Below are 144179 nucleotides of genomic sequence, written 5' to 3'. Positions count from 1 at the left end.
GCCAATATTTCATATTAGTTCTGCACAGTGCACAGGCCATGCCTACTTGCCAATTTTGTTGTTTCCAATTTTTTTTCTTCCAATAAAGCCACATTTTTTCTTTTCTCCCTCATTCCCTTTTATTCTCCCTTTTCTCGATAGTCCATTTGATCATTTTTGTTAAAGGATTGGTTAACAAGTAAATGCATATAAAATACAACACTGTATTGAAGTTATTTATGATGTATAGAATATTTTGCCAATATGATTATTTTCAAAACTATCTCTTGGGTTATGTTTACCAATTACATAACTGAACACAAATCTTTTGAAATTATAAAATGTGAAAATCTCCACACTGATAGCTGCCTTTATATTTCCCAACCTTCTTCAAAATTGCTATTTTTATCAAATTTCAAAATGTAGTAAATAAAGATTTTGATAAAAATTCAATATAACTTTGAAGCACACAGGAGGATTTTTCTCACCTGAAAGATGCTTATGTATTCTATAACTCTCAGGTGTTGATGAAAGAAAAAGCAAATCATTCAGTTTCTCCAATAAAACAACATCATCACATCCTAGTTGCATCCTACTTTCATATTTTTCAAACAATCCCTTCAAACTCCTGCACTCTTTCCTGCCAAACTGTAACATTTATTGCTTTATGCATATGCCACACATATGAGGATTTTGTACCCTAGTCATTCCATCTTTACTCAAAGTCTCTACACTCTTCCTATAGAAAACTGACTTCACTCTGTGAGAGCAATTACATGTGTCTTCTCTTGTCAGGTAGAGACCAAACTTTCCTTTTTCCCTGAGTTTCTTTTTTTTTTTATTTTTTTTTATTTTTTGACAGGCAGAGTGGACAGTGAGAGAGAGAGACAGAGAGAAAGGTCTTCCTTTGCCGTTGGTTCACCCTCCAATGGCCGCCGCGGCCAGCGCGCTGCGGCCGGCGCACCGCGCTGATCCAATGGCAGGAGCCAGGAGCCAGGTGCTTTTCCTGGTCTCCCATGGGGTGCAGGGCCCAAGCACCTGGGCCATCCTCCACTGCACTCCCTGGCCACAGCAGAGAGCTGGCCTGGAAGAGGGGCAACCGGGACAGAATCCGGCGCCCCGACCGGGACTAGAACCCGGTGTGCCGGCACCGCTAGGTGGAGGATTAGCCTAGTGAGCCGCGGCGCCGGCCCCCTTTTTCCCTGAGTTTCTATACTCCCCTGATGTTCCACCAACATAATGGTCATCATGTATTCACTAAATATGTTTCTCAATGTGTCTACCTGAGCACAAGGAATGAGTCCTTTCATTACTAAATTTGTTATAATATTTTGTGACATTTTTTAACAGATGGTATTTTGGCTTTGGATTAGTCAGCTTTGCATTGCCACAACAAAATACCTTAGAAAAGCTATTTATGAAGCAAAGAAGTTCATTGTGGCTCGCAGCTCTGGAGGGTCATGGATCAAGATTTGACAGACCCTTTGGTTTGGGATCTGTGCGGGTAGAAGATGGCAACAGCTGTGAATTCAGAGTATCCCGTGGCAAGCCAGGAAGCAATTGATCACGGCTCACCTTTGAAACAAAGCCTCTACTTTTCAAGGGTATGTCATTGATGACATAAGTGGTCCAACTCCTGAACACCATAACTGAATTATGCTTCTACCTTCTCAGTCCATCAGCTTATGGTTTTAAGGTTTTACTGTCTGCATGAGTTTAGCAGTAAAATCTTATTCGGGGGAGGTGTTGTGGCAAGCCGGTTGGGATCCCACATCCCACATCAGAGAGCTGGTTTGAGTCTAAGCTCCTCTACTTCCAATCCAATTTTCTGCAAATACATTTGGGGAGGCAACAGGTAATGGATCAAGTGCTTGGGGCTCAGAAACCCATGTGGGAGATGCAGATGGAGTTCTTGGCTGTGACCTGACCCCAGACTGTCTCTTGAGGACATCAGAGGAGTGAGTCAGTGGATGGAAGCTCTATATCCAGCCCTCCACAACCTGTCCCCATCCTTTCTCTCACTCTTTCATAGAGACGAAAGTAAATAAATAAACCTTCAAACCATAACAGACTTAAATCAGGGAGAAAAACAGAAATGTTAGAACTCATTGAAATGGGGACGGGCACTGTGGCTCACTTGGTTAATCCTCCACCTGAGGCGATGGCAACCTATATGGGCGCCGGGTTCTAGTCCTGGTTGCTCCTCTTCCAGTCCAGCTCTCTGCTGTGGCCCAGGAGGGTAGTGGAGGATGGCCCAAGTGCTTGGGCATCTGCACCCACATGGGAGACCTGGAGGAAGCCCCTGGCTCCTGGCTTCGGATCGACGTAGCTACCGGTGTAGCTCCAGCCGTAGCAGCCATTTGGCGGGTGAAGAACGGAGGGAAGAACTTTGTCTCTGTCTCTCATTGTCTAACTCTCTCCCTCTCAAATAAATAAATAAAATTTAAAAAAAAACTCATTGAAACAGGTAGAGACATGTATGACATATCACGGGAGATTGGCATGATAGGACAAATGAGAAAGCTCTAGGCCTGGGAGCCCTAGAAGTTACAGTGGTTTTTCCACTGTTCTCATTTTGTACAATTTTAAGTTTGCTACTTGAGTCCTCTGAGCCTTATTTTCTTTATCTGCTGAACATAAATAAACATCCCTATCTTATCTTTCAGCTTCATAGATTTATGACCTAGAAGTACCAATTATAAGATTATAACTACAAATAAAGTGCATGAAAAGAAGCTGTGCACTGGTTCAGAGCTCAGTGTACAGAGACCTTCCTGAACTTTATACATTCTCATTCACTGAACGCAGAAAATGACTGTGGGTACTCCCATCCTCCCCCACACACCGGCCTGATTGATGTGATGGTCTACAGGCTCCAGGGCCTTTGGATTTCCTGGGTGTGAGATACCCTTGTCGCCCGAGTCTGTGGGAAATGACCTGCACACTGGGGCAGCTTAAGCAGGCACATACCAGGGCCAGTTCAGAGCCCGGGGCCTGCTGAGTTCAATCTGGTGGTGGGGCAGCCAGGAGACCAAGTGCACAGTACAGGTCTGGTGTCTTCGTCTGTGGGTCCAGCCTGCCACCAGGACAAGCCTGGAGTCATGGTCCGCAGGTACTAGTCCAGTCTGGACTGTGGAGGCCTGCCAAATGCTGGGTTTTACTGAGAGGGTTCTAGTGCCAGGGATTCAGGTGAAGTCTGGCGCTCATGTCCCTCTTCTCCCACGTGGAAGGTCTCTGTGTCCACGCTGTGCTGTCTGAGGTAAGGGAGAGATAAAGGATAGCCTCTTTAATGTGTCTTTCCTTGCATGTGCTATGAAATTGATGTGATCTGGGGGTACATACAGCCTGCTACATGTACAGGTTCACCAGTTTCAGGCTACATCTACATAGGACCTTTGCACAAGTCCACCTCCAAATCAAGGAGGCAGAGTATATGTCAACTGTGGGGCAACTGATATTTGTAGGTGGTGGAATATTATATTTTGGCCCTTGATATGTTTAGATGACTATTATGACCACATTTACCTTATAATTCCCAGGATGTTCTTAAATTTCAGCTTTTCCAGGCTTCTAAGAAGGAATCATGCCAGTTTTATTCATAACTCTGTAAGTTAAGGTATCCTTTAGAAATATTCACTAAGGAGGCCATTATATGCAACCTTATTTCTATAAGTATTTATATTTTAAAAATTAAATTGATATTTTCTACTGTACCATGCATTTTGCTTTTAACTAAAGTTTCAGAGAAAAAAATTTGAGATGATTTAAAATGCATAAGGCTATTAGCAGGTGGTAATGGAAAGAAAATACTTAAAATATAATGGTACATTTTCTAGCTAGTTTTCTCAATACATCTTCTGTCATAAGCCAAGGCTGTCAAAAATATAGTATCTATAGAGCAGAAATAATGCTTTAAAATTTTTATAATTTTGTCGTAATTCAGAACTAGGATAGACATGTAAAATAGGCTGTACCAGGTGTACACCAAGTGTCTTGCCTTGTCATTTTAATAATATATCAAATGGATATCGCTAAATTATTTCCCCTTTTTGAAAAGCTGGAGGCAGTTACTTATACTTATTTGAATTTTTTTTGTAACATTGGGTTCTTATTCTATTATTTGCTTCTAAAATAGAGATTGGGGTTGACTGCAAATTTTCTCTTTTTTATGCTATTTTCTACATTTTGGTTTGCATGTGTAATTATTTTAAATAAGATTTTGTGCAGTTTTCATATGTGGATACACAGGAAAAGGTGAACTCTGCAGGCCTGGGTAGCTCAAATCCTGCATAAATTAATAAAAGCCTATTTTGAGGGCTTGCTGCTAGCTCCCTCCTAGCAACTGCAGTCCTGGATTTTTTCATTTAGTAACAGTGATATTGCATATCTGAAGCCTGGGGCCACACAGTTCCAGTATTTCCAGATATCTTATAAAACCAATAATAAATCCTGAGCCCTTGTAGGACATGCTCTAAGTTGGAGGTGGAGGTGGGACTGGTACAGTGGGCCCTCTCTAGATTAAGTTGTAGCAATGGGAATACAATTGGGTCATTGCCAATGGTTCTTTTTTAAATTTATGCCACCTATTCCTATTCTTGTCCTCTTATCATGGATCTAATAAGCTTTTTCTCAGCTACTTATTTGTCCATTATCCTATTCTATTCTACTCTGAAGTCAACAAAGTTTACACCAAGAAAACTATTGAGAGGAAAAGATGAGACTATATGGAATAACCCAAAATTAATCGCTGTCAGCAGTCTTCAATTTCATCCTCAATCGATCCTTGTCAGTCTCTCCACTGGCACATCCATCAAAGCAAATTTAAATCCCTTTACCTAACATTCCAGGTTATAAAAGTCTAGTTTTCTATAACCCATGTGTTTTACTTACTGTTACCCTGCAATCATGGCTCCTGTGTGTAAGTTCCCTTGTCCACATTTTTATTCAGACTACACTTATCCATGAACTCAGCTATTCTAGGTCTTTTGAAATATTCATAGAAAGTATGGATTAAGGAAAAACTAAACATATGTGTCAAAATGGTTATGGACCAAATAAATCTATCTTTTCATTCTGCTTCTCCATAAGCTATTGGAAGTACCACCAGTCACTCAACTACTCTCTTAATGAAAATACATTAACTTAGTGACTTTGATGTGACATGAACACTGCTAGAAATTGTGCATACAAATTAAGAACTGATATTGTTTCTATTCACATGAAGTTTACTAACATTGGACAAACATACAAATAATTATCTCCTTACAGTTATGGAGCTACTTTTAAAAAGAAACACAGCTTTGCTTAAATATTCTTATCTACACTTATCTCACTTTTTTCCCTACCATTAAACATCCTTCCACTTAGAATCACAGAGTTACTAGCTATGATAGATACGATATTTGAAGTTATTCTAAGAAATTTTAAAAAATTCAAGCAATTTTGGACAGCATAATTTAGAGTAAATTCTGATATATTCACCAAAGAGTAATATAAAAGAAAGACTTTTGAAAGAGATAAAGAAATATTTTCAGACACCTTCTTCACTGGGGGCTATCTCCTCCCAATTTTCTTCTAAACCACATTAAACACAGCCTGGAGAAAACTCCTCACCCAAAAACTCCTTTAGCAAAAAGATATAGTATGATCCAAAATGTGTTGCTCCACACATATTAACTAGAGCAATTTTAAATGTATTTAACAATTTTACCACCTTGTGTGAAATAAGTGCTTTCTAATTGTTTTGCTGCTGGCGACCATCGCAGTGCTAATATTTAATGATATTTTACTTCCTATATGAGATCAAAATGATTGAATCCATATGATTCTGCAACTCAAATTCTGCTATAAGTATATACAAATATTAAGTGTAGTGGACAGATTTATCTATTTATACAATATAATTAAACATTTTTTTCTTTACCAGTTATGAGCATCAATGTAATTGCTATATGTCCCTCAATTTGTGTTTTAAATATTTTCAAGATTTAGAAATTTGCCCATCCTTGGTAATTTGGCAAGCTTTTTGTGTAGTCTAAATTTAAGTTTTTATGTCATACAAAGGTCAGGATAAGGTCTTAATAATTCTGATTAGGACCCTTGCTCCTAATATTTTAGCCCTCAACAGAACTTAAAATATTTATTTTTTTCTCTCTTCAAATACAAAAACCATCAGCGGTAGTAAAATAGCCATAATAAAAAAGACTTATCACAACTCATACATATATATATATATATATATATATTTATATATATATATCATATATATATATTCATTTGAGAGAGAAAAAGAGGAGATCTCACTACTGGATCATTGCCTAAATATCTGTAACGGCTAGAACTTGAGAGACTGAAGTTGGCCAAGAACTCAATCCATGTCTTCCCTGTGGGTGGCAGGAACTCAATTACTTGAGCCATCATTCCTGGATCCCAGCATCTACACTGGCAGGAAGCTGGAGTGAATAATTAGAGCTGGGTATTGAAACAATCACTGAAGTGGGGCCCAGGCATCTTAACTGTCTTCTTAGCCACAAAGCCAAATGTCCACCTTACACTTGTTTCAAAAGTTCACTTTGAAACATAAATAAGACATAATTATCCATTTTACTTACCATCATTAACTTACCTTGCATTATAAGTAATTGCTTCTTTGGGGTTCCTTTTTTCCTTCATGAAGGCAGCTACATCCTTTTATTCATGAACTACTGTATTTGTATCACCACACATAGCATTTTAACTCTATGGTAGAAGTTTTGCATAAAGAATTTTTCAATTCAGAAATTTTGTCAGTACATTGAATGATATTGTAAGTGAATATTGAGCCATTATTTATCAAAACCTATTTGCCTTTTCTTATTTCCTAAATAATTTTAAGATGACTTAAGTAACACAGATGATAGCATGGGCAAGGTATGTATGATAATTTATGAGTTATTAACAAATAAAAGATCTGCTTTTGAGTGTCCTACTCATAAAGTAAGGAAGATGAAATAAATTGAATCTTATTAAACAGTTATGACATTTAATCATATTAGTACAGTTGTTATGGCTGTGTGTTGGAGTCACAGAATTCAGGTTTGAATTAGAATATCAATCACTCCCTGGCTGAAGGAATATCAGCAAGTCAATAAACATCTGTAAACTTCAGTGAAATGTATCACAAAGAGAAATAAAAATAGTATCTTGTGAGGATTAAATGAAATAATAAGTGTAAAACACTCAGCCGAGTTCCTAGAGCCTAGTGAGACTTAATAAAGATTAATTGTTGTTAATTACATATAAAATAAAACCTAATGACATTATTTATTTTATCTGTGTGGAAAACTCTTTAAATTTATTATCTCTTAGTTTTTCATAACCAAGCCATAAAGAAGTTATTGGGGCTCATATGTGAGAAAATATATGAATATGACAGAACTAGTTTCTGAATTCAAGATTCAAAAATTATTCTTAACTGATCCCAGTATTCATACATGCAATAAAGTAACAAAAAAAATCCTCATTTTTATTAGTGCCCATTTGGAGATATATAACTCTTATTTACCATGCTACTTTTGTATTAGTGATCATTTGTAGCTAAACTAAATGCCACATAACTAATTTGATATGTTTGAAAACAAACTTCAGTGTAATAATTATATAATTTATGGTGGTTTCTAACCACTCTAAGAGGAGCAGGTGTGGGAAATACAACTGCAGATGATTGAGGCTGGAGAGACTGTCTGGCAAATTCTCTAAGTTAGAGGATTGTTATCATCAAAATAGGACCAAAATCAAAATAATGGGTAGGTTGCCATTGATAGCTAGGGTCAGCTCTGAAAATCAGCAAGTCAAATGGTATCATTTGGCTCCCTGTCATAACATTACTCAAAGGGCAGAAACTGTATGTTGGAGATACTGAAGTCTCTATTTTTGAATAAGATGGAAATTCACTATCATTTTAGCAACTCCTCCCTCTCCAAAAAAGACTCAAAAATATAACATTTTTAACATTATTATGGAAAAAAAATCATTGGAACAATACTAATACAAAAAGATTTTAATTAATTGAGTTTGTGGGTTCCTAATATATAAAAATCATGAAATCTAATTTATATTTAATACATATTTTTCTATTTGCTGATGGCAAATCTGCATGTGGAGATGTATAAAGAAAGGTAAAAGACTCAAGGAGTCTGAAGTGTTTAAAGAGGTAAATTGAATAAACAGTAATAATTTTAGGGTATTAGCATCAATGATAGGATGCGAATATTTGAGAAGAAAGTAATTCTGTGCTCAGCATGAGGGACAGGTGTCTTGTTAGGTAAATATGATGAAAATGGCAATTAAATATAGTGAATCTGGACTCCATATAAAGGAAATGTTTACAAAATGAAAATTTCTCAAGGAATGTACAGAATTCTGCCTGGCCAAGAGAGAAATATTCAAATCTGTGGTACTGCCTTGGCAAACATTATAATTGCTGTTGCATTGCATTTTGTACTTTTGAAAAGTTACCCTAAGTTGGGTGCAATTTCTTACCAGCTGAAACTCCATCATTGTTTCTCTCATCCAAATGAGAGTATCTCAATGACAGTCAGGGATGTAAATCTCTACTTCATTTTAAAATAAGTAATGTACTCATAAGCAATAAATGCTTGATAATATATCACTTAATCCTTACTCACAGCCATCGAGTACATCAGCCTATTAACAATATGGATGAAATCACTGTGCAGAGAGTATATATCAAGTGACATGTTTGGGGCCAGAACAAATGGGCAGTGGAGTGTTTGTACTTTCTGTGAGCTAAAAACCTACACACTGTCTGACTGGCTCATTTCTTTAATCAGGGTCTAATGTTCATTTTGCAAGTTGCCTACACATTTATAAATTGCATTTATCTGTCATGCTCACTAATATAATGCTTTCATGTCAGTAGTTGAAAAAGTGCTATGCAATTCTCAGGTGCATTGCTATCCCCCAGTGTTGGGTCGCAGTCAGGAGAAACATATAATTACTCCCATTCTGGTGTAAATTTTCAAAATGATACACAATTATTGAATTGATCTGGTGAATTCCCCAATGGAAATCCACTCCTTAGAGTGCTCATTAGCTCTTCAGACTTCAGCACTCTTTTATTTCCTCTTCTTTTTAAATTGCAGCTCCCCTAGGGCTCAACTAATATGCTTCTTCATTCTTGAATTACTTTAACAACACAATTCTGTACAATGATCGCTGAAGGTCCAGTCCATCTTACCAATATAGAGGCTGACAATATTATTGTACATGTTTTTTGAAGATTTGGACATGACATTTGCTGTTGTAATTAAGGCACTGTAAATTTCTTCCCTGTGATTTTCTCTCTTCCTTTATGGAAGCTTTGTCCTTTCTGTCCTACTCATATTCTCACAGACTTTATTTATTATCTCAACTTCTTCCCACAACAAATATCTATTAACTTTTGTTAGCTAACTTTGTAGTGTTAGTCACATAAACAGTAGAATATTTTCAGTGATTCTCTTTTTGAGTTATTTGACCTCACATTTGTTGAAATTTATGCTAATATTTCTAATACTATATTATAGAGAATATACTAAAATTTAATCTCAAATTAAAGGTGATGATAACAATAGTAGAAATATAGTTTTGTTCTAAATCTGAATCAAGTATGACAAAAAATGTGAATTATAATCTTTCCACTCTTTAGTTTGGAAAATAAATATGTTCATATTTTCATATTTCAGGGAGTGTAGAGCATGAAATATCAATGGGCAAATTAGCAAATTGTATTTTGCAGATACTATATCAATCAATAAGAAACTAAAACACTGAATTAAGAGGAGTAGATCTTTAGAAATTATTTATCTACCTACTAAAATCTCCGTGATTATACCATATTGTTGCCTACCTTAGAGCTCATCCAGAAAATATGTTTTTGGAGTTAAGGAGGAAGATTAAGGTATGTTTATAATCTTCCCTAACTGGTCATATTATATCACAAATCTATATAATACTTCGAAGATATTTCAATAGAGTGTCTATTATGTAAAAACCAAAAGCAACAATGAAAATCTTTTACATGGAGTCACATGAAATATGAAAGATTGTTTCATAAGAACACTGGTCTAGAAAGCCTTAAATAATCACTTAATTACAGTGCAGATACTATTATGCATGTGTACATATATGTAGTTTAATAATTAGATATATATGTTTACATACAACAATATTTGCTGCAATGTATTACTTAGAGCAATGATGTTATATCCAGAAAAATATAATAGCTGTGTGGATGTATTTTCTCACATTGGGGATTTTATGACAGGCACTGTGATTTAAAAATGTTGTCATAATACATTTTCAAACTATGTATGTATATTAATATGGAATTAAGTGATAAAATTTAAAAATTAATATTATCTCTCAACATAAGCTCCATCAAATTCAAGAAACATTTGCAAATGATAATCACAGCCATTCATTCATTCCTGAAGAACTGAGGGTCCTGAGAATTTATGCAGATCAGTGTAATCTTTTATCTGATATTTATTGAATAATTTGGTGATCCTTAAGCATTTTTATGAGTAAGAAACAAAATGTAGTAAAAAGAAGTCAAATAAGGACTACCAGATGGATGTCTCATGAGTTGACATTTCTGAAAAATTGCTTTGCTTTCTTCTTTTTTAAAGATTTATTTATTTGAAACACAGAATTAGAGGCAGAGGGAGAGAGACAGAGACAGAGACAGAGACAGAGAGATCTTCCACCCACTGGTTCACTCTCGAGATGGCTGCAATGGCTGGAGCTGCGCTAATCTGAAGTCAGGAGCCAGGAGTTTCTTTTGGGTCTCCCATCTTCTACTGCTTTTCCAGGCCATAGCAGAGACCTGGATCAAAAGCAGAGCAGCCGGGAACCAAACTGGCACCCACATGGGATGCCAGCACTGGAGGCAGTCGTTTTATCCACTACACCCCGGCCCCGGCCCCGGCCCCGGCCCCGGCCCCGGCCCCAGGTTGTTTTTCTTTGATTAGAGGAGTAAGCAGAGAATATTGCTGTGGTCAAGAAGGACTTTCTGGTGAAGGTTTCCCTGGTTCTTGTATGCTCAGTCTTTAGTTAACTTTGTGAAAACTCTCTTAAACTATCAAGGTATTATCATTCACTGGCTCAAGCAAAAATGCCATGAATATCCCAAAAGAACTGATGCCATGACATTTGCTTTTTGTAAGTCTGCTTTTTCTTTGTCTGAACCATTTATCCTTCTTGGTAGCCATTACTATGATTATGATTTGTATTCAGGACCACATTGACAAAACCATGTTTCATATTCTTTTACAGTTCTTCCAAGAAAGGTCTTGTCTTTGTAAATTTTCCATAGAAAGCTGTGCTCTTGTTTGCAGCATTTCTCTGTGCAAAAACTGTTGTCACCCATATAGAAGAAAGTGTGTTCCACTTTAATTTTTAGCCAGAATAGTGTACACTGAATGAATTGAGATTTCTGTAGTATTTGTTATAGTTTCTGCTGTTCATTGTTGGTACTTGTCAATTGGGACAAAAACAAGTTTTATTTTTGCCACTCATAAATTGATATATGTGGTCTGATGCAGTGGGTTTAATTTCCAAAATTGTCTTGGGTCTTGAGTCATCGTTTCCATCCACTTTTTCTATTCTTCTTCTTCTTCCTCTTTTTTATTTATTTATTTTTCTTTTGACAGGCAGAGTTAGAGAGGGAGAGAGAGAGAGAAAGGACTTCCTTCCATTGGTTCAACCCCCAAATGGCCGCCATGGCCAGTGTGCTGCGCTTATCCGAAGCCAGGAGCCAGGTGCTTCCTCCTGGACTCCCATGCGGGTATAGGGCCCAAGAACCTGGGCCATCCTCCACTGCCCTCCCAGGCCACAGCAGAGAGCCGGACTGGAAGAGGAGCAACCGGGACAGAATCCGGCGCCCTAACAGGGATTGGAACCTGGGGTGCCGGTGCCACAGATGGAGGATTTATTTATCTGAAAGTCAGAGTTACACAGAGAGAGAAGGAGAGGCGGGGGTGGGGAGTGTCTTCCATCCCTTGGTTCACTCCCCAGTTGGCCACAATGGCTGGAGCTGCACCAATCAGAAGCCAGGAGCCAGGAGCTCCCATGTTGGTGCAGGGCCCAAGGACTTGAGCCATCTTCTGCTTTCTCAGGCCATAGCAAGAGAGCTGGATCAGAAGTGGAGAACCTGGACTCGAATTGACACCCATATGGGATGCTGGCACTGTAGGCAGCAGATTTACCTGTTGTGCTACAATGCTGGCCCCTCCATCCACTTTTTCTAAAGCATGAATGCTTTCACTATTCTTCCGCCCAAGTTTCCTCATAAATTTGGTGGTTTTTTTCTTTTAATTTTAACAGAATTCATGTTTCTCTGTTACAGATTTTTTTTCCAAACTGGTATATTATCCTTCTAGTACCTCATACTAAATCCTATTGGGGCAACTTGTAAAAAATTACTGAGAATTTATTTTGTTACAACAAATATTTGAATTCCATGCATAGTTATTTTTTTCATAATATACATTTTTCATGAGCCCCTTTGAAGATTTCTCCTATTTAATTCTCTACATTATTACTGTTTAATAATAGTCCATAAATCAGTGTGGTCATCAGTATTCTTTTGAATTTTTATAACTTTTAGTCATTCTTGTGATTGTTTAATTGAAAAATTATCACTAATTTTAGGATACTTGCAGTTTAGATCTAAAGCTTTTGAAAAACTGATTTATCAAGTTCTTCTAATATGCATACATACATATACATACATAATTGAATCATCATTGCAGCCAATGGAACTGGTCAAGTCTAAAATACAAGATATTGCATGTTAGTTAAAAAGAACCATAACTTGTTCAAATGAGAATTATCCAAATTCTAGACTATAGTTGACATGTAAATACACCAGGTCTAGGGCAGTATGTAACACAGCGTTTATATATGATACATGTACATATGTTCACATGTTCCCATGTTCACTGAATGTGTGTCTTCATGTTTTCAATAGTTTGCACATCAAAAGCTTTTATTGAACTTTTTTGGTTGAATGACAATAAAGAAACTTTCTAGGACAACCAAGGGAAGAAGAAACTGCATGTGGTTCCTTGACATACATTATATATGGGAAGAATAAGTAACTTGTCTTTTATTCTTGAAATATCAAGTAGTCTTGAAGTATGCCTAAAAATAAATGTCCCTCCCCTCTTCTTCTAGGAAGAACATTAATAAAGGCAAGATTTATTATATTACATTTAGCAAATTTTTTAAATGTTTATTTAGTAAATATAAATTTCCAAAGTACAGTTTATGGATTACAATGGCATTCCCCCCCATAACTTCCCTCCCACTTGCACTCCTCCCATCTCCCGCTCCCTCTCCCATTCCATTCACATCAAGATTCACTTTCAGTTATCTTTATATACAGAAGATCGATTTAGTATATATTAAGTAAATATTTCATCAGTTTGCACCCACACAGAAACACAAAGTGTAAAATACTGTTTGAGTACTAGTTATAGCATTACTTCACATTGGACAACACACTAAGGACAGATCCCACATGAGGAGTAAGTACACAGTGACTCCTGTTGTTGACTTAACAATTTGACACTCTTGTTTATGGCGTCAATAATCTCCCTAGGCTCTAGTCATGAGTTGCAAAGGCTATGGAAGCCTTTTGCGTTCGCCGACTTCGATCTTATTCAGACAAATCTTGATACTGTGTGATACTGTGTGCTTTTTACTTATATAACTAAGATCTACATTTTCTTCAAAGACAAGTTGTCCATATTGCAGGAAAAAAATAAATAGGGACAGTAAAGTGGTAGACTTTAACATTCACATAGAAGACTTATATACACCCTCTAGTCTCAGTCACTTTCCTTAAAATATTATTTTTAGTGTTTGTTTTTATTTATTTCAACTACTTAGAAGATGGAGAGTGAGAGAATAATAATGAGAGAGAGAGAGAGAGAGAAAGTAAGTTCATACTATCTTCCATCTGCTGGGTACACACTCCAACAGCTAGGGCTGGACCAGGCTGTAAACCAGGATCCTGCATCTGAGTTTTATATATGTGGGAGAGTTTCAATCACTTGAGCCATCATCTACTGTCTCCCTGGATGCATTAGCAAGAAGCAGTAGCAGCCAGAACTCAAATGGGAACTCTAATTTGGGATGCAGGTGTCCCAAGCAGTGGCTTATTTTTTTATAGAAAAGTTCTATATAATAAATTTCAAAATTACATCTTTTGGATTATAGCAGTTCTTTCCCCATAGCCACCCTCCCACCCACAAACCATCCCATCTCCTACTCCCTCTTCCATCCCATTCTTCATTAAGATTCATTTTTAATTATCTATATATGGAAGATCAATTCTGTACTAACTAGAGATTTCCAAAGTGACTGGAACCTTTAGCTACTCTTTCCTTCTGCCACTCACAGTGTGGCCTCAGTGATCTAGGCCAACTCTGTCCTATGTGTCTCTCACCTTCCTTGTCACGTTTAGAATGGAACTCTCTCCCAGAGATGTCAGGGTCACAGAAGATCAGACCAAGTCATAAAGGCATGCATTAAGTCTCTGCTCATGCTTTCTGTTAAGATTCTGTTGGTCAAAGCAAATCATCAGATCAAGCCCAACCAGTATGCCTTCAATAGGCAAGACTGTAAAGTCAATGCTGATTGCTGTAGAATTGAGGCCAGCATGCGATTTACCATGTGCATTTTCTATGTATGTATGTATCTATCTATCTCTGTCTTGTGAGGGTTGAGAACATTAATTCTGCCATGGACCATTGAGTGTTTATATTATTTGTGGGCCATGTAAAATTATCAACTTAAATATTAGCTTAGTATAGATTTATTTAATTTTGAATTCCACCTGTGGTTGCCTTGGCAGTGCCAGACCAAATGATTTTGTGGGCCCTATGTGGCTGTGCCCCAGCCCTAATCAAGGGAGACTTATTTTAAGAAATTGTCTCACAATGTTGTGGAGTTGGCAAGATTAACACTGGGCCAGTGCCGCGGCTCACTAGGCTAATCCTCCGCCTTGCAGCACTGGCACACTGGGGTCTAGTCCCCGTTGGGGCGCCGGATTCTGTCCCAGTTGCCCCTCTTCCAGGCCAGCTCTCTGCTGTGGCCAGGGAGTGCAGTGGAGGATGGCCCAAGTGCTTGGGCCCTGCACCCCATGGGAGACCAGGAAAAGCACCTGGCTCCTGGCTCCTGCCATCGGATCAGCGCGGTGCGCCTGCCACAGCGCGCCGGCCGCGGTGGCCATTGGAGGGTGAACCAACGGCAAAAAGGAAGACCTTTCTCCGACTCTTATCTTGTTTAGACAAAGTCATAGTCAAAGTGGAGGTTCTCTCCTCCCTTCAGAGAAAGGTACCTCCTTCTTTGAAGACCTGTTCTTTCCACTGGGATCTCACTCACAGAGATCTTTTTGCCAGAGTGTCTTGGCTTTCCATGCCTGAAATACTCTCATGGGCTTTTCAGCCAGATCCGAATGCCTTTAGGGCTGATTCTGAGGCCAGAGTGCTATTTAGGACATCTGCCATTCTATGAGTCTGCTGAGTATCTCACTTCCCATGTTGGATCATTCTCTCCCTTTTTTATTCTATCAGCTAGTATTTACAGACATTATTCTTGTTCATGTGATCCCTTTGACTCTTAGTCCTTTCATTATGATCAATTGTGAACTGAAATTGATCACTTGGAATAGTGAGATGGCATTGGTACATGCCACCTTGATGGGATTGAATTGGAATCCCCTGGTATGTTTCTAACTCTACCATTTGGAGCAAGTCAGCTTGAGCATGTCCCAAATTATTCATCTCTTCCCTCTCTTATTCCCACTCTTATGTTTAACAGGGATCACATTTCAGTTAATTTTCAACACTTAAGAATAACTGTGTATTAATTACAGAATTAAACCAGTCATATTAAGTAGAACAGACAAAAAAAACTATTAAGAGGGATAATGTATTAAGTTGTTCATTAACAGTCAGGGCTATGCTGATCAAGTCACCGTTTCCCATAGTGTCCATTTCACTTCAACAGGTTTCCTTTTTGGTGTTCAATCAGTTGTCACCGATCAGGGCGAACATATGGTATTTTTCCCTTTGGGACTGGCTTATTTCACTCAGCATGATGTGTTCCAGATTCCTCCATTTTGTTGCAAATGACTGGATTTCATTGTTTCTTACTGCGGTATAGTATTCTAAAGAGTACATATCCCATAATTTCTTTATCCAGTCTACGGTTGATGGGCATTTAGGTTGGTTCCAGGTCTTGGCTATTGTGAATTGAGCTGCAATAAACATTAGGGTGCAGACAGCTTGTTTTTTTTTTTTTGTTTGTTTGTTTTTTTGCCAATTTAAATTTCTTTGGGTAAATTCCAAGGAGTGGGATGGCTGGATCGAACGGTAGTGCTATATTCAGGTTTCTGAGGAATCTCCAGACTGACTTCCATAGTGACTTGACCAGTTTGCATTCCCACCAACAGTGGGTTAGTGTCCCTTTTTCCCCACATCCTCTCCAGCATCCTTTGTTGGTAGATTTCTGCATGTGAGCCATTCTAACCGGGGTGAGGTGAAACCTCATTGTGGTTTTGATTTGCATTTCCCTGATTGCTAGTGACCTTGAACATTTTTTCATGTGTCTGTTGGCCATTTGGATTTCCTCTTTTGAAAAATGTCTATTGAGGTCCTTGGCCCATCTCTTAAGAGTCGGAGAACTCAGAGGGCTTCCATAGCCTTGGAAACTCATGACTGGAGCATAGGGAGATTACTGATGCCACAGACAGGAGTGTCAATTGGTAAAGTCAACAACAGGAGTCACTGTGCACTTACTCCTCATGTAGGATCTCTGTCCTTAATGTGCTGTGCATTGAGATTTAATGCTATAACGAGTACTCAAACAGTATATTTCACTTTGTGTTTCTATGGGGATGCAAACTGTTGAAATCTTTACTTAATGCATACTAAACTGATCTTCTGTTAAAAAAAATAAAAGAAATTATCAATTCCCAACTTGACTCTCACTGGGATTAAACATGACAATAGGTCTGATCTGATTTCATCATCATTTAAAAAAATCATCTATTATTTTTCACTTATGTTTCTGTGTGGGAGCAAACTGTTGAAATCCTTACTTAATGTATACTAAGCTGATCTTCTGTATATTAAGATAATCGAAAATGAATCTTGATGTGAATGGAAGGGGAGAGGGAGTGGGAAAGGGGAGGGTTGTGGGTGGGAGGGATGGTATTGGGGGAAGCCATTGTAATCCATAAGTCGTACTTGAAAATTTATATTCATTAAATAAAAGTTAAAAAAAAAAAGAAACGTGCCAGGGGATTCCAATTCAATCCCATCAAGGTGGCATGTACAAGTGCCATCTCACTAGTCAAAGGGATCAGTTTAAGTTCATAATTGATCATAATGATAGGACTAAGAGTCAAAGGGATCACATAAACAAGACCAGTGTCTTCTAATACTAACTGATAGAATTAAAAAGGAGAGAACAATCCAACATGGGAAGTAGGATACACAGCAGACTCATAGAATGGCAGATGTCCTAAACAGCACTCTAGTCTCAGAATCAGCCCTTAAGGCATTCGGATCTGGCTAAAAAGTCCATGAGAGAGCTGGACTGGAAGAGAAGCCACTGGGACAGAACTGGTGCCCTGACCGGGACTAGAACCCAGAGTACCGGTGCCACAGGCGGAGGATTAGCCTAGTGAGCCACAGCGCCAGCCCGATTGGAGCATTGGGAGACTACTGATGCCACAGACAGGAGTGTCAATTGGTAAAGTCAACAACAGGAGTCACTGTGCACTTACTCCTCATGTAGGATCTCTGTCCTTAATGTGCTGTGTATTGAGATTTAATGCTATAACGATTACTCAAACAATATATTTCACTTTGTGTTTCTATGGGGGTGCAAACTGTTGAAATCTTTACTTAATGTATACTAAACTGATCCTCTGTTTTTAAAAAAAAAAAAAAAAAAGAAAAAGAAAAAAAAATTCTCAACTCCCAACTTGACTCTCACTGGGATTAAACATGACAATAGGTCTGATCTGATTTCATCATCATTTAAAAAAAAATCATCTATTATTTTTCACTTTATGTTTCTGTGTGGGAGCAAACTGTTGAAATCCTTACTTAATGTATACTAAGCTGATCTTCTGTATATTAAGATAATCGAAAATGAATCTTGATGTGAATGGAAGGGGAGAGGGAGTGGGAAAGGGGAGGGTAGTGGGTGGGAGGGACGGTATGTGGGGGAAGCCATCGTAATCCATAAATCGTACTTTGGAAATTTATATTCATTAAATAAAAGTTAAAAAAAAAAAAGTCCATGAGAATATTTCGGGCATTGAAAGCCAAAAAACTCTGGCAAAAAAAAAAAAAATAGACCTAAATGAAAGATCTCTGTGATTGAGATCCCAGTGGAAAGAACGGGCCATCAAAGACAGAGGTACCTTTCTCTGGAGGGTACCTTGTCTAAATAAGATCAGAGTTGGTGAACTCAAAAGGCCTCCAAAGCCTTGGCAACTCATGACAAGAGCCTAGGGTGATTACTGACACCATAAACAAGAGTGTCAATTGTTAAGTCAACAATAGGAGTCACTATGCACTTACTCCCCATATAGGATCTCTGTCCTTAATGTGTTGTACAATGTGAATTAATGCTATAACTAGTACTCAAACAGTATTTTTCACTTTGTGTTTCTGTGTGGGTGCAAACTGTTGAAATCTTTACTTAGTATATAGTAAATTGATCTTCTGTATATAAAGATAATTGAAAATGAATATTGATGTGAATTGGATGATTGAAGGAATGGCAGATGGAAGGGTTGTGGGTGGGAGAGAAATTTTTTTGGGGAAAAGCCACTGTAATCCAAAAGCTGTACTTGGAAATTTATATCTATTTAATGAAAGTTAAAAAATTCAAAAAAAAAAAAAAAAAGGAAGACCTTTCTCTCTGTCTCTCTCTTCTCTCTCACTGTCCACTCTGCCTGTCAAAAAAAAAAAAAAAAAAAAAAAAAAAAAAGACTAACACTGAACAGACTACCAGATTATAGACTGAGAGAAAACTGGATATCGTATCTCCAGTTCTATTGTGGGACCTCAGATTTTGTTTGTGTATTTTGTTTTGTATTAAGGCCTGTAGCTAATTGAAGTGAGCCTATACACATTATGAAGTTTAATCTGATTTACTCAGTCTACCTGGTTAAATGTTGATATTATCTGCAAACTACTTTCACAGTGACATATAGATTTGTATTTTACCAAGTATTTGGATACTATCGTCTAGTCACATTGATAGATAAAATTAATACCATGTCCTAGTTACCAACATAGAGAAAAGGACTAAAGGAATAGTAAAATAGTATTCAAAATAACAACAACAGAGTATCTAACCGAAATGCTATATTTCCCTAGCATAACCCATTCACTGAAAAGTTTCAGCTATTCTGTCTTTGGCTACATTTTTCCACTATAAGTAGTTTCATTTCATTTTTTAAAAAAATGTTCTTAAATACATGACTTCTTTATGCTTTTGTTTATATGTTTGTCTCTGCTTATCAAACTAGCAATAACAAGTTTGTAGAATGTACCTGACACAGTCTGGCATAAAGTAAATCAAAAATGTTTGATTCTTCTTAGAATTCACCTTTCCAAGTTTTCAATTATTATAAACATAATTTATACACGGCTTCTGGCTGCCATTCCATTGTCCTGAAATGCTGTACTTCTAATTTTGTTCTTTATTTCTGACTGTTGCTTATGGTAGGTTTTAAAATTTTCTTTTTTTTTGTTTTTGGTTTAACTCCGGAAGAGTTCCTTTTGGGGATTTCTTACAATGCAGGTTGGTTGTGGGAATATCACTATGGAATGATTCTAGTATGAAGACAAGGAATATCAACCTGGGAACACTACTTTTGCTAGTATTCTGCTTCTGATTTTCTACATATGGCATAAGAATAAATTTAAGCCTCTAATTTGCATGATATTTACTCTTCTCAATTATCAGATAGGATTACTTCCAATAATGGTTTTCAAACTTGGCTGGAAATTGGACTTGCCAATGTAGCTTGAAATAAAGATTGATGCCCACAGAAGTTTTGACTTAATTAGTCTGCTAGACACGGTCTTGGCCAATTTGGGGGATTTTTTATTCCTCTTTCACGCGTTTATTTATTTGAAAGCCTCCAGGTGACTCTAACATGCAGTCTAGGTTGAAAGCCAATGACTCAGAAATATTGCCTCATTGATGCTCTTCTTTTGGGGCTTTACCAAATTCACCTGAGATCACAGCCCTTCCCTATATGATGTTTACTTCATAAAATTCTTTGTTTCCACTCCCCTGACCTTGTGTACCATCCTAGGGAGATGGTACACCCAATGTCTCCCAGCAAAAGCAAGCAGTAACTTCCAGGGTCTAGTATTCCTGGTAGCTCCAGTGTTAGTTCATACATTTACCAATCCGGTTTTTAATTTCTTTTTCTTTTAAAAAACTGTGAAGTTTCCTCTTCTTTTTTTTTCTTTGAAAAATAATTAGCATATTCAAACAGTTTGTGGACTGGGATTATGACATAGCAGTTAAGCTGCTCCTTGGGATGCTGTCATCCCACAATGGAGTGCCAGTACTGCCCACTCTGCTTCTGATCCAACTCCCTGTTAATGCACTTGAGAAATCAGTGGAAGATGGACCAAATACTTGGGCTCCCCTGCCACCCATGTAGGAGACCCAGAGGGAGTTCCAGGCATTTGGCTTTGGCCTGGCCCAAATATGGCTCTCTTGGCCATTTGGGGAGTGAACCACCAGATGGAAAATCAGTCAGTGTCTGTTTCTCTCTTTCTCTCTCTGTCTCTCCTCATCCTTCCTTCTCACCCCCTTCCTGTCACTCTGCCTTTCAAGTAAAAAAATAAATATTTTTAAAAGAAAATAACATTCTTCTTTTATTTATCCAAAATTTAAAGTGTTTATTGCTGAAAGTTCTAGTAATTGTGTTCCATAATTTCTATTTTTTAAGCAATTCAAATGCCAACTCTTTGGACAAGTATTTCATTTTAGGTAGTTGTAATAACTTTCACTGGAGACCAGTATCCCCTTCTGTTAACATACATCAAGCCTTGTAGCAATGTTATGGGATTTTTGATACTCATACCTGTTATTCTTACTAGGGCATTAGCATTCAGTGTTGTTCAACACAGTGGCCACTTACTTCATGTAGGCATGTCAGTTTAACATGAATTGTTTATTAACAGATTCCTCATTCAAAAACATCACATTTCAGGGGCTGAAGACCCACATGTGGCTAGTGACAGCAGTTTTAGATGACACAGATATTGTACATCAATCACCGTTATAGAAAGTACTATGGGGCAGCCCTGAGCTAAAATATACTTTTAGGCAGTCACCTCCATTTTATAGGAAATTTATCCCATGAACCTTGTTAATTCTCAAATGCATTTTTTGAGTTAAATTGTAATTGAATGATTTGAGATAAAAGGGATAGCTCATTTCCTGTGTTCAGGTGCTAGACAATGTCTTGTGGAAGTACCTTATTTTACAATGAAGCAACCCAAGATTCAGAGAGGTTTGCCAGCTTTATCAAACCTCCAAGCTGATTCAAGTGAGAAGAGGCAAATTGCAAAAGAGAGAAACTAACCCTTAGCTTGGCCCCCTTATCCACAGAGGAATCATGTACCTGTGGATTTACTATGATGTGCAATCACGGTTGTAAAGCACCTTGCACTAGAACACTGAGGAATTGCATTTCTGCCTTTGCAACTGCAGCAGGATATTCAATTACGTGTTGATACTGGAACTAGAGAAAATAAGATGGAATCAAAAATTCTGTCTATGCTCGCAGCCACAGAACCATCCTCAGGAGTCTCTGCTTCAGATTAGCTCTGTATTTCCCGAGCTGGATCGCAGACACCTCCGGTGTACTATTTAGCATTGCAGTAAATCAGCCCTCTGTAGCCTCCACGGGCTGAAGCAGCCCAGGATGTTTATATTCCATTCCAAATGCACATTCTTGCACACTGCTCATGGTTATGAGAATGCCTCGATATTCACAGGGCTATCCATCAAGTATGGAAAGACCAATTCTACTTGGTAATTATTTTCATAGAAATTCAAGTTAATGTCAGAATAGAGTTTTAAAAATACACACCTAGGGTACACTCTCTCTTCATTGTTCTGAGTCTTAGGTGAAATTATTTCTCCTGGAATTTACATTTTTTAATAACTTAAACTCAACTGTGATTTGTTTGCAAAAGCTCACCTCAGAGATATTTAATAGGAATAACACATGCGTGCACACACCCATGCACATGTATACACACACACAACACATACACATTTCTAAGTTAAGATAGAAAAGGAACTAGGGGTATTTATCAATAGCAGAATATTCAGAACTTTCAAGATATTTAGCAAACGTGGTGACTGATTTTCCCAACTTTGTGTCAAAGTGAAGGCAGTCATAAATTTTTTGAACTAAATCAAATACCTCTCTCCCTTCTTCCCTCCCTCCCATCCTCCCCTTCTCCCTCTCTTCCCCCCTCCCTTTCTCTCTCCATTTAGATTAGATTACTACCCTTGATATGGTTTTGAGTCTGAGATAATCTTTCAGACTGGGTGCTATGAAATCGCAAAATTATCTTTAGAAATATTCTTTCAGCAATGCTACAGGGTTATGGCAAAACAGCATCAATTGTCTTAGAATATAAGGTAGAGATTTTAGTGGAGACTACACTGAAAATGATTAATTTAGACTCACATTTTAGCACAAACTGTTTGGTTGAGGATAGCATTTCATGGTTTTCACAAATCAACCTTCCCTAATAACATTCCCAGAAACAAAGAGCAGAAAGAATTACTTGAAATATGTACTTTAACTGTCCTTACATGAATGAGAAGGGAGTTTGAGTAGAAGTAGAGGGGTCCTTATAATGAAACATGTGAATTTCAAAAAAAAATGAAGGAAGAAAAGTAGGAAGAGGAGGAGGAGGGAGAGAGCAAGAGAAACAGTGAGAGTCAAACCTAATGGCAGAAATGTGTTATAAGTTAACTACATAAAAGGAAAAAATAATCTAAATTTGTTACTCATCTCTGTTTAACAAAGCCACTGCAAATTTTGCTTCGCACACACAAACACTTGCTCTTCTGCATCTGAAGGCACGCAAACAAAGGTGTTGCAAAGCTAGCCAAAAGAGGGAAATATATTACTCTCTCTACAGAAGGAGACTGGGAGAACACTGAGTTTTTCAGCCAAGAGTGGGATAAGCATTTTGAAGAGAACTAGGGCCTACCGCAAAGGTTTCCTTGATGGTGTTAACAATATGCACAATGTTCCATGATCTTTAACTTCTCAAACATACTACTACTTCATCTGCAGAGTTCACAAGAAGCTAGTTTTCATGAACATAGATACTTATTCACAACTTGTTAGTATACAAAAGCCAGAGTTATTGTAGGTTATTACTAGCTAGAAAATATATGTAGAGACATGAAATTTAAATATTGAAAACATTTTAATTCATCCTCCTTTGTTTTATTATGCAAATTCTAAAATTTTTTGCAGGTATATTTCAAATTGTACTTCACCTTTAAGAACCTGTCAAATATTTCTGCTCATTTTGTTTTTTATTATCTGTCTATGATTCTTACTATTTGAATAGCACATATTTGTATTTAGGGATATGATACCTTGCAGTAGTGTTTTTCATTCATTTTTAAAAATTGTTTCCCAAAGAAGACAGGTACTAAATATTAATTTACGTTTCACTCTGTATATAATTCTATGTATATAAAAGTACTCACCTCATGTTTACTGATTTTAAAATTTACCATAAAACTATGATAATCCAAATCATGTGGTACAGATATAAAGATAGATTTATCTTTCAAAGGAATAGAATTGAAGTTCCAAAAATAAACCCACACATGTATGGTCAGTTGATATTAATAAAAATACAGGAGCTTGTGTTGTGGTGTAGCAGATAAAGTCGCTGCTTGTGACACTGGCATCAAGTGTGGGTGCTGATTTGTGTCCTGGATACACCACTTAGATCCAGCTCCCTGCTAATGGCCTGAGGGAAACAGAAGCAAGATGGCCCAAATATCTGGGCTCCAGTCACCCAAATATGAGAGATCTGGAAGTGGCTTCTGGCTTCAGCCTGGTTAGGCACTGGCTAGTGAACCAGTGGATGGAAGATTCCCTCTCCCTCCCCTTCCCCCTCCCCCCTCCCCCTCCTCCTCCCCCTCTCCCTCTCCTGTGTATGTGTGTGTGTGTTTACCTCTCCTTGCATCCAGTGTAGAAATGTAATATATCTCCTTAATCAATAACTAAGACTGTTAACCATCTTAATGAGGTATTCTTTGATTTTAATATGACTTGTAACTACATAAAAATCCGTACCCTTTAAATCTGATTCAACTCATATTTTCATCCTGTAAGAAACATATAACACTTGTAACCAAATTCAGACTTGAGGGACAGCAAATTCAGTCAATAGTTGTTTTCTAAGTTTAAATATTTTGTTTAAGTAGCTGACTAAATTTTAACTTTGATTTTCCTATCTAAGACTGTCACTATTTCAGCTCACAACCTAAATATGTTGATAATGTAACACTCAATGGAGGAAAAAAAGGTAAAAGTATTTATGCTCTTGGAATTGATAATGGATTCATAGATGTAATGCCAAAAGCATGAGCAATGAAAGAAAAAGTAGTTCAATTGGACTTCATCAAAATTAATAATATTTGTTCATCAAAGGACATCATGGGAGCTGGCTTTGTGGCACAGAGGGTTAAGCTGCCACTTGCTATGCCCACACCACCTATAATTTTGCAGAGTTGAGTCCCAGCTATCTGCTTCTGATGCAGCACCTTGCTAACACATATGAGAGGCAGTAGATGATGACTTGAGTACTTGAGTCCTTGCCACCCCTGTGGGAGACCTAACTGGAGTTCCCTGCTCATAGTTTTGGCCTAGCCCCGACCTGGCTATTGCAGTCATTTGACAAGTGAATGAGCATTGCAAAATATCTCTCTTACTCTCTCCCTCTTTCTCTCTCTTGCTTTCTATCACCTTATCTTTCAAAAATATAAAATTTTTATAAAAAGACATTATAAAGAATTGGATAGACAACCTACACAATGAGAGAAAATATTTGCAAATCATATTTCCTATAAGTGTGTAGTATCAAAACATGTAAAAAAATTCCTTTTGCTCAATGACAAAAAGATATGCAACACAATAAAAGGTAGCCAAAGTATATGAGTAAACCTTTCAAAGAAGTGATACAAATTGCCAACAAGGACAAGAAGAACTGTTCAACATCGTTTCTCATTAAGAAAATGAAAATCCAAACAATGATGTTGATCACAAGACTGGGTACAGTCAAAGTAGAACAGAAAATCCTAATTGTTGTAAAAGATAAGGAAAAATTGGAACCCTTACTCTGGAAGTATAAGTTGATTCTACCACTATGGAAAAGAGTTTGCTGGTTCTTTAAAAAATTAAATACAAAATTAGCATACAACTCAGCAAATCTACTCTTAGGGTATATAACCCAAAGGATTGAACGTAAGTGTGCAAATAAATTCATGTACACAAATATAAACAGCCTAAATTTCTATCAGAATAGGAATGTATAAACAAATTGCGGTGTCTATACAATGAAAAATTATTCATCCATAAAAATAATTATGTACTGATAGATGTGATAGTGGAATTAAAACTCAAAACACATATGAAGTGAAAGAAACCATATACAAAAGACTATATGTTGTAAAACTGTATTTAAATGGAATTTTCAAAATAGAGACAGAATGTAGAATTGTAGGTGCCAGGGGATAAGGGGAGGGAGGAATAGGAAGCATGTGTTTAATAGCAATACTATCTCATTTAGGGGTAATAAATCCTTTGGAACTAGTTGTGGTTATTGTACAACATCATTAGTGTGCTATAGACACCTGAATTGTTCATTTTTTAAATGATTAATTTTATCTGAAATTTATCTAATAATGAAAAAAGTATTCAAAAGTATACAAGTATATTTATTAATTTAGTATTGATAACTCTAAAGTAATTTGTAAGCATATTTAGAGTTTGAGAAATATTTTCATCAGCTTATTCCTAAACTTATGTTGCTGTTTTTCTTTTTGTATTTGAAGATTTATTCATTCATTTGAAAGGCGGGGTGACAGAGACACAGATCTTCCATTTACTGGTCCACTCCCCAAATTTCTGCAATAGCCACAGGTAGGGCAGGTGGAAGACAGGAACCAGGAATTTCATCCAGGTCTCCCATATGGGTAGCAGGTACCCAAGTACTTGGCCTTCCTAGTCACATTAGCAGGAAACTGGGTAAGAAGCAGAGCACCCAAGATACAAATCTGCAGTCAGATATGGGAAGCTGGAATCTCAAGCAGCTGCTTAATTTGCTGTGCCACAAAGCTGGCCCTGCAGTTTGTCTTTGATTGGGCTCTACTTTTACATGCCAGTGGTATAAGGGTATAATTTGTCATAAGTCCATTGAAACTATAAGGACAGTGGTGTGGTGTGGGTGGGAAAACAGCTTAATGTTTACTGATATACATTAGTAAGTGAGCAAATGCCAATAGCTGAATATTTTGCAATTTATACAGAGCTAAACCTTTTCCACAACTTCTGACTAAACAAGGTTTCTCATCTTCAAGTCTATTGACATTTTGAGCTGTCTGGGCACTGTGGAATTTTAGCAGAATCTGGGACCTCTCCTCATTAGATGCTAGTAAGAACAAAGGGTGCTAACAGCAAACTCCTTACTTTGCAAATATAATGTGGGAAAATGAGGGACAAAGTAGCCTCTGGTTAGAAACTGCCCATCAAGCGTGAGAGCCTTGGAAGTTTTACGCAGAGGTTACTAAATGGTGGTAATGTCTTAGTTGTTAATGGTCGATGACCAAACAATCTGACAAAATGCAGCTAGGGCTGGAAGAAGTCTTTGCTATGACCATTATTAATGCTCCCCTCTTTTAATTCACAGGGCTTCCCATTCTTTAGTAAAAGGTATTTAAACACTTTTATTTAGCTAAGGTAATTGTATTTGGGATTTTCATTGGTTTTTATTTAGTTTTCATATTATTTACATTTCACTGCCATGTTCTCAAAATTTATTTTGAAAAATTGTTGACCTGCCACTGCCCTCAACAAAAAGATGCCTTAGATTGGAAAAAGTACCTTTTTCCTCCTTCTGAAAGAATGTATCATTCTGGGATACATACTGAGTTAATTGTCCTGTAACTAACTCAAATTAGCCACTTACAAGAGCCAAAATGAGGCAGAAATAAAGAACAGTTTCATTTTTTTTTAACACACAGGTTATAAACTTGTAGTCTATTTTCCTGCATGGCCCACAGGGGTACTCCAGATGACAGCATAATTGTTTTAAACCTGTGTTTTAATTGCCAATATTTTTCAAGTATGAGGTTTTAGATTAAGACCTGCATTGCTGGATTTGCTTTACTAATACTAGATCCACAATCCAACCAGTAAAAGCAGCTGGAATTTAGGATTCAGTATTCCAGTGTGAATCTGTATGTATTCACTGTTTGACACATCACTGTTCATTTCCTGTACCTCTTTCATTTGTCTCTTTTGTTTTATTCCTTTGGTCTCTTGTCTACCCTGGAATGGGATAGTCTGACCAAATGAAAACCAGCTACTCAAAGAACTACCTGTAAAAAGTTCAAGGAAAATGAAATTAAAAGATATATTTATATTGGCGCAAAAACTGTGAAATCCACTCAAGTGGGAGATCTTCAAAAAGTTCATGGAAATGTGTATTGTGAAAAGCTATGTATGGATTTGAAACATACTATAAATGATATATATATATATAATATATGTATATTTTTCTTCCACCACACACCTGAAGAATTTATCTACCTCCATACATAATTGTAGAATACCAGGGAAGCATGTCCCTGTGCCAAGGAAAGGGGCTAAAGGGGAGAAGGGGCACTCAGGATTTAGCAGATATCTAGAATATATCTATAAATATAGTATAAATAAAAAATCAGCAACTGATTCTAAGCAACATATATTTCCAATAATAAAAATTACTCCCATAGTTATTCATTTTTCACTTGTCTAAACTTGTCTGGATAAGTACAGAAATCCCTCCTGATGGCTTAAAAACATGAATGGGGCCAGCGCTGTGGCATAGCAGGTAAAGTCGCCACCTGCAGTGCTGGCATCCCATATGGACACCAGTTCGAGTCCAGGCTGCTTCACTTATGATCCAGCTCTCTGCTATGGCCTGGGAAAGCAGTAGAACATGGTCCAAGTTCCTGGGCCCCTGCACCCACATGCGAGAACCAGAAGAAGCTCCGGGCTCCTGCATTCAGATTGGCTCAGCTCTGGCCATTGTGGCCATTTAGGGAGTGAACCAGTGGATGGGAGACCTCTCTCAATCTTTCTGCCTCTGCCTTTCCATAACTCTGCCTTTCAGAAAAAATCTTTAAAAAATAAGCAAATTAAAAAAATACATAAATAGGTGCATATAGGAAATGGCTGACAAAAAGCTCTATTACTAAAAGCTGTGATGAATGGGAAATAAATTAATTCCAGAAATGGGATCCAGAATCACAACAAAAAGTGTTTCCTATTTCATTCCTTCATCATCTTTTTGTTTGTTTGATTGTTTTTAAAGATTTTATTTATTTGAAAGACAGAGTTACAGAGAGGGAGAGACAGAGAGAGAGGTCTTCCATCCACTGCTTCACTCCCAGATGGCTGTAATGGCCGGAGCTCCACTGATCCAAAGCCAGGAGCCAGGAGCTTCTTCTGGGTCTCCCACACTGTTGCAGGTGTCCAAGAACTTGGGCCATTTTCTACTGCTTTCCCAGGCCATGGCAGAGAGCTGGATTGGAAGAGGAGCAGCTGGGACTAGAACCAGCACCCATATGGGATGCCAGCACTTCAGGCCAGGGCTTTAACCTGCTGTGCCAGAGTGCTGACCCCGTTTTTTTTTTTTTTTTTTTTCTTCTTAGCGTGCCTTGATAATTTTTTTTTTTTCTGAATTATGTTTTGTTTAACACAGAAACAAGCAAGGGAAAAGGAATGGATTTATCCATACAACTCTGATAAAAAAAAAAAAAGAGTCTTATCTCCCTAAACCTTGTCTCATTTAGGGCTATTTATAATAGGGGGCCACTTTTCCCAGTTTCAACATGTCTCACTTTCATGGAAAATATAGCCTTGACAATAAGTAGACAAATAATCATTAGCTAGATGTTCTCTCCAACCAAACTCAATATTTTAGTGTATAACATATTTAACCCCAGCTAAATTCATTGTTTCTCTCTCATCTGTGTTCTGAGATGCAAAATAGTGGGTTCCTAGTGCTAAAGCAGGAATGTGGCTTTGTTCCTAACTCCGTGGGTTCATTTTCTTGTGATGACAAAGTATGACAGCATGGACAGAAAGGGTGGGTGAATAGTGAAGCGAAGTTCAATGAAAAAAGTACACCTGGCAGACCAGGCAGGCATCTCCGGAGAGAACGGAGAGCCCAGTCTGCATTCACACTGAAGTTGTTACGGATTTGGGTGTGGGCAGTCCCTTTCTCCTCTCCTTTCCCTGCCTGGGATGTCTCTGGGTAAATGGCTCCCTGGGCATGGAAGTCATGGAATTCCTCTCAGAACTTCATAGAGGACCTAGTAGCCCCCTTGATGGAAGAAAGGGGAGGTACCCCAAAACTAGCCCCAGGAGAGGACTGGGACCCATCCAAATCAAGTGATAGAATGACGACAAGACTTTGGATACGTCAGTACTGCTTTGTTTCTACATTTATTCCCTCATGCACTCACACAAAAATTTCTACAGAAATATTCCCATTTTCTTCAGCTGCTCATATACATATAAGTTAGTGTTTACTTATATTCCTTAACAGTGTCAAGTCTGCCTTTTTATAAGCTGGATCATGTCTTTAAACTTAGTTTCCTTATTTGTAACCAAAAATTTCATACCATTACTGATTTTTTACATCTATAGGATCATAAACCTACAGATTCAAATGTGTACTTTATACTCATAATGCTCCAGCTTAGGGGACCTGGGTAGGAATTTGGATCTAAGCCTTTAGCTTTGTGCTTTGGCAGGGTATTATTAGTAAAGCATTATGGTATAATTTCTCTTATATACATGGCATTCTATTTGCTATATAATGGATGAATATTATGGTATTATTTATAGAGTGAATAATTGTTCTTTTTATCTTTCCCATTAGAGCATTTAGAATTTAATTTATCAATTATTCCTTTTGGCATCCATTATATGAATGTCAACTACCTACTAGACACAGTGCTAGATCCTGCAGATTCACAACAATGACATATCTAGGCATTTTAAATGAACTTTGGTAGCATTACATAATAGAATAAAATGTTTTCATATGTTACCTAAAGTAAGGGGAGACATAACCTCAGAATATGAGGAATCTGTCCTTAACAAGTTATTAAAAAAACTTTTAGGTGGGTATAAAACCAATCCTAATTTTCTAAGGAATTGGATTAAAGGAAAATGCAGATTCCACCCCCCTAAAAATGTGAAATTAATTACCACATGAATACATATTATGAGTGGTTAGCAGTTAAAAGAATATGGTGAATACTCCTAACCTGGAGAGAGAACTCCATGGAAAGAAACTAAATCTCAACACGGTTTCTTTATGTGCCCATCAGAAATAGTACCTGAGTTGATGGAAATATTAAGCTCCATGGGCATTTTGATGCCATAGTATACTTTAATGGCCTCATTTCCACTTACACTCAATATTGCTTCCATTACAACCCTTTCACACCCCCAAATATAACTTTCTACCTTCTGTTTGTCTTTCTAACTTTTCTACTCTATGCCCAAAATATCTGTTCTATTTTGTCTACTGGGAGATATATAATTCATGTATCAAGACAATCTTAAGATTTCCTTTAGGTGATTCCCATTGAACTTTGAGTCCACAATAGGAAAATTTATTTTCTTTGTATACAGTTGCATGTAACACTCTGTGTTGCATTGCTTACATCATGTTTATGCCTTAGTAGGCTTTTATCCTCTCTAACTTAAGACTGCTAAATTCACATTGACAGCTGAAATCTTTAATAAGCACTGTCAGATACACATGAATATGTGTAAGTGACATTAATAAACAGGGAAATCAATACTTTATCTGCTAGAAAATCAGTTTGATTTTACTTAAAATTGCTGCGAAGAAAAAATATGTTTCTAAAAGATTTATTTGTGTATTTGAAAATAAGGGTTACAGAAAAAGAGTAAAAGAAAAAAAAAAAAGATCTTTCACCTGCTGGTTACTCCCCAAAAGACTGCAATGGCTAGGGCTGGGCCAGGCCAAAAACCAGGAGCAAGAAGCTTCATGTGGTTCTCTCTCATAGAAGGCAGGGCCCAAACACTCAGGCCATCTTCCAGTTCTTTTCCCAGGCCATTAGCATGGAGCTGCACTGGAAGTGGAGCAGCTAGGACATGACCAGCAACCATTTGGGATGCTGACGTCACAGTTGGAGGCTTTATCTGCTATGCCACAACACTGGCCCTGAAACAATGATATTTGTTAAACATAGTGTTTGCTTTATAAAGTAGTTGATAAATCAATCCATCCATGCTTATAGATTTTACACTGAAATGGGAAATGTATCAGCTTTCTGGAAAAGGATTCCCACCCTAGACCCAGAAGAAAAATATTTCCTCATGTTGGGCTTGGGATTGGTGTATACTGAGTAACAGATGCACAAATAGAGAATTCCTTAGCTTGCTTGAATTAAAATTATTCCTTTTCCCACATGGTTGATTCTTAATTTTTAGACTGTCATAACAGTATCAGTTGCCCTTCCCCAATCTTTTGAATATTTAATTTTGTTTTTGGCTAGCAGATAACAAAACTCAAATACCAACTACAGAGAAGGGAATAAAAAGAAAAATAGTTGCTACTATTGGAACAATATCTCTTTTGGTTTTTGATTCTTAATTTAAACTGAAAACACCTTAATGTTGCTTTAATGCAAGGAGAAGAGAATATTTGCATTTGACAGTATCTATAGTCCTTTCAGCTATCACTTACTAAGATCTAAACATTTTACATAGTGTGATTTTAGAGAACTTTTGACCTTTTCAGATTTTATTTTATATTTTAAAGTTTTGTTCAAAATGCCAGAAGTCATCAAGGCACTTGTTTTAAGCAAAAGGTCACCCTGAAGAAGAAAATTAGCCCTGCGATGAGTGACAGTGTTTCTCTGTGGTCTAATCCCGGCATTCAAGTACTAATTGTAGAATGACTGAATGATAGCTTGCTCTCTGCACTGGTCCTAGATTTACAAGAATCTTTCAGGAACTTCTGGAGCTATTTCCAACACAGATCTAGTGAAATGTGACAAATATCAAAATCCAACTGTCATGGTAAATACAAGTCAGTATGTTGAAGTGCACCGTTCTTTGTGAAAAGCAGTTATATATTCTCCAAATAGACATAGTGTTTATGTGAAAGTGATCCATCACTGGGCTAGGTTATCATTATGGAGGGACCACTATGACCTAATTGCCATATGGAGTATGGTTTTCACTTATATATTAATATATTCCTGATTGAAAAATCAATCTTCTTGTAGTTATATGATTGAAAAAAGATATAAAACCCAACTTTTTTCTATTGAAAGAGAACCAATTCAAAATTTCTCTTAAAGCATTTCATGAAATTATTACGAGTATTATGAAATGCCGTAATTGTAAAGGATCCCCTCATGTGTTGAAATATTTTTGTTTTCTAGAATGAAAATATGGAGACAAAGTGAAGCTGGAACTAAGTATCTTGATTGGAAAGTGCAACTTGTTACTGTTAGACTCAGTTCTAGAACGCCATTTCAGTATCCTTCTCTAGAGCATTTTGGTCCCATGCAGTTTGTACAGATTACAATTCACAGGCAAAGTAGATTTTGAATTTTATTATTCATACAAATTGTGGTAATCAATTGTTTCTAGGAAAGGTCACTGTTGGCCCAGTTTATTAGTCTAGGTATTACGGTTTTATGTGAGTAAAGTCAACAAAGATATCAAGAGCATGATTTGGTTGGTTATGCAGTTGAGTTTGGAATTATAGAATCTATGATTTGTAATACAAGGATACCTAGTAAATATGCAATGTTAAATTCAGGCTGTATTTCATGATCTGAGGGGGATATCGTTTTGGGCAATTTACATAAACATACCAATTAATATAGTGTGAGGATTTTTTAGTCCCAATAAATTGTACATGCTAATTCTCAATGCACATTTTTAAAGGGTTTAGATAACTTGTTAAATGTGTTTTTAAGGCAAACTTTTTTGGATACCATATATTCTGAAACTTTAAGATCCATAGCAAAGGGATAACTACCACATTCTCTCAGGAATTCAGTCAAATAACCATTCTAAAATGGAAAATGCACTTGCTGTGTGGGTAAATTACGTAATGCCAGCAGTGACAGGGACTCAGGATTCTATGAACTTGTTCCAAAGTTTTATCCTCTAGTCAGTACATCAGTCTACAAGTGCATAATTATCACTCAGTGATCAAAGCCCAGTGAAAAGACACTCTTGAAACTGGAGCCCTATTTGCAAACTAGAGAGGATCTGAAAAGTCAAGTACAAGTTGTTTGTCACCAAAAGACTTGAAGACTTTCCAGTGGCAACAAATTAATAGCAGTGAGTCATTGTTCATGTTAGTAATATTATAATATGCTTAAGCATCACTAATTTTGGGCTTATTTGATTCTATTTTGCCTGACTTCCACTGTGGGAAAATATCAGAAAGTACACTCTCCTAAAACCTCATTCACAGTAGATTCTACAAGTATGTGGCTGAAGCAATATCTGAGAGATTAAAAAATGATCTGCATGCAACCTGACAATCTGTATCTGTAACACGTTGTCATGTGATTCTGATGTATACTGGTCTTGGAAGCTTACATAATAAAGGGTAATCTTTTTAAATTAAACTTTAAAAATATTTTGATTTATTCAAGAGGCAGAGAAAGAATGGCAGACAAATAGAAAATTCCCATGCCCTGGTTTATTCCTTAAGTAAATGCCCACAACAGCCAGGATCTGGGAGCCCATTCCAAGTCTCCTGAGTGGGTGGCAGGGATCCAACTACTTGGGTCATCACCTGCTGCTTCACAGAGAGCATTAGCAGGGTGCTGGTTTCAGAAGGGGAGATGTGACATGAACCCAGGCACTCCAGTCTCTGATGTGGGTGTCCTAAGTGGTGTCTTGAACACCAGACCAAGTCACCTGAGCTTGTCGGGTAATCTTTGTTGCTATAAAACAGAATATCATCACTCATGGCTTCAATTATAAGTTTACATTTCCAAATAATTTTGCACGCATCCAGTTTTTGAAACCAAAGTGCATTTTCAAAAATAAAGTCACAGCACGACAGAACACTTTAAAAGGCAAAATTTACTCAATCTTGGACCATTGTCTTAACAAATAAGAAACAAATTGATTCCAGTAACCCTTTGCAATTACCTGTCTTTGCTCATAACCCACTTTTGTGTGAACAAGTAATGAAACCAAGATGAAGATCTCCTTTCTTTAAATCAACTAAATCAACTCCTGAAATATAAGACCAAATTCCATTTATGTAACATACCATTTCCAAAATAGTGGGACAAATGTAATAAAGAATACTAATGCTTACACTGAGTTATGTTTTCTTTTGGATAAAGACCATACTAAACTGCTTGTTAGCAAAACAGTATTATTATACCTGACTTTTGTAAACTTATCTGTATGGCAAAGGATGGAGATCATTAAAATCCATTTCCAGACTCTTTTCCAGCATGATGGTGGTTTTGACTGCATTAATGAGGGGCATTTGCACAAGGTTCAGAAAGCAAAAGAAACAGAAAGTTAATAGAGTTCCAGACAGTGGCATCCAGGCATATTGCCCATTGAGAACCGGTATCAGAACTTTGATATAGGTTCGTAGGGCATATTTGGTGGAAGGCAGGTGTGGAGGGCAGGTGGGAAGTCTTGCCAATGATTTCCTTTCTCAGTTGGATTCTTCAGGCAGCTGAGATGACTCCTAGCTATTCTCCAAAGCTTCTCTTAATTTCTCAATGTGAGCAGAGCTTTTCCTTACATTCCAGTGTTTACTGTAGACCATATTTTAATAGGAATAATCCTTCAAGGGTTGCAGTTGAGTCAATAAGCTCATTGCCATATTTGTCATGGGCATAGTGGAGGTGACAATATGTGTTACAATGAATCAACACATGACTATAAACCATTAGCATCTTGGAAACACTTTTTCTCGTTACCCGCTCAGTCAACAGATGCTAGTATGTATATTGAGACGTTCTGAATAATATTCTCCAACCAGCTTCCTCTGATGTAGTTTATAACCCAAGTTTCCAGAACAAAAGGAAATCCACTGAGGGTAAGGATATAGTGTATGATGAGTTTGAATTCCAAATGACTAAGGAAATTCACCAGGAGAACAATATCCATTGGTCTCACAGTTCTGTATAACTCACAGAGGAACTGATTTTTATTCTGTACTGTCTTCTCAAAAATATTCCTGTAGTTAACCATCTTGAAGGGAGGTGTTTATCGAGTTTCCATCTAGACCAAAAGGGAAGTTTTCTTAGAGGCTTGGATGATACAAACTGTGTCTTTCCCCATACAAATGGACAGGGAGGCTTATTTTCCTTTATGAGTTTCCTAAATCCATGGGTCATCTCCTGCAAGACAATCCACTGTGTATGTAGGTATTATTTGACTTTCTTTGTATCTCCTTGTGGGAAATGAGTCTTCAGGAATCCAAATGAATGCTGAGAAATGTGTTACTATTACTTCTGTGAGTAATGAATTATCTGTTACCTCTAACCCAGGAGTCTCTTGTCTTTTGTCAATGCCTGTGAAATTGGGGCAGAGTATTTAGCAGGCAAGTAGGTTAAAAACTCTTAGTAGTTCTTAGAAATGTGTATGACTTCAACATGCTGTGTGCCTTCCAATGTTTCCCTTTTTACATAAGAGTATTTAAAGCAATTACCCCATGCTTGTTACATCATTGCACGTTGAGTGAGGGAAGCCACACATGCTTTTTATTTCAAAACTCAACTCTCTACATAAGAAAAAAAAGTGGAAAAATTCAAACTACTGTGATAAAGTACATCTGAAGCTCTTTATATTCACCTGAACCTAATTGAGTGGCATACTCCTGAAAGTAGAGGTTGATCTTGATGATTAATAGGGAGAGATCGGTAAGCACGTGAATCTATTCTGCATGGGAGAGAGTCGGAACTGGTTGTGGATAGAGGGCAGACTCCAGCAGTTTACATTTTCCAAAGATGGGAGCTGTGATATCTCCACACTGCAGGCTCTTGCAGAGCCTTGCCTGAGGATGATCAGTCTCAAGGACACCATTGTTAAATGTACTAGTACTTGTAGTCTCACACCTGCAGAACCACTGACCCTAATTTCTGCTTATATATTTGAAAAATCTACTGGAGCTTTGTTTACAAAATAAACAAAACTCTTCTGATTAGGATGACTAAAGGTCTTATATCATTATGTAGAAATAGTAATTTTATACTTGCATTCAGTTTAATGACCATGAAATTAGTTTCAGTGAATATATTAGTGGAAACATGCTCTGTCATTACACTAAATATTAGAGAATTACAAAAAAAGAGTGATAATGTGACTTATTTAAAGAGCTTGTGTGTAAATTAATTCTATAAGTAGGAAAGGTAATGACATTAATGAGAGTTCATCAAAAGCCTAAATAAACCTTGCATGGAATTGTCAAAGAGATCCAGGAGGAATGGTGATTAGGTGAGCTCTTCCATGGTTTTAAGAGTTTTGTGATTGATACTTTTTTTTTTTTTTTTTTTTTTTTGACAAGCAGAGTGGACAGTGAGAGAGAGAGACAGAGAGAAAGGTCTTCCTTTGCCATTGGTTCACCCTCCAATGGCCGCCGCGGCCGGCGCGCTGCAGACAGCACACTGCGCTACACCAATCTAAGCCAGGAGCCAGGTGCTTCTCCTGGTCTCCCATGGGGTGCAGGGCCCAAGCACTTGGGCCATCCTCCACTGCACTCCCTGGCCACAGCAGAGAGCTGGCCTGGAAGAGGGGCAACCGGGACAGAATCCGCCGCCCCGACCGGGACTAGAACCCGGTGTGCCGGTGCCACAAGGCGGAGGATTAGCCTAGTGAGCAACAGTGCCAGCCAGATTGATAAGTTTTTAGGGTGCTTCTTGGTCCTAGTACACTCAATCATGTTGCTCATAGAGGATTGATATGTTTTCTTTTATTCTTAAACATGCACTGTATACCTGTGTTTTGAGATATTTCCACCCATCCCCAAATAGCTATGAAATGAAATACTTTATAGTCCAACTTTTTCCAATGTTTACTACTATTTGCAAATGTTAAAAAGCAGTAAGCAGGTCATTCTTACTTGCTGCATTTATACTTAATCACTGGTGGTTGGTATAGAAGAGCTAAGAGTAATAAATGTGAGGGAGATATAAAATCTAAAATCCTTTTTTTCTTTTCTTTCTCTTTCACCTGATACTGATTTAACAGTTTCTCAGAATGCTATTTGCCTTTCTGTTTTTTGTCTTTCATTTCCCTTTACTGTCTCTAATACATACACAAGCATATTATGCTGATTCCATTCCTTTCTGTCACTATTGGAAATAGGTTGACAATTTTAAGAAGCTCTGAGGTAAGCATTCAAGAAACACTAATGAAAATGAATGTCACTTGTGTACATTTACTGTGTTAGCTGTGTTAAATAGGCTGCTGTTGGAGGCCATGGATTTGGACTGCACACTGCGTAGGGTACAGCAGACCAAACCAATACTGTGCTTAATCACAGGAACTGAGCTTCGTTGGTTGCAGAGGGCTCTGTAGCCAATTAACTAACTAAGCATAAATAACTACTTAAGCTATAACCAATTGACTGGCTGATTGAGTACACTATGGCCAATTAAGGTGTTTTCTATGCCTCACTTCTGTTTTTCTATTTATGCTGTCTGATCACATTGTTACTTGGAGTTCTCAGAACATGATCTGGTTCTGGAAGATTCCCATTTGTGAATCACTTTTGCTTTGCTTGAGTAAACAAAACCTAATTGACTGAAAGAATTTTCTCTGTTTAACAGTCAAGTGGATTACAAATTTATTGAGAGCATGGTTTACATCTCAGACACCATCAATTGCATTGCAGGCACACACATTCTGCTAGCACAATGTCTATGCAAAAGAATAGTTTGTAAATATATGCTGTCTCTGACTTTCTGATGAAGACTTCCATCATGCATTTGTGATAGAGCATCAAGTGAAACCTCAAGTTACATTGTATAGCTCTTCCCATTACTTGGGATACTCTCTTTGAAAATATTGTTCTTTGGATTCCACTATCGGAACAATTAACATACGTAAATACTAACTTTTACAGAGAGAGCAAACTGAGCCAGAAATAATCACTAAAGTATGATTTATGTTGACATTGTAGTTAACTATACTATGATTAGCTGATATTTTGTTACACTTTGGTGATTTTATGCCCCCCAAATTGTAAAGATTTTGCTTTATTACCTATTTCATTTTTAATAATCAATTTTCTTTCCTTTTATTCACAAAATGAACCAATCTGATATTATTTTTGACATTATAAGTCATTAATATCCCTTAAATATTCAAATAATTTGAAAATATTTGAATAGTATTTGAGATTTTGTAGCATTTAACTATTTGTATTTTAGTAAGTGCAAAGTGTTGGGAAAGGCAGTATAAAGTGAAAGATATTAAACAAACTGGACTGTTGAGTCAATGAGCTGTAAGATTTAGATCCCCATTTATTTGAAAGTGAAAGCACTTTGCTGATTTCATTTCCTTTGAGTAAACTTCCAGGAGTAAGTATGGAGAATTTAAACCTTCTCAACCAGAGACTTGAGAAGAGACCAAGCAATTGCAGGGAGAGGAACAAAAGGGTGAGCCAGGGAGCAGAGCACAGCTGGAGCCACACAGATGTTTAAGACTAGGGAAAGAAGAATGATTTTCAGGAAGCAGTGTGGGATCAGATGCAATCAGTAGTGAGGGAGAAGAGTATTGTATTTGCAAAGTTCTGTCAGCAGTTCACTTTGAGAATCACTTTGAGAATAGAAAACGGAGATGAAGCTATATTGCAGAGAACCTAAAAGCTGACATCAAATAGGTGGAAGAGGAGCTGGAGGTGGCGTGAGGGGAGGGGTAATGACTAAAGAATGAGGAATATTGTCATGGAAAATTCTGCTTTAGAAATGGGAAACCTTGAGTATAGTATAAATGTGTTGGCAAAAATAAACCATGGGGGATACATTGAAGTTAAGATGGAGAGCAGAACAGACGAGGCAAAATTTCAGTGGTCGGTAAGATAAAACAAAGTGTTTAGGTGGTAAGTTTTACAAAAAGTAAAAATTATCCTGAGACAAAAGAATTCAATATGATGAACGTTCTGAGAAGTGTTGACGTAGAAAAAGGAAGACAGTTTTTAAATATGTTGTTGCTATTAAAGCCTTGTGATTATATATAAAATCTGTTCTGGTGAGACAACTTAAAGTACCTGGAAGAGTTTTGGAATTAGTTCAGTGAATCCTGCAGGATTGCCAGACCCACCACTTGCTCTAAGACCTTAAACACATTCGATTCCACAAATCTCCCGATTCTCAGGTTCCTGTATTTTAAAATGTGATAGTGATAGGAGAGAGGCATGATATCCAGATTTCCTTTAAATCAGAAACAGTTACTCTTGTTACTGGTAGTCACACCTGCAGGTAGCCATCACCTGTCAGCCCCTTTGATGACTTCAGCAGTTGCATAAGCCATCTTAGTCAAAGTCACTTACTTCAGAGCAAAGCTTATTTCCTAGAACTAAAGGGAATGGGCTTAAAAACCTGGGTATTCCTGGTCAATGTTAGCCAACCATGATGAACTTTTTATTTTCATAGCTACATTCAGATTGCCACATATTGTTCTTTGAGCCTGCCTGCATCTGGAATTCTCCCTTTGGCCACCTTAGAGCATCCACCTCTCTTCCACAATGGTTAATTTCAGGGTAACACTCTCATTAAACTTCTTTTCTTTAAAATCTCAGAACAGTTGAAATCCCAGAAGTATAATGGTTTACAATTCTTAGCAAAGATTGTCCTCTAATAATAGCCTCAGACAACCTAAAACATAGCTACATACTTCTATAAAACTCTCTTCAGCATGAGAATTGTAATCAGAATGTTCATTAGGGGACCAGTGGCCAGTGTTATGGAGTAGCAGTTTAAAAGGATGCTTGTGATACTCATCTCCCACATCATAGTGCCAGTTTGTTGCAGTCCTAGCTGCTCTGTTTCTGATCCAGCCTCCTGCTAATATACCTGGCAAGGCAGTGGAAGATGTCTCAAGTGCTTGGGTGCTTGCCAACTATGTGGGAGGCAAGGCTGGAGTTCCTGTCTCCTGCTTGCATGCATGAACCCTGGCCCTACCACAGCTGGTGCAGCCATCTGGGGAGTAAAGCGCAGATGGAATCTATCTCTTTTACTCTCACTCTGTCTTCCTCTCTCCCTGTTGCTATGTCAATCTGCATTTAAATAAATAATAAATAAATAAATAGATAAATCTTTTGAAAAATAATTATCCATTAAACTTTGCCTTAAAGTCACTTCTGGAAAACCCAATTTGTCATTCAAGTTGCTATGAGTATTCAAGAAGATAAAGGGGACTATGAAATTGTTTGCATCGATGTGGTATTCTTATGTACTATGGGTGATAGTTTACAGTTTCATAAAAAGGCAGGGAATAAAATTAATTTTAATGAAACATTTTCTAAATATTTAGTAATGTGTATTTTGTAACATTTCCTGTGGTTTAGTAATTTTCCAGAAATACAAATGAATAGTTTTGGAAGTATTCCTATATTTTCACTCTTTGATCACATTGAAGAAGGAATTGTAGTAGCATGTGACCATGTTTTAGGTTCAGTCTGTAGCTATAATTAATGGTCAGTCTTTGCTAAAACAGAAACCAGTCTGTATCTGGGATCTGCAGCTGTTCTGAGCAAGATAAAAATTTTGTTCATAGCTAGATATAAGGAGATAGTCAATGTCCAAGGACAAGTATGAGAAACACAGGCAAGTTTCCCTAAAAGAGTGACTGAGTGACTGTGTGTTCTGGAATGGAGGCATAAGACACTTAATTACTTAGCCTACTGTACCAAATTCAATATCATACTTAGCCTGAGCTGCAGTTAGTATGACTAGGGGAATTTTCTTTCTTTTATTGCTGAAGATTTGCTGTCAATTGGAATCCATTCATATGTGGTGACTAGTGCTTCAAGAACTACAGCTTCCCTAAAGTGGATAGAGATTCACATCTGATAACGACCATTGTGGAGAATGAGTTCACACCAGCAAAGCTATAACTCCATTCAGAGGACCAGCAGTTCAGTCTGATAGTGTCCTCCCTAGAAGAATAGGTTCCATTTAAACATCAGGATGTGATGAAAGGGTAGGAAATGGTTGCATTGTCAATATTGCTCAATGGATTTACTTTGGATAGCTATGACCTATCTCTGCTTTATAAATCATCTCAAAAGTTAACTTTTGAGTTCATGCTGAGATATATCTCTGTTGTGAACAGTCTGCCACTAATAGAAGAGTTAACACAAAGACTTTTTTCACTTTCACTCCAAATAATCTTGCTTTTCTCTATTTCCCACTGTCTTGCTTTGATCTGACTTTGCCAAATGGACAAAAAACTTGAGGAGAGCAGCAGTTCTGGTAATGAATGTAATAGAGGAAACAAACATTAGATGGTTTTGTATGACTTATCCATGGAAGCTGTTTAAATGAACCAGCAATTTTGCTTGACTTTTCAAAGAGATGAAAGCTTGAGCTATATTTACACACTGATAAAAATAATTGTCAAATGAGTCAAGTTAGCTCATTGGAAAGGGGGATAATCAGCACAAAAGATCTATTTTATCATTTTAAGAGGAGTAGCAGTCCGATTACAGCTCAAACGGAATGAACCTAAGTTCTTGATAGCTGACATAAACTCCTGAGTGGTTGTGTTCAATAAAATTAAACCTTATCCATTCATTTCATATTCTCTTTTTCTGTTTTCATCATTATTTGTTTGACTATAATGTGAACATGTACATAACAAATGGTTAATTTGTACAAATTAACAAATGGTTAATTGAATACCTGTTTATGTAGAATAACAATTAATTAAAAATAATATTAGAGCCAGTGTTGTGGCATAGAGATAAAGCTGCTGCCTGTGACACTGGCATCCCATATGGGCACCATTTCATGTCCTGGCTCCTCCACTTCCGATCCAGCTCCCTGTTAGTTGCCTCAGAAAAGCAGCAGAAAATGGTCCAAGTGTTTGGATGCCTGCACCCATGTGGGAAACTGGATGAACCTGCTGACTCTTAGTTTTGGCCTGGCCCAGCACTGGCCATTGCAGTCATCTGGGTAGTAAACTAGTGGATGAAAGATACCTCTCTCTCTCTCTCTCTCTCTCTTTGTTTTTTTTTTTTTTTAACTTTTATTTAATGAATATAAATTTTCAAAGTACAGCTTATGGATTACAATGGCTCCCACCCCCCCGCATAACTTCCCTCCCACCCGCCACCCTCCCCTTTCCCGCTCCCTCTCCCCTTCCATTCACATCAAGATTCATTTTCAATTCTCTTTATATACAGAAGATCAGTTTAGCATACATTAAGTAAAGATTTCAACAGTTTGCTCCCACACAGAAACATAAAGTGAAAAATACTGTTTGAGTACTAGTTATAGCATTAAATCTCAATGTACAGCACACTAAGGACAGAGATCCTACATGAGGAGTAAGTGCACAGTGACTCCTGTTGTTGACTTAACAAATTGACACTCTTGTTTATGGCATCAGTAATCACCCTAGGCTCTTGTCATGAGTTGCCAAGGCTATGGAAGCCTTTTGAGTTCACCAACTCTGATCATATTTGGACAAGGTCCTAGTCAAAGTGGAAGTTCTCTCCTCCCTTCAGAGAAAGGTACCTCCTTCTTTGATAACCCATTCTTTCCACTGGGATCTCACTCGCAGAGATCTTCCATTTAGGTTTTTTTTTTTTTTTTTTTTTTTTTTTTTTTTGCCAGAGTGTCTTGGTTTTCCATGCCTGAAATACTCTCATGGGCTTTTCAGCCGGATCCGCATGCCTTAAGTTCTGATTCTGAGGCCAGAGAGCTGTTTAGGACATCTGCCATTCTATGAGTCTGCTGTGTATCTCGCTTCCCATATTGGATCGTTCTCTCCCTTTTTTATTCTATCATTTAGTATTAGCAGACACTAGTCTTGTTTATGTGATCCCTTTGACTCTTAGTCCTATCATTATTATCAATTTTGAACAGAAATTGGTCACTTGGACTAGTGAGATGGCATTGGTACATGCCACCTTGATGGGATTGAATTGGAATCCCCTGGTATGTTTCTAACTCTACCGTTTGAGGGAAGTCAGCTTGAGCATGTCCCGAATTGCACATCTCTTCCCTCTCTTATTCCCACTCTTATGTTTAACAGCGATCACTTTTCAGTTAAGTTTCAACACTTAAGAATAACTGTGTATTGATTACAGTATACAACCAAAGTATTAAGTAGAACAAACAAAAAAAAATACTAAGAGGGATAACATATTAAGTTGTTCATCAACAGTCAGGGCAAGGGCTGATCAAGTCAGTTTCTCACAGTGTTCATTTCACTTTAACAGGTTTCCTTCTTGGTGCTCGGTTAGTTGTCACCAATCAGGGAGAACATATGATATTTGTCCCTTTGGGACTGGCTTATTTCACTCAGCATAATGTTTTCCAGATTCCTAACAGGGATCACTTTTTAGTTAAAATTTAAACACGTAAGAATAATTCTGAGTTAATTACAGATTTAAACCAATAGTACTAGAACAAAAAAATACTAAAGTGGATAGATAAAGTATTACATTGTACATCAACAGTCAGCACAAGAGCTGATCAAGTCACTGTTTCTCATAGTGTCTATTTCACTTCAGCAGGTTTCCCCTTTGGTGCTCAGTTGTCGCTGATCAGGGAGAACATATGATATTTGTCCCTTTGGGACTGGCTTAATTCACTCAGCATGATGTTTCCAAATTCCTCCATCTTGTTGCAAATGACCGGGTTTCGTTGTTTTTGACTGCTGTATAGTATTCGATAGAGTACATGTCCCATAATTTCTTTATCCAGTCTACCATTGATGGGCATTTGGGTTTATTCCAGTTCTTAGCTATTGTGAATTGAGGTGCAATAAACATTAATGTGGAGACAGCTTTTTTGTTTGCCAATTTAATTTCTTTGGGTAAATTCCAAGGAGTGGTATGGCTGGGTTGAATGATAGGTTTCTGAGGAATCTCCAAACTGATTTCCATAGTGGCTTAACCAGTTTGCATTCCCACCAACAGTGGGTTAGTGTCTCTTTTTCCCCACAATCTCTCCAGCATCTATTGTTGGTAGATTTCTGAATGTGAGCCATTCTAACTGGGGTGAGATGAAACCTCATTGTGGTTTTGATTTGCATTTCCCTGATTGCTAGTGACCTTGAACATTTTTTCATGTGTCTGTTGGCCATTTGGATTTCCTCTTTTGAAAAATGTCTATTGAGGTCCTTGGCCCATCTCTTAAGTGGGTTGTTTGTTTTGCTGTTGTGGAGTTTCTTGATTTCTTTGTAGATTCTGGTTATCAACCCTTTATCTGTTGCATAGTTTGGAAAATTTTTTTCCCATTCTGTCAGTTGCCTCTTCACTTTCCTGACTGTTTCTTTTGAATTACAGAAACTTCTCAATTTGATGCAATCCCAAATGTTAATTTTGGCTTTGACTGTCTGTGCTTCTGGGGTCTTTTCCAAGAAGTCTTTGCCAGTACCTATATCTTGCAGGGTTTCTCCAATGCTCTCTAATAATTTGATGGTGTCGGGTCATAGATTTAAGTCTTTAATCCATGTTGAGTGAATTTTTGTGTAAGGTGAAAGGTAGGGGTCTTGCTTCATGATTCTGCATGTGGAAATCCAATTTTCCCAGCACCATTTATTGAATAGACTGTCCTTACTCCAAGGATTGGTTTTGGATCCTTGATCAAATATAAGTTGACTATAGATGTTTGGATTGATGTCTGGTGTTACTGTTCTGTTCCATTGGTCTATCCATCTGTTTCTGTACCAGCACCCTTCTGTTTTGATAACAACTGCCCTGTAGTATGTCCTGAAATCTGGTATTGTGATGCCTCCAGCTTTGTTTTTGTTGTACAAGATTGCTTTAGCTATTCGAGGTCTCCTGTGTCTCCATATGAATTTCAGCATCATTTTTTCAAGATCTGAAAGAATGTCTGGTATTTTGATTGGTATTGCATTGAATCTGTAAATTGCTTTTGGGAGAATGGACATTTTGGAGACATTGATTCTTCCAATCCATGAGCATGGAAGATTTTTCCATTTTTTTGTATCCTCTTCTATTTCTTTCTTTAAGGTTTTGTAATTTTCATTGTAGAGATCTTTAACGTCCTTGGTTAAGTTTATTTCAAGGTATTTGATTGTTTTTGTAGCTATTGTGAATGGGATTGATCTTAGAAGTTCTTCCTCAGCCACTGCATTGTCTGTGTATACAAAGGCTGTTGATTTTTGTGCATTGATTTTATACCCTGCTACTTTGCCAAACTCTTCTATGAGTTCCAATAGTCTCTTAGTAGAGTTCTTTGGGTCCCCTAAATAAAGAATCATATCATCTGCAAAAAGGGATAGTTTGAGTTCTTCCTTCCCAATTTGTATCCCTTTAATTTCTTTTTCTTGCCTAATAGCTCTGGCTAGAACTTCCAGAACTATATTGAATAGCAGTGGTGAGAGTGGGCATCCCTGTCTGGTACCAGATCTCAGTGGAAATGCTTCCAACTTTTCCCCATTCAATAGGATGTTGGCCGTGGATTTTTCATAGATTGCTTTGATTGTATTGAGGAATGTTCCTTCCATACCCAGTTTGCTTAGAGTTTTCATCATGAAAGGGTGTTGTATTTTATCAAATGTTTTCTCGGCATCTATTGAGATAATCCTATGGTTCTTCTTCTGCAGTCTGTTAATGTGGTGTATCACATTGATTGTTTTGCGCACATTGAACCATCCCTGCATACCAGGGATAAATCCCACTTGTGTTGTTGCTTTTTATTGGCGAGAATTTTATTGAGGATTTTTGCATCTATGTTCATCAGGGATATTGGTCTGTAATTCTCTTTCAATGCTGCATCTTTTTCCAGCTTAGGAACTAAGGTGATGCTGGCTTCATAGAAAGAATTTGGGAGGATTCCCTCTTTTTCGATTGTTCTGAATGGTTTGAGAAGAATTGGAGTCAGTTCTTCTTTAAATGTCTGGTAGAATTCAGCAGTGAATCCATCTGGTCCTGGGCTTTTCTTTGTTGGGATGGCCTTTATTACTGTTTCAATTTCTGTCTCAGTTATGGGTCTGTTTAGGTTTTCGATGTCTTCCTGGTTCAATTTAGGTAGGTTGCATGTGTCCAGGAATCTATCCATTTCTGATAGGTTTCCCTGTTTGCTGGCATACAAGTCCTTGTAGTAATTTCTGATTATTCTTTTTATTTCTGTGGTGTCTGTTGTTACATTTCCTTTTTCATCTCTGATTTTATTGATTTGGGTCTTTTCTCTTCTTTTTTTAGTTAGTTGGGCCAATGGGGTGTCAGTTTTGTTTATTTTTTCAAAAACCAGCTTCTCGTTTGGCTGATTTTTTGTAATTTTTTTTTTATTCAATCCTGTTGATTTCTTCTCTGATTTTAATTATTTCTCTTCTCCTACTAGATTTGGGTCTGGTTTGCTGCAGATTTTCTAGATCCTTGAGATGAATTGAATGCTCATCTATTTGGTGCCTTTCCAATTTCTTGATGTAGGCACCTATTGATATAAACTTTCCTCTTAACACTGCTTTTGCTGTACCCCATAAGTTTTGGTATGTTGTGCTGAAAACCTATGTAGAGAATATCGCCCAGGTGTCCACTTCATGAGGATCATAAAGGAAGTGGGAGGTTACATGGACCAATATTTAATAACACTCACAAGATTTTTGAGAATGTACTGATAATGGGAATGAATGGGAGGAAAGATGGAATAAAGTATTATTTCCAGATCTCAGCATAGGAAACCTGGGTGGTAATGACAATACCTTCCATTTTGGAGAAGCATTGATTTACACACAGGGTATTTAGTATCATGGCTAAACCATATTTGAAATGTGTTCATTGCATAAGTATATTAACTATTTCTTCAAGTAAACATTTTATGTACATATAAGGGATTATCATTAGAATTTTTCTATAAATTTTTATGAACTAAAAGATATTGTTTGAGTATAGAAGAAAAACTAATGTCTTATTTCATCTACCTTTGTTAGAATAACAGGAAGTTAAAACCCAAAATTATTTCAAATGACTTCACAACCACTGTTAAATAAGTATATCCAATTACTTAAGGCAAGATCTTTACCAATCTTTATGTTGTGTCAGATGCCTTGATGTAAGCATGTGTTAGTTTATTGGAACCTAGCTATGACTTTATTCTACCACTGCCATTGCTGTATATGTTTTCTTTCACAAGTTACTTAACTGATTGTATTTGTATTTCCTGATTATTAAAATAATCCACTATGTAAGAGATTTTCAATGGAATAACTGTGATAATAAAATGAGAAAAATGAAGTGTTTGGTAAGATATTATTTTGAAAATTGAAACCATGCTTTCCTGGTTACAGTGTGTTGTGGACCAAACTAAGAAATTATATAAGCCCAGTTTTCATTTAGCAGGTTGATGAGTAAGATATAATTTACCTTCAGTATATACATTATCTAAATCAGAAGGTGGTAGGAATTCACTTGAAAGAGCTCCCAGGCAAGAAAAATTTTGACATCAAGAAATCAGCAAAGTCAACTATTTGCTTGTGACCAGAAGGGTTTTAGGTAAGATGTAAAAATCAATAGAAATATTTCTTAAGACTTTTTCAGTGAGATCAGGATTATATAGCTGACTAGGATAAAACTCAGGGTCAAACTTTAGTCCTAGAAGTTCTATTGAATGTAAGTATTTTAGGCAATTGGTATATTTATCATATTGTACATACTAGAAGAGATTATGTAAGGAGGCTCTAAGTAAATGTTCAAGTAGTTATTCTTTTAGCTAGCATTTAAGATGAACTATGTGTAATAGAAAATGCAAATGCCATAGACTTCAACAGGAGGATTTTCTTTTACTCAGATAACAAAATCTTTGGGAAATCGATGATGTAAGACTGATGTAATGGTTCAGGTGCGTAAGACCTTAGATGAATGAAATTGTCATGAAACTTAATTAGACATCATTCAACATATATATCAAAAACCAGTAGTGATATAAATATTTATAACTATGCCATGGACAGAAAATTAATCAGGATAGATACCTGACCAAACAACCAGTAAAGCCAAACATGGAAATAGCCATTTGATGTCTATTCTGTCTGAAGTTCAAAATTTTCATCAGTATTTCAATTAAAAAGAAAGAAGAAAAACAGCAAAGCTGAATGTGTTAAATGAATCATTGCTGTAAAAAATTTACAAAACTTTGCTCTGTGGCTGCTGTAGCTATCTCATGGCTCAAAACTGTATTCCATCACACATCCAACTATAAGAGACTGGGGAACATAAGACTATTTTTATCTTTATTTACTTAATGTCCTCATATATGTGTTCACTTATTAATTTATTTTTAAATTGGGTACACGACTTCCTTCACTAAAATATTAAAATGTAGTTAATGTTAATAAAGTTGAAATGGAGGAATAGATATTAAGCAAACATTTCTGAACTCAAGTCCTTTCTTTTTCCTATGATAACTGTATCAGGCACAGGCCATCTTGATGTAGGGTCAGAAAATCAAAAAGTTTTTATATCTCAGCCCTACCTCCCTTGAGTCACTGATCTAGTATCAGTAGCCTTTTCATTTGGAATTAGAGAAATACTAAATAAATCCCAGTGACTTATTTTACTTATTTATGTTATGAAACAGACCGATTTATAAGTAATAAACACAGTATCCAAGTGTTGGTCAAAATCAGGCAGTCTGTAACTAGGTTATGTAATATGCAAATTTTATCTTACTCCACTGGCTGATAGAACATTTCTCTGTATGATGCAAATATGTGTTCTCATTGTCTTAGGCCACAGGGGTGAGTCCTGTAGGTTAAGTTTGCATTGTTGCCTAGTAGGAGAAAGTTAAACATGCACAGGCTAAAAAGAAAACTTTAAACTTGTAATTAAGAAGGTATATTGTAAGGCCATGGAGCTGAACTGGGAAATAACAGGTTCTGTTGCTTTGAGATGATATACACCAAAATAATTCAATTATGAATTTTCCATTATAAATCAATAAATCATCAAAGATACATGTATATTGCTATATTTATAGTATCCATCTAGCCAAGACAATTTTGTATTTGTCAAGTGAAAAGTATATACTTGAAAGTGCGATGGAAATTGGTTTTGGACATAGTCACAGAAAAACTTGAATTGTGTGGAAAAAAAATTCAGCCATTGAGAGAGTTTAGCTTTCAGAGTAAAATTCCAAGTGGTGGAGTCCAAAGCAAGAACATATAGGCCAAGTAAAGGAAATAAAGGAAAAAATACATTAAAAACTTGTGAAATATCACAGACATGAGAAAGTGTGATCTTTATACTAGGTTATGAGATACAATACTAAGTCCTCAAGTTTATATCATGTAAGTCCTTAAATTCCTTTGTGAGCCCTAGGGTTGACTTAAGAATGTAAAACAGAAAGAAATGCACCTTCCAATGGAGGTTAAGTGGTCTGGTTATGTGAATGTGAGCAATTGAGTGTGGAGAGTCCAAGTAGGTCATTACAGCTTGAGCATCACTTTATGACTTTCACGATATTCAGATAGAGGATAGCCAAACATTTTACAATGCCTGTAATGAGTTCTATTTTAGGTTATCATTGGAAGCAGTTGTATGTAAATTGAAAGATGCAGGAGTTCATATTAGGATGAGAAACCTTAATGAGAAAGTACTATACTGTACTGTTATTATCACTGAATTCCAATTTAATTTGATTTTTAATACCATTTTAACAGTATTCATTAAGGCAAATAAAGCAGAAGAAATTGAACCTGTTTAGGAGTAATCAGAATTGATAACAGCAACAAAATAGGTCAAAAAAGGATATGCACAGTGTTTGTTTCTATGCCCTTGTCTTGGAGCAGCAGGAGAAATTACTGGGAATCAAGAAAGGTAACTAAGGCTTGAAAGAGTTCTGTAGAAACAAATACAAGATAGACTGTGTGAAGCAAACTTGTAACTCCCAATTTTATACTTTGTTATTTAAAAGTATACTCTGTAAAAATGAAAATGACTTCAAACTTTTCATTCTTTAGATTACCAGCAACTAATAGGTCTGTATGAAAAACTATATCAACTCAATTCAGCAGACAACTATCTAGCAGTAGGAAGCTGCCTAAGGACACAATTGTATCTCAATCCTTAGGGGTTGATAGACTTCTAAGATTGGTTCCCAGTGCAAAACAGTATTTGATATATAACCAGTCTGTCCACATATGTGTTGGCCAAAGTGACCCAGTTTAACAAATTTTTACCAAATATGGTAAAAACAATGGATTGTCACAAAGATAGTGGCTTGAAAGCACTTTCTGTTACCTTCTTGGCTTTAGAGCCCCATGTAGTAAATAATGGGCTGAGAAAAGCATTAAGCCCAGCAATCATTGAACTAAATTGTTCCAACAGCCATGAGTTCTTGGAAACAGATACTTAGCCATTTGAACTTTGACATAATTATAGCCTCAACAAATGCTTGGATGGCAGCCTTATGAGAAGCTCTGAAGAAAGAACCTATCTGAGCCACAGATAGTGTCGATAATAAATATGTGCTGCTTTGTGTTGCTACATCAAGAGTACTTTCTTTAATATTGGCTAACTGATTTTCAGCAAGTTAAAAAGGATGAGATTTTATTATTCAGAAATTCTCAAGATGGATGAGAAAATCCCTAATAATATCATTAACCAGAGTTCAGGATAAAGCATTAGAGTGTGTATGTGAGGATACTTGAAAAACTGTGGAAAATGAAATTAGAAGATGTTTATTTTGGTGCAAAAACTTAGAGCTTTAAAAAGTTCATGGAGAAATATGCATGAATTTGATTTTTTCACTAAAATTCACTTTTTAAAAGTTTATTTATTTATTTGAAAGGCAGAGTTACACAGAGTGAGAAGGAGAGGGAGAAGGAGAGAGAGAAAGAGAGAGAAAGAAGGAGAGAGAGAGAGAGATGTCTTCCATTTGCTGGTACACTCCCCAGTTTGCCATAATGGCCAGAGATGTGCTGATCTGAAGCTGGGAGCCAAGAGCTTCCTCTGGGTCTTCCCATGCAGGCACAAGGGCTTAAGGACTTGGGCCATCTTCCACTGCTTTCCCAGGCCATAGCAGAGGGCTGGATTGGAAGTGGAGCAGCTGAGACTGAACTGGCGCCCATACGGGATGCCAGCATTGCAGGTGGTTGCTTTACTCACTATGCTTCAGCATTAGCCCCCAAAATAAACTTTAAATTGAAACTTTCCATAAAGTTTTTGAAGTATCATTATAAATATGTATGTATATTCCTTTTGGAAGCAACAAAACCTGTGTTAGACCTTCTGATAGATAATAGAACATTAAAGTGACTGACTCAAATTTCTTGTTCTCAAGGAATTTACAGTCTAGTTGGGTAAATGGCTAATATGAAAATACAAATGGGAAAGGGAGTGCAGAATTTCCCAAGAGGGGATATCAGGTGTAGGATTCGAAAATATGCACCCACATATGGCAGAAGAAGAAAAGAAAGTTTTACAAACAGGAGTGCTGCATTGTAAAGCATAGAATCCTTTTTCGTTGTTTCAGGTTTTTATTTCCTGAAGACACTATTTTCTCTCCTGTCTGCTTGTCTGCCTCAGAAACTACAACATCTTACTAAAGGTGTAAGCGATACATTGAACTTTAAAATCAGACTCACATCAATTTAAATCTTGACTTCCCAATATGGGCCAGCTTGATCAAACTATGTAAATTCTAAGTTTCAATTTACTCCTAGGGGAAATGTTACATTTATGCACTGCAATGTGCTTGCATAGTAGGAACTTTATAAATGTGAGTTATTTCTCTTCTGAATTTCTAAAATCTTACTTTAGTCAGTGTAAAAGAAATGATTAATTCTGAGGGAAAAATCAGTATAGCAATATACGATTTCTACAGAGAATTCACCACTCTGAACAATTGATCTGTCAGAAGAAAGAACTGTGTATACCGCATTCTTTGATTCTGAGAAGTGCTTGCACTCTAGGAGATATGATGATGAAAGCACCATGCCTTCTTCATCAGGAACAGTATAGCATACTGCTGACTGGTGAATGTTTCCATAGAAACAGTAGAATGGCTGCTGGAGCAAGAGATATGCTGGAATTCTTCATAGAGCCTTTTTCTTCCCTTTAGCAGTCAGTGGCAGTCCTGATTTGGTTGAGCTTGTAAGTGGAAAGACATTGATTTGGAGCTGCATGAATTCCAGAGGAACCATGCTCAAAGCAAACTTTGAACATGCAGTTTTCTAAGTTCAGACAGAAAGAGGGTAGCCTTAGACATATGTTATGCCAACACTAAATCAAAGAAAATGTCTGTCACCCATTATTCAGTTCAACGGATAGTTGAAGCGAGTAAACTTGGCAAAAATGGCTGTGGATCTGTAGACAAATTAAATTTAAATTAATTGGAATAAGAGGTAATGGAAGGCACATCTATCAATGTATGAAAGATTTGCCTCTACATTCTAACATTTAGTAAATGATCATATGGGAGCCTGCTCTGTGGCGCAGTGGGTTAATGCTCTGGCCTGAAGCGCCGGCATCCTATATGGGTGCTGGTTCTAGTCCTGGCTGCTCCTCTTAGAAATCCAGCTGTCTGCTATGGCCTGAAAAAGCAGTGGAAGATGGCCCAAGTCCTTGGGCCCCTGCACCCATGTGGGAGACCTGGAAGAAGCTCCCGGCTCCTGGCTCCTGGCTCCTGGCTTCAGATGAACACAGCTCCGGCTGTTGCGGCCAATTGGGGAGTGAACCAGCAGATGGAAGGCTCTCTCTCTCTCTCTCTCTCTCTCTCTCTCTCTCTCTCTGCCTCTCCTCTCTCTGTGTAACTCATTCAAGTAAATAAATAAATCTTTAAAAAAAAATGATCATATGGATTCACCATTTGTTTGGGCTGGAGATATCCCTCTTGGTTAAACAGTCCATTCTAATGTTACACAGCTGTGACTCTATTCTTCAATTTCACTTCAATTTGATTCCCTCTATCTTTCAGGCAGAAGGATACCAATAAAAACTCTAGCCTTGTGAATCCTGCATTTGGTTGTGGGTGTAAATGTGAAGTAGGGAGCCTAGTAATCTTGGGACAGATAAAAGTTTGTTCTCGTGTATTTTCTTGGTTGTTAGTCTCCATCATGAAAAAGATTATAGCTTATATTGCTCCTTAACCAGGTTACTGGAACATGCCCCTTGTTCTATCCAATTTTTGACAGTTCCCTATATCTTACCATCACTCCTACCATTTGAAGAGAAAAATGCACTGTGGAAGATTTGTGCATATATGTATACAGATGTAGGTCACGAAATTTAGAGTCAGAAATATTTGAATAATCAAAGAAAAAATTGTTTAACAACAACAGAAAGGAGAGAGAGAGAGAGAGGAGAGATATTCCACCTGTTGGTTTACTCCCCAGATGTTCACAATGGCCAGTGCAGGGCCAGGCTGAAGCCGAGAACCAAGAGCTTCATCCTGGTCACCCTCACCTTTAATGACAGAGGCCCACATGCTTGGGGCATCTTCTACTGCTTTTCCCAGACCATTAGCAGGGAACTGGATTAGAAGTGGAGCAGCTGGACACGGACTGGCACCCCTATGGGATGCTGGTGTCACAGGTTGCAGCTTTACCCACTATACCACAACATTGACCCAAGTTTTATATTTAATTTCCTATGTATTTTATTTGGAATACAGTTTTTTTTTAAATAAGTTTGAGTTATCTAATTTAGCACTGCACCTTCTGTTAGAGTTTCATTTATGCTTAATGATAATGGCACAATTTGTTGTTCATTATCTGCTTAAGTCTCATCTTTCTCAGGATCTCTTCATTCTCTCCTTGGGTTTTCTGGCCCCACCACATCATTTCCTTCCAAACACTCTCCCTATGCTGACTCGTATACATACAAGCTCACTAACATTCTCAACCTTTTCTCTTAAAATTTCCCCTCATCATCTTGTGTTAACAAAAACCTAGCTGTCTGCTCATCTGTTAAAGCTCCCCTCCAACAGACTTCACATCCTTCAACACCTAGTTATCTCATAGTGGGGACCAAGGAGTGGAATCATCCTTGCCTGTAAGAATTCAGTTCATTACTTTCTCTCTGATTTCCAGTGTTTTCAGTTCTGTGGAAGGACCTGCCATTCACCTAAAATCTTCTCTTCATCTGATCATTGAAATCTACAGACATTCTTCACTACAATTATAACAATTCTCAGTTATGGACAATCTCGCCTACAAATTTCTTTTTATTCTTTCTTAGGCAATCAATCTAGGGTCACACAGAGATTTTGTTATTAATAATAAAAAATAATAAAAATGGGCTGGCGCCGCGGCTCACTAGGCTAATCCTCCGCCTTGCAGCGCCGGCACACCGGGTTCTAGTCCTGGTCGGGGCGCCGGATTCTGTCCCGGTTGCCCCTCTTCCAGGCCAGCTCTCTGCTGTGGCCAGGGAGTGCAGTGGAGGATGGCCCAAGTGCTTGGGCCCTGCACCCCATGGGAGACCAGGAGAAGTACCTGGCTCCTGCCTTCGGATCAGCGTGGTGTGCCAGCCGTAGCGCGCTGGCCGCGGCCATTGGAGGGTGAACCAACGGCAAAAGGAAGACCTTTCTCTCTGTCTCTCTCTCTCCCTGTCCACTCTGCCTGTCAAAATAAATAAATAAATAAATAAAAATAATAAAATTTAAAAAGTAAAATAAAAATAAAAAAATTTAAAAATCAGACTGGTTACAACTTTCTAGATTCCCATAGCATCTAATTTACATAATTCATAACGACCATTAACGTTTGTCACAGAGAAAGTATTTGCCAAATGTCCCAAATGAATAGGACTTCTTTGATTATAGTACACAGAGTAAAATGAAGATGTACATCTTACATCCCTTGCTCATTCTGCTTAGGTGTTCTCAATGTATTGAGAAATAGAGGAAATCAACATTGCTGACTAGCTAGGTGGAATAAAGAGTTCTCATCAACACATCTCAAAATAGCCTTCTGTGAAAAATTACTGGGGCCGGCATTGTGGCATAATGGGTTAAACCACTATCTGCGATGCTGACATTTCATATGGGTGTCAGTTCAAGTCTCAGCAGCTCCACTTCTGATTCAACTACCTGCTATTGCACAAGAAAAAGCAGCAGAGGATGGCCCAAGCACTTGGGCACCTGCGCCCCTGTGGAAGACCTAGCAGAAACTCTAAGCTCTGGGCTCCAGGCTGTTGCAGCCATTTGGGGAGTGAACCAGTAGATAGTAGACCTTCCCCCACTCCAATCTCTCCTTCTCTCTCTATGACTCTGCCTTTCAAATAATTTTTTAAAGAAAAAATACATTTTTCTGTGTTAAACAATGGAAACTTAAAGTTTTATTTCTTATGTGACTAATATTAATTATCCCAAACAATATAGTCTGTTGTCACTTCCAATCCATTGGTGTCCTTTCCACTCTGTCAAAACCACAACCTTAGATCACTAAATCACCTGTTATCTATTCTTACAGTCAAGCACTTGCATATTGTTTTCCTCTGTAATGCAGAGATTACTTCTTTTAAAGAGCCCTCTACACTGCAAACATTTGATTCTAATTTTCTAGTACCTTCACTCTACAAAACACCTATTACATACTTGTAATACTATACTTAGAGTAGCTGTTCTGCTTTCATTTCAACTAACAGTATGCCTTACGCTTTGAGAAAATATAAACAACTATACAAAGGATTTTCTCTGCTTCTACCACAAAAAAATGTTTTTTTTTTTTAAATCATTCTTTAAATCAATCACTGTATTCTTTTACTCCCTTCCCCTTCCCCATCACAATAAGTGAAATGTACCTGTTTGTATGAAAGACTAATTCCTTCCCATGTCTTCTAGGTTCTATCACCTTTTGTCTGATGAGTGCCTTCCCCCAAATCCATAATAATAATTATATCTGGAAAAGTTCTATATTTTTATTCTTTATATTCTTCCAGCTACTGCCTTATTCCTTTCTCTTTAAATGAGTTGTTTTTTTCTTTTTTCAGCTGGGAGCAAGGAAAATCTTTCCATTTTTGTGCCCTTGATGATTTCTTTCATTGGTGTTTTATTATTTTTTATTGTAAAGATATTTCACTTTGGTTAAATTTATTCCTAAATATTTGATCTTTTGTGGCTATTGTGAATGAGTTTTCTTTTTTGATTTCTCTTTTGGTGAGTTTATCACTAGCATATAAAAAAGCTACTTTCAGTTCTAACAGCTTTTGGTGGAGTGTTTAGGATTTTCCAAGTACAATATTTGCAAAAAGGATATTGTGACTCCCTTTCCAATTTTGATGCCCTATATTTCTTTCTCCTCCCTAAGTACTTTTGCTAATACTTTAAGTACTATATTGAATTATAGTAGGGAAGTGGACAACATTTACTTGTTCTAGATTCTGTAGAATTTTTGTTTGCAGCTTTTCTCCATTCAGTATAATATTGGCGATTGGTTCGTCATACACAGCCTTTATAATTTTGAGATATGTTCCTTCAATACCTAATTTATGGGAGGTTTTGTCATAAAGAAAAGTTGAATCTTTCTTTATGTAAGGTATAGAAATTTCATGTTTTTAGGATCATAGTGGTGCTGACCATTTTACCCTCTCTCCCACCCATGCTCCCACCCCTTCTCCTGCTCCCTCTTCAATTCCCTCTCTTGATTTTTACAAGGATATACATTTAGTTTACTTTATACTCATAAAATTAACCCTACACTAAGCACAGAGTTCAACAAATAGTAGTAACTGCTGAGACAAGAATTTAAACAATTACTGAAGCTGAAAATGTCTATTTCATTTCTATGCATTACATTTTTGGTACTCTATTAGTTACCACAGATAACAAAATATATTTGTCTTTTTGAGACTGGCTTATTTCACTAAGTATAATGGTTTCTGATTTATCTCCATACTGTCTTTCTCAATGATTATAGTAGTTTGCATTCTCATCAACAGTGGGTTAGGGTATCTTTTTGAATCTTATCAACCACTGTATCCATATGTTTTGAGATGACCATATGATTTTTGTTGTTCATTCTATTAATGTGATTTATGATATTTATTGATTTGCAAATGTTGAATCAAAAAAGAGACAGATGAAAAGCTCAGATCTGCTTATTCACTCCCCAAATAGGTGCAATGGTTGAGCTGGGTGAGGTTTAATTTAGATGATGGGCATTCAGTACTGTTCTCCCATGGAGTGTCAGGACCCTGCATACTTGGGCCGTCACCTGCTGCCTCCAAGGTGCATATTACCAGAGATCTACAATGAGGAGAGGAGTCAGGATTCCAACCTAGGCACTCTGATATGGGATGCGGGTACCTCAAATGGCATCTCAACTACAAGGCAAAACTCCAGCACCAAAACTCTGTTTCTTGTTCTGCTCCAGAGTAACTTTTTCAAAGAAATGATTCAAAGTCAACAGTATCCATTTCCTCACTGGCATTCATTCTCTCCTTCCTGACTGCTCTGCTTGCTATTTTGCAAGTTGTATTCTTTAAGACTAAAAATAACCACTGTATCCCTGTATGCAATAAAACTTTTTCTAATCTTTTTGATTCCAGGCAGCAAATAGTAGAGTTGAACACTTCTCTTTTAAAATATATTTCTGTGTCTCTGCCTGCCCCTCTTTTGTATTGCCCCAGCACTTCTACCACTTGAACTACCTATTGCCTTCTTTCTGCTTTCTATTTTCTTTTTAGATGACCTCATTCATTTCTGTGTCTCTGAATATTATCACAAATGCCTTAAACGACAACTTTCTTATTTGAGCGCTCTTCTGAGTGTATCTTCACTACAGTATCCCTAAGTGTAGCCAGCTTGAGGTTCTTTGACTCAGTCGTAGCAGAAATAGGCAAGCCATCAAACTGTCATTCAGATAAGGTTTATTGGGTGCCTATACTTGAGCACAAGACTGACAGCACAAAAGGAACAGATTTCAGTAAACTGGCTCTACAGCAGAAGTTGAAAGTTTTTATTGAGTTTGGCAAACATGGTCATGCCCTCTGTGTTTCTGACTCATGCCCCTCAATACATAGCATTTGGTTTGCACTTGACTAGGTGTTCTGCCCCAGACCTTTTTTGCTTTTCCCCAGGACATGTTCAAAATAGTGGTGTTTCTCACTACTGTCTTCCAGGAAAGATGTATCAGTCATGCAGTACTATTCTGGGCATACATGCAGGTTGAGGAAGCTTCTAACAGGGCAGTAGAGGTTTTTTGCAGTTATAGTCCGAACACTCCTCCTTCCTGATTGGTTCAGGAGCTAGGTGAAGTGGCATATGGTTAGAGATGGCTGCATGGCTGAATCTGAAGGAACGCGATTTTGAGTCCTCTTCTATGCTGTTTCAAAAGTTCTCTAAATTTAACATATCCAAAACAAAACTCTTGATATTTTCCACTGTCTTTATTTTTGTACAAATCTGCAGATATTCTTCCACCAGAATACTATAAACCTATATCATCACTGAAAACACACTCTACTTCAATCATTCAAAATATAACCAATCATTTTATATCTGACATTTACTTCAAATTCATGCACTTCCATTCAAATCCTCATAGCTATTATCTTTCTCTTCTTCTATTACAATAGTTTATTTGGGATTGTCTCTGTTTAAATTGTATCATCATTATCCTACCTACATCCCACTTCAATCTACTCTGCACACAACTGCTAGTATTGTTTCTCAGTATAAATGAGATAATATCACACACCAATTTAAATTACCAATAGGGGGCCGGCACTGTGGCCTAGCGGGTCAAGCTACTGCCAGCAGTGCCTGCATCCCATATGGGCACTGGTTCAAGTCCCAGCTGCTATACCTCTGATCCAGCTCTCTGCTGTAGCCTAGGAAAGCAGTAGAAGATGGCCCCAGTCCTTGGGCCCCTGCACCCATGTGGAAGATCCAGAAGAAGCTCCTGGCTCCTGGCTTCGGACTGGCACAGCTCCAGCCATTACGGCCATCTGAGGAGTGAACCAGCGGATGGAAGACCCCTCTCTCTCTCTCTGTCTCTCTCTCTCTTTCTCTCTGCCTCTCCTTCTCTCTGTGTAACTCTGACTTTCAAGTAAATAAATAAATTTTTAAAAAATGAATAAATAACCAATAGTTTGGCCAGTTTTGTGACACAGCAAGTTATACTGCCACTGGGGATGCCTGCAACCCATATTGGAGTGAGGATTGGACACCCAGCTACTTCCCCTCCAAGCCAGCTCTCTGCTAATGCACCTGGGAAGCAGCACATGATGGCTCAATAACTTGAATCTCTACCATTCTTGTAGGAGACCAAGATAAAGATCCTGGATCCAGCCTTTACCCTGGCTAAGCCATGCTGTTGCAACCATTTGGGGAGTGCACCAGTGGAAAGAAGCTTTCTCTGTCTCTTGTCTCTGTCACTCATGTTTTCAAATGAATCAGTTAATCTTTAATAAAAACTTACAAATTGTTTATTATTGTACTGAGACAAAATTTGAAATACATTGTCTTTTGTTATTATTATTTTTATTTTATGTAAAAGGCAGAGTTACAGAAAGGCAGAGGCAGAGAGAGAGGTCTTCTATCCATTGGTTTACTCCCCAGATGCCTCAATGGCTGGAGCTGTGCTAATCCAAAACCAGGAGCCAGGAGCTTCTTCCAGATCTTCCACACTGAAAAGGGGTCCAAGGACTTGGGTTGTCTTCTACTGCTTTCCCAGGCCATAGCAGAGAGCTGGATTGGAAGTAGAGCTGCCGAGACTTGAACTTTATACTTTTTGTTGTAGCTTACACTGCTATAATAGTATACATTCCTGTACCAGTGTCCATACAAGTCACAGTGTACCAGTACCCATCAGATAGGAGCAAGGGCCCAAGAAAGTCTGTTTGCCACCTTTCGGTGGGCACTTGACCCCATATCACAGTCCACTGACCACTGGCACTTGGCAGGTATATTCCTAGGAAGAAACAGCATAGACTCTGCAAGCATATAGAACTTCTTGGTAAGTTCCAGATGGGTTCTAGGCTTTTACTGTAGCTCACCAAGGTCTTTTATCCTTTACATACTAACTGCTGATGTAGCCACTGAGCAACGATATTTTCTGGGACCTTTCTGAACCAGTGTACCTTAGCAAGGATGTCTCTTATTCCTTGGATAGTTGAGGTGTGTGACTGATTACATGGTATGTGTAATTTTCTTGTCATATCCCGACTTCTAGTCTCACAAGTCTTGCCACATTGCTTATTCCCATAAAGGTTGGTGCATAATCATTCAATTTTCTACATGCCATGTTGCTATCCAGAGAAACTTCAAAGACAGCCTAGCTATCTGAAAATAGCAATAACTGGAATATCACTGACAGTAACCAACTACACTGCTCAATACTCAGGCCATTGGCTACTTTGGTGTTTAAATAATTCCCACCAAATCATCTCACTGAAGGCTGGAAAGGCCAGCACAATCCATGTGGAGGTGTGCTCTGCTAGATCCATCCATGTACCAGACCTCTGCAGGAATCAGTGAGTCCCCATCCTGGTGTGAACTCAGTGCTGGTTCTGTTACACCCAGGGCCTTAGGGAGGCTGCTGTCAAATAAGTCAGAGGTCCCCAAACCCCTTGTAGTTCAGCCTACAATGAACTTGCATTTAGAGCTTTCCAGTGTTACAGGTAGGTGACCTCCAGCCACACGACTTTAGATGGCTTGGAAAATTGGTATAGCTACTTCCAGATCTACAAGAGTTATAAGCTAACATCACATCATCTATGTAATGGAGCTCATGCACTGTTGAAGACACAGACCACTGCATCAAATCCACTGCTAGCAAACCATGACACAAGGTAAGGTCATGCTGATAACCTGGGGGAAGTATGGTGAGGGTCTACTGCCAACCATCTCAAGTGAAAGCAAATGGGTCTTGACTCTCAGGAGATATAGCAATAAAGAAGAAAACATTGGTTAGATCTAAAACATAATGTTAAGTTCCAAGGACATGGCCGAGGCAGTCCATGATATCACTCGCCAAGGGAACCACTGAATGCAAAGTTCCATCTCCCAGTAATCCATTGTCATCTACCATGTCCTATCTGGCTTTTTTACAGGCCACCCTGTAAAATTAAACAGGCTATATGTGGGTCTAGTAATACTCACTGTCACTAGTTCCTGGATTGTTCCAGTACTTTCTTCATGACCTCCCAGCACACCTAGGCATGTGTAACTGCAGTGGTAGGTATACAGCATGCCCTCTCAGTACAGATTTAACCATGTACACTCTCAGGCAGAACTCTACTGTAGTTTTTAGTCATGGGTCTTATGGGACATCGATGCCCAGAATGAACACAGGTATGGGGGACACATACACAGAATATTCCCAAGCCAGTAAACACCCTATTCCCAAAGGCAGGGTTACTGCTTTCCCTGGATAGAGTGTCCTCTGTAGCCATCCATGGCTACTGCAGGCCCAGGAAATGTGACAGGGCTGCTGTGCAGCAATGAACATTCAGCCCCTGAATCAGTACCAGCAATCTCTGAATATTAGAAGAACAGTGGGTAAAAATTCTGGGTAAGGCCTTTGATCCCTACCTGTCTTCACCAGGCAGGTACCTTGGCCTCCCTCCTAATCAAAGTTAAATGACCAATTATAGCCAGTAGCCATTTCAGACAGCTCAGCATACCTCAAGTAATCCTGTAACCACACTGCTGAGACCCCTGTCATCTGCTTGGGTTCTTTGCTCAAGTTAGACTTCTTACGTGGCCAGAATTACTGGTCCAGTTGCAGTTGCAATGCTAGATCTAGCAATACTTTACTCATCTGCCCTTAAGTTTTCTTCGTTTGCCCCTGATGCCAGGAGATCCACCCACATCTAAGTTCCAGTGACATGCTTGGTTCTCTCACTTCCCTTTTCTGTCTGATGGTGACTTACACCCCCTTCTGCAAGCACACCGTCTCATCCTTTCTCAAATTTGTGAGAAACCTGGCTACCAACAAGGCCATCCATTTACTTCTTCATTTCCAACATGCATCTTTAGAAGCGTCAGATAAGTTAATAGATGATACAACATCAGCAGCAGCAGTACCAGACTTATATACAGTGCATTTTGTCCTCAGATTATTTGAATTTCCAAAGTTGCTTAATTTCAGTCTTTACCCCAACCCATTCTCAGAAGTTGTATCTTTTTAATACACACAGATTTTTTTTTCACATTCTTCATTCTATCCTGAATTTCCTTCATCGTCTTTTTAATTTTCATACAATAATATTTGTATTTTGTGTCATGTATCCAACAGAAAAGCTTTACCATCCTAAAAAATTTCCCATGCATCACAGATTTGACTCTCTCTTCTCCCCAAACTGCTTACAAGCACTAATATCTTTATTATCTCTGTTGCATTGTCTTTCCAGAGTGTCGAATGGCTGGAGTCAATTAATATGTTAGACTTTTTTAGCCTGGTTTCTTTACCTTAGGAAATTGCTAGAAGAGTGAATTTAAATGTTCCTTCTATAAAATGATAAGTATGTAGAGATGATGGATATGCTAATGAGCCTGATTTTGAGGATTCCCCAATGTATAAAGAGGAATGAATTTTCCTATTGCATGTGACAAATATATTAAATTAGTATTTGTCCATTAAAACAATATTGTTGGCCGGCGCCGCAGCTCACTAGGCTAATCCTCTGCCTAGCGGCGCCGGCACACCGGGTTCTAGTCCCGGTCGGGGCGCTGGATTCTGTCCCGGTTGCCCCTCTTCCAGGCCAGCCCTCTGCTGTGGCCAGGGAGTGCAGTGGAGGATGGCCCAAGTGCTTGGGCCCTGCACCCCATGGGAGACCAGGAAAAGCACCTGGCTCCTGGCTCCTGGCTCCTGCCATCGGATCAGCGCGGTGCGCTGGCCGCAGCGCGCCAGCCGCGGCGGCCATTGGAGGGTGAACCAATGGGAAAGGAAGACCTTTCTCTCTGTCTCTCTCTCTCATTGTCCACTCTGCCTGTCAAAAAAAAAAAAAATGTTTAAAAAACCCATGCATTTAAGGTGTAATCATGTCTTTTTGTGACTTGATAGCTTATTTCTTTAAACTATTGCATGGTAATCTATTGTATATGTGAACCACAGTGAGTTTCTCCATTCTCCTATTATAGGACATCTTACTTGCAACAACTTCTTGTTGATTTTAAAAGTATTTCTCTGCTGGTGCCACGGCTCACTAGGCTAATCCTCTCTTCCTTTGGCACGGGTACCCCGGGTTCTAGTCCCGGTTGGGGCTCCAGCTCTGTCCCGGTTGCTCCTCTTCCAGTCCAGCTATCTGCTGTGGCCCGGGAAGGCAGTGGAGGATGGCCCAAGTGCTTGGGCCTTGCACCCGCATAGGAGACCAGGAGGAAGCACATGGCTCCTGGCTTCGGATTGCTGCAGCGCGCTGGCCATAGCGGCCATTTTGGGGGGTGAACCAACGGAAGGAAGACCTTTCTCTCTGTCTCTGCCTCTCACGGTCTAACTCTGCCTGTCAAAAAATAAAGTATTTCTCACCCTAACTTCCCATCTGAACAGCTTCACATGCTTTACCTACCATACTTTGCAACACTATCTCAAATTGTTGTTCAGGTCTGAACAGAAATTTCATTTCTTTGAAGAAGCCTTTCTGTCTCTGCCCTAAAACAGGATTTAATGCATTTTTCTTTTGATTTCCTTTCTTTTTTGTTTTTTTTTAATTTTTTTATTTAGTAAATATAAATTTCCAAAGTACAGTTTATGGATTACAATGGTTTCCCGCCCATAATTTCCCTCCCACTTGCACCCCTCCCATCTCCCGCTCCCTCTCCCCTTCCATTCACATCAAGATTCATTTTCAATTATCTTTATATACAGAAGATTGATTTAGTATATATTTATTAAAGATTTCTTCAGTTTGCACCCACACAGAAACACAAGTGTAAAATACTGTTCGAGTACTAGTTATAGCATTTCTTCACATTGGACAACACATTAAGGTCAGATCCCACATGAGAAGTAAGTACACAGTGACTCCTGTTGTTGACTTAACAATTTGACACTCTTATTTATGGCGTCAATAATCTCCCTAGGCTCTAGTCATGAGTTGCCAAGGCTATGGAAGCCTGTTGAATTTGGCGACTTCGATCTTATTCCGACAGGGTCATAGTCAAAGTGGAAGTTCTCTCCTCCCTTCAGAGAAACGTACTTCCTTCTTTGATGGCCCCAGTCTTTCCACTGGGATCTCACTTGCAGAGATCTTCCATTTAGGTTGTTTTTTTGTTTGTTTGTTTGTTTGTTTGTTTCCAGAGCATCTTGGCTTTCCATGCCTGAAATACTCTCATGGGCTCTTCAGCCAGATCCAAAAGCCTTAAGGGCTGATTCTGAGGCCAGAGTGTTATTTAGGACATCTGCCCTTCTATGAGTCTGCTGTGTATCCTGCTTCCCATGTTGGCTCTTTCTCTCCCTTTTTGATTCTATCAGTTAGTATTAGCAGACACCAGTCTTGTTTGTGTGACCCCTTTGACTCTTAGACCTATCAGTATGATCAATTGTGAACTGAAATTGATCACTGGGACTAGTGAAATGGCATCAGTACATGCCACCTTGATGGGATTGAATTGGAATCCCCTGGCACGTTTCTAACTCCACCCTTTGGGGCAAGTCCGATTGAGCATGTCCCAAATTGTACATCTCCTCCCTCTCTTATTCCAACTCTTATATTTAACAGGATCACTTTTCAGTTAAAATTTAAACACCTAAGAATAATTGTGTGTTAATTACAACCAATAGTACTAGAACAAAACAAAGGGAAAATACTAAAATGGATAAAGTATTACATTGTACATCAACAGTCAGGACAAGAGCTGATCAAGTCACTGTTTCTCATAGTGTCCATTTCACTTCAGCAGGTTTCCCCCTTGGTGCTCAGTTATTAGTCGCCGATCAGGGAGAACATATGATATTTGTCCCTTTGGGACTGGCTTAATTCACTCAGTATAATGTTTTCCAGATTCCTCCATCTTGTTGCAAATGACCGGGTTTCGTTGTTTTTGACTGCTGTATAGTATTCTATAGAGTACATGTCCCATAATTTCTTTATCCAGTCTACTGTTGATGGGCATTTGGGTTGGTTCCAGGTCTTAGCTATTGTGAATTGAGCTGCAATGAACATTAACGTGCAGACAGCTTTTTTGTTTGCCAATTTAATTTCCTTTGGGTAAATTCCAAGGAGTGGGATGGCTGGGTTGAATGATAGGGTTATATTCAGGTTTCTGAGGAATCTCCAAACTGATTTCCATAGTGGCTTAACCAGTTTGCATTCCCACCAACAGTGGGTTAGTGTCCCTTTTTCCCCACAACCTCTCCAGCATCTATTGTTGGTAGATTTCTGAATGTGAGCCATTCTAACTGGGGTGAGGTGAAATCTCATTGTGGTTTTTATTTGCATTTCCCTGATTGCTAGTGATCTTGAACATTTTTTCATGTGTCTGTTGGCCATTTGGTTTTCCACTTTTTTGATTTCCTTTCAGCAATCCTATCTGCACTTAATACTGTTTGTACTATATGTAACTGGTTTGCTTTAATGTTTGTTTCCTATATGACAGACCTCTTTCTGGTTGGTTCAACTGTGTATCCCCAATACCTACTAATGCTGTTTGGCACACGGTAGGTTCAGTAACTTATCTCAATAGCACTTTTAAATATGTTTTTTTAAATTTATTTGAAAGGCAGAGACAAAGAGATCTCCAAACTGCTGGTTTACTCCTCACAAGTGTCCACAGGTAGAGCTAGTCCAGGTCAAAGTCAGGAACTTGGAATTCAATCCATTTTTCCCACATGCATGTCAGGGACCCAACATCATGAGCTATCATCTGTTGCCCCCCATGGCATGTCTGAGCAGGAAACTGGAATGGAAAGCAGACATTGCGCTTAAACCCCGGCACTCTAATATGGGGTGCAGGCATCCCAAGTAGCATTTTAACCAAATGTCCACCCTTCAGTAGCATTTTATATTAACAGTAACACAAATACTCACTTTTTAACACTGAGAAACTGAGATGTAGTAAAGTTCAGAGATTTGTTCAAATATATATAAGTAGTAACACAGTTGAGTTTAGCCTTACCTTTTTAGATGGAAGATGGTGTTATCCCCTCTTCTTCAGCCAATGCACACTGGATAGTACTCCACATAAAAATACTATACAGATAATCACAAGTATTATCCATCTCAGAAGACAATTGTCTTAGAAACCTGTCACTGTCACTTCCATGGCTGGCATTGTGTGGCAGTAAAAGCTACTGCCTGCAACACCAGCATCCCATATGGGTGCCAGTTCATTTCCCTGCTGCTCCACTTCCAGTGCAGCTCCCTGCTAATGGTCTGGGAAAATCAATGGAAATGAACCAAGTAGGAGACCTGGATGAAGAGGCTGGTTCCTGGCTCCTGGCTCCTGGCTCCTCACTCGGCTCCAGAGTGGCAGCCACCTGGGGAGTGAGCCAGCAGATGAAAGATCTCTGTCTTTCTCTTTCTCTCTCTGTAACTCTGATTTTTAAATAGAAAACAAATCTTTAAGAAAAAAATATGCTTCTAGGACAAAGGGTTAGAAATGAACCCCCTAATGAAGATCAATTGTTCAATCTAATCAAAATTTAAGAGGACTTGATAAATTCTTCCAGGACATTCTGATGTTTAAGTATGAATGGAGTATAGGTTAAGGGAATTGCCTATTTGAGTTTGAACTTAATTGGCACAGTAAAGCTACTTTTCAGGTTAACTGATCCAGGAGGATCATGTTGTTGTTGTTGTGTATTTTTCTATGGGCAGTTGAAGTAAAATTCCTGAGCTCCTACACTTTGATGATAGAGTCCTAGTGATTTTGAATCTTTTGTTTTGTTTTGTTTTGTTTTGTTTTTCTTTTTCATAGTAGTAGATAAAGTGGACCTGCACTCACTGAAGTATGAGAAATATCTGCTTGGACCAGAGACATATATTTTTTTCATATTCCATGTCTTTCATGAAATAACTCAAAAAGTCTTTCCTATAGGACTTTAAATCTGTTTTAAGCATAGGAAAAAAAATCACTGTGTGTGCCTTGGGGTTGCAACAATGTACTGCCTCCCTCATCACCATAGTAGCTCCATTCTTTCAACAAATGTGTCAAAAATCATTGAGAATGGAGGCATGTGTATGTAATATAAAGACTATGCATTAATTAATGAAGTTATTAAATTAGTTTTTAGTTTTGCTTTTGCCAGAATAGTTGACCCCCAAAGCATTATAAAAGCCATTTTGGGGCCTAGAATTGAGAAGATTAGGGAGAGCAACAAAGAATCATAAGCTCATGAAGTCCATTTATGTCATTGAAGAGCAATCTTTGATAATAAGGTTTCATTTAATACTAGTATATGTTTTCTGTCATTCAGTATTTTTTTTTACCATTTATGTGGAAAAAATGTTTCATCATAGAATACAGTGAAAAAGTTATTTTTTTAAACTCATGGAATTATGTTTCAAGAAATTACCTGGGATTATAATACCAAGCTTTGTCATTACCATCCCACTACCTCTGGCCTCCTGTTTTCACTCTTCATCTCATTCAACCTCTTGAAATAAATAGGAATAACAAGACTGTGTGTGAAGCATGGATGAAATGAAAACATATTTCATAAGCAAGATAATATACCTTTACATATCATAATTATCTGAACTTTATTTGACAGTGATTACATGTTTATACTCTCAAATGAGATATGCTTTATTACCAGAAAAAGCAATTAAAAACAGGTTGCTTAAATTTAAAACCACAGTTTCTAGTCTGACTTTGAGACTACCTTACAATATTTTATCAATGTGTTTAACAATGTAATTTTCCTATACAAATATTATGTGATCACTTAAGCAAAACACTTAAAGAGATTAGACAAATTTCAATCAAATATAAACATATATTATAATTCTATAATGTTAACATTTTGATGAATGTTTTATTAAACATATTTCTACAATTATATTGTATGTAGTACTTAAATTTACAAGACTACACCAAACCTGAAATGATGTGCATACATACAACATACAATTATCAACTTTGTGTCTGAAAATAATTCTTACAATGCAACACCATATTAACATCTATAGTTATTTGATTTTGTCCTATTTAACACAACTTCAAACAATGCTATCATATCTATCTGTCTATCTATACTCATAAATACATAATTTTCCATTATGTTATTTTTAATATAATTTACTCTGCTGAATTTTGGTGTCAGCATTTTTTTTTTATTCTAAACTATTCAAAATGTCTATTAGGCTTGGAAAGCTTTTTTTCTTCCCAATTTGCAGTTCAGTCTGTAATATATGACAATGCTCATCAACCAATTCAAGGCATTTACATATCCCTTTTTTTTTAAGCTTAGTTATTTACTTGAAAGGCTGAGTCACCAAGAAAGAGAAGGAGATACAGAGAGAGAGAGAAAGAGAGAGAGAGGGAGAGAGAGGGATCTTCCATCCACTGACTCACTCCCCAAATGGCTGCAAAGGCTGGAGCTGGACCAGGCCAAAGCCAGGAACCAGGAGTTCCCTCTGTGTCTCCCACATGGGTGCAGGGGTCCAAAGATGTGGGCTATTCTTTGCTGCTCCCCCAGGCACTTCAGCAGGGAGCTGGATGTGAAGTGGAGCAGCCAAGACAAACTGGTGTCTAAATCAGATGTCAATGCTGCAGACTGTAACCTGCTGCACTACAGCATTGACCCCCTACATATGCCTAATTTTTGTATTCTGTTCCTGATGCAGTTGAATATTTTTATGCCAGCTGAACATTTGTATTTTCTCTATACCACAGGCAATGCCTGAGGAGTCAGAATATAGTGTGTTAGACCTGACTTATGCATTACTTAGAATTAATCACATATTATCTCCTTATAGTGGAACACGGTGAACATGTTTCAAGACATTAAGTTAATGGCATCTTATATCAGGGTGGCCCTCATGTAATATTGATGGGATGGCCTGAGGATGCTACCAGCACATGTAATTGAGCTGTTAACTGACTTCCTACCAAATATATCTTCTGCCTTGTTTATTCATTGGACAGATATCTTAAGGAACTAAATAGGACAGGTCTCAACAGAATGTAAGTGGGAGTGCACTCTATATTATAGTCAGCATGGGAATCTTTATTACATTGCATAAAATATAACATTTGTGATATCATGCTTTATGATGTATATCTAATAGGTAATGATGCTTTCTGAGAAAAGAAGCAGAATTTAACATCACTTTTTGATTGATTAGTAAATTTTGACTCCCTGTAGAAGAGCTTGTAATTTTCTTTATGTTTATTATACTTTTCAATAATACAGTTGAATACAGTTCTAGTTCAAATGCACAACTGACACTGAATTTCTCCACATTATGAGTTAACAGTCTCCAAAATTTAAAATCAGCCCATGAGTTTTTTACATCATCATGATATTTCTTACATCCCAGTGGAAAGATCTTTTTGCATTCAATAGATCTTTTTTCAGGTACCTCTCAACTAAATCTACCTGGGCATGGTCTGATGGGATTTCAGGACATTGACAAGTTGGGAAAATTTAAGTCTCACTAGTTCTGAAAACTAAAGGTCATTAATATCAGAGATTTATGGAAATATTTTAAATTCAATCCTTTTATTCACCCCCTAAAATGCCTCCATTTTAAGGCATTAATTTGAGTATAAAATATCACATGCAGAAAACACTCATTCACATATACATGTATGCATGAAAATGAACTTGCCAATATTTCTTTTCTCCCAAAGCTAAAAAGACACTTAAAATATTTAATTGGCTAATACTTTATCCAATCCAGTTCATGTTATTGTTTCCAAATATCTCAGTCCCTCAGTGTTTTACTATCACATTTAGACATTGCCATATCAGCAATATTACATATTATTAAATGGTTCATTTTTATATTACCCGTGATTACTAATAGCCAGCTTTCTATTCCTACTTGCTTCTCAGACATTCTTACAGAGACCACTTCACTGTCTGTGTCTTGTTTCCTTTTTAAAATCATATGGAACTGATGCATCACTTAGTAATCATGTTACAGAAAACAAATAAACAACAAAACAACCCAGTTGATGTTGATTTCAAATTTGTACTATGTGCCCAATAGGAGTGAGACAGTATCTTGGGCTGGAGAGGCTCAGTCTCGAAGTGCTTCTAGCACTGCATAAAAGGAGATGGTCAACAAGTCATGGCATTCAAAACTTCTTCTAGAGAGTAGTACCAATGTAATTTTATGTGTCAATGTGGCTAAGCTATGGTGCCCAGGTTCTTGGCCAATAGTCTAATGCAACATTCCGGTATTTTTAGATGTGATTATCGTGATTGACATTAAAATTGGTAGAGTCTGAGTGAAGTAGATTGCACTTTATGTGAGTAACACTCGTGAAATCAGTTGAAGGCATCAAGAGCAAACACGGAAATTACCTAAGAAATTCTGTCTCCAGACTAAACATAGAAAAGCTGAATCCTTTTTTGGTTGGCTACCCCATGGAATCTGAAGTTAAGACTATAATAGCTCTTGCCTAAATATATAGCTTAATGAAGTGTCCTACACACTTTTGACTTCCAAGCAATTGTAACTGTATAATTCTATGTAGAGCTTTGCAAAGAAACATGAAAGTACCTTCCACAGTAGCTATGCCATTCTACATTTTTTACCAGCAGTGAGTAAGTTTTTTTATTTCCCTACATCCTCACTAACACTTGTTATCTCATTAAAAAAAATCTATTGCCATCCTAGCTAGTTTAAACTGGTAATTTTTTACTGTTATTTCTGTTTAAATTTGTATATTCTAGAAGCAGAGACAAAGAGGGAAAAACAGAAAAAGAGAAAGCTCCCAACCTCTGGTTCACTACTCAAATGTCCACATTGGTCCCAAGCTGAGGTTGAAGCTGGAGCTAGGAATTTAATCCATGTTTATCATATGGTTGGCAAGGACCTAATTACTTTAACTTTCACTAGGGCCTCCCATGACCTGCATTAGCACAAAACTGGAAATAGGAACTGGAAGGAGGTATTGAACCTATGTTAAAAGGGATGGTGTCTTAAGCACTAGGCTACATACCTGCCATAGAAGGTTATCTTTAAATCAAATTAGTGAGAATATTAAAAATTATTTACTTCTATTCATTTTTTGTTTTCTGTTTTAAATATTTGGTTCACATCATTATTTATCATCTACATCTAATAAGTTTATTAAATTAACTTCATATTCCTTTTGTTTCTGCCTTCTCATGTATGGTGAATTTTTTCTTCTTTGAGTGCAAGCTTTTTTACCACTGAGATTTGTGAAGCATTTGGGTTGAATATCTATTCAAAAGGATTCTAATCAATACTAGGCCAATAAATACATTTCTGAAAAATTATTTATTTGAATGTCAAAGTGATGGAGAGGGAGACAGAGAGACAGAGAAAGAGAAATCTTCTATCTGCTGATTCTTGAGGTGGCTGTAATGACCAGAGCAGAGCCAAGCTGAAGCCAGGAGTTGGGAGTTTCTTCTATTTCTCCCACGTGAGCGGCAGCGGCCAAGTACCCAGGTCCTGGGCAGGAAGTTGGTCTGGCAGTGCAGCAGTCAGGATACCAATTAGTATCCTATTGGATGCTGGATTACAGGCAATAACGTTACACACTAAGCCACAGTGCTGGTGCCCACATAAATTCAATGGTAAATTTTTGAAAGGTGTACTTGGTTTCTTATTTTCAGTGGTAGCATTGTTCCCTAAGGTTTAGGTGCACTCCCTATTTTTGTCCAGTGTTTCTTTGCTTACTGTGATAAGTTGCATTTTATTTTGTCTTTCTTAACTTCAGATGCATGTAATTAATCATAATTCTTGGGTTTTACTAACCCAAATTAGTTCATGATGTACTCTCTGTTTATGTATGCATTGCTTCAATTTACCTAGATATATATTTCTCTATTAATAATGTGATAAACACCTGCAAGCCTACTACCATAATATAAGATAGGCATTTAAAGATTATCTACTTATAGACATAAGTATCATCTGCTCACAAATTACCATGCCAATTCATAACCAGGTTACTCATCAAATCATCAACTGAAGTTCTGACTATCACTTTTTTAGGTTGTTTTGTTGTATCTATATGCACTTTATACACAGATGCCCTCTGCATTTGTGTGCACATATGACGGCATGTTCACAGAAAAATAAAATTTATTTTGGCACAAACTTGTCTGAATCTGAGGTGAGCATTGTGGTACAGCAGGTTAATATTCCATTTGCAGCATTCACATTGTATGTTGGAGTACTGATTTGATTCCTAGCTATTGTGTCTCTGAGCTGACTTCCTGTAATGTGAGGCAGTGTATAGAAAATTTCTCTCCTTATCTCCCTCCACCCCATCCCTCACTCCTTCCTTCCCTCTCTCTCTTTCTCTTCCTGTCACTCTACCATTCAAATAAATAAATAAACTCTTACAGGTTTTTGAACTTTTACATTATATGCATTTTGTGTAAATTTTTGAAGATTTATATTATATCATTAATACATTGGTTTGTATTCTTTATGAAATAGGTGTATAATTTTAGTTTCTTTTAAATAATGTTCAAAATAGGTCATTGCATATATATATATATATATATATTCTTTCTGTTTTAAGATTTTATTTATTTATTTGAGAGGTAGTTTTACAGACAGAGGGAGAGTCAGGGAAAAAGCTCTTCCATCCGCTGCTTCACTCTGCAATGACCAGAGCTGAGCAGATCTGAAGCCAGGAGTTTCTTCTGGGTCTGCCATAAGGGTGCAGGGGCCCAACCACTTGGGGCATCTTCTACTGCTTTTGCAGGGCATAGCAGAGAGCTGTATCGAAAGAGGAGCAGATGGGACTAGAACTGGTACTCATATGGGATGTGGCATCACAGGTGGAGGTAGCCCACTATGCCACAGCGCTGGCCCCTAGATTTTTATCTTTATCTTTTAATCTCATTGTAGGTAAGATTTATCTGTATTTTTGCACATCACTATAGTTCAATCATTTTGATAGTTTTTGTACCATTGTGTCACATAAATAAAACTCAGGTTACACAACACCCATTTTCTTCTTGGGCTTCTGCATTGTTTTCAGGCATTTATTAGAACTCAGAATGCTACTATAAGCTTCTGATTAGATCTGCACAAAAATTATTCCAGGTTTATGCCTCCAGAACTGAACCGTTGATTTACAGAGTACAAAATTAAATTTAATTAAACTTTGGAGGTGATAGCAAATGGGTTTTTACAAAGAGATTATATGAAACACAACCCACAAGCAGTGTACAATTTGTAGATCCACCTTATTTTCACAAATATTTTCCTAAAATTTTAAATTTTGCCTACCTGTATATCATTTTTAGTGAATTATATTTAGTGATTTGTTGGAATTTTTAATACATTATTCACCTTAATTTTTAGTCAGTTCTGTGTGTTGTGACTATCTTATTTATATTTTTCACTTTATTCATGGCATACTTTGACAAATAAAATCTCTTAAAATGGTTACATTTCTAGAAGGTTTATTTCATCATCAATATTTTATGTATCTTGTCTCCAATACCTTCTGTCACCGCAGGTCTAAAAGGTATACATTTATATTTTCCTTTTTTTTCTTTTTTTAACTTTTATTTAATGAATATAAATTTCCAAAGTACAGCTTATGGATTACAATGGCTCACCCCCCATAACTTCCCTCCCACCCGCAACCCTCCCCTTTCCCTCTCCCTCCCCCCTTCCATTCACATAAAGATTCATTTTCAATTCTCTTTATATACAGAAGATCAGTTTAGCATATATTAAGTTAAGATTTCAATAGTTTGCACCCACATAGAAACACACAGTGAAAAATACTGTTTGAGTACTAGTTATAGCATTAAATCTCAATGTACAGCACACTAAGGCCAAAGATCCTATATGAGGAGTAAGTGCACAGTGACTCCTGTTTTTTTTTTTTTCTTTTCTTTCAAACTTTAATTTAATGAATATGAATTTCCAAAGTACAGAATATGGATTACAATGGCTTCCCCCCCATAATGTCCCTCCCACGCGCAACCCTCCCCTTTCCCAATCCCTCTCCCCTTCCATCCACATCAAGATTCATTTTCAATTCTCTTTATATACAGAAGATCAGTTTAGCATACATTAAGTAAAGATTTCAACAGTTTGCTCCCACACAGAAACACAAAGTGAAAAATACTGTTTGAGTACTAGTTATAGCATTCAATCTCAATGTACAGCACACTAAGGCCAAAGATCCTACATGAGGAGTAAGTGCACAGTGACTCCTGTTGTTGACTTAACAAATTGACACTCTTGTTTATGGCATCAGTAATCACCCTAGGCTCTTGTCATGAGCTGCCAAGGCTATGGAAGTCCCCTGAGTTCACTGACTCTGATAACTTTTAGACAAGGCCATGGTCAAAGTGGAAGTTCTCTCCTCCCTTCAGAGAAAGGTACCTCCTTCTTTGATGACCCATTCTTTCCACTGGGATCTCACTCGCAGATCTTTTTCATTTAGGTGTTTGTTTTTTGTTTTTTTTTTTTTGCCAGCGTGTCTTGGCTTTCCATGCCTGAAATACTCTCATGGGCTTTTCAGCTGGATCCACATGCCTTAAGGGCTGATTCTGAGGCCAGAGTGCTGTTTAGGACATCTGCCATTCTATGGGTCTGCTGTGTATCTCACTTCCCATGTTGGATCATTCTCTCCCTTTTTGATTCTATCAGCTAGTATTTGCAGACACTATTATTGTTTATGTGATCCCTTTGGTTCTTCGTCCTATCATTATGATCGATTGTGAACAGAAATTGATCACTGGGACTAGTGAGATGGCATCGGTACATGCCACCTTGATGGGATTGAATTGGAATCCCCTGGTACATTTCTAACTCTACTGTTTGAGGTAAGTCAGCTTGAGCATGTCCCGAATTGCACATCTCTTCCCTCTCTTATTCCAACTCTTTCATTTAACAGCAATCACTTTTCACTTAAGTTTCAGCACTTAAGAAGAATTGTGTATTGATTACAGTATTCAAGCAAAAGTACTAAGTAGAACAAACAAAAAAAATACTAAGAGGGATAACATATCAAGTTGCTCATCAACAGTCAGGGTGAGAGCTGATCAAGTCACCGTTTCTCATAGTGTTCATTTCACTTTAACAGGTTTCCTTTTGGTGCTCGGTTAGTTGTCACCGATCAGGGAGAACATATGATATTTGTCCCTTTGGGACTGGCTTATTTCACTCAGCACAATGTTTTCCAAATTCCTAACAGGGATCACTTTTCAGTTAAAATTTAAACACCTAAGAATAATTGTGTGTTAATTACAGAGTTCAACTAATGGTACTAGAACAAAAAAAAAAATACTAAAATGGATAAAGTATTACATTGTACATCAACCGTCAGGACAAGAGCTGATCAAGTCACTGTTTCTCATAGTGTCCATTTCACTTCAACAAGTTTCCCCCTTGTTGCTCAGTTAGTAGTCGCCGATCAGGGAGAACATATGATATTTGTCCCTTTGGGACTGGCTCAATTCACTCAGCATGATGTTTTCCAAATTCCTCCATCTTGTTGCAAATGACTGGGTTTCATTGTTTTTGACTGCTGTATAGTATTCTATAGAGTACATGTCCCATAATTTCTTTACCCAGTCTACTGTTGATGGGCATTTGGGTTGGTTCCAGGTCTTAGCTATTGTGAATTGAGCTGCAATAAACATTAATGTGCAGACAGCTTGTTTTTTTTGCCAATTTAATTTCCTTTGGGTAAATTCCAAGGAGTGGGATGGCTGGGTTGAATGGTAGGGTTATCTTCAGGTTTCTGAGGAATCTCCAGACTGACTTCAATAGTGGCTTAACCAATTTGCAGGAAATATAGCAGTTATTTATTTTTAAATTATTTATGTATTTTATGCATTTAAAGAGCAGGAGATTGGCGATGGAACTTGCAGATATCTCATCAGCTGGTTCACTTCCTAAATGCCTGCAACAGTGAGGCCAAAGGTCTCCCATGTGGGTTAGCATCTGCTGTTTCTCAGAGTGTGGAGAGTGGAATCAGGACTTGAACGCAGACATGCTGATACGGGATGTAGGTATTCCAAGCAGCTGCTTACAATACTGTGCCTAATGACTGACCTCCTGACATTCATTTCTGAAAGTTAAACCCTGGTATATATTTAATTAGATTAGGCAATACAGAGCTGGGCTAGCCTGAAGCAAGGACTCTAATACTGAATTCAGGTCTCCCATGTGGAAGACAGAGACACAAGTTTATTTATTTATTTTTTTGGAGTGGGGGGCAGAGAGATGAGAGAGGGATAGAAAGGGTTTTCCTCCACTAGTACACTCTCCATATTATTTCATTTTTCATTATTATATATAAAACAAACACTTGCAAGGAGTTTCTTGTGGAAAAAAAAGGTTTATTTAAGGTTAAAGCTTAGAGATTACAAGTCATGATAAGGTGTTCCTCTTGGCCAATGGCGGATGGAAGTTTGCCATGGAAGGTGCAGGAAGCTGGGAAGCAAACAATGTAGGCTAACTCAATAATAATCTAAATAATAATAAGCTAAACAATGTAGGCTAAACTCAAATAATGATCAACTTTTTCACAAGAACCACCTTCCAAGACCATACCAAATGAGCCAAAGACCTGTCACCAGCCTCCCCTTTCAGACACCATTGATAGACCATTTTAACGCATCAACAATTAAGATATCAGAGGGCAATGTGTGACATATAGGGTTAAGCCAAAGCTTATGATAGACGCATGTGTATCAGAGTGCTGGATCAGTGCTTCACTTTCCAGCCAACTTCTTGTTAATGTGGCTGGGAAGGCAGTAGAAAATAGGTCTGGTACTTGAATCCTTACCAGCCATGGGGGAGACCAGGATAGAGATTTTGGCTCTTGGCTTTGGTGTGGCCCAGGCCTGACTGTTGTGGCCATTTGAGGAGTGAACTAGAAGATGGAAGATCTCTCTCCCTCTCCCTCTTTATTTTATTTCCCACTCCCCCCCATCATCACTCTGCCTTTCAAATAAATAAATCTTTTTTAACAAAATTGACGTCATAAATTAAACCTCTTGAATGAGAATATCTATCCCCTGTATTCTCAAAACTTACTTCCTTCTCACATACAACTTATGACCATCCCCAAAAGCTTCAAAATCTTAAATCAGTCCCATATTAACTTAAAAGTCCATAGTGCGTTTTAGATTAAATGTAAAATCTCTTAGCTGTGAACCTATATAGTCAAAATCAAGTTACATGCTTCCAGGATACAGTGTTCAGACAGGTAAGGGATATTCATTTCCATTCTAAACAGGAAAGACAAGATAATAGTAAGGATTAATTGGGCTACCATAGCATGGAAATCCTTCAGGGAAAATATTAAGTCTCCACCCTTAATCCATCATCCATTAAGACATCAATGTTTAAGCATCTTACATATGTTTTGGGAGATAAGTAGAAATCAACCTGTAACATCCCTGAAATGCCCACCATAGCCCTTGACTTGGACTTCAGCTAGGAGGCAAGATCTCAGTGCAAGAACTCCACATAGGTGGCAGGAACCCAGCCTTCTGCTACTTCCCAGGATGTACATTAATGGGAAGCTGCAATCAGGAGTAAAAGCTGGACTCCAAACCAGAAACTTTGATTACAACACAGATATTCCAACTAGTTGTTAACTGCTAGTTCAAATGGCCATCCCTATATTTCTACCATGAAAGATCTACTTTAAGAAGAGTGCCTACATTCCACCAGTAATTGGCCATGCCACTTCTCTCATTTACCAAAGCCCAGTTTATAGTTGTGTGTCTATTTAATATATCTTCACCAATACTGCAGTGTTTTTAACATATTTGTATAGATAAAATTCCTTATAGCTGCCAGGGAAAGTTTCCTGCTCATACAATCTATAGCAGTATCTGAGCTTTTATAAATGGCAAAACTAGGATTTGAATGGATTTACAAGGAATTTATAGAACAAATAAATTTGGAAGAATTGACATTTTTACAATAACCATTCTTTGCACTTATGTATATGCCATAGTTTTCTGGTTTTTAGAGATTTATTTAGTATCTCAATAAAATTTAATATCCCTTTGAGGCATGGATGATTAAGCAACATATGCTTCCTTCTCTTTGCTGATAGGTTAAATGATAATCTAGTCTCTCAATAAGGCATTAACCTTCCAAATCCCCATATTTCACATTTCATGCCATACAGTCCCCTGTGTGTTCAGTAGCAATACATGAACCCCACCAGATTACACAAAGATTTAATCTTAAATTACTAGGGTTTATGCCAGAAACTTCTCTTTTAGAAATGCTTTTTTTATTATGTAGATAGCTAGATAGTTACTTTTCTTAAAGTCTTAAAGAGAGCCCTCTTTATTTTCAGTATTTTTTTTTTGACAGGCAGAGTGGACAGTGTGAGAGAGAGACAGGGAGAAAGGTCTTCCTTCTGTTGGTTCACCCTCCAATGGCCGCTGTGGCCGGCGTGCTGCACTGATCTGAAGCCAGGAGCCAGGTGCTTCTCCTGGTCTCCCATGGGGTGCAGGGCCCAAGCACTTGGGCCATCCTCCACTGCCTTCTCAGGCCATAGCAGAGAGCTGGACTGGAAGAGGGGCAACCGGGACAGGATCCGGTGCCCCGACCGGGACTAGAACCCGGTGTGCTGGTGCCGCAAGGCGGAGGATTAGCCTATTGAGCTGCGGCACCAGCCTATTTTCAGTATTTTTAAAAACATGCTTGACCTGTTACTATAAACAAAAAGTATGCCTATTACTTTTTTTAAGAATTTTTATCATTTTATGTACTGTTATGTGGGGAGCAACTCGAACTAGACTAAGTTACTGGAATTAAAACTTATTCTATGCATCTGCTCTCCCACAATATGGCGCTGGGAGAGTAGTAAACAACTTCTACACAGCTGCCTCCAGTTCAACCAATAACCTGCAGGAGCTGATCCTGCTCCTGATTGGAGGAGAGCAGCGTACTCAGCATATGGGTAGCAGAGTTGGGATTGGTGGAAGAGGACTATAAAGGAGGAGAGAGACAACATGCACCAGGAACATCTATCTGAAGGAACACCTGAGCAGCCCCCAAGAGAGCCTGCCGGCAGTGTGCCACTCCCCCGCGGAAGTGGGGAAAGTGGCAGGGGGAGCTGCCCTTCCACAGAGGTGGAGGGACGGTAGCCAACCCAGGAAGAACCAGCAGCAAACCCAGGAAGGGCCGAGCAGACAAAAGAACAGCGCAGGGTCCTGTGTCGTTCCTCCGCGAAGAGGGGGAGCGACACTGTTACAGTATATTATCCTGAACAAGTATTGTGGTACACTGGTGTGGGATGCCTGCACACCACATTGGTTCAAGCGTTGGGTTCATTGCTTCTGATTCAGCTTCTGGCTAACACAGTAGAAAGGTGAAGCACAGTGGTCCAATTCCTTGGATCCATGCCAGCAACATGGGAGACTTTGATGGATTTCCAGGCTCCTAGCTTTGGTCTGGCTCAACCCCAGCTCTTGCTGGTATCTGGAGAGTAAACCAGTAGATGAAAGATTTCTCTCTCTCTCTCTCTCTCTCTCTCTCTCTCTCTCCAAGTCACTGATCTTTCAATTGAATAAGTCTTAAATTTATCCTTATAAAGTCTGAAATAATCAAAAAGTATCTGAGTATTATTGAACGTATAAATGGATGAGCTTCATTTGCTTCTTATAAATAGGAGTCTGAAGTCCACAGTGAAAAAAATCTTAGTGATGTTGGATCATGTATAATTTTTTTCTGCCCTAGGTATATTGCCTATTACTTTTGATACATTTGTAGCTCATCTAATTCTATTCCCATCTTCTTTCATTTAATCTCTTTTATGGCATCAGAGATATTTTCTTAAGCGTATCTCAGGATACCATTGCCATGTGTTGAAATAAGTGTATGTGTTTTTTTCCAATTGTCTATTTTGGTTTTCAATTCTCCTTTTATCACTTCCCTTTATAGGGTATAAATCCTATCTTTTAGGCATTGTGAAACACAGGCAGGATTACAAAATGTCATTCTCAGTCATGCCTCAGTTTTGTTGCTTGCTGTCCTGTCTGAAACACAAACAACTAACTTTTGTACCAAAATAATTCCTATTTAACCCTTTATTTTTATGTTGTAATTTTTTAACTTTTATTCAATAAATATAAATTTCCAAAGTACAAATTTTGGATTATAGTGGCTTTTCCCCCCATAATCCCTCTCCCACCCACAACCATCCCATCTCCCACTCCCTCTCCCATCCCATTTACATCAAGATTCACTTTCAATTATCTTTATATAGAGAATATCAATTTAGTATATACTAAGTAAAGATTTCAACAGTTTGCACCCACATAGAAACACAAAGTGTAAAGTACTGTTTGAGTACTAGTTATGCCGTTAATTCACATAGTATAACACATAAAGGACAAAGATCCTACATGGAGAGTGAGTGCACAGTGACTCCTGTTGTTGACTTAACAATTGACACTCTTGTTTATGGTGTCAGTAATCACCCTAGGCTCTTGTCATGAGCTGCCAAGGCTATGGAAGCCTTTTGAGTTCGCCAACTCCAATCTTATTTAGGCAAGGTCATAGTCAAAATGGAAGTTCTCTTCTCCCTTCAGAGAAAGGTACCTCCTTCTTTGATGGCCCATTCTTTCCACTGGGATCTCACTCACAGAAATCGTTCATTTAGGTCATTTTTTTTTTGCCAGAGTGCCTTGGCTTCCCATGCCTGAAATACTCTCATGGGCTAGACCAAACTTGCAAAGTTATATAATGTTTAAGGCACCTTTCATCCATGTTCCTTTAATACTTCATATCCCTTTATATTATTGCTCCTCGTTCTTCTTCAAAACTAACTTTCTTAATTATGTTCATATGTGTATGTTTTGTGATTTTATGTTTTCTGAAAAAGCAGGGGTAAGCGTAATAGCCTAATGAAATCACATGAAACAAAAGCATTGCTGCGTGCCAATAAGTGTTTAAGTCTTGGTTCTACCACTCTTCTACTAAGAAAGTATGGACCAAGTTAATCCTTAAGATTTAGTTCTTTAATTTAAAAAAATGATGACTATAAAATCTTCCTTACATGATTGTTGAGAGAATGTGATGCCTGGCTCAGAGAAAACAATTGGTTATAGATTGAAATCTGCATCCTTATAACAGGACTATTGAAGTCCAAACACACAGTGCCTCAGAAGTTGACGTATTTGAGAATAGGGTTGTTGCTGATGTGATGAGTTACGTTGAGGTGGTAGGGTGGGTTTTTACTCCTATTTGATAAGTGTTACAGTAAGGATAAGGTATGGAGAGACAATCACAATGGAGAATACCACATGACAACATGTGTAGACACTGGTGTGTTCCAGCTGAAAACCAAGATAAGCTCCAAGTCACCAGTAGTCCACCAGAAGCCAAGAAGAGGAAAGAAAAAGAAAGGACTCTCCTCTCTACATTTTCAAAGGGATCTGCCCTGCTGATAGCTTGAGTTCAGATTTCTGGCCTCCAGAAAAAATACGTTTCTATTATTTTAAGCCAACGAATTTGTAGTACTCTGAAACCCTAGGAAACTAATAGAACACTCAGTGAATATGGTCTTCTCTTTTCCCTATATTTTCTCAGTAAGAGTTGATGAATATACATAGTCACTCATATCCCTTTAGAACCTACAGAGGTAAACCAGGGGGATTTGTGCTCCACCAGCACTGTAAAGTGCAAGACAGACAAGCCAAGGAGTGATTTCATAAACACAGCTTGGTATAAATTCACTCTGAACATCAAGGATTCATTGAAGTAAGCTTAATATCATGCTTTCCTCGGTAGCACTGAAAACTCTACCAATATTTGTCTTGAGAAGAGAGGGATAAAGTCTTGCAATATGTTGACTCATGCTTTCAAATTTGTGTCTGACAAGTTTCTGTGAGAATTCCAAAAAATCCTACTTAAACCTGAGAAAATCTTAATGTTCTTTTCTTTTGTTTTCTTCTGCTTTATTAAAGTAAAATTAACAATAAAATTAGATAGATCTAGTCGAGGTGTACAGCATGATGATTCTATATATGTATACATTGTTTGAAGATTATCACTGGGCCAGCGTTGTGGTGAAATGGGTAAAGCTGCCCTCTGCGGTGCCAGTGTTCCATATGAGCACCAGTTCAAGTTCTAGCTGTTTCCCTTCTGATCCAGCTCCCTGCTAATGACCTGGGAAAGCAACAGAGGATGGCCCAAGTGCTTGGAACCCTGCACCCATGTGGGATACCCAGAGAAGCTCCTGGCTCCTGGAGATCAGCCCAGATCCAGCCACTGCAGCCATCTGGGGAATGAAACAACAGAAAACAGATGGAAGATTCTCTCTTTCTGTCTCTCTCTCTCCCACTCCCTTGTAATTCTGCCTTTCAAACATATAAATAAATCTTTAAAAGAAGTTTATCACCATCAAACTGATCAACACATATGTTACCACACAGTAACCATTTATGTGTGCGTGTGTGTATGTGTGTGTTAGGAGATCTGAGGATGCTTAGGATGTACTCTCAGAAAATTTCAAGTAAATAATTCAATTTCTTTACTGTACTGGTACTTTACTGTACCAACATCCTTTGATTCCCCCAATCTATCACTTTTTTGACAACTGGCATTCTAATCTCTGCTTCTATGAGTTCAAGCTCTTTGAGTTTTAAATATGAATGTGTGTGAAGTCAATCATGTACTATGCATTTGTGTTTCTGTGTTGGCCTATTTTCATCAGTATGAGGTCATCTGGGTTTATCTGTGTTGATGCAAATGGCAAAATTCCTATCCCTTTAAAGGATAATAGCATTCCATTGCATGTAATATACCCATCACATTTTCTATATTCATTGTTAATGGATCCTTAGGTTACTTCCTTATCTTGACTATTGTGAATATTATGAATAATGCTGAATGAACATAAGTTTGTAGATTTCTCTCTGATATAATGATTATATTTCCTTTGGAATTATGTTTAGTTTTAAGATTGCTAAATGAAATAACATTCTATTTTTAATTTTTGAGATACCTCCATTAGCTTTTCTGGTGTAGCTGTACTAATTTACATTCCTACTGACAATGTACAAAAATTCATTTTCCTCCACATCAATACTTACTTTAATTGTTTATCCGAGTTGCAGAGAGAATGAGGGAGCAATTCAGGAAAGGCAAATAGAAGGGAAAGAGAGGAAGGGAGAGAGAGAGAGAAAGAGAGAGAGAGAGATCACATCCACTGCTTCTTCACTCACATGATGACTGTGGGCTAGAGCTGGAACCAGGATCCAGGAATACAATCCAGGTCTGTTAGCTTGGTAAGAGTAATCTACTTGATTCTAGGAGGTTTATAATCTTAGGATTATACTTTAAGTTTTTTTACTTTAACTTGATTTTATTTCTATAAAATAAGATATAAGGATCCATTTTCTCTTCTTTTTTGCATATGGGCATCCCATTTGTCAAACACTATTTACTATCATTTCATCATTGCATGTTCTTTAAGAATTTGTTGAAGATTAGCTGACCATGTATGTATAAATTTGTTTCTGGGCTTATTTGAAGGCTCTCTTCTTCAGTTCATTGGTCTATGTGTGTCTTGTTATGCCAAAGCCATACTGTTTTAACTACTATCCTTTTAATATGAGTATAACATAAAGCCAGAAAATCGAATGCCTCCAGTTTTGACCTACTTGCTCAAAGTGCTTAGATATTGAACATTACCTAACAACTCCAGTTATACCTAAGGTATCCAGCACTTTTCAATAATCCTTGTAAATAATGTATCTTTCTATTCTTCAAGAAGCATGATTTGGGGAAAAATACAGTTTGCTCATATCTTTCTTATCTTCCTCACTGCTCTCGTTACCAACCATTTGTGAATTTATATTTGTTAAAAGATCTATTTATTTTATTTGAAAGGCACAGTTACAGAGAAAGAGGAAGACACATAGATCTTTTTTTTTTTTGGGGGGGGGGGGACAGGCCAAGTTAGAGAGAGAGAGACAGAGAGAAAGGTCTTCCTTCTATTAGTTCACCCCCAATGCTGCACCAATCTAAAGCCAGGAGCCAGGCGCTTCCTCCTGGTCTCCCATGCGGGTGCAGGGCCCAAGCACTTGGTCCATCCTCCACTGCCTTCACTGGACTGGAATAGGAGCAACCGGGACAGAACCGGCGCCCCAACTGGGACTAGAACCCAGAGTACCGGCACTGCAGGCGGAGGATTAGCTTAGTGAGCCACGGTGCCGGCCCAGAGATAGATCTTCATCTGCTGGTTCACTCTCCAAATGGTCACAGCAGGCTTGGCCAGGCTGCTGTCAGGAGCCTGAAACTGTATTTGGGTCTCCCACATGGGTAGCAAGGGCCCAGGCACTTGGGCTGTCTTTTGCTGTTTTTTCTAGGTGCATTAGTGGGGAGCTAGATAGGAGATGGTGCAGCCTGGAATTGCACAAGTATCCATATAGAATAACAATGCTACAGGTGGAGGTTTAATCTGCTTTATCACAATGCTGCCCCTTTGAATTTATACTTTAAGGATTTTCTCTCAAATATGTCAGTTACTCTACAAATTTGTTCTCACTGTGAAGTATCACATAAACCCCTAAACCCACACTTCATTGTATTTTTTTTTTTTTTTTGACAGGCCAAGTTAGACAGTGAGAGAGAGAGAGAGAGAGAGAGAGAGACAAAGGTCTTCCTTCCATCGGTTCACTCCCCAAATGGCCACTATGGCTGGCATTGCGCCGATCTGAAGCCAGGAGCCAGGTGCTTCCTCCTGGTCTCCCATGCAGGTGCAGGGCCCAAGCACTTGGGCCATCCTCCACTGCCCTCCCAGGCCACAGCAGAGAGCTGGACTGGAAGAGGAGCAACCGGGACAGAACTGGCGCCCCAACCGGGACTAGAACCCACAGCACTGGCACCGCAGGCGGAGGATTAGCTTAGTGAGCCGGGGCGCTTGGCCAACCCACCATGCCATGTGTCATTGGCATGCTACTTGATATTTTAGTTTAGGATTCTGTGCTCCCTGATCTAAACTTTCTGTTCTCATTATACTTTTATTACCATCCTGCATGACTTAACTGCTATTGCTCTGTGCTCACCGGCACTCTATGTATGTCTTTATTATAACAATTATCACACCCTATTTTATTAGGTCACTGCATTGTTGTATCTAGTTTAATAAAGTTCTTTTTAGGATTATTAGTTATTATTATTAGTTATTATTATTAGTTATTATTATTAATCCTTATTAGGATTATTTGGTGGCCTTTGCTCATAAAAAACATAGTGCTTGGTTGACAGTTATGTTTTTTTTTTGATGCTTTTTGTGAATATGCTTGATTAAAGCTCAGATTTCCAAAAATGTATAAATATTAACTAAACAAAGAAGAAGATTTTTGTGCAATTCAAAACTAAATCAAATCAAGCAAATGGAAAATTATGGCTCTGAAGACAATAAGAATAGGCATTCAGAATAGTGAGAGGCTGGTTAACAGAATTGCCTCCTGTATCAGAAGATCCTGTTTAACTCCTGACTCCAGTTTTCTGTTAGAGAAGACCATGGGAGGCAGTGGTGATTACTCAAGCATTTGGGTTCCTGCCCCACACCTGGGAGACAAACTGGGTTCCCAGACCCCTAGTCCTGAGTTCTAGGTCTGACTCTGGCCCCTGCACAGTCAGGGTTGCTGGCATCTGAGGATTTGATTCCAGTGGAAGGGAGTTCCTTCTTCCCATTCCTCTAACCCACCCCCTTTCTCACCCTCCCTTTTCTCACAAGGAAGCAATTTATATATATATATATATATATATATATATATATATATATATATAAAAGCAACAGCACAACAACATTTAGCACTATTTTATTTCTGTGACTTTAAAGGAACACTATTACCAAGTCTGCTCATATAACATTCATATGTATAAAACTAACCTAAATTTATATTAAATTAAGGTATACCACTAAAAATGATTGCTTTAGATTATCAAGCTCGTCAGTGATTCCATACAAAATTTTTCTCTTTCAATGAAAAATATAGATGTTTTGATAGTGATTGCATTGAATCTAAAGATTGCTTTGGGTAGTGGTAGAGATTTTTTGCATTTGTTTATATATTTCAATGCATAAACATGGGATATCCATTTATTTGCATCTTCACTGGTTTCTTTCATCACTGTTTCAGGGTTTTCAATGTATGACTCTTTTATTATCTTGGATACATTTATCTCTAAGTACCTAACACTTTCAGTTGCTATTGTGAATGGATTTGCTTCCTCACAAAACATTTATTTTAGATTTATTTCATTTATTTGAAAGAGAGAGAGAGATCTGCCAATTGCTGGTTCACAATATGGCTGCAATAGCCAGGGCTGGGCCAGGCTGAACCATGGCCTTTCTTCTGGGCCTCCCACTTGGGTTCAGAGGCCCAAGGACTTAGGCCAATTTCTGCTACCTACCCAGGCATCTTAGCAAAGAGCTTATGGGAAATGGAGCAGCCAGGTTTCAGACCAGAACCCATATGGGGTTCCAGCATTGGAGGAAGTAGCCTAAGCTGTTACACCACACCAGGCCCTGGCACCTTTTTCTTCTTCTACTTTAAAAATCTGTCTCTGATTTTTGAGAGCTGCATGACAATGTGTTGTGTGAATTGAACATGATCAAAGACTCTTGAAGTTCATGGATATGGATGTCCATCCATTTCTCTCCATTCATTTGGGAAGACTCTCTCTTTTTGTATTCTCTTTCTGGGACTGCTATGCCGTAAACATCATCTTTCTTGATGATATCTATAAAATACACAGGTATTTTTATTCATTTTCGTTCTTTTTTTTCTTTATTTAGACTGGATATATAATTGACTCATCTTTGAGTTCAAATTTTATTTATCTTTTCATCAAGTTGGCTGTGGATGTGCCTTATCTTTTTTCCTTGGCTTATTGTGTTCTTCAGCTCCAAAATTTGTTTGATTCCTTGTTTATGATTTCTATCTCTATATGGAACATTTACATTTTATTAATATATTGTTTTTTTCTGATTTATGTTGAGTTATGTATCTGTGTTCTCCTATCACTTACTAAATTTTTTAAAACAATTATTTTGAAACCTATGTCCAGCAATTCCTATGTCACCAATTTCTTGTGGCTTATTACTGGATTATAGTTTTCCTTCAGTAGTGTCATACTGCCTTGATTTTCTTGGATTCCTCGAGGCCTTGCCTTTGTCTTCATTTTTTGGAGAGTAACCCTCCCTTTAACTCTTAATTGAATGCATTTAAGAGAGAAATACCTTCACCAAACAGCCCAACTAGGAAGCTTTAGGCTTTCTTAGAACATTTCTATGGATAAATTTGTACATATTTCTTGTTCCCTCTAACATTATAATTCTTAGGATTGTATTCCTTGGGGACAGCATCGCAGTGCAGTGTCTTAAAGCCCTGGCTTGCTGTGCCAGCATTCCATATGGGTAGTGATTCAAGTATCGGCTGCTCCACTTTTGATCCAGTTCCCTGCTAATGTGCCTGGGAAAGCAGCAGAGGATGGCCCAAGTCTTTGGGTCCCTGCATCCACATGGGAAGACCTGGAAGAAGCTCCTGGCTTCAGATCATCTTACCTCTGCTGCTACAGCCATTTGGGGAGTGAACCATCAGATGGAAGACCTCTCTCTTTGTAACTATGTCTTTCAAGTGAATAAAATAAATCCTTAAAAACAAAAGATTGTATTTCCTATATCCTGCAAAGACTAAGTGCTAAGTGTGTCCTATTTTATTCTGCCTAGAACAGTTTCCCAAAATATACAAATACATGTGCTCTCTTCCAGTCTCCATAATTGAGCTGGCTGCTTATGTGAGACACTTCTATTCACTATGAAACCACTTCAAGAGAGTTAATATGAGGGGGATGGATGAGGTAATTGGAGTATTTGCAGTGCCAAATGGCCAGTGGATGTCATGGAAATGCTTCTTCAAGAATTTATAGAGCAGTTAGCATGGTCTGTTTTCTGCACCCAACCTCTCCCAAACATGTAGCCAGGCCAGCCAAAATTTGTGTTGGGACAAGAGACAAGTGAGCCTCATATTCAGCTTCCTCTCACTTTCTTCCATGATAGAAATCACTATCCAAGGGGATCTCCTGGCATTGAGATGCGCATCTTTGAGGAGATGTGACATTAATAAAGTGAAACTTCTTTAGTGCATCTAATCTGATATTTCTTTGATCAAATGGTTTGTTGGGTATGATAACAGCCCTACAAAAGTAGTCTTTTCTTTGAGTGGATAATCAAAAATGGTGGTTCTACAGGGGAATGATAGTAAAAGCCCCAATTCTACCAACTTGCTAAAGTCACTATTAAGACTGTTTTTTTTTTTTTTTTTTTTTTTTTTTTTTAATCCACAGGGCTACTTTGGAAGGAGGGTCTTAGTACTTTTTTTTTTCTTTCTCAATGATGTTTCACTTTGTCTTATTCCAATATGGCATCTGGATTCCCTTAAATATTTTATACTACTTTTATTACCTTCATTAAAATTCTTATTGTGTGGTATGGGATGTGAGGTTCCTTCACTACCAATAATTCTCTCTCATTATCCCTGAAGACATAGACCTCAGTGTTGTCAGTTTGAGATTACTAAATCTGCTACAGGTAATTTGTTCAAAAAGAAATAATATTAGACTATATAATTAGATTGAGCATTAGGAGGGTGGAGGACACAAATTCTCTAATCTTTAAGAAATGACCTCCAAAGCATATAGTGAACTAAGACCCACTGAAATAATAGTAATAATAAAGAATATTAGTAATGTGGTAATAATAGTAATAATAGAAGTGATAGTAATAATAGAGAAGATGTCTTTTGCTTCCAGAAAAATATTGCCTCTGGGGTAAGCCCCTCCTGAAAACTGAATTCTGACATTCTTTTCTCTCCAGTAACCCAGTTCTGATTCTCATACTTACATGTGCAACAGATAGGAGGAGTCTAAATAATATTCAAATTTTAATTTCAAGAGAAATTGTCTAATATAGTTTTTAACTTTCCAGCCTCTGAACACAAAAAGGCTGAAAGGAGTGAGCAATGGAAATTGAACAAACTAGACAAGGAATCTTAAATGTACTATTTTAAAATTGCAATTAACTGTTCATAAACTACACTCTGTTTTTCAAGATGCTGGAGATTTTGTTATTTTCATTACTAAGTCTTTAAGTCTCTGGCACTTAAAAGGTGTCCAGTGAGTAAATTTAGAGTGAGTCGGTACGTGAAATAACAAAATTGGTTACCTTAAAAATTATATAAAATTTTGAAACTTTCACTGAACCATTACTGATCTTTCTCTTATTATTTCCTTCTGCAATAGGAGTTGGTACATGGCTACACTTTAGCTATCTGGATATATACCTGAAATAAAATTCACACATTCTCTATTTTATATGTCTTTAAGAAGTAACCATCTAATGTATTCTTTCTTTAGATGGGATAAATCATGACATGTGACCACAGTTTTGTGATTAGGTAAAACTTGACACATTACTTAGTACAAAATGCATTAGTTTTCCTGATAAATAACCAAAGGAACGATATGCTTAAGTCAGAATCTTGGGTTTTAGGAACAAAAGTATGGGGTAAAATGATATTACACTTACCCACTAACTTGCATTTTTTTTTGTTTCTTTGTTTGAAGGTCAATGTTACAAAAGCATAAGGAATTATATTTATAATACAAAGTCAATTTGAAAACAAAGAGATTTTATTGTTACTTTCATAGAAAATTTTGTGTGAGAGGCAGAGACAGAGGGAGAGAGAGAGCATGCACACTCAAGCATGTGGTCTGAATGTTCTCATCCACTGGTTCACTCTTCAAATGTTTCAGATGTCTACAATGGCTGGGGTGGTACTTGTGCAGAAGCCAGGAAAACAAATGTAATCCTTTGTCTCACATGAATGGGAGGATCCCAGATACTTGAGCCATCACTGCTGCCTGCAGCGTATATATGATATGGACCTGAAATTAGGAGCCAGAGCTAGGAATCCAACTCAGCTATGCCTGTGGGAACACAGACATCTTAACTGTTATGCTTACTACTTGCTGCGACAGAAACATTTTTTTTTTTTTTTGACAGGCAGAGTGGACAGTGAGAGAGAGAGACAGAGAGAAAGGTCTTCCTTTGCCGTTGGTTCACCCTCCAATGGCCGCCACAGCCGGCATGCTGCGGCCGGCATACCGCGCTGATCTGATGGCAGGAGCCAGGTACTTCTCCTGGTCTCTCATGGAGTGCAGGGCCCAAGCACCTGGGCCATCCTCCGCTGCACTCCCGGACCACAGCAGAGAGCTGGCCTGGAAGAGGGGCAACCGGGACAGAATCCGGTGCCCTGACTGGGACTAGAACCCGGTGTGCCGGCGCCGCTAGGTGGAGGATTAGCCTAGTGAGCCGCGGCGCCGGCCGCCACAGAAACATTTTTAAATTACCAGTAAATAAATTTAAACATGGTATCAAAATTTAAAAATGCATTACATGTATTCAGATATATCTGATAAATTGATTTACATGAAAACGAAGAGCTTACATTAAGAAGACAGCATTAAGTAAATATATGTGAATTTACAACACTTATAACTGACAAGGAACTTATATTTCAAATATATGTGGAACTCCCACAAAAAGAAACATGACTCAATACAAAATTAGAAAAGTAAGCTTTCTACTAGGATGCCTAATTGAAATATCAAAAGTATATAAATGCTGAACCAATTAAAATACAAAATTAAATATAAAATATTATGGGTATTAAAAAAGAAAATTAGCAGTAAATATAATTACAAGCATTTCTTGTGTTGGTGGAAGAGCAAAACAAAGAGGAGGGAGTACACAAACTCTTAAGAACACGTTCATTGACAGAGAACCTCAGAGGGGCTTCCTCCCGGCAAATAGTAAGCAGAGAGCCACCAGTGAACACACAGAAGAGAGAGCGTGCTCTTTTACATTCTATGAGTTTAAATGGCATAAGATAGTTGGGAAGGCTTGGGCTAGTGGCTGGACACTTAAGATAGTGGTGCAGCTTGTGAGAGTTTGGGATAATGATCCAATGATCGGGGGCAGTGTTGAGCTGGTTGAAGAAGAATAAGGGGTTGGGATCAGCTCTCACTCAAGTAGCAAGACACAGATCTAAGGCTTTCGTCCTTGCTCCATCAATCCTGACTCTGGGTATAGATAAGGAGATGGGGTGCTGGTTTCTTTTTTGCTCCTTTCTTCTTATGTGAGGCCTTGATGTGGGGTGGGGTGGAGAAAAGAGCAGTCTCTTTTTTAATAGATCATTTTTTATTGGCACACAATAACTTTACATATGTATAGGGTACAATGTGATATTTCAATCTATGCATGCATTTTAATAATCAAATGAAAATAATTATGTTTCATCACTTCATATATTCAATATTTTTGTAGTGTGAACATTCAAAAGTCTTTCTTCTAGCTATTTAGAAATACACAGTATGTTATTGCTAACTATTGTTACCCTACTGTGTAATAGAACGCCAGAAGGATTATTTTTACAATATGAAAAAAATATTTTAATTCAGCAAGAGTAACTTTTCTAAGGTTTAATTTATATGTATTTTTATTTTTAAGCAGTTTCAGAAACAATTAATTTTGAAGAAGATACATGAATGATACATCTTTTTGCAACCATTTAAACATAACTATAGCCTATGAGACATAAGAATATCCTCCACGTAATACACTAAAATGAAGTAGATTTGAGAACAAGTTTTACTATTAAGTCTCATAATACAACTCTTTGAGGTCAGAGGTCCTGCATGGGAAGTTAGTGCACAATGACTCCTATTGTTAATTTAACAATTAACACTCTTATGAATGACATCATTGATCACCTGAGGCTCTTGACATAAGCTCCCTAGGCTATGGAAACCTTTTGATCCACAAACTCCTTCAGTATTTAGATAAGGCCATAAGAAAACTAAAGGTTCTCCCCTCCCTTCAGAGAAAAGTACATCCTTCTTTGATGATCACTTCTTTCCACTCTAACCCACAGAGGTCCTTAGTGTAGGACACTTTTGCCACAGTGTTTTGGATTTCCATTCCTGAAATGCTCTCATGGGCTTTTCAGCCAGACCAGAATAACTTAACCACTGATTTAGTGTTAATTAAAGCTATTGTCATTCTATGAGTCTGCTGTATGGACTTCTTCCCATGTTGGAGTATTCACTCCTTTTTAATTCTATTATTATTACCAAACACTTAATCCTATTTATATGATCACTTTAACTCTTAATCTAATCCATATGGTCACTTTGCCACTTAAAATGCTATTTTACCACCCATTTTAAAGGGATTTCGGGTCCCATGGCAAGTTTTTAAACTATGCCCTTAGAAGTAAGTCCATAGGAATGTTTGTAGAACTACACAGTTTTGTAGTTACAAACATCACATATTTCACAATTACAACTTTAGGAACATGATGATTCTTCCAACCATGCCCACACTCCCACCCATACACCCACTCCCCTTCCTCCTCCCTCTCTTATTTCACTCTTATTTTCTACTAAGATCTGTTTTCAATTAATTTTATACACATGATTATCTTTATGCTGAATAAAGCATTCAACAGATAGTGTAAAAAAAACTGTTTCTCAATAGTCAAGACAAAAGCTATTCAAACTCATTGCTTCTCAAAGTGTCAGTTTCACTTCTACAGATTGCATTTTAGGTGCTCTATTAGTTATCATAGGTCACAGAGAATGTATGGTATCTGTCCCTTTGGGACTGGCTTATTTCACTACGTATTCTGTATTTTGGTGCAAATGACCAGACTCAGTAGGTTCTTTTCACTGCTCTGTAGTATTCCACAGGGTCCATACCCCATACTTTCTTTATCCAGTCATTAGTTGATGAGCATGTGGGTTGATTCCATGTCTTAACTATTGTGAATTGAGCTACAGTAAACATGCAGGTGCAGATAACACTTTCATATGCTGATTTCATTTCATTGGGGTAAATTCCCAAAGTGGTGTGGTGGAGGCTCTCCCCCTCTGCTTCTTCTGAATTGCTGTGGCCCTGGAGAATGGTCTGGTGGGGAGAGGGGTGACCCCAGCTATTTCTGGGTGTGCATACAGGAGCTGGGGTGGCTGCCACTTGCCTGGGTCCAAAAAATGGAATCAACTCTCCCACAGCTGACTGCAGGTCTCTACTATAGCAGGGAGGGTGGGAGGGAGAGAGATGTACTGCGTTGTTTGTTGTTTCCGTTGTCCCCCGCCCCGCCCCCACCAGCCTCTGGGCAATTGGTTACCTGCTGTCATGGGGGATCCCCTGTGGAACTCCAAAAGCAATTCACTAAGCTCTCCCTCCCATTGTATCAGCAGCATCGCAACATGAAGTCCCCTCTCACCTGGCTTGTCTGGGCAGACACCCTCCTCCCAGGATCCAAGTCGGTGGGTCTTCTGTACAAGAGCAAGCTTAAAATGTTCCTGTGTGGTGGCTCAGTTGATAGTGGTCACTCGTTCCTGTTAGAACTTTGAAATCTGTTAATCGTACATGCTAGGGATAAAAGTACTATGATGAGGAGAAAAGGATACAGTACAGATATTTCCCATGGTGGAAAAGATGGCCCAAATGAGGTGGGACTATTTGGGGAAAAATTTTATTAGCACACTTCTTTATTCACTGAATCTCTTCTCTTATCACACCTGATTTATTGGTGTAGGAACAGCACTCTTCACCTAAATAGAGGGAAAGTTTTCAAACAAAGGGGCTGGTAGAGAGACCAGGCTGCTGAGGTCTCCTAGCCTTGGAGTATTTGTATGTCTTTAACATGCCATCTCCAAAGAGCAACTGAAGTGGTTAAAATTAGCAATTGTGTAGGTAGGGACAGTCGTAATGGAGCCTTCGGGTGGTGTTAGGTGCTGGCCAGGTACATGTGAAGCCCAGATCTCTCTATCCCTTTACACGGGGTACCAGAAGAAACTTAAGGGGAATGTGAACCTCTTTGGGGATGTTACCCCATTGACTCCCATTACCTGGCTGGCCTGAAAAGGAAGTTACTATAGACTAAGTGGCATCTCTAAAAAGATCTGTGGCTCTAACCTAGGAGTCCTTCGACCCTAGGGCAGTTCTGTTTCCAGTGACCTAGCTCTTAGTAGATCTGACAGAGTTCTTTGGAAACTAGCTTTTTGTTAGGACAGCTGTTTGCCCAAAGCCCTGACATTTCACAAAGAAAAACAGTGCCATTTAGGGGTGGACTGGCCCTATTGGGTCTCCCTGATGGCAGATCAATATGTAAAGCTGTTATTAATTGGTCTGACACCCATCTTTGCATTGCTCCTGTTTCCTGGCTTGTTCTTCCTCCTGTCTCTCCTAAAGTGGTCCACAGAGGAAGATTTTAGGATGTTAGCCAAGGAGGTGCTCAATCCCATCCCTAGTCTTTGGTGGTCTGAGTTAGAAATCTGTAGTGACAGGTGTGTTCTGACAATGTTTCACACACCCCACCCTCCCCCTGCTGTGGATAAGATATTGCCCATGAAGAAGGCTGTGTCCTTCCAAGTAAGATCAAGCACTGGTACGGCTAAAATGTTAGCAAAGAAAAGAGACTTTGGTTCTTTGTCTCACTTAATTTCCATGTAGACAAAGTGTTTAACAAAGCACGACTTATTTAAGTCAGAAATTCCTGTTGCAGCAGCTAGCAGGAGGTTTCTAAGAGAGGCAGACCCAAGGAGCTGTGAGGGTCCACTCTTTTAAGTACAATTTTTTAGGAGAAAGAAATTAAAAAAAAAAAAAAAAAAGCTAACAATCAGGAGGCCAAAACTCATCAATAGGTAGAATTTGTGATCTTGTCTGTCCTGTCTAGCTTGCTCATAATAAAACAAAAAACCACTGGGAGGGTGGAGTTGGTGGCTTATTTCAATTTTCAGGGTAAACTCTAAACTCTGAAAGATAGAATCACTATTTTTTTGCTATTCTCATGACAAAACTGGAAACTCCAGAAGTGGGATAGGCACTGTTTTTTCTTTCTAAAGGCAGCTTTTGGGGAGAAGCATGCATTTTGTGCCCTCTTAAAGGTTCTTCTGTTCCCTCATTCTGACCTGACCGCCTAACTGCCTATTAACCAATCTATCAGACTATGAAGACCACCTAACCTAATCTGTCTATAAATTTTGAAGTCATTAGTAAAACCTTTTATCTCTTCCTTAGTCTTATTTAAAAAGGAGGTTTTGCCTGTGTACTATGCCATAGCAAAATATATCTAGCTATAAAATCATTATAGTTTGGCTCTCATTTTTTGGCTATGCTTTTTGGTCTTTTATATATGGCCAGGCATTATTAACAGAAAAAGGTTAGGCCGACGCCATGGCTCAATAAGCTAATCGTCCACCTTGCGGTGCCGGCACACCGGGTTCTGGTCCCAGTCGGGGCGCTGGATTCTGTCCTGGTTGACCCTCTTCCAGTCTAGCCCTCTGCTATGGCCCGGGAGTGCAGTGGAGGATGGCCCAAGTCCTTGGGCCCTGCACCCCATGGGAGACCAGGAGAAGCACCTGGCTCCTGGCTTCCGATCAGTGCAATGCGGCCGGCCACTGCCATTGGAGGGTGAACCAATGGCAAAAGGAAGACCTTTCTCTCTGTCTCTTTCTCTCACTGTCCACTTTGCCTGTCAACAAAAAAAAAAAAAAAAAAAGAAAAAAGAAAAGAAAAGAAAAGAAAAAGGTTAGTCATCCATTTCATCAGGTCAGGAGATCAAACTGTACATCCCAGTGGAAAGTCCTTCAGATAGAGAGTCAGTTTTCCATCTAGAAGAGAATAGAAAAGAAATGAGGCAAAAAAATCAGGCCTCCAAGATTACTTACCCTGCCTTTCAAGGCTTTCAGACTTAACTGGTACTCAGTATGTGGCCAGTGGGGTATAGGCCTGGGTTGTTAGGCTTAACTTGTATTTGTGTAACCCATCTCCACTTACATCTAGTCTCTTTTGGGAACTTTTTTTTTTTGGTTGGATATCCCTTTTTGGTTTGACTTTTTTTGAATATGCAATAAAGTAGTTAACAGGCAACCATGCAAAACAGCTCTCTTTTTTTTAAAAGATTTATTTTATTTGTCTGAAAGGCAGTTACAGAGAATCAGAGGCAGAGAGAGAGAGAGAGAGAGAAAGAGTCTTCCATCAGCTGGTTCACTCCCAGATGGCTACAAAAGTCGGTGCTGCACCAATCTGAAGCCAGGAGCCAGGAACTTCCTCCAGGTTTCCCATGTGGGTGCAGGGGCCCAAGGACTGCTTTCCCAGGCCATACCAGAGAGCTTGATTGGAAGTGGAGCATCTGGGACTCAAATGGTTGCCCATAAGGGATGCCTGGACTGCGGACGATGGCTTTATCTGCTACACCACAGTGACGGCCCCCAAGAACTCTCTTTTCTAACCTCTTTTCTTATTCAATTTTGTTGGAGGTTGCACCAGTGGCTCCATTTTTATTTTTATTTTTTCTTGTGATCAACATCCTTTATGGGGCACATTGCTGATCAATCATCTTGTGGTTAGTTTTTATTTGGCCCTCATTATGATGTCAGGATAGACCTGATTGTTGAATTGGTCACCAATTGATAAATATTTGATGACCATGAGTCAATGTTAATAACCCTTTTAATCCAATTTAAGAAAAAACAAAGTTTTAGAAGTGGTCCTTAGGCAAACATACCTGTAGTTCATTGTTAAACTTAGCTGTGTCTGTTTGCAGGGCTGTCCCAAAGTACTGAGTATAACAGAAGTCTTGGAAAAGAGTCCTTTGGAACCTAGAAGAGGAAATATTTAAAGAAAGAACAAAACTGTTTTAAATTACCATAAGCAGTTTGATTTTACTTTTTTTCATAGTTTTAGAACCTCATATCTAGTCCATTGATTTTAAAGTTGTCAGAAAACCTGCATTTAAGAACACTTGTTGGAATATTTTTCATAAATCTGTGTTTTTAGAGAATACAAAACTGTGGATGACAAGAGATGGCAAATAGCCATGGTTAAAATTATAAAACTCATTAACCAACAAGAAGAAGCACTTGTTTACTTCACATAATATTTTAGAAAACACATGTAGAATTTTATAAACATTGATTCTTTTTAAGCCTCTGGGCCTTTTTCATTAAGATAGCAATTATGACTGATAGCAACACAACAATGTCATTAAATTTTTGTAACTCTTTGGACATTTGTGTCACTACATTTTATATTATCATAAATTAAATTTCAGTACCATTTCATATTTTGACAGTACATTTAACATAATCCAAATACCCTAATTAGTTATTATCTCTACAAAATGAGAGATATATCCTTTTCAAAATATTTATTTATTTTTTAACATTTATTTAGTAAATATAAATTTCCAAAGTACAGTTTATGGATTACAATGGCTTCCCCCTGCCCATAACTTCCCTCCAACTCGCACCCTCCCATCTCCTGCTCACTCTCCCATTCCATTCACATCAAGATTCATTTTCAATTCTCTTTATATACAGAAGATCGATTTAGTATATATTTAGTAAAGATTTCATCAGTTTGCACCCGCACAGAAACACAAAGTGTAAAATACTGTTTCAGTACTAGTTATAGCATTACTTCACCTTGGACAACACACTAAGGACAGATCCCACATGAGGAGTAAGTATACAGTGACTCCTGTTGTTGACTTAATAATTTGACACTCTTGTTTATGGCGTCAGTAATCTCCCTAGGCTCTAGTCATGAGTTGCCAAGGCTATGGAAGCCTTTTGAGTTCGTCAACTTCAATCTTATTCAGAAAAGGTTCTAGTCAAAGTGGAAGTTCTCTCCTCCCTTCAGAGAAAGGTACCTCCTTCTTTGATGGCCCTGTTCTTTCCACTGGGATCTCACTTGCAGAGATCTTTCATTTAGGTGTTTTTTTTTTTTTTTTTTTTTTTTTTTTTTTTTTTTTTTTTTGCCAGAGTGTCTTGGCTTTCCATGCCTAAAATACTCTCATGGGCTCTTCAGCCAGATCCAAATGCCTTAAGGGCTGATTCTGAGGCCAGAGAGCTGTTTAGGACATCTGGCCTTCTATGAGTCTGCTGTGTATCCCGCTTCCCATGTTGGATCATTCTCTCCCTTTTTAATTCTGTCACTTAGTATTAGTAGACACTAACTGAGCACCAAAGGGGAAACCTGTTGAAGTGAAATGGATACTATGAGAAACGGTGACTTGATCAGCCCTTGTCCTTACTGTTGATGTACAATGTAATACTTTATCCCTTTTAGTATTTTTTTTTTGTTCTAGTACTATTGGTTGAACTCTGTAATTAGCACACAATTATTCTTAGGTGTTTAAATTTAACTGAAAAGTGATCCCTGTTAAATATAAGAGTGGGAATAAGAGAGGGAGGAGATGTACAATTTGGGACATGCTCAAAAATATTTATTTGAGAAAGAGAGAGAGGGAGAGAGAGAGATACTGAGAGAGAAAGAGAGTATCTTCCAGTTCACTCGCAAAATGGCTGTGACAACTAGGGCTGGGCCTGGCCAAAGTCAGGAACCAGGATATTCTTCTAGCTCTCGCATGTGGGTGTAAGGCCCAAAGTACATTGGCCATCCTCTGCTGCTTTCTCAGGCACTGAAGTAACACCTTAACAGTAGGGACTCTATTTTGGAGCACTTGAGACTGCATTCTGGGAAAGTAACCCCCCACCGTGAGACTCTGGTCTGAAACTGTGATCTCAAATAGTCAGACAATAGCAGTGCACTACATCACCCTTGGCAGAGCACAGAAACCCCCTAGCATGATTGCTCAAGCTTGAAAGTAGAAAGGTCGCACCTGGGTTAATGATAAAGATGTGATTTGTTTATGTCTTACATATGATTTGGATTAATGTCAAGATCATAAATGAGAATTGTACGATTGTAACTGGTATTGTCAATATTAATTTCACCTAGGTCTTAGGTTATGTTGACCCCAGTAACTATGTACTCTCTTTTTGATCTTAGCAACCATGTATAGCAACCGTGCATCCTCCTCCCCCCGATTTTGCAGTTTTTGCCTTTATAAACCCTATGCTGTAGTTCCTCAGGGCTGCTCTGTTCTGGTCTGATCAGAGAGCCCCAGCATGCTGGAAAAATAAAAAAAAATTCCTTTGCAATTTGCATGAGAGAAGTCTTTTGGAGTTGTTCATCGGGCGGTGGGCGTTCTCGACCTTAACAGCACATTATCAGGCAGCTGATTCTGAAGTGGTGCTGCCAGTCCACAAACCAGTGCCCATATGGGATGCTAGCATTGCACAAGGTGGCAACACCAGCCCTGAGAGCTGTATCCTTTGACATTTCTAAGGGCCGAATTAGCAATACCAAAGTCCAAAGAATTTAGAACTTTGATTTTTAGAATGCCTGTCAAAGATGCCAAGAGGGCTTAAAATATCTGGTTAAAATAGGATCCCTTAACATCATAAAATAATACCCATTTACTTGGTGTCAGTGACATAGTTATGTATCAAATTTAATCAAAATTGTAAAACAATCTTTTAAATATCTTAAAATAAGAACATATTAAACAAATAAAAAGTCTTTTAAAACTGCGCTCTTTTTAAACAATTAGAACTTAATGAAAGAAAACAAAATTTTACCTCAATAGAATCCCAAATCTGTGTACTTTGGTCTATCATCAAAATGGGACGTAAAAACCTTGAATATAAAGTTAGCACATGAAATCCTCCCATAATTAGGGACAATTTAACAGTCAGAACAAAAAAAAAAAAAAGGCATTCACAGAACTCAACTAGAAAACTGACATGGAGTATCTAATTAAACAAAAATCATTAAAAGGAGTTGTTGCAGTTTTTGCAAAAACAAATTTTAAGTTCAAGAAGACGTTCTAGATTTTAACTAATCATATCAATCAGAAACTTTATTGCTTTAACAAAGAATTGGACTTTAATCTTATGTTAATTTACCTTTGATATCAATGTTCAATTCTTTAGAAACCTGTAAGCAATATTTAAGAATTATAGTCAATTTTGTTGCACTCATTTTCTTATAAGATTTGTTCCTTTGAAAGCTTAAGTGACATGTTCACACGTTACTTAAATGTTTATGGATTTTGCAACTTAGTTAAATTTTTATGTATTTTGTCTTTTCCTTTCCAGTCTAGAATAAACTAGCCATTAGGGCAAAATAGTTATTGCAGGGAATATCCTTTCTTTTATTTTCATTTCTTTAAAGATTTTTTTGGGCCGGCGCCGCGGCTCAATAGGCTAATCCTCCGCCTAGCGGCGCCGGCACACTGGGTTCTAGTCCCAGTCAGGGCGCCGGATTCTGTCCCGGTTGCCCCTCTTCCAGGCCAGCCCGCTGTTGTGGCCAGGGAGTGCAGTGGAGGATGGCCCAGGTGCTTGGGCCCTGCACCCCATGGGAGACCAGGAAAAGCACCTGGCTCCTGGCTCCTGCCATCGGATCAGCGCGGTGCGCCGGCCGCAGCGCGCTGGCCACGGCGGCCATTGGAGGGTGAACCAACGGCAAAGGAAGACCTTTCTCTCTGTCTCTCTCTCTCACTGTCCACTCTGCCTATCAAAAAAAAAATTTTTTTAAAAAAATAAAGATTTTTTTTTTTTTTATTTTAAAGACAGAGTTACAGAGAGGCAGAGGCAGAGAGAGAGAGAGAGAGAGAGAGAAAGAGAAAGGTCTTCCATCCGTTGGTTCATTCCCCAGATGCCACAATGGCTACAGTTGTGCCAATATGAAGCCAAAAACTTCTTCTGGGTCTTCTATGGGGGTACCAGGGGCCCAAGCACTTGGACCATCTTCTACTGTTTTCTCAGGCCATAGCAGAGAGCTGGATCAGAAGTGGAGCAGCCGGGACTCCAATTGTCACCCGTATGGGATGCTGACACTGCAGGCGGTGGCTTTACCTGTTATGCCACGGTGCAAGCCCAGCAATTACTCTTTCTTTATTCAAAATATTCTCTTTTCTTCTTACCCTTTCGCACCAGGAAAATGTTTTCATATTTATAGCTCTCTTTTTATTACTTGTTCCTGTTTCTTAATTTGTATTTTTAAATAACCCTTCAAAAATAAGTTTAAAGCAAATCATCAAAGATTCAAATTTTATAGAGGGGGACAGATAGTCATTGCCAGGGAGAATCCTGAAAGTCACTGGCCTGGGCTTAAAGATGATGTTTTTCTTCTCCCAAACCAGGCAAAGGGGTGGAGTTAACATGCGTAAACCAAAGAAAGAAAGAGAAGAGAGAATGTGGTTTGATGGAGGATTTCTCTTCCATTGGGAGAAACTAAGCCAGGTCAGGGTATAGGGATTGCAAGGAGTGATGGAAGAGGGGGCAGCTGCTGCTGGTGGGGGGAAGAAAACCTGGTTGGGGGCAGTGGAGAGCCATTGCCTTGCCCCCCAGAGGAGTCAGCTGCTGGCAGAAGGGCTCTGAGCTGGGTCTGCAGCAGACAGAAGCAGGAAAGCAAGGCAGAAGGCAGCAGCATTGTCTTGGAAAAAAGAGGAAGTGGATGGGCAAGGAGGGTGGAAGGTTTGATGGGGGTTTAGGGACCTCTGACCCTTTGCCTTTTCTCTGTGTGATGTTGTCAAGTTTGGGAAGAATTTGGAAATCAAAAGTACCGAATTCTGGTGATGAAAGAAATTTTGGAACCCATTGAAACAGGCAGAATAAGGCCTGATGGTTGGAGATAGCCTGCACCAGGGTGTCCCTGGTGGAGGAGCTGCCACAATCAACCGAGAATCTTCTCACAGTGGAGAAGAGAGCCAGAGTCCTCACGTTTAGACCAGGAAACCCCAGCCCAAGTCATGCAGGGGTGTACACCCTACACCTTTCAACGTTTTCTCCCTTGTTCCAAGGGAAGGGGAACTAGCTGAAGACCCTAGGCCCTTCTAGGGAAGGGGCAATGGCCAACAAGGTCTAGACCAGGTACTCTGGGGAGATGGAGGACAGCTTCTTCCCAGTCTGTAGGTTTGGGAATCGAGTCCGGGGTTGCATGCAGGGGAGAGATCTGGCCAGAGGTTTCCAGCTGGAGTTCTGTGAGAACAGAAAGATGGGAAAGTAAAGGCAGAATAGAATATGAGATATCTTTGACGGCAATACAGCCATGCAGGAACCGTGTGGCTTGTGGTTCTGGAGGTGAAGGGTTCTGTGGGTCTGGACCATCAGTGGTCAACTCGTGGTCCTCACCCCTAGTTTGGCACGGAGAGGAAAGGAAAATTCAAAGGATGAGAGAGTCATAATCCTCATCCAGATGTTACTGGGGGTCCTAGCATAGGGCAGGTTGGTATATGCCCCTGGCCAGGTGGAAGCTCTGTTGAGAACAGGTTCATCAATGAATACTTACAGGCCATATGAGCTTCTGAGGTATCATGCTGTGTGGGCTTATCTCTCTCACCCTTCCTCACATGAGGACAACATATGTAAGATTAGAAGAGCAAGACAAAGAGAAGATAGATGATGAAATCATAGCCAAAACAAGTTTATTCAGAGACAAACCAGAAAGGGGTTCAGTTCTAGCAAACACATGGCAGAGAGACCATGTTCTCGTACAGTCTAGGGACTTATATAGCATAACATAGGTGGGAGGGCTTGGGCTGATGCTGTCCTCAAGATAGTTGAGAGGGCTTGGACTCATGTCTGAATGCTTAAGATAGTGGTGTGGTTTAGGACGGTTTGGGCTTTGGTGAACCCTTAAAATAGCAGTGTGGCTCAACAGGGTTTGGGCTAATGATTAGGGAAGGATAGAACTAGTTGAAGAAGAATGCAGGGGACTGGGATCTGCTCTTGGAGATGTAGACAAGGGACTAACATATATCTAATCCTCCACAGGTGGAGGATTAACCAAGTGAGCCATGGCACTGACCCCAAAATAAATCATGTTTTTAATGTATTTGAAAGGTGAACTTATGGGAGGTGGGGTGGGGGATGAAATGCAGAGAGAGACGGAGACAGAGAGATCTTCTTTCTACTCATTCACTACTCAAATGGCTGCCCCAGGAGCAGTCCAGGTGTGATTCAAAAGCCTGTAACTCCAAACACTAGGACTATGTGCTGGTACTTTCTTAGGTGTATTAGAAGGGAGCTGGATTGGAAGCAGAGCACCTGGGACTCAAACCAGTGCTCTGATATGGGATGCTGTGTACTGTAATACCACCCCCTAAATCAATCTTGTATTTTATTTTTATTAATATAAAGAAAACAAAGTTCATGTATTCCATAGATAGTTTCAAGAAGACAACCACACTTCCCTCCTCCCCTTTCCCCCAAACTCACTCCCTCTCTCCACTCTCTTCCTTTTACCAGTTTTTGCAAAGGCATAATTTTAATCTGCTCTATATCACAGGCTTAATTCACCCCAGCCATAATATTCAACAATTAAAAAGTAAGAATTCCATGTCCAGGAACTTTTTCAAATACAATTGTATTTTGTTGTGTCTTTCCACAATAGCTTGTTAAACAGAAAATAGCAATATAACTTAAATGTAATGTCTTCGGAATCTCAAGGAAACATGAAGGTATTCATGTATGATATTTATATAATATTTATGTTTATATATATTTATATAATAAATATAATATGAATATGAATATTTATATATGAATGTATCATATCTTATATATTTGATAGAATACATTCATACATACATTTATACATGAAGTTGGTGAGTAATGCCAATTTGAAGAATTTTATTTTTAGAAAATCACTACCATCAGTGGATACATGGAGACATAATATTTAATGTCCTACATCATTAATAGTTATTCCATGATTATTTAAATTGTAGGCTGCAGTAATAGCCTGTCAGATGGCAATAGTTATTCCTACCTTCTGCTACTCACACGTTCATGTAGTCCATCCCATCTTGTATCAAGTCTCCCAAATGTGATCATTGCATGTGGTAGAAGAAAAATATAAGAAGACGTTGTCATAATCTCGGAGGTAGGAAAATTCATAAATAAACTTCACAACAAATGATTTGCTGGTCTAAATATATAAACATTACTGGATGCTATGGCAAAATATAGTCAATGAACATAATATTCTTCTATGTAAGTAAAGTTAAAATTTAACCCTTTTTAACTTGAAGAAAAACATTTTAAAACAGTTAATATTTCTAATGGTAAAAGTCCTATGAATTTTTAAGTTAAAGAAAAATAATCAAGAGGAAAAATGAACTAAAAATGAATACATCATTCCTTGATGTAGCATCAGCAGAATAGTGCAAAGCTACTAATAATTATAACCATTCAAATTAAAGCAACAACAATCAGAAGAAACTTCCAAAAACTTCTGTGAGAATGGAATTAAAAGCTAGGTTTATGCAAAACATTTGTGAAACTTATGCAAAGCTTTTTCCTAATATGTATTTTCATGGACTATCTTTTATTAAGCATGATCTTAACAAAATTTTCACCTATTCTCACACTAATGTGATATTAATACAAAGAGAACAGATTCAATGTAGTTCATAGATACAATTCTAAGAATATAATGATACTTCCCTTCTTCACTCCCCTTATCTCTCTCTCTCTCTGTCTCTGTCTCTCTCTCGTTCTCACTCTCTCTCTTCTTTCATGAGTCTTTGAAGGCTCCTCTTATGCATGAATTTTAAAACTTTCCTGCACAGAAATAAATTTATCTTCAAATGGTAGTCAAAAGAGTGAGAAAACAGGTTATGTGACAAAATGTTTAAGGATTATATGGTATAGCAAACTAACAAAATCTACCTTCTTTTGATGCATCAATACTCTTTCTTATAATGTAGTATATAGAAAGATTTACATCTATGAAAAAAGGTTCATGACAATGATACTCATTATAACATAACTTACATTAACAGGCATTTCTCCAAAGAAATACAAATGGCTGATAAGGACATGAAAAAATGCTAAGAGAGAATGCAACAGAATCATAATGAAATACTGTATCATATCCAGTGGCTATTTCTGATATCCCCCTCCCCCCAAAAAGAAAAATCTTACTTGGAGAAACTGGAACATTTGTGCACTGCTGGTAGGAATGTAAAATGTTGTAGCTGATACAGAGAACACTATGGTGATTACTAAAAAAATGAAAAAAAGAATTAACCATATGATTCAACAAATCCACTTTTGAATGTATGTTTTTCTTACTTGTAGAAGAATTAAAAACTTGATCTCAAAGGGATATCTGCATACCTATGTTCATATCCATATCATGAACAGCAGCTAAAAGACAAAAGCAACTTAGATGTCCGTCAGTAGATTAACATATCAACAAAATTTGGAATATAAATTCACTGGAATATTATTCCAGCCTGAAACAGGAAATATATTCTCACAAGGTCTACAACATGGGTGAACTTTGAAAACAGTGACTAGGTGAAATAAGCCAGGCACACACACATGCACACACACACACACAAAATACTGTATGATTTTACTTAGATGATATACCTAGAGTAATTCAATTCAGAGAGAGAGAATAATAATAAGAATTATGTTTGCTACAGGCTGGAGCAGAGCAGAGTAGTATGGTGAGTTTATGTTTCACAGGTGTAGAGTTTGAAATAAACACAAAAATTAGTAGTTATGAGAACTTCTTATATAAAATGATAGCTTGATAGACTCAAACTAATTTGTGTTCATCTCAAATTCTTTGCAAATTGCCAACAGCTACCAATACAGATGTCAGATTCACACTTGAATCTTAAAATAAAAACCATTTTAGGTATTGCATGAGAAAACAAGAAACCAGGAAGTTTATAACCCAATGATTTTGATAGATAGTCAACTCTCCAAAACACTACATCACGTATCTTTAAACCCAATTGTATTTCTGTCAGGTTTAGTTTTTTCCATGTTATACTAAGACATCTCATTATGTGACAAAAAGTTCTTAATTCACAGCCTGCATCTCGTTTTCTAGGTTAGTCTCAACTAACTACCAAGTGACACAGATGGAAAGAGTGATGCTCCTTGCCTTCCTACTCGAGCAGTTTTCCCGTCTCCAATTTCCCCAGCCTCATTGACATCAATTGCCAATTGCATTTTGTTTCTGATCTTTCTTTTCCATAAATAAGCTTCTACGGGGTTATTTTATTTATTTGTTTGTTTTATATTTTATTTATTTATTTGAGAAAAAGAATTACAGAGAGGGGGAGAGAGAGAAGTCTTCTATCCGCTGGTTCACTCGCCAGTTGGCTGCAATGTCCGGTGCTGCGCAGATCTGAAGCCAGGAGCATCTTCTGGGTCTCCCACGTGGTTGCAGGGGCCCAAGGACTTGGGCCATCTTCTACTGCTTTCCCAACCCATAGCAGAGAGCTGGATTGGAAGTGGAGCAGCTGGGACTTGAACCCATGCCCAAATGGGATGCCGACACTGCAGGCGGCAGCTTTACCCGCTACAACACGGTGCCGGCCCCTCATCTGATTTTAACATAGTGTCACTAAACATGCTTCTTAATGTCCCAGAATAATTTTAACTTTTCTTCCAATGAAATAATAACTAAGGTAAAATGATAAAGAGTGAGATTTAAGAGTATTCTGAGGCCCAGCGCCACAGCTCACTAGGCTAATCCTCCACCTGCGGCACCAGTACTCTGGGTTCTAGTCCTGGTTGGGGTGCCGGATCCTGTATGGGTTGCTCCTCTTCCAGTCTGGCTCTCTGCTGTGGCCCGGAAAGGCAGTGGACGATGGCCCAAGTCCTTGGGCCCTCCACCTGCATGGGAGACCAGGAGGAAGCATGTAGCTCCTGGGTTCAGATCGGCACAGCATGCCGGCCGTAGCGGCCACTTGGAGGGTGAACCAGCAGAAGGAAGACCTTTCTCTCTGTCTCTCTCTTTCACTGTCTAACTCTGCCTGTCAAAAAAAAAAAGTATTCTGAGGATGTTTATGTACAGACGTTAGAACCCACAAGATCAGAATAGCCAAGTAGTTTCAGGGTATATACACATTTACAAGGGGATTTCAAAACATTTGAGGAAAGTGGAACTACAAGATAATAATCAAAATCATTTTTGAAAACTTTTGTTTAATAAATATAAATTTCCAAAGTACAACTTTTGGATTACAGTGGCTTTTCCCCCCTACCTGCACCCCCCCATCTCCTGCTCCCTCTCCCATCCCATTGACATCAAGATTCATTTTCAACTATCTTTATATACAGAAGATCAATTTAGTATATATTAAGTAAAGATTTCAACAGTTTGCACCCACAATGATACACAAAGTGTAAAGTACTGTTTGAGTACTAGTTATAGCATTAATTCACATTGTACAACACATTTAGGACAGAGATCCTACATGGGGAGTAAGTGCACAGTGACCCCTATTGTTGAGTTAACAATTGACACTCTTGTTTATGGCATCAGTAATCTCCCTAGGCTCTTGTCATGAGTTGCCAAGGCTATGGAAGCCTTTTGAGTTTGCCAACTCTGATCTTATTTAGGCAAGGTCATAGTCAAAGTGGAAGTTCTCTCTTCTCTCCAGAGAAAGGTACCTCCTTTTTGATAGCCCATTCTTCCACTGGGATCTCACTCGCAGAGATCTTTCATTTAGGTGTGGTTTTGTTTGTTTTGTTTTATTGTTGTTGTTTTGTTTTTGTGTTGTTTTTGCCAGAGTGTCTTGGCTTTCCATGCCTAAAATACTCTCATGTGCTCTTCAGCCAGATCCAAATGCCTGAAGGGATGGATAATCAAAATCATTAACTATTACTCAATATAAACTTAATCATGTTAAAAAGACTTGTAATTGATGATAATATCAATAATCTTTTTTTTTTTAAGATTTATTTATTTATTTGAAAGTCAGAGAGAGAGAGAAGGAGAGGCAGAGAAAGAGAGAGAGGTCTTCCATCCCCTGGTTCACTCCCCAAATGGCCACAATGGCCTGAGCTGAGTCTTTAGGAAGCCAGGAGCCAGGAGCTTCTTCCAGGTCTTCCACTTGGGTGCAGGGGTCCCAGGACTTGGACGATCTTCCAGTGTTTTCCCAAGTGCATTAGCAAGGAGCTGGATCAGAAGTGGAGCAGCCGGAACTAGAACCGGTGCCCATGTGGGGTGCCAGCGCTGCAGGCCAGGGCTTTAACCTGCTGTCACAGGGCAGGCCCACCAGGTCTATTTCTTTTTTTTTTTTTTTAACTTTTATTTAATGAATATAAATTTCCAAAGTACGACTTATGGATTACAATGGCTTCCCCCCCATACCGTCCTTCCCACCCACAACCCTCCCCTTTCCCACTCCCTCTCCCCTTCCATTCACATCAAGATTCATTTTCGATTATCTTAATATACAGAAGATCAGCTTAGTATACATTAAGTATGGATTTCAACAGTTTGCTCCCACACAGAAACATAAAGTGAAAAATAATAGATGATTTTTTTTAAATGATGATGAAATCAGAGCAGACCTATTGTCATGTTTAATCCCAGTGAGAGTCAAGTTGGGAATTGATAATTTCTTTTCTTTCTTTCTTTTTTTTTTTTTTTTACAGAGGATCAGTTTAGTATGCATTAAGTAAGGATTTCAACAGTTTGCACCCCCATAGAAACACAAAGTAAAATATGTTGTTTGAGTACTCGTTATAGCATTAAATCTCAATGTACAGCACATTAAGGATAGAGATCCTACATGAGGAGTAAGTGCACAGTGACTCCTGTTGTTGACTTTACCAATTGACACTCCTGTCTATGGCATCAGTAATCTCCCTATGCTCCAGTCATGAGTTTCCAAGGCTATGGAAGCCCTCTGAGTTCTCCGACTCTTATCTTGTTTAGACAAGGGATAATATCAATATTCTAATGGGTGATAACAATCATTTAGTCCATCCAGAATGACTGAAGGTCCTCGTAATTTAACCATGCAAATGCTGTGTTTCCTATTATTAACTTAGAAAACTAGATGACTTTACAATTTTTTTAACCTTTTATTTAGTAAATATAAATTTCTAAAGTACAGTTTATGGATTACAATGGCTTCCCCCTACCCATAACTTCCCTCCCACCCGTACCCCTCCCATCTCCCACTCCCTCTCCCCTTCCATTCACATCAAGATTCATTTTCAATTATCTTTATATACAGAAGATCGATTTAGTATATATTAAGTAAAGGTTTCATCAGTTTGCACCCGCACAGAAACACAAGTTATAGCATTAATTCGCATTGTACAACACATTAAGGACAGAGATCCCACATGAGGAGTAAGTACACAGTGACTGCTGCTGTTAACTTAATAATTTGACACTCTTGTTTATGGTGTCAGTAATCACCCTAGGCTCTTGTCATGAGTTGCCAAGGCTATGGAAGCCTTTTGAGTTTGCCACTTCGATCTTATTCCGACAGGGTCATAGTCAAAGTGGAAGTTCTATCCTCCCTTCAGAGACAGGTACCTCCTTCTTTGATGGCCCATTCTTTCTACTGGGATCTCACTCCCAGAGATCTTTCATTTAGGTGGTGTTCTTTTGTTTTTTTGTTTGTTTGTTTGTTTGTTTTTGCCAGAGTGTCTTGGCTTTCCATGCCTAAAATACTCTCATGTGCTCTTCAGCCAGATCCAAATGCCTTAAGGGCTGATTCTGAGGCCAGAGTGCTGTTTAGGACATCTGCCCTTCTATGAGTCTGCTGTGAATCCCACTTCCCATGTTGGATCGTTCTCTCCCTTTTTCATTCTATCAGCTAGTATTTGCAGACACTAGTCTTGTTTGTGTGATCCCTTTGACTCTTTGACCTATCAGTGTGATCAATTGTGAACTGAAATTGATCTATTGGACTAGTGAGATGGCATTGGTACATGCCACCTTGATGGGATTGAATTGGAATCCCCTGGCACATTTCTAGCTCCACCATTTGGGGCAAGTCTGATTGAGCATGTCCCAAATTGTACATCTCCTCCCTCTCTTATTCCAACTCTTATATTTAACAGAGATCACTTTTCAGTTAAATTTCAACACTTAAGAATAATTTTGTGTTAATTACAGAGTTCAACTGATAGTATTAACTAGAACAAAAAATACTAAAAGGGATAAAGTATTAAATTGTACATCAACAGTCAGGACAAGGGCTGATCAAGTCACTACTTCTCATAATGTCCATTTCACTGCAACAGGTTTCCTTTTTTGTGCTTGGTTAGTTGTCACTAATCAGGGAGAACCTATGATATTTGTCCCTTTGGGACTGGCTTAATTCACTCAGCCTGATGTTTCCCAGATTCCTCCATTTTGTTGCAAATGACCGGATTTCTTTTTTTTTTTTTTTTGACAGGCAGAGTGGACAGTGAGAGAAAGAGACAGAGAGAAAGGTCTTCCTTTGCCGTTGGTTCACCCTCCAATTGCCGCCGCGGCCGGCGCAGTGAGGCTGGCGCACCGCGCTGATCCGGTGGCAGGAGCCAGGTACTGATCCTGGTCTCCCATGGGGTGCAGGGCCCAAGTACTTGGGCCATCCTACACTGCACTCCCTGGCCACAGCAGAGAGCTGGCCTGGAAGAGGGGCAACCGGGACAGAATCCGGCGCCCCGACTGGGACTAGAACCCGGTGTGCCGGCGCCGCAGGCGGAGGATTAGCCTAGTGAGCCATGGCACCGGCCTGGATTTCATTGTTTTTGACTTCTGTATAGTATTCTATGGAGTACATGTCCCATAATTTCTTTATCCAGTCTACTGTTGATGGGCATTTGGGTTTATTCCAGGTCTTGGCTATTGTGAATTGAACTGCAATAAACATTAGGGTGCAGACAGCTTTTTTGTTTGCCAATTTAATTTCCTTTGGGTAAATTCCAAGGAGTGGTATGGCTGGGTTGAATGGTAGGGTTATATTCAGGTTTCTGAGGAATCTCCAGACTGACTTCTATAGTGCCTTTACCAGTTTGCATTCCCACTAACAGTGGGTGACTTTACAAGGTTTTAAGATCAAGGGACATCAACTACAACAATGAAAACAAAACTGCAGAAGAAGCCACATTAAGACTTAAGCTAGATGCCTAAAGATCTAATCATGGAAATGCTTACACAATTACCCGTCTTTGAAGATGGGATGAGCAGAAGTATTATTGTGGAGAAGGACTCTCTGGTAGAGTTTCTTTAGCATTCTTCTATTCAGTCTTTTGCTAACTTTCTCAAAGTCCTCTCATATTAAGCAGTTGTTATTGTTCTTTGGCCTTCAAGAAAGTAGATGAGAAAAATACCTTGAGAAATTGTTATTGTGAACTTTTCACTGGTTTACTCTTGCTTTGGCTAGACCACTTCTGCCTCTTGATAGCCATTGTTTTGGTTGTCCTTTGTCTTCCGGATTGTGCTAGTAAAGACTTGTTTCATCTCATATCACATTTTTTCAAATAAATGTTTCAAAATTTAATCTCACTTATTTAAAAATCTTCATCGAAAACTCTGTTGTTGTCTTTAGTGGATCTGAGTGCTACAGTTGGAGAGAAAGCAAGTTACGGTTTAATTTTTCTCTCTGAATTCTGTAGCCTGAATCAATGGAGAGGTCATGGTGTTGGCCATACTTTCTGCTAATCATCAGTCTTCTTCTAGTAGGTTACAGATAAAATTCATTTTTTTTCTTGCAAATTGATGTGGATGACTGCTGCTGTGGGCTTCATCTTTAACATCCTATTATCCCTTCTTAAAATGGATCATCTGTTTGTAAGCTGTTTATTTCCTTAGGGCCATTGTCTCTATCACCTTTTGTAAGGACTACACTATTTTTCCACCTAAGCTTCACCATAAATCTGACAAATAATCTTGATTCGATTTTTATCAGAATTCATGTTGCTCTTTTCAAACTGATGTCTTCTCCTTACTACTTCATACCAGATCCTGTGGAGACATGTTATAACAAATTGCTATGAGTTTGTTTTGGTACAACTTATAAGAAGTTCATGCATAGTTTCATAACAGATATTTTCCATGAACATTTTGAAGACCCCTCATAAGCTCTGCCACAATGACTTGGAAAACAGATAAAGTATTTAAATAACACTGATACGGTTTAGGGGTAATTTGTTTGGACCTTACACTGTTTTGTGTACTGGGTTGCAGACTTGAAGAGACCCATTTGCTAAATTCAGCCCTGGAATGTTCTGTGTGACTTGGAAAAGACTTATTACTTGACTAATCTGTTGACCTCAACAGGGAAATACATGTACTTACCTAGCAGGATTGTTGTGGAGGTGGAATACATGATGCATTTAAAATGTTTAGCTTGCATCCTGCAGAAAGTAAATATTTGCTAGTATTTAAATAATTCTCATTGACTGGTCTCAGTATGATTTTTAGAATTCTAGTTTATGAGTCAGAAAATCCAACTAGATTGCTTCACTTTGATCAAAGGTATGCTAATGTATTTTCATTTTCACTCTCCTTAAAGCAATTAGTTTTAACTTCGATTTGTTTCATTCTCCCAGTTTCCAGTATATTCCTTATTGGCTTTGCAGTCATAGTGCCTTACACCAAGGAGATGAAATTTCCATTTCAAAATGGAAATAGACATGCAGTTTTCAAAGAGGCTTGTAAAAAGCTCTTGATTCTCATATCAGACACAGTAGAATTACTTCTACATAATATTGTGTTATTGAGAAATGTTGTGGTGCTACAAACTTTCATTATGTAGTTAGCTCATCTTCAAACCTTCTTTCTTATTAAAAAAGTAAATGTAGGAGTCAGTGTTGTGGTACAGTAGTTTAAGATATCACTTTCAAAACCACCAGCCCATATCAGAGTGCTGGTTTTAGGCCCAAATTGTTCTGCTTCCAGTACAGTTATCTGATAATGTAACTGAGAAGCGTCTATTGATAATCTAACTTCATGGGCCCCTTCTACTCATGGGTGAGATCCACATGGAATTTCTGGCTCCTGTCTTCATCCTGCCCCAAATCTAGATGCTGTAGCCATTTGAGGAGTGAATCAATGGATGAAATATCAGTCTTATCAATCCCTCCCTCTTCTCTTTCTCACTCTGCCTTTCAGGTAAATCATAAACCTAAAAAAGTAAATGTATAATATGACAAATAAGTTATTTTCCATATTTTTTTTTCTTTTTTACTTCAAGCACATCCAGGCAAAATCATAACAGAACAGGGGAGGCGATCTCTGACCAAAGGTCTTTGATATCCTTGTGAGAGTAAGTTCTATAAACAGGCACAGTAAGTGGTGACCTTCAATGTGTGGTCTAGAGAGGTCTATTTGGCATAAAATTTACAACCTCATCTTGGGCCTTTAAATCACTTTTAGAATTCATACCTTCTTTCTAGTGGAGGGAATCATATTAGGAACATAGGTAGGAATAAAATGAGGAGAGAATGTTTTGCATAGCACTGTAGTGGCTCTTCTGCTATTTATTTCCTTGGGGGCATTGTCCCTATAAACTTTTTGTAAGGACTGCATTATTTTTCCACCCAAGCTTCACCATAAATCTGATGAATATGATCCAGGGATTTTATCAGAGGAAAAATTCCGTGTTCCCCACTGATGTTGAATTTGGCTAGGAAGAATGACAGGAGGATGTGCACCCCTGTAGGACTGTGAGGTGCTCCCAGCTTCTCAGCATATTACAGGCTACAGGGCTCAAACTGCCAGGTAGAGCCAAAGCTACCTGGCTTTGGGAATATCTCTGCCTCTCCATGGATGGGACAGGCTAGCTGTTTAGAGTGAATCCTCTGTACCCTGTAAATGTGGGATCCCTATGTGCTGAGACTATGGAAACTCTGTGATTGCACAATAGGGTGAAGGACATAGCTGGGTCTCTGAGCTATCACTGTGTATGGCACTAAAGACTTAGGGCTCCCTGATTACCTAGGATGGGTCATTGTAGTGGGGTTCGTTTGTGTGGTTCATGTGGCAGTGCGGGTGAGTGTTTTACTCATTGTGGACTAATACAGGATATTGATCATGTAGAAAGAAAGGAGGTGAGGGTGTGATTAGGCAACAGAGGTGGCCAGGCACTTTGCCATGCTGACAATAGAGGAGATCAACCACACCCAAATTGGGTATCACCCTGAATACTGGTCCCACCTTGGAGCACTGACCAATACAACATCTTTGGGTATTCACTGAAAGAGAAGACACTCCACTAAGCCACAGAAGCATAGTTAAAAGATAAAATACTTCAGAGGAGAAGACCAATAAGTATTACCACAAATGTCTAAAAATAAATGTAGAAATTCAAGAAATAAGAATAAAGAAGAAAACATGACTCCCTCTAAGGCAAAAAACAACACTTCAGTATCAGAATGTGAAGATGAAGAGGTTGATGAAATGCCAGAAACAGAATTCAAAAGATTAATCAGGATTACTCAGAAGCAATGAGAAGCAAATTTACAAGTTAAGTAAATCCATACATGACACAGAAGAAAAATCCTCCCATGAGATTCAAATTTGAAGATAAATCAAACTGAAATATTAGAAATGAAGATTTCAATATGTCTAATAAAAACATAATGGAAAACCTTAACAACAGATTTGGTGAGGCAAAGGAAACTATATCTGAGCTAGAAAACAAACCATTGTAAGTTTCTCAAACAAAAAAAAATAAAGAAGAAATTAGAAAAATTATAAACAGTGTTTGAGGTTTATGGGCAATTATCAAATGACCCAGTATATGGGTCATAGGAGTTCCTGAAGGTGTGGAAAAAGAGAATGAATTAGAAGACCTATTCAGTGAAATGATTACAGAAAACAACTCTAATTTGGAAAGAGAAAGAGGTGTCCAAGTATACAAGATAGAACTCCTAATGGACATGATCAGAAAATATCTTCACCATGACACATTTTAGTCAAACATTCAACAGAAAAAGATCAAGAAAAGATTCTAAATAATACATGAGAAAAATACCAGATTACTTTAAGAGATTCCCAAAGTAGACTTACAGATGACTTCTACTCAGAGAGGCTACAGGATAGGAGAGAATAGAGAGATATAGTGTAAGACTTAAAGGAAAAAAAACCTGTCAACCCAGAATACTGTACCCTGCAAAGCTCTCATTTATGAATGAAGGTGAAATAATGACCTTCCATACAAACAGAAATTGAAAGAACTCATCACCACCCATCCAGCTTTGCAAATGATGCTTAAGAATGTGCTACACACAAAACCACACAGAGATAATCATCATCATAAAAGACTGGGAAACCAGAAAAATCTCCTAATAAAAATTCTAAGGAAATCCAAAGCAAACATTAAGAATATGTATGGAGAAATGGCAGTGCAAACTCATCACTTATCAATAATCACCTTGAATGTAAATGGCCTAAATTCTCCAATTAGAAGGTAAACACTGGCTGAATGGATTAAAAAAGAAGACCCATCTATTCATGGCCTACAAGAAATGCACCTCACCAACAAAAATACATGCAGAATGAAAGTGAAAGGATGGAAAAAGATACTCCATGCTAATGGAAAGCAAAATGAACAGGTGCAGTTTTCCTAATATCGGACAAGATAGCCTTTAACACAAAAACTGTTAAAAGGGGCAAAGAAGGATACTATGTAATGATTAAGGGATCAATTCAATAGGAAGTTGTGACTATAATAAATGTATATGCATCCAATGCCAGGGTGCCTCACTGTTTAAAACAAATATTAATTGATCTAAAGGGAGACATAGACTTAAATACAATATAAATGGGGGACTTCAGCACCCAACTTTCATCAATGGCCAGATCAACTAGACAGAAAATCAACAAAGAAACAACAAAGGTAATCAATGCTAAGGGCCAAATGGGCTTAACTGATATCTACAGAACTGTTCAAACTGCATGCAGAATACAGATTCTTCTCATTAATGTGTGGAACTTTCTCGAGGTTAAACCACATGCTATGCCATAAAGCATGTCTCAGCACATTAAAAAAATAGAAAATTATATGGTACATCTTTTCTGACCACAATGGAATGAACTTGGATGTTAGTAACTCAAGAATCTCTGTAACTTATGCAAACTTATGGAATTTGAACAACACAATACTAAGTCATAGAAAAATAAAAAAAAGGAATAAAAAAGTCTGTAAATGGGATGCAGCAAAAGCAGTATTAAGTGGGAAGTTTATATTAATTGGTGCCTACATGAAAAAGTAAGAAAGGTGTCAAATAAATGAGCTATCAATGCATCTCAAGGACATAGAAAGAGAACAATGAACCAAACACAAAATTAGTAAGAAAAACATACAATTAAAATTAGAGAAGAAATAAACAAAAATGAACCCCTTTCCACCAAAAAAAAAAAAAAAAACCAAAGAATTGTGAAAGGAATAGCTGGTTTTTAGAAATACTTAAGAAAACTGATACACCAATGATCCAACTAACCAACAGTAGAGGGAGAAGATCCAAATTAATAAAATCAGGTATGAAAAAGAAAATTTAACAATGGATACCACAGAAATCAAAAGAATCATCAGAATTACTACAAATAGCTATAGGTAAATAAATTGTAGAGTCTAGAAAAAAATGAATAGATTCCTGGACACATACAATCTACTAAAATTGAGTCATGAAGATGTAGAAAACCTAAACAGACCAATAACCACGATGGAGACTGAATCAATAATAAAGACCCTCCCAAAAAATACAAGACCAGACCAGATGGCTTCATTGCTAAATTCTATCAAACTTTCAAGGAAGAGCTGATTCCAATTCTTTTCAAGCTTTTCAAAGAAAAAATTAAAAGTGTGGGAATCCTCCCAAACTCCTTCTATGAAGCCTGCATCACCTAAATTCTTAAACCAGAAAAATATACAACAGATAAAGAGAACTATAGACCAATATCCCTTATGTACATAGATGCAAAATCATGAGCAAAATCCTAGCTAAGAGAATCCAAAAACACATCAGAAGGATCATTCACAGACCAAGTGGGATTTATTCTTAGTATGCAAGGATGTTTCAACAATCACAAATCAATCAATGTGATATATCCAATTAACAAATTCAAGAATAAAAAGTATATGATTATCTCAATTGATGCAGATAAAGTATTTGATAAAATATAACATCCTTTCATAATGAAAACCTAAGCTAATTGGGTATAGAAGGAATATTCCTTAAGAGAGTCAAGGCAAATTATGACAGCCCCTCAGGAAGCATCTTAAATAATGGGAAAAAGTTGGAAGCATTTCAGTTAAGATCCAGAACCAGACAATTACATTTACTTTCACCACTGCTATTCAATATAGTCCTAGAAGATTTATCCAGAGCTGTTAGGCAAGAAAAATAAATCAAAGGGTTACAAATTGGAAAGGATGAAGTCAAATGATCCCTATTTTCAGATGACATGATTCTTTTTTTTTTTTTTTGACAGGCAAAATTAGAGAGAGAGACAGAGAGAAAAGTCTTCCTTTCATTGGTTCACCCCCCCAAATGGCTGCTACAGCTGGCATACTGCACCAATCCGAAGCCAGGAGCCAGGTGCTTCCTCCAGGTCTCCCATGCAGGTGCAGGCCCCAAGCACTTGGGCCATCCTGCACGGCCTTCCCTGGCCACAGCAGAGAGCTGGACTGGAAAAGGAGCAACTGGGACAGAATCCAGCACCCCAATCAGCACTAGAACCGGGGTGCCAGTGCCACAGGCAGAGGATTACCCTAGTGAGCCGTGACACATGCCAAGATGACATGATTCTATATAAAGGGGATCCAAAGGAGTCAACTAATATACCATTGGAACACATAAAAGAGTTTGAAAAAGTGGCAGGATATAAAAGTAATACAGAAAAAATCGATAGCTTTTGTATATACAGACAATGCAATGGATGAGAAAAAACTTCTAAGATCAATCTAATTCAAAATAGTTACAAAAATATATACCTTGGAATTTAACCAAGGAGGTGAAAAATATCTATGATGAAAATGAAAAAAATTAAAGAATGAAGAAGAGAGAAAAAATTGGAAAATTCTTCCATGTTCATGAACTGGAAGAATTAATATCATCAAAATGTCCATACTACCAAAAGCAATTTACAGATTCATTGTGGTCCCATTCAAAATACCAAAGACATTCTTCTCAGATCTAGAAAAGATGATGCTAAAATTTATATGAAAACTCAAGAGACCCCAAACAGTTAAATCAATCCTATACAAAAATAAAAGGCAAAGATATCAGCATATCAGATTTCAAAACATACTACATGGTAGTCAGCTATAATTAAAACATCCTGGCTGGCAAAATAAAAAAAAATAGTCATGTACACCAGTAGAACAGAATAGAAACTCCAGAAATCAATCAAACAAAATATCTTTAACAAGGAAGGTAAAATCAATCCCTGAGCAAGGACAGTCTCTCCAACAAATGGTGGTGGGAAAACTTGATCTCTGTGTGCAGAAGTACGGAAAAAGATCCCTAACTTACACCTTACACAAAAAATCCATTCAAAATGGATCAAAGATCTAAATCTGTTACCTGATACCATCAAGTTATTAGAGGTGAACTTTGGGGAACCTCTGTAATACATTGACATGTATTACATTGACAACCCGAGAAGCACAAATAATCAAAGCCAAAATTGACTAATGGAATGATATCAAGCTGAGAAGCTCTGCACTGCAAAGGAAACACTCAGCAAAGTGAAGGGGCAATCAATAGCATGGGCAAAAATATTTGCAAACTATGAAACTGGTAAATGATTAATATGCAGAATATATAAAGAGCTGAAGAAACTCAATGACAATGAAACAAACAATCCAGTTAAGAAAGGCAAAGGACTTGAACAGGCATTTTTCAAAAGAGGAAATTCAAATTGCTAGCAGACATATGAAAAAATGTTCATCATCTCTAGCCATCTGAAAAACCACAGTGAGGTTTCACCATTTAGAATGACTGTCGTACAGAAATCAACATACAATAAATGCTGGTAAGGATGTCTGGAAAAAAGTAATTTAATCCTATATTGATGGGAATGTAAACTAGTACAGCCATTGTGGAAGACAGTATGTTGATGCCTCAGAAAGCTAAAAATGGATCTACCATATGACCCAGCCATCGCACTCCTGGGAATTTTCCCAAGAGAAATGAAATTATCATATGAAAGTTACCTGTACCCCCATGTTTATTGAAACTCAATTCACAATAGCTAAGATATGTAATTAACATATGTCCATTAATTGATGAGTAAAGAAATCCTTATATACACACTATGGAATACTACACTACCCTAAAAACAAATAAAAAATGAAATCCTGCCTTTTGCAACAAAATGGATTCAACTGGATACCATTATACTTAGTGAAATAAGCCAGTACCAAAAAAGACAAATACCATATGTCTTCCCTGATCTTTGGGAACTAATAGAGTACCAAAAATGTAATGTGTAGGAGTGAAATTGACATTTTGAGCTTCCACAATTGTTTATAGCCCTTGTATCTATGTGAGGAATGGTGTTTTTTTCTTCTTACTATTTGTTGAATGGTTTACTTAGTGCATGGTTGTTCTTATTAGTATAAAGTAAATTGAAAGCAGATCACTTTAAAAATTGAGAGGGAATAGGTGAGGGAGGAGAACTATGTATGTAGTATTAACAAAAAGATGACATAACCCTAACTAAGTGGCTGGGAAAGAGGGTAGAGTGGGAAGTACTGTTATATTTCTCAATGAGTATACATGAACTACATGATATTTACATATTTTAAATAATTTTAAAAAGAATATTTGCATAACCTGAAGTATTAAAACTTTTTAACACTTAAAATTTTAATATTTTGGGGAGAAGCAAGTTTTCAAGGGTCAGAAGATAAAGTCATGTCCTCACTGGGGGCTGAGATCAAAAATATGTGATGAGTGATAAGGTACAGAAATCTCTGGAACATGATGCCTTGTTAAGATTACTGCTCCCTCTTTAATTTAATATGAATAAAGATGATGAAGTATAGTATAAAGATAGGGATTGAGGTGACCTAGGTGCAAATGTGTGTTGTTACCTATGTATGCTTCTACTTTAATGAAGCTACTCCAATTTCTCTGTGTCCTTTACTGACATGTTCACACTGTTTGGTATGATGGACTGTGAAGGACTCCGGCAATTACATGAAGTCAGGTATATTTGAGGTGTTTATTTTTATAAATCTCAAAGTTAATTTTAACAGTGATGTAGATGTCAGAGTTAGAACTGACGGTGTCTTTCATGTAATCCCTATCACCTCTCAAGTGAAGCAAGGCTAGATGATTGGACTGGTTTTACTTAATATATTTTACTGTTTGTGACTAAGTAGCTGGAGTTCTAAAAGCAGATCTCAATGTTTTATTATTTTAGAAATTGTATAGACTAACTGGACAATAAACTACACTACAGAACTGTTGTGTTCTTAGTGATAAATGCATCTTCGTTAAATGAATTAACAAACAACAAATGTTGCTATTAATTCCATAGGCATATAGTATTTGAATCCTTATAATTCTATTTTTTCCTGATATGCTTTGGAGAATTTTAATAAAGACTAAGCTGAAATGAGCAGAATAAACAGTTGTCCCATGCACTTCACTTGGAGGCTTTGAAGCAATGTATCTTCAAAAATAAAGGGAAAAAAATAAAGCTCTCTAAAATGATTGTCCCTATGAATGACATTCCCATCCAAAGCTTAATCCTTTTGGAATTCAGAATCACCTTTTTCACATTCATTCTGCCTCTGATGTCTAATTCTTCATTGTGTTTGGATAGGCATTGAGAAATCTTGTTAGAATGTTGTGGAAGTCAGCAGAGGAAAGAAAATGGGGTCTATAGGGTGTGATGGCGGAATAGAGAGGGAGGGAGCACAGCGAAGCTCCACTAAGGGAAGGTTCAAAGAGGGATGAAAATTTGTAGTTTTTAAGCCCTTCCTCAAACTGAGGTGTTGGGGTGGACACACGGGGAGGACGCGGACGCCTGGGACTCAGGACACCAGCAGGAGCGTGTACGCACCAGCGCTGGAGGCCGAGGTGAGACGGGGCACTCGCCCAGCACCGTGGCACAGCTGCCGCCACCCCTCCCCCAACACATCCTGGGACGGACACTGGGACGTGCACGACTGAGTGGGAGAGCAAATAGAGAACGGGAACAGAGTGAGTGGCGCCGGCGGAGAGAGTGCACGATTCAGGGACACTAATTGAGAGACTGAGTAAGCCAGTGTCTCTTGGCGCCTCCCCGGAGCTCCAGCGGGCGGGAAGCAGCCATTTTGTTTGTTTACATTCGGGCTTAAAGGAGAACTATCTTTGCCTCCACACTAACCTTCGGAGGCGGAGCCCAAAGGTGGAGCTGAGGGTGCTCGAGGGAGGGCAGCCCGAAGCCCTGAGACTCAAGTTACTGAATAGCGCCTCCTGGTGGGGAAAAAGCACAGGATCCAGAGCTGCAGTGGGCAGAGAGCAGCCATCCTGCCTGTTTACCTGCGGGCTGTGTAGAGCAGCCTGGTTACACAGGATATTGGTAGAGACTCACAGCAGCCTATAGTAGAGGGAAATCAACCCGAAAAATCACCCAGACGGAATGCCAAAAAACAAAACCAAAAACCAAAAAAACATAGAAGATAATATAAATTTGCCAATGGAGCAGGCTAAACCAACAGAGGCAGAAGAAGAAGAAGTTGAAAACATGCCAGAAAAAGAATTCAGAAAATTAATAATCAGAATACTTAGAAATAATGAGAAACAGTGTCAAGAGCTGAATGAAAAACAAGCCCAAGGATTAGAGATCTTAAAGAGAAGCCAGAATGAGATACTAGAACTGAAAAACTCAATTGACCATATGAAAAACACCGTGGAATCCCTCGGAAATCGAACAGATGAAATAGAAGACCGAATATCAGAATTCGAAGACAAACTTCCAGAAATAATACAGTCAGTTCAATCGCAGGAAGAAGAAATTAAAAAATTAAAAAACACAGTCGGAGACCTGCAAGATTCAATCAAACGGTGTAATGTTCGGATAATAGGAGTCCCTGAGGGGGTGGAAAGAGAGAATGGATTAGACGGTGTCTTCAATGAAATAATATCAGAAAACTTTAAACAAAGACAGCTGGATAACAACACACAAATACAACAGATAACCAGGACCCCGAACAGAGTAGACCAGAAGAGAAATTCACCACGACACATTGTGGCAACACTCAGTTCAGTGACACACAAAGAACAAATCCTAAAATGTGCCAGAGAAAAGCGACAAATCACATTCAGGGGTAAGTCAATCAGACTCACCCCAGACTTCTCATCGCAAACACTACAGGCAAGGAGACAATGGCATGATATATTCCAAGTTTTAAAAGACAAACAATGCCAACCTAGAATACTATATCCTGCAAAGCTATCATTTGTGAATGAAGGGGAAATAAAGATCTTCCACGACAAACAGAAACTGAAAGAATTTGTATCCATGCGTCCAACCCTACAACACTTGCTCAAAGACGTGCTGCACACAGAAATACAAAAACAAGAACTTCACTGCAAAAAAAAGCAAATGTAGAGTAACCCACAAACAAAGTTCAAAATACATAAACAGCTCGTTTCAGGAAACATGAAGGGAAAAAGACAGTACTTAACAGTAATCACACTGAATGTGAATGGTCTTAATTCCACGACAAAGAGACATATACTAGCTGATTGGATCAAGAAAGAGAATCCATCTATATGCTGCCTTCAGGAGACACACCTCATCAGCAAAGATGCACGCAGACTGAAAGTGAAAGGATGGAAAAAGATACTCCAAGCTAATGGAAATCAAAAAAGAGCTGGTGTGGCCATCCTAATATCAGACAAAATAGACTTTAACATAAAATCTATTAAAAGAGACAGAGAAGGGCACTATATAATGATTAAAGGATCTATCCAACAGGAAGACATTACTATTATAAATGTATACGCACCTAATTACAGGGCGCCTGGCTACCTGAAAGAATTACTAAAGGATTTAAAGGGAGATATAGACTCAAATACAATAGTAACAGGGGACTTCAACACCCCACTCTCACCAATGGACAGATCAACCAGACAGAAATTCAACAAGGAAACAACTGAGCTAATTGACGCCATAGACCAAATAGACTTAATAGATATCTTCAGAACCCTCCACCCCACAGACACAGAGTTCACGTATTTCTCCCCAGTACATGGAACATTCTCTAGGATTGACCATATACTAGGCCATAAAGGGAGCCTCAACAAGTTCAAAAAAATTGAAACTATACCATGCAGCTTCTCAGACCATAGTGCAGTGAAACTTGAAATCAACAACCCAAGAATCTCTACACCATATGCAAATATATGGAGAATGGACAACATGATCCTAAATGAACAGTGGGTCATCGAAGAAATTAAAAGAGAAATCAAAAGATTTCTAGAAACAAATGAAAATGATAACACAACCTATCAAAACCTGTGGGACACAGCAAAAGCAGTGCTAAGAGGAAAGTTTATAGCAATTAGTGCCTACATCAAGAAGCTGGAAAGGAACCAAACAAATGAACTCTCTATGCACCTCAAGGAACTAGAAAAACAGCAGCAAATCAAGCCCAAATCCAAAAGGAGGAAAGAAATACTAAAGATCAGAGAAGAAATAAACAGAATTGAAACCAAAAAAACAATACAAAAGATCAACAAAACCAGGAGCTGGTTCTTTGAAAAAATAAACAAAATTGACACACCATTGGCCCAACTAACCAAAAAAAGGAGAGAGAAGACCCAAATCTGTAAAATCAAAGATAGTAATGGAAATGTAACAACTGACACAATAGAAATAAAAAGAATCATCAGAAACTACTACAAAGAGATGTATGCTAACAAATTGGGGAACCTGGAAGAAATGGATAGATTCCTGGACAAATGCAACCTTCCTAAACTGAGCCGTGAAGATATAGAAAATCTAAACAGACCCATAACCATGGAAGAAATTGAATCAGTAATAAACGCACTACCGAAAAAGAAGAGCCCAGGACCGGATGGCTTCACTGCCGAATTTTACCAGGCATTTAGAGAACAACTAACCCCAGTTCTTCTCAAATTATTCCAAACGATTGAAAGAGAGGGAATCCTCCCAAATTCCTTCTACGAAGCCAATATCACCTTAATTCCTAAGCCCGGAAAAGACACAGCAGAGAAAGAAAACTACAGACCTATCTCCCTGATGAACATAGAAGCAAAAATACTCAATAAAATTCTGGCAAACCGAATCCAACTACACATCAGGAAGATCATTCACCCGGACCAAGTGGGATTTATCCCTGGTATGCAGGGATGGTTCAATATTCGAAAGTCAATCAACGTAATCCAGCACATTAACAAATTGAGAAACAAAAATCATATGGTTATCTCAATAGATGCAGAGAAAGCATTTGACAAAATACAACACCCCTTCATGATGAAAACCCTAAGCAAATTGGGGTTAGAAGGAACATTCCTCAACACAATTAAGGCAATCTATGATAAACCAAAGGCCAGCATCATATTGAATGGGGAAAAGTTGGAGGCATTTCCATTGAGAACTGGCACCAGACAGGGATGCCCACTCTCACCATTGCTATTCAATATAGTCCTAGAAGTCTTAGCCAGAGCCATCAGGCAAGAAAAAGAAATTAAAGGGATACAAATGGGAAAGGAGGAAGTCAAACTATCCCTGTTTGCAGATGACATGATACTATATATAGAGGACCCAATAAACTCCTATAAGAGGCTACTGAAACTCATAGAAGAGTTTGGTAAAGTAGCAGGATACAAAGTCAACGCTCAGAAATCAACAGCCTTTGTATACACAGACAATGCCAGGGCCGAGGAAGAACTACTAAGATCAATCCCATTCACAATAGCCACAAAAACAATAAAGTACCTTGGAATAAATTTAACCAAGGAGGTCAAAGACCTCTATGATGAAAATTACAAAACACTAAAGAAAGAAATAGAAGATGACACAAAAAAATGGAAAAACCTGCCATGCTCATGGATTGGAAGAATCAATATCATCAAAATGTCCATTCTCCCAAAAGCAATTTACAAGTTCAATGCAATACCAATCAAAATACCAAAGTCATTCTTCAAAGACCTAGAAAAAACGATGCTGAAATTCATATGGAGAAACAGGAGACCCAGAATAGCTAAAGCAATCCTTTACAATAAAAACAAGGCCGGAGGCATCACAATTCCAGACTTCAAAGCATACTACAGGGCAGTTATAATCAAAACAGCCTGGTACTGGTACAAAAACAGATGGATAGACCAATGGAACAGAATAGAATCACCGGAGATCAATCCAAACATCTATAACCAACTCATATTTGACAAAGGACCTAAAACCAACCCCTGGAACAAGGGCAGCCTCTTCAACAAATGGTGCTGGGAAAACTGGATGTCCACATGCCGCAGTATGAAGCAAGACCCCTACCTTACACCTTTTACAAAAATCCACTCAACATGGATCAAAGAACTAGAGTTGCGCCATGACACCATGAAACTAATTGAGAGCATAGGGGAAACCCTTCAAGATATTGGAATAGGCGAAGAATTCCTGGAGAAGACCCCACAGGCACGGGTAATCAAAGACAAAATAAACAAATGGGATTACCTAAAATTGAAGAGTTTCTTAACAGCAAAGGAAACAGTCAGGAAAGCGAAGAGGCAACCAACAGAATGGGAGACGTTATTCGCAAACTACACAACAGATAAAGGATTAACAACTAGAATCTACACAATGATCAAAAAACACCACAGAATCAAAACAAACAACCCAATAAAAAAATGGGCCAAGGACCTTAACAGGCATTTTTCAAAAGAGGAAATCCAAATGGCCAACAGGCACATGAAAAAATGCTCAGGATCCCTAGCCATCAGGGAAATGCAGATCAAAACCACAATGAGATACCACCTCACTCCGGTTAGATTGGCTTACATACAGAAATCAACCAACAACAGATGCTGGCGAGGATGTGGAGAAAAGGGGACACTAATCCACTGTTGGTGGGAATGCAAGCTGGTAAAGCCACTATGGAAGACAGTCTGGAGAGTCCTCAGAAACCTGAACATAGCACTACCACAGGACCCAGCCATCCCACTCCTTGGAATATACCCAAATGGAATTAAAGGGGTGAAAAAAGCCATTTGCACCTCAATATTTGTTGCAGCTCAATTCACAATAGCTAAGACATGGAATCAACCTAAATGTCCATCAACGGATGACTGGATAAAGAAACTATGGGATATGTACTCTATGGAACACTATACAGCAGTAAAAAACAACGAAATCCGGGCATTCACAACAAAATGGAGGAAGCTGGAAAACATCATGCTGAGTGAAATAAGCCAGTCCAAAAGGGATAAATATCACATGTTCTCCCTGATTGATGGCAACTAAACGAGCACCTAAAATGATACCCATTGAAGTGAAATGGACACTATGAGAGACAATGACATGAGCAGCCCTTGTCTAGACTGTTGAGGAAAAACTTACTATTTTGTTCCTTTAGTATTTTTGTTGTTGTTGTTGTTGCTCGGTATGCTCTACACAAGACCACTGGTTGAACTCTGCAATCAATGCACAACCATGCTTAAGCGTTTAAAAATTAATAGGAAATTGATCTCTGTGGAACATGGGAGTGGGAATAAGAGAGGGAGGAGATATATAGGACGGCACATACTCAATCAGACCTACCTCCAATGGTGGAACTGGAAATGTGCCAGGGGATTTCAACTCAATCTTACCAAGGAGGCAGGTTCCAATGCCAGCACACTTGGCAAAGAGACAAATATAAATACACAGCTGATCCAAAAGATAGGGTAAGTGTCGAAGAGAGTACACAAATAAGACCAGTGTAAGCAAATAATGAAAGATAGAATCAAAAGGGTTGAGAATGATCCTGCGGGGGAAGCAGGTCACACAGCAGACTCATAGAATGGCAAATGCCCAAAACAGCACTCCTGCCTCAGAATCAACCCTTGGGACATTCGGATCTGACTAATAGGTCCATGAGAGTCTCGCAGGCATGGAAAGCCATGACACGGTGGCAAAAAACAATCTAAATGAAGGATCTTGGGGAACAACACTCCAGCAGAAGGATCAGGCCATCAAGGAGAGAGGCGCCTTTCTCTGAAGGGAGGAAGGAACCTCCACTGTGATATGGCCTTGACTAAACAAATTCAGAGTTGGTGAAATCAAGGGGCCTCCATAGCCTAGACAGCTCATAGCAAGAGTCTCGGGTGATTGCTGACGTCATAAATAAGAGTGCCAATTGTTAAATCAACAACGGGAGTCACTGGGTTCATGCTCCCTTTGCAGGATCTCTGTCCTTAATATGTTTATGTATGAAACTCAAAAACAACACTACTAGTCGAACAATACCCTATACCTGGTTCGGTTGTGTGAGTGCAACCTGTTGAAATCCCTGCTTAGTATATACTAAATTGATCTTCGGTATATGAAGGTAACTGAAAATGAAACGTGATGAAGTGGGGAGAGGGGAGAGGAAGTGGGTGAGGGGAGGGCCACAGGAGGGAGGGAGGTCGGGGGGAAGTCACAACAATGCAAAAGATGCGTTTTATATTCTACTTAAAACTATTGGTTGAGCTCTGTAATTAATACACAATTACTCTTAGGTGTTTAATTAATGCTATAATTAGTACTCAAATAGTATTTTACACTTTATGTTTCTGTGTGGGAGCAAAATGTGGTAATCTTTACTTAACATACGGTAAATTGATCTTCTGTATATAAAGATAATTGAAAATTAATTATGATGTGAAGGGGAAGGGAAGAGGGAGTGGGAGAGGGGAGTGTTGTGGATGGGAGGGAAGACACGGGGTGGGGGGAGGAGGCTATTGTGGTCCATAAGCTGTACTTTGGAAATTTATGCTTATTAAATAAATTTAAAAAAATAAAAAAATAAAAAAAAAAAAGAAAGAAAATGGAAGCTATCATAGCTTTGATGAGGAAGAGAAAGGAAACATGGGAGATAATGTTTGGGTATTCAGTCATATTAGGGAACAGACACACAGTGAATCTATTTGTTTTTTTTTTTTTCAAAGCAATCAGGCTTTATTAGTCATGCAATAATACATGAAATGTATGGATTCATAATTGCATATTAACACCATCTGATCAGTAAGGAGTATGAACAGTGTTGTGTTTGGAATGATTTTGAAGTCATAACTGCATGTATGTTGAATGTCAATTTTACTGATTAATTAATGGGGAAATAGCAGCATAAGGGCTGAGTATTTGCTTTTGTTCTAACCATATATTGTAAAGGATGAGTATGTAGTATTAACAAAAAGATGACATAACCCTAGAGTAGTGTAATTGGAATGACATAACAGAGACAACACAGGGAGGCCTAGTTTGCCTTTCTGTCAGCTTTGACCTGAGTGCCCTTCCCCAAGCAAACAGCAGTGCTGCGGATGATACCAGCCGGACGCCAAGAGAGAGATTTTTCTGTGATGAACTGGCAGCAGGGCAGCAGCGATCAGACCATTTTTACCTCTACCTTCTGTATTCCATTGAACAACCTGAAGAGAAGATTCAGCTTTTTATCTGGATGTGTATTGGGATTTGCTAAGTGAAATGTCTTCATTATTCTCAAATAACCTTTCCCTTGGATATAGAAACTGTCGCCTTCAACAAAACATAGCAGTCCAAAGAGATCAATACTCAGTCTCCTTTCCAGATGTTGTAAAGAAATGAGTGAGTTCCCAGAATGCCTCAGACTAATTTCACAGTGAATGTAAAAGAAATATTTTTTTTTTTCTTGACTGAGCCAACAATCTGTTAAACCTCTGAAGCAAAAGGCCAGGTATTTCTTGCACAGTGTACTTAGCACTGATAACTGTCAAATATGTAGTACTCATATTTAAGGCAATGACTGAGCCTCATTTAACTGGCCAAAACAATTTTCTCTATAGGTCCTTGAATTTGCTAACACTTGATGGTGAATTTTATATCATGGGTGAGATATTTGATTTTATGCATTTTAAAACTTGTTATAGGTTTGGCAAAAAATTACAGTTTGGGGAGTGAATTTTTTTGTCTCTAACTGAACACCATACTCTTATAGGCAGAGGTGGTGTATCTTTCTTCTTTTATAATTACTCCATGTCAATGTATACTAATGTTAGTGCCAACAAAGACCTCATAACTCATGTGGTTGATGGTTAACTGGATTCAGGAAAGGTTATGTTATTCTTAACCTCCTACATAGCAGCGTTTAATTGTAAATTAAGAATAATTTGTGGCCGGTGCCGTGGCTCACTAGGCTAATCCTCCACCTGCAGCGCTGGCACCACAGGTTCTAGTCCCAGTTGGGGCACCAGAGTCTGTCCCAGTTGCTCCTCTTCCAGTGCATCTCTCTGCTGTGGCCTGGGGGAAGCAGTGGAGGATGGCCCAAGTGCTTGGGCCCTGTACCCACTTGAGAGACCAAGAGGAAGCACCTGGCTCCTGGCTTTGGATCAATGCAGCATGCCAGCCATAGCAGCCATTTGGGGGATGAAGCAACGGAAGGAAGACCTTTCTCTCTGTCTCTCTCTCTCACTATCTAACTCTGCCTGTCAAAAAAAAAAAAAAAAAGAATAATTTGTAATTGTATTTTCTTATTGCTAGATAAGAAACAGATAACCAAGCTGAATATTTTCTCTACAATAAACTCACTATGAACCTAAATCTTATCATCTAGTCTTTATTTTCAAGTAGGGAAGGAGAAGAGCAAAAGATAGTATGATTTGTTTTTGAGTATAGATGGTGAATCGGGAGAAGAAAAGGGAAATAAGCGTACAATAACCATGGAGAGCAACCATGCTTTGTTTTCCTGCCAGCATCATCAATGTGGCATTTGCTTTCCATTTTACTACAGGAAGCTCTTCTCTGGGCTACTGCCATCTGTGGGTTGGTACTAGTACAGAGCAAAATGGCCAGAGACTTGCTGATTTTTTTCAAGCAAATCTCCTTCTAGAGCTTCAGAAAGAATTTATGAGAATAATAGGGTTGTTACACCACTATGCTGAGCTTCTACTGGGTCACACAATTGTTATTTTAAGCCACAGGATTCCTTTTGTGTTCTAAGAACTGTTTTAAAATTGGGTGTGGTCATTGTGTGTGTTTAATCAAATATTCAGTTTATAGTAACTTGTCTAGATTTGATTTCACTCAAAAATTTTCACTGAGCAAAACAAATGACACTGGAATAAGAACTTTGCAAGTTACTTGGTCACTGGAAATAAATATGTTCTAAGTGTGAAATCAGAATGTGCATTCATCATTGCAAACAAATTATTACTTAGACAGTTTCTTTTAAGGTTTAAACATTTAGATCTGCTTTAAACTGAATCCCTTTTAGTGAAATTAACTGGCATTATCTGAGAAGCTCTTGAAAAATAATAGGAACCGCTTAAAACTTAGCATATGGTTTGAGATCCAGGAGGGAGAAAGTCATTATCAGGGCACATAAAAAAATACCAATTAAATTAAGGTTACCACCTGCCTAGTTGCAATCAGGATATTTCAAAATAACAGGTTTGTATCTAATGTCTTGATTGACTTTATTTCTGAATTGATCTTTTTTCTTGAAGTTGGAAACATTGACTTGTGTGCTATGATTTAGATATGCTATCATTCCAATTCTGAGTTTAAAGAAATTTATAATTTGTCTGATATTATGAATGGATTATTATAATCAGATTCTAATAGGATACCTCGAGTATGGTCTTGTCCTCTTCTCTATTTCTGCATTTGCTGCAGGACAGTCTTTTTCAATTGCATACATGATTATGTTATTCTTTTGTTTTAAACCACTTTGTTAGCCCCTGAATTTTCTTCATCAGTAGTTTATAAACCATTTGAAACATTTACAACATAAGGATCCTATTGGTTTACTCTGTATCCTGCTCCTTTCCTTCATGTACTCGTTACCAACAAGCTCATGAGCATCTGCATTTCATTGTAACCAACATGCATTTTCTCATCCTATTTTTTTCTGAAGGTATTTCTGTTTTTTTCTTTATAAGCCTAAACTAATCCCTTAGGCAACTAGGCTGTATGAGGACAATAATATCTCCAATTTTTATTATAGTGACTAATAGATAGGAGCCAATAAAGGTGTTCAGAATAAATTACAAATTACCTAATTTGAGCATAACATGTTCCAAGACATTTTCTTTAGACTATGTGCCCTAAACTCAGTATTTCAGTAAAAGCTAACAAATGTTTTATTCAGTGATTGTAACAGTGACTGGACTGCATACCATCCTTCTCATGGTTGGAATTTCCTTGAAGATGGGCTACATTTACCTCTGTCCCCTAAATTCCAGCAGGTGGTTTGTTCTTGGTCCAAAATTCTTCATTTCTTGTTTTTTTCTTTATGTTTTTACTTCTCTCAACGTTCAGAGATAATATAAGGAAGACATTTTCCCATAGTTTGCAAGGTGGAATTCTTGGTGAGAAGACTTGAAGAAATGTTTGAGGAAAGAAGTGGGATTATTCAGCCTGAGGTAGAATTCGAAGTCAGGGAGTATGTTGAAACAACTTTTAACAGTAATGAAAGGATCAGAAGGAGTGACTAGTCACATCTATAAGACTTTCAGGCTTTTTTTGATTATTTATTGGCCTCCTATTAGATGCTGGGTACCATTCTGGATACTAGAAAAAAGCAAAGATAAAAATCTCTGCCCTGTTGGCACTGACATTCTTGTGGCAGAGACTAATGATAAGAAAAAGAAATGTATTGCTTTCATTTCAAAAATGTGGCCAGGGAATTTCTTTCTAAGAAGGTGACATTTGGCCAAAGAGCTGAAGAAATATATATTCATTGAGCTAGTTTGTGAATTGGTAACAGATTTCCCCTGAAATTGCAATGGGATAATGCAACCAAAAATGCTTCTTGATTCCTTCGTATGTTCTGTGAGTATGGGAAAGGTGCTCTGCCTTCTGTCGTTGAGGTACTGAGGCTGAAGGTAGCTCTGCCTTGCTTGGACGTCAGAGTACTAGGTGGTCTTGAACTTCTTTGTGCCATAGGAAAAGAAACTAGAGAGTCACACACCTTCTTTCAAATGCTGGATTATCAAGGTCATACATAACCCTTCTGTTCCCAGCCTATTGATCAGAACTAATCACCGGGCTTAATCTTACCCAAAAAGGAATATCAGGAAAACTTGAAATAAGCTTGCTGTGGGTGCTCTATCAAATCACCACACACCTGGCAGCTGAAAGCAACACGAACTTCCATCTCAGTTCTGGAGGTCAGAGTCCTAGAGTGTGCTGGCAACTATGCCCTTTGTAGAGGTTGTCGGCGGTAAGATAATTCATTTCATTGCCTTGTCCACCTTCTAAGTGCTGTCCTAATTCTTGGACTTGTGACTCCATTTTCCATAGTCCTTTCTCCCTTTGATTTCATCAGTACACTACATTTCCTCCAATTTTGACACTCTTGCTTGACTCTAATAAGGTCTGTAGTGGTTGCTATGGACATTCCTGATATTCTAGGATACTATCCCACATCAAGCACTTTGAATTTGTATTCTGCTATGTCTTTTTTTCTCATGGGAAATAATATATAGACTGGTTCTTGGGATTAAAATGTGGACATTTGAGGGAGAGGAAGCATTTTTTTGTCTAAAATATTTGGTAGGAAGTCACAAATATATCTCTCTTAGTGGAAAAGAGACATGAAGAAATCCAGGTCAATGTCATCATGGGTAAAGGTGCACCAAATTTAAAATCTCGGTGTTGGGAAAAATTTCCAGGGCTCAACAAGGAAATGGTGTGAAAAGACTGAGAAAAGGAATAATGGTTGGAGACAGGACAAAAAGGGAAAGGAAGAATGGATGGGGAGAGATTAAAGACTCCCTGTAAACCAGGATGAGGATTAGTACCTGTACTCTAAGTGAAATGTATCTCTATTTGAATAATTGATCAAATGGTTAACATAATTTGAGAGAGTAGAGTTGAAATAAAAAAGCTGTAAAAAGTAAATCAAAAGGAAATACATATAGAAGAATATTGAAAATGATAACAGGAGATGAGGATGAGGTCTAGGTCTAATCCAGTTAAAGCTGTTGATCCCTCCATCAGACTCCTGTTGTAATTTGGGCTTTTAATGTAGGAGCCCAGCAGATTCTGAAAGCAAGAAAATGGTGCATGGAAGAGCTGAGAAAGTTTGCCCATCCAGCAGCATGATAGAATATTGTGTTCTACTTTTGCTCAAACTTTTATCATAATAATTATGTATACACAGTAATTTGTATCAGAATGAATTTATTTTTATGTATATGTGTAGTCTAGAAAGTAGATGAAGAAAGGTTAATGCAACACTGTCAGAAGAATGAATTTCTATATATATATATTTTTTTAAGATTTATTTGTTTTTTACTTGAGAGTCAGAGTAACACAAAGAGAGGAGAGGCAGAAAGAGAGAGGTCTTTCATCCAATGGTTTACTCCCCAGTTGGCCGCAACAGCCGGAACTGCGACGACCCGAAGCCAGGAACCAGGAGCTTCTTCCGGGTCTTCCATATGAGTGCAGGGGCCCTAGGACTTGAACCATCTTCTACTGCTATCCCAGACCATAGCAAAGAGCTGGATTGGAAGTAGAGCAGTCAGGACTAGACTGACACCCATATGGGATGCCAGCGCTTCAGGCCAGGGCATTAACCTGCTGCACCACAGCGCCAGCCCCAATATATATGTTTTTATTCAAAAGAATTTAACTAGTTAGAGGCAACACCAGGATTTTCCTCCTCTGACCGGATATTTAACCAACAGAGAAAATAAACTAGAGAAATATAAATAGCTGCACTAAAAGATGTAGCTTTTAGAGAATGCTAACATTATTAAGCATGCAATAGCTGTGGAAAATTATACTAAGAAATGTATGAAGAATAACTTTTTAAAATATTTATTTGTGAGGCAGGGAGAAAGAGAGTAAGAGACAGAGATTGATCGAGCCCATCTGCTGGTTCACTCTCCCGTGCCTACAGTATCCAAGGTTGGGTCCAGAGCTGGGAACTCAATCTACGACTCCCACATGGGCAGCAGCAACTTAACAACTTGAACCATCACCACTGTCCTACAGGGTCTTAGTGTAGCAGGTTGCTGGAGTCAGAAACTAATCAAGTATTGAAGTCAGGCATTCTGATACGGGTCACAGGTATGCTAATCAGAATCTTAACCACTAGGCAAATGCCTGCCCAATGAGTGGTGATCTTACCAAAACATTTTAAAGATGGAAAACTGAATTTATAGAGGTTAAAAACTGTTATCAATTTGAATATCAGTCATAGAAAGTAACTTTTATAGTAAGAGTCCAAAACAGTTTGTTTCCAGTGCCTACTGTCTCACCATAACACCACATGTCTTCCATAATCTGAGATCTTCTCTCATCCTAGTGGCTTGTAGCCAGTCATTATCAAATAAATTATCCATTTAATTGAAATGATTATAACATATTAATTTTCTAATTATCAAAGGCATTTGATATTCAAATACTAACCCTCATGGTATGAAAAAGACCAATAAACCCATCCTGTACTGGAGTGGCTGTGTCCACTGTCTGCTGCCTGTTGACTCCAACTTCCAGTCAGTGCAGACTCTGGGAGACAGCAGTGAGCGCTCAAGTGATTGGGTTCCTGCTTCCCATGTGAATGACCCACACTGAATTTTGAGGCCCTGCTGTTGGCCCAGCCCAGTAGTTGGCATTTTTGGAGCCTAGAATTCTCTCTCTGGTAAATAAAGTTTTATAAAAGCATAAAGTCCATTATAACCTTTGGTGTATTTAAAGACTGTGAATAAATTCATATTTTATGAAGTTCTATGCTAATCATATTGGAAACAGAAAGAGTTTTCAAATGAAAATCATTATAACTTTTATCTATAATTTTGTAGAAAATATTTTTGGAAGATTTTTTTTTTCTTTCTAGGCTCTTCAATCTCTTGGGAGTAACAAGCATTCTAATTTTGCTTTTTGCAGTATAAAATTCCCAATTTATTTGGCCTAATTTTAAGATCATTCTGGTATCCTGAGATTTTTGTGATTGAGCTTATGTTATATTTCCTTTTCTCTTTTTCTTGATTTCATCCAATTAATCATTTCCCTCTAGACCTTGTGTTTTCAGTATTAAGATATATGTCTCTTTGATCATGAACTAGGATTTTATGTGTGTGTGGGAGTGTGTGTATCTCTATCATTCTACACACAACCACGCACATGCATATAAACGGAAATCTCACAGTTACATATAGTAGTGTTCAAAGCGTGTTTAAAATGCATAGAACTGCCTCACCCCTCCAGCCCTGCAACCCATCATGTACACCAAGAGTCACATTGCTGAAAGTGTATGAGTGAATAATGAAAGATCTCCACGAGTGAGATCCCAGTGGAAAAAACAGGTCATCAAAGAAGGAGGTACCTTTCTCTGAAGGGAAGAGAGAACTTCCACTCTGACTACGACCTTGTCTAAATATGATCAGAGTCAGTGAACTCAAAAGACTTCCATAGGCTTGGCAACTCATGACAAGAGCCTAGGGTGATTACTGATGATATAAACAAGAGTGTCAATTTGTTAAGTCAACAACAGGAGTCACTGTGCACTTACTCCTCATGTAGGATCTCTGTCCTTAATGTGCTGTACATTGTGATTTAATGCTATAACTAGTACTCAAACAGTATTTTTCACTTTGTGTTAATGTGTGGGTGCAAACTGTTGAAATCTTTACTTCATATATGCTAAACTGATCTTTTGTATATAAAGAGAATTGAAAATGAATCTTGATGTGAATGGAAGGGGAGAGGGAGCGGGAAAGGGGAGGGTTGTCGATGGGAGGGAAGTTATGGGTGGGGGAAGCCATTGTAATCCATAAGCTGTACTTTGGAAATGTATATTCATTAAATAAAAGTTAAAAAAAAAGTCTCTATGGATGTAATCTTTAACACATGTAGTTTTGTACCAAAGAAATGATGCTAGCCTTCTGTCCATTTGGAAATCAGTTAAAAAAAAAGAATGTAAGATTTATTAAGGATATAGAAACTAATTTATGTGTACATTCATTCAGACCACTGTATCAAGAGTGTAAATATGATTTTGGCAACAAAGCACTCACTCTAAATTATAAAATTGTAGTCAGTCTAGGGAGAAGAAAATATGTACTCAAAATGAAAAGAAAATTTTAATTTTTCTAAAATATTATTCAAAATGTAATACTTTTTAGGAAAATTGTAGCACCTATCTTTTAATATGTAGAAATTATTATTTTCCTTTCCATGTTTATTTATTATTTTGAAAGAGTTACAGCACAAGAGGGGGACAGGCACAGAAAGATCTTCCATCCACTGGTCCATTCTCACAATGGCTTCAATAGCCAGGCTGGACCATGCAAAAGTGAGGAGCCAATACTAGATTCATCTGGGTCTCCCACATGGGAGGCAGGGGCCTGAGCACTTGAACTATCTCTGCTGCTTTCCTAGGCCTTCAGCAGGAAGCTAGATTGGAAGTGGAGCAGCTGGAATTCTAATTGGCATCCATATGGGTGCAGTGGCTGCTTTACCTCCTAACCATAACACCAGCCCCAGAACTTGTTTCTTACATAGAACTCCAATAGCTATCCTACATAGTAGCAATACTCAATTTGGTTTTTGGTGTTGGTTTTGCTTTTGGTGAATGATAAGCTGTAATCGTCACTCTGAGTTTGTTGTCCACCTCTGGTACTAGCAGCAGTTAAGTCATAGACAAAACTCTGCTGAAATCATTCCTCTGATGTGTGAATGTTAAAGAAGCTGATCCCTGCTGGGACCACTAGTCAGAAGTCTATTGCAATCAGAGCTTTCCTGTTTCTTAGATGTCTTAAAAATTTTTCTAAACAAAGAAACAGGACCTCATGAGGGATATGGAGTGAGACATCTTTTGCCATACAACTATCCTATCTTCCTTTCCTGAACTATACAAGTAGATGTGGAACCATAGGCTGTGGAACAAAAAGAAGTAGTTAAAATGAAGCATCTTTTTCTAAAGTTGTTCAAGTTGATGTATTTTGCTCAAATCAACATTGTGGGGAGCAACTGAGACTAGACTAAATTACTGGAACTAGGACTAATTCTATGCATCTGATCTCCCACAATATGGCGCTGGGGAGGAGTAAACAACTCCTACACAGCTGCCTCGCCAATTTGACTGATAAGCGGCAGCAGCTGATCCTGCTCCTGATTGGAGGAGAGCAGCGTGCTCGGCGTGTGGGCAGCAGAGTTGGGATTGGTGGAAGAGGACTATAAAGGAGGAGGGAGACAACATGCACCAGGAACATCTGAAGGAACACCTGAGGAACATCTGAGCAGCTCCCGAGAGAGTCTGCCGGAGGTGTGCCGCTCCTCCGTGGAAGCGGGGAAAGCAGCGAGGGTGCCGCCCCTCCGCGGAGGTGGGGGTGGGGGTGGGGGTGGGGGGGGTGGGCAGCAAACCTGGGAAGGACCGGCAGCTAACCCGACACAGTGTCGTTCCTCCGCGAATGGGGGAGCAACACAACATATTTTCTCTTAAAAAGGAGGGCATTGCTGAAATGCGATCCTAATCAGAGGATACACATAGCTAAAACCAAACTGGCTCTTAGTTTTGCCTGAGGAGAAATTTGGGCACTGCAATAGAAAAGGAAGAGAATTTGATACATGGAGAGAGGGATCAGTGTTCCTACACTGAACTGACAGGCAAAAATGGGTGAATTCAGCAATGAAAATAGAGCAATTCCACACACTGAATTAACTGTGCTAAGTCCAATGCTGAAGATTAATATATTGCATAATCAAAAAAATAGATTGGCTATGTGAAAACTAAAGACACATTTTTGCCATGACGTTAGAGAAAAGTAATCATAAATAGGATGAGAAAGTGAGACAGTTGCTGAAGTGCTGGTAACATGAAAGAAAAATAATTCTTTGACAGAGTAAAAAAAAAGTGATTTATGGAATATTTGCCTATATCTCTCAATCTGACCAGAAAGTTGAATAAGTAGATTCTAAAAGTTAATTTTGTAGTACATTATCTTTTAGACTATGCGTGGAGGTAATATTAAATTGTATATTTGTTATTTCGCATATTATTGCATGGATTAACACAAAATAGATTAGAATTTGTTCTTGCTATCCACTCAGTAATACCTACTATTTTCAATTTATGTATAAGAAAGATGCAGCATAATTCTAAACAAATTGTCAAAAAGAATATTAATTTTAAAAAATAGCTGTTGCTTTTATTCCTGTAACTTTTCAAGGTGCTGGAATATTAATTTATTTTCCTAACTACAGAAATGCTTTTCATTATCTTATTTGGAATTTTGCACCCACACATCCATAAAATTCCAGCTTGTAAACATATCTAACAGATGATCCAGCTGATGGTAGGATGACATTGATGATCTGTTTTTCTCAAATTAGACATTGCTCCAGCTGCCACAAAATGTTATGAATAGAAGGAAAAACTACAAACTATGAATCTAGAAGAATATACAAATGAAATATCTGTTTTCTTGAAGAAGTAGCAAATAATTTACATTTTCCTGCCTAGGAGCCTAAACAATGCCTGTTATTGGTTTTTTTTTTTTTTTATATTTGCATGCATGAACTTCCTAGATAACAAGATTAAAGGGCTTCAAAGATGGAGCATATATCCCACACATTGTTTACATGCCTAGTGTTTGCCCAAGTTGCCTACATGTAGTAGACAGTAGACATAGAATATGTATATTCTATATCCCAAAATATAAGTAGACTAGTTAGAATGTGCTTAGAGGATAAACTATTTAGAAAATGAAATATAGACAGATATTTTGTGCAGTGGGTTAAAGCCCTGGCCTGAAGTGCCAGCATCCCATTTGGGCACCGGTTCTAGTCCTGGCTGCTCCTCTTCCAATCCAGCTCTCTGCAGTAGAAGATGACCCAAGTCCTTGGGCCCTTGCACCAGTGTGGGGGACCCAGAAGAAGCTCTTGGCTCCTGGCTTTGGATTAGCACAGCACCATCTGGTGAGTAAACCAGTGGATGGAAGACCTCTCTCTCTCTGTCTCTACCTCTCTCTGTTACTCTCTTTCAAGTAAATAAATCTTAAAAAAAAAAAAAAAAGAATCTTGACCTAAACATCACACCTTTATAAAAGTTTTAGCTCAAAACATATATGAGCTTAAATGTAAGATGTAAAATTATAAAACTTTCAAGAAAATATCATAGGAGAAAAAATTCAGGACCTTGACAAGTTCTTAGACATCATCTCAAAATCACAATCCATATAAAGAAGAAAGTGGTATGTTGGACATCACTGAAATTAAAAACTTTTGTTCTGGGGTCACCATTGTGAACAGTGGGTTGGGCTTCTGCTTGCAATGCCAGCATCCCATATTAGAGCACTGGTCTGAATCCTGGCTGCTCCATTACCAATCCTGCTTCCTGCTAATGTGCCTGGGAAGGCAGAGGAGGATGGCTCAGGTGTTTGGGGCTCTGCCACCCATTGTGGGAGAATTAGATAGAATCTCTGGCTTCCAGATTCAGCCTGGCTCAGCCCCAGCAATTGCAGCCTTTTGGGGAGTGAATCAATGGATGGAGGATCTCTCTCTCTCTCTCCCCCCCCCCCTTCTCTGTCACTGTGCCTTTCAAAGTAAATAAAATGAATCTTTTTTAAAAGTTTGTAAAACTTTTGTTGTGTAAACAGGTTAAGAGGAAAATACAAACTACAGATAAGAGAAATTATTGTTGCCAACCATGTATCAATCTTGAATATATAAAATATGCTTGAAACCCTACAATAAAACATAATAAGAAAATGGACAAAAGACATGAACGGACATTTCACCAAATAGGATATGGGAATGCCAAGTAAGCACAGGAAAAGATGTTGATCTGTATCAGTCATCAGAGAATGCGAATTAAAATTACATTGTGATGTGACTTACAACACTAATCAGAATGGCTAAAGAAAAAATAGCGAAAATGCCAAATGCTGTTGGAGATACAAACTGGATCTCTCATACGTTGCTGATAAGAATGTAAAATGGTACAGCCACTTTGAAAAAGAGTTTGACAATTTCTTTTAAAGTTAAAAATACACTTAACATATGACCTAACAATTGTAATCCTGGATGTTTATCCGAGAAGCCTATGTTGGCACAAAAACATGTACACAGACATTTTTAGGCAAAATTGGAAACACCCAGATGTTCTGCAACATGTACATAGTTTAACAAACTATCTATACCATAGAATGCTGTTCTGCTATGATACACACAGAACAACATGGATGGACCTCAGGAGTATTATGCGGCGTTACAATGAGTGAGAAAATCTCAACCTGAAAAGGTCACACTGTATGATTGCATTTATACTCATATAACATTGTTGAGATAATAAAATTATGGAAATGAAGAACAGATGAATGCTTGCCAGGAATAGGGACTGTATGACTATAAAGAGATGACACAAGGATTTCCTTTGTCCTGATGAAACAGTTCTATATCTTGATTGTGGTATTGAGTATATGAATGCATACTTGTGCTAAAATTGTATATATCCACAATCATACAAGTGAATTCATGTGAAATCTAGTGAAAAACAATAAAATCTGTAGTCTAGTTTGCAATATTATGTATATCATTGTCAATGTCTTGATTTTGAAATTGTAAGACTGCAACATGGGGTAAACTGGGAGAAGAGTACATGGAACTCTGTACTAATTTTTTAGCTTCTTATCTATAATTATTGCAAAATAAAGTTTAAAGTTTTAAATAAGAAAAAAAAGGAATATCATGTATATATCAGGCCCCCCAAGAGTTGATAGTGATATATTAATCACAAGTAGATTTTATGAAAATAATGATTTATTAAGGGAAATGTGGTCAACATAAATTCACCAATAAAATGTATTTTCAAACTTTTATATGGCTAATAGTATAGCATCAAACTATACAAAGCAATAATATACAAAACAGCAAGGAAATATTTAAAGAAAAATTATTAAATCCACTATCTCATTGGAGAGTTTTCTCAAGAAATGCAAATGATTAAGAAAGATATGTATGGCCAGTGCCTCAGCTCACTAGGCTAATCTCCGCCTGTGGTGCTGGTGCTCTGGGTTCTAGTTCCGGTTGGGGTGCCGGTTCTGACTCAGTTGCTCCTATTCAGTCCAGCTCTCTGCTATAGCCCAGGAAGGCAGTGGAGGATTGCCCAAATGCTTGGGCCCTGCACCCGCACAGGAGACCAGGAGGAAGCACCTCGCTCCTGGCTTCAGATCAGCGCAGTGTGCCAGCCATAGCAGCCATTTGGGGGATGAACCAATGGAAGGAAGACCGTTCTCCTCTCTCTCTGAAACCTGTTAAAGTGAAATGAACACTATGAGAAACGGTGACTTGATCAGCCCTCACCCTGACTGTTGATGAGCAACTTAATATGTTATCCCTCTTAGTATTTTTTTTGTTTGTTCTACTTAATACTTTTGGTTGAATACTGTAATCAATACACAATTCCTCTTAAGTGCTAAAACTTAACTGAAAAGTGATCACTGTTAAATATAAGAGTGGGAATAAGAGAGGGAAGAGATGTGCAATTCGGGACATGCTCAAGCTGACTTACCTCAAACGGTAGAGTTAGAAACATACTAGGGGATTCCAATTCAATCCCATCAAGGTGGCATGTACCAATGCCAACTCACTAGTCCCAGTGATCAATTTCTGTTCACAATTGATCATAATGATAGGACTAAGAACCAAAGGGATCACATAAACAAGAATAGTGTCTGCAAATACTAGCTGATAGAATCAAAAAGGGAGAGAACGATCCAACATGGAAAGTGAGATACACAGCAGACCCATAGAATGGCAGATGTCCTAAACAGCACCCTGGCCTCAGAATCAGCCCTTAAGGCATGCGGATCCAGCTGAAAAGCCCATGAGAGTATTTCAGGCATGGAAAGCCAAGACACTCTGGGGAAAAAAAAAAAAAAAAAAAATAAATGAAAGATCTCTGTGAGTGAGATCCCAGTGGAAAGAATGGGTCATCAAAGAAGGAGGTACCTTTCTCTGAAGGGAGGAGAGAACTTCCACTCTGAATACGACCTTGTCTAAATATGATCAGAGTCAGTGAACTCAGGGGGCTTCCATAGCCTTGGCAGTTCATGATAAGAGCCTAGGGTGATTACTGATGCCATAAACAAGAGTGTCAATTTGTTAAGTCAACAACAGGAGTCACTGTGCACTTACTCCTCATGTAGGATCTTTGGCCTTAGTGTGCTGTACATTGAGATTTAATGCTATAACTAGTACTCAAACAGTATTTTTCACTTTGTGTTCCTGTGTTGGAGCAAACTGTTGAAATCTTTACTTAATGTATGCTAAACTGATCTTCTATATATAAAGAGAATCGAAAATGAATCTTGATGTGAATGGAAGGGGAGAGGGAGCGGGAAAGGGGAGGGTTGCGGGTGGGAGGGACATTATGGGGGAAGCCATTGTAATCCATAAGCTGTACTTTGGAAATTCATATTCATTAAATAAAAGTTAAAAGAAAAGAAAAGAAAAGAAAAAATATGTATAAGCTTGGAAATTCTAGAGAAATTCTAGAATATAGAACACAGCACACACAGAAAGGTGCTTAGAAAGGCCTAAAAAGGCCTTCTACTCCTCTCTCCATCCTTTCAGGAACTCCTAGAACCCAAATGTTGGGTTTTTAAATAGTATCCTGTAGATTGCCAACAATATTTTTTAGATTTCTAATTTCCTCTTCTTTTCTTTGGCTTGACTGTATACTTTCCTGTTCTCTGTCTTCTAAGTCTGATATTCTCTTTTCTGCCTCACTGATTCTGTTTTTAATGCTCTCTAATGTGTTTATTATTTGTTCTGTTGAATTCTTCATTTCATTTTGATTTCCCATAAATATCTCAATTTCATGTTCTACTAAATTCCTCATTTCATTTTGATTCATCCTTAAGATTTCATTTTCACGAGAGAGATTTTCTGCCCTGTCCTGCATAGATTTCTGTAGTTCATGCATTTGTTTTTGCGAACTTCTAAATGTTCTTATCATAAATTTTTTGAATTCCATATCTGTCGCTCCCCCTCTTCGTGGAGGAACGACACAGGACCCTGCGCTGTTCTTTCGTCTGCTCGGCCCTCCCCGGGTTTGCTGCTGGTTCTTCCCGGGTTGGCTACTATCCCTTCCACCTCCGTGGAAGGGCAGTTCCCCCTGGCCGCATTCCCCACTTCCGCAGGGGAGCGGCACACCGCCGGCCGGCTCTGTCGGGGGCTGCACGGGTTCCCTTAGATGTTCCCCATAGATGTTCCTGGTGCATGCCGTCTCTCTCCTCCTTTATAGTCCTCCTCCGCCAATCCCAACTCGGCTGAGTACGCTGCTCTCCAATCAGGAGCAAGTCCTACAGTTAATTGGTTGAACTGGAGGCAGCTGTGCGGAAGCTGTTTACTTCTCTCCCAGCGCCATATTGTGGGAGAGCAGATGCATAGAATAAGTCCTAATTCGAGTAACTTAGTCTAGTCCGGATTGCTCCCCACAGATCCCCCTTTCTTTTTATTTTTTAGCGTTGATACGCGCCTGTCTTCGGTGTCCCGCGGCACACACTAGAGTTGCCACAGGCTCTTACAAGTCCTAGCCATCAGGCAAACCGAATCCGGGTCCTCTCTTCGCCATGTTGTGAGGAGGTTTTTAGGCGCTGATGCGTGCCTGTGTTCGGTGCCCTGCAGCGCATACTCTGCTCTGCTAGAACTGCCTGCAGGTGTTTACAAAACCTATCAGGCAAACCGAATCCAAGCCTTCTCATTGCCTTATT

This window comes from Oryctolagus cuniculus, chromosome 2 (genome assembly GCF_051225735.1).
Source record: "Oryctolagus cuniculus isolate XC-2025 breed Fujian yellow rabbit chromosome 2, ASM5122573v1, whole genome shotgun sequence".
NCBI lineage: Eukaryota > Metazoa > Chordata > Mammalia > Lagomorpha > Leporidae > Oryctolagus > Oryctolagus cuniculus.
Note: the sequence above shows the minus strand (reverse complement) of the source record.